General features: G+C 38.5%; 5 protein-coding genes across 9 annotated transcripts; 4 read left to right on the forward strand and 1 right to left on the reverse strand.

Annotated features, from left to right (window-relative positions):
• Positions 1-2,574: 2,574 nt before the first annotated feature.
• On the reverse strand, positions 2,575-66,582 carry brf1b (BRF1 general transcription factor IIIB subunit b). Of its 4 annotated transcripts, XM_079888514.1 has the most exons (19): positions 66,154-66,582; positions 65,381-65,581; positions 60,297-60,377; positions 56,810-56,983; positions 53,146-53,177; positions 50,769-50,841; positions 41,779-41,928; positions 38,379-38,472; positions 37,907-38,033; positions 37,135-37,174; positions 36,683-36,778; positions 36,230-36,517; positions 24,725-24,789; positions 22,383-22,464; positions 21,939-21,991; positions 21,068-21,339; positions 6,292-6,346; positions 3,740-3,923; positions 2,575-3,376 (listed from the first exon to the last, which is right to left on the reverse strand). In XM_079888514.1, the coding sequence occupies exons 2-19, from the start codon at positions 65,559-65,561 to the stop codon at positions 3,339-3,341; spliced, it is 2,085 nt and encodes a 694-aa protein (XP_079744640.1). In that variant the 5' UTR covers positions 65,562-65,581; positions 66,154-66,582; the 3' UTR covers positions 2,575-3,338. The 4 variants fall into 4 exon arrangements, with proteins under 4 accessions (XP_079744640.1, XP_079744639.1, XP_079744641.1 ...); XM_079888513.1 differs by lacking the exon at positions 66,154-66,582 and having other exon boundaries at positions 65,381-65,664; XM_079888515.1 differs by lacking the exons at positions 60,297-60,377; positions 65,381-65,581; positions 66,154-66,582 and adding an exon at positions 59,367-59,444.
• btbd6b (BTB (POZ) domain containing 6b) lies at positions 44,568-50,129 on the forward strand. 2 transcript variants are annotated; one of them, XM_079888518.1, is made up of 5 exons: positions 44,568-44,790; positions 46,823-47,120; positions 47,209-47,299; positions 47,392-47,510; positions 48,236-50,123. In XM_079888518.1, exons 2-5 carry the CDS (start codon positions 46,912-46,914, stop codon positions 49,266-49,268), a joined length of 1,452 nt encoding a protein of 483 aa, XP_079744644.1. In that variant the 5' UTR covers positions 44,568-44,790; positions 46,823-46,911; the 3' UTR covers positions 49,269-50,123. The 2 variants fall into 2 exon arrangements, with proteins under 2 accessions (XP_079744644.1, XP_079744643.1); XM_079888517.1 differs by lacking the exon at positions 44,568-44,790 and having other exon boundaries at positions 46,288-47,120; positions 48,236-50,129.
• A 13-nt stretch (positions 66,583-66,595) lies between the features above and the next one.
• xrcc3 (X-ray repair complementing defective repair in Chinese hamster cells 3) lies at positions 66,596-71,085 on the forward strand. Its single transcript, XM_079888519.1, has 7 exons — positions 66,596-66,983; positions 67,067-67,204; positions 67,278-67,490; positions 67,905-68,059; positions 68,136-68,348; positions 68,987-69,033; positions 70,084-71,085. The coding sequence occupies exons 1-7, from the start codon at positions 66,929-66,931 to the stop codon at positions 70,313-70,315; spliced, it is 1,053 nt and encodes a 350-aa protein (XP_079744645.1). The 5' UTR covers positions 66,596-66,928; the 3' UTR covers positions 70,316-71,085.
• A 25,825-nt stretch (positions 71,086-96,910) lies between these two features.
• LOC307169067 (creatine kinase B-type) lies at positions 96,911-101,474 on the forward strand. Its single transcript, XM_079889459.1, has 8 exons — positions 96,911-96,989; positions 97,769-97,973; positions 99,371-99,525; positions 99,613-99,745; positions 99,898-100,069; positions 100,582-100,705; positions 100,799-100,988; positions 101,071-101,474. Exons 2-8 carry the CDS (start codon positions 97,781-97,783, stop codon positions 101,247-101,249), a joined length of 1,146 nt encoding a protein of 381 aa, XP_079745585.1. The 5' UTR covers positions 96,911-96,989; positions 97,769-97,780; the 3' UTR covers positions 101,250-101,474.
• LOC307169068 (creatine kinase B-type-like) lies at positions 96,921-109,945 on the forward strand. Its single transcript, XM_079889460.1, has 8 exons — positions 96,921-96,989; positions 106,048-106,252; positions 107,632-107,786; positions 107,874-108,006; positions 108,171-108,342; positions 108,544-108,667; positions 108,759-108,948; positions 109,031-109,945. Exons 2-8 carry the CDS (start codon positions 106,060-106,062, stop codon positions 109,207-109,209), a joined length of 1,146 nt encoding a protein of 381 aa, XP_079745586.1. The 5' UTR covers positions 96,921-96,989; positions 106,048-106,059; the 3' UTR covers positions 109,210-109,945.
• Positions 109,946-112,834: the final 2,889 nt, after the last annotated feature.

Consider the following 112,834-nt stretch of genomic DNA (forward strand, 5'->3'; position numbering starts at 1 on the left):
AAGGGCTACGGGGAAATTGCCAAGCAGCTTGGTGAAAAAAGGTCCACTGTTGGAGCAATCATTAGAAAATGGAAGAAGCTAAACATGACTGTCAATCTCCCTCGGACTGGGGCTCCATGCAAGATCTCACCTCGTGGGGTCTCAATGATCCTAAGAAAGGTGAGAAATCAGCCCAGAACTACACGGGAGGAGCTGGTCAATGACCTGAAAAGAGCTGGGACCACCGTTTCCAAGGTTAATGTTGGTAATACACTAAGGCGTCATGGTTTGAAATCATGCATGGCACGGAAGGTTCCCCTGCTTAAACCAGCACATGTCAAGGCCCGTCTTAAGTTTGCCAATGACCATTTGGATGATCCAGAGGAGTCATGGGAGAAAGTCATGTGGTCAGATGAGACCAAAATAGAACTTTTTGGTCATAATTCCACTAAACGTGTTTGGAGGAAGAAGAATGATGAGTACCATCCCAAGAACACCATCCCTACTGTGAAGCATGTGGTGGTAGCATCATGCTTTGGGGGTGTTTTTCTGCACATGGGACAGGGCGACTGCACTGTATTAAGGAGAGGATGACCGGGGCCATGTATTGCGAGATTTTGGGGAACAACCTCCTTCCCTCAGTTAGAGCATTGAAGATGGGTCGAGGCTGGGTCTTCCAACATGACAATGACCCGAAGCACACAGCCAGGATAACCAAGGAGTGGCTCTGTAAGAAGCATATCAAGGTTCTGGCGTGGCCTAGCCAGTCTCCAGACCTAAACCCAATAGAATAAAAATCAATATATGATTTTTAAAAAAATCATATATTGTGATTTCTGGATTTTTTTTTTTTAGATTATGTCTCTCACAGTGGACATGCACCTACGATGACAATTTCAGACCCCTCCATGATTTCTAAGTGGGAGAACTTGCAAAATAGCAGGGTGTTCAAATACTTATTTTCCTCACTGTAAGAGTGTTATAGGTGATTGCAAGGGTGGTTGATTACAGCTCAAATTCCTCCTTTAATGCAAAAATATGGGATTTTCTTTGTTGCTTTATCATCCATCAAGCACGTTGTCTAGAAAAGTAAGCAAAAAAAAGTGATGCGCATAACTCTCTGTAATAAGCTGCATTGTAACATAACTAACTTCAATTTGGGCTGGTAATTATGAAATCCAGTCCAGCGGTTCCTTGCGGTTATCTATAGAATGTTAAAATCACAGTGTTGACCTTGCTCTGAGAAGACTGTGATTAATATACCAGATCAACTGAAACCAGAGTAGGTGTACAGCCAGACAGAGTGGGAAGCAATTGGAACACAATGCTTTGAAAGAACTGAACCTGATACAGTTGAAGTATAAGAGCACCATGAGCCTTGCATCTGTGGACAAATCAAATCAGATGTGAGTGACAGGCAGCAGTACTGCAGAAACAGACTATTATAGTGTCTTGTTACCCTTCAGTCTGACCACCAGAGCGGGTTAAATGGGCTGCAGTTTCTTCATACTCTCAAAAGCAAACACATACTGTAGACTACGCTGGAATCTTAAACCTCCTTGTAGTTGTAGCCACATATACTGCTCTGCCGTGTATGAATTCGGCCATTCACACAGACAGGTTATTTTAAAGTAAATGGTTCTCTTTGGAGGCTTTCGTTCTAATGAGCTATCTGTTGATGAGCTCTGTCAGGGTATATGAGCCACAGGCAAAGCCCAACGCATTCGTCTGACCTCAGACTCGTAAAATCTATATCATTAGCCATTACAGTGCTCGCAAATGAAAATGGGATTTGTATGTTCCAGCTTTTGTGGTTCTTGAATGCTCAGATCATAGTCGCACAAAGACTGCTCTATTCTTATAATGAAATTCAGGAAACACTGATGAATCGCAGTTCTAAACCACCTTGACCATGACTCCTGAACAAATCTGATTTGAGACATTTGTGATTGTATCACAGACGTGTAGCTTTTGGGAAGGAGAGTTTAGGCTGTTATTCTATAAGATTGGTTTGGTTGCCCAAACTAGAGTGTGTGTGTGTTGATAAAAAGCTAATAATCAATCAATCAATCAATAAAATTTTTTTTTTAAAAAATGTTAAAATAAAAAATCTAAATAAAACACTTAATAAAAGTTTCAATTTTTGTTTACCTGCATGTCATGTGACCAATAACCAACATTAGATAACTGTAAACATGCAAATATGTAAATTATTGATATATTAACTTAAACTCCTGGGGGGTACTTCAAGTAAATATTTTATGTCAAAGGGGTTTGGGTGAGAAAAGCACGTAGGAATCTCTGCTGTAAGAGGCTGTACAGTAGTTGCTTGACATGAAAAATAAACAAGAAAGGGAAAATATATATGAAGAAATTAACCCTGAATTCACAATTTAAAGCATTAGTTTACACAAAAGTCATCATTTACTCACCCTCATGTTGTTCCAATCCCGTATGACTTTCCTTCTTTCTTCAATGGAACACAAAGGGAGAATTCTTGAAGAATGCAGTGGTCGTTCTTTTTCAGTCAATTACAATGAATGAGGACGGTTAAAACTTCAAAAATAATGCAAAAAGCATCATAAAATCATCATAAAACATCCTGAACAAACGCAAATTTATTCACATACATTATATTGTTCTAGTCACTAGTTTCCAATCACAGATCTGTACTCTGAAATCTACATCTTACAATAGTGTTCAATGAAAACAGATAAAAAATACACTGCAGTATATTACACATTAATATTTATCATAACCCAACACAGAAGAACATTTACTTTTCATGGAATTAGGAAATAAATCATTTACACATTTACATATATACAGACATTTGTAGCATTAAATAGCTTAAAAATAAAAAGTTACACACAGTGACATATATTTACAGCTTCTTACTATATACTATGTACAATAAATGTGGTACAAGTGTAAGACAAATCGCTAGTGCATTGTCCCACAATGCATCCAACATTATTAGCAAGCTGAGCAGACATCAGTATCTTCACATGTTCAAATCCTACTGCACCTGTGAAACATCTTCTCTGAGATCCTCAGCAAACTCCTTCAGTGCTTCCTGTTTCTTAGTGAAACATTGGCTAAAATGGTGCTAAATAAGTGCTGACATGATTTTATGCACTGATTGTTCTTCAGTCTAAAGCTGCCAGCCACCTTCTTCCGTAGTAGCTCACTCATCACACAGATGCTGCAGTTTAACCAGTCATATGTAATGCACTGAGCGAGAGTGACCTTTCGTAAATGTGCAGCATATTATAGGCGTCTCAAATGTGCCTTAAATGCTCTTCTCCTCACTGTACAGGGTAATGGAAGGACAAGTTTGGTGGGCAGACAAGTTCAGTCTAAAAAACCTCCTCTTCTTCAGCTTCACATCCGTAATCTGTAAAGACAAAGGTTTGAATGAATTCTGTGGTTTCGGTATAAATGGTGAAAAAGTCAAAATGGTAAAGATTAGATTAGATGGTAGACTGCTACCAGGACACCTCTGTGATAAGCAAGTATTTGTAGATGTATGACTTGCAGAGGAGACGGGTTCGGAGCAGTTTATCAAGATGATAAACACTTTAAATGCAGTCTGCCACAAATGCTAGAGAGTTACAGCCCACTTAGCATTACACAATTTGTCAAGATGAAGAGCCAGACCTTGGAACTAATCTGGGAAACCCTTGATCACTGAACCCTCGAGCCATGACTTCATTATCCTTGTCAGTGACAAGGCTACAATCCGCTGTGACATACTGACCATTTCCACCTATCAGCTCCATGGCACTAACGCAAGACTCTTCCGCCTCTTCCTCATTTTCCTCTTCCTCCTCTGCGGGTTCCTCATATGCTACAGGCCCAATTTCCAACATGGGGGGAGGGGTGGGGGCCGGAGGGGGCTCTGTGGCTGCAGGAGGCAACATCGTGGTGATGTTGGTAGTGACCTGAAATAAATAATAAAGCAATGTTTTAGAACAACAAACATAAATTGCCAGATTAACTATATTTGTTTATAAATTCACAATGCTCCCCAAACTCTGCCAGGCTTAAATCATAATATCAATACTTTTTGCTTGGTACCATGGTACAGTGGCAACTAAATATGCATCTAAAACGTTAAAATGTGGTGCTTATGTGGGTAATGCCAGTTTGAATTTGATCTGCAAAATTTCCTGATCCCATTCCTTCTCTCTTTTCTAATAATCTCCATTATTTTCAGTTCTGAAGTGCAGTGGCTAAGATATGTACATATCACACGTACATGTACATCTAACATACTAAATCGTGGTGCTAAATATATCCATCTGATATGTTCAATCTTGGTGCTCATGTGGGAAATGCAGGTTTAATTCTGGCCTGCAACAGGTCCTGATCCCATTCCCCCTCTTTCTCATGAATAATTTCCATAATAATGTTTAATACTGATTCTAAGTCAGCACCATAGTGTGGTGGCTAGCATATGTGCATGTGACACTTTCAATCACGGTGCTCATGAAGGAAATACAGATTTGAATCTGGCCTGCAATGTTTGCTGATTCCATTCTCCCTTCTCTCCCCATAATAATTTACTATCATTCTCCACTGTCTTTCCAATTAAGTAAAAAAAAAAAAAAAAAAAAACTAAAAATAGTGATTATTCACATCACAGTCGAGCAAAAACAGAGATTAAATCCCCCCCCCCCCCCCCCTCCCAAAAAAAAAAGATTCAGGGCTACATCTCCCAGCAGGCATCTGTATAAGGAAGTACAGCTCAGGGGAAGCAGAGGCCTAAATCAATTATCATGTTGTGAAAAACGGAGGAAGAGCATGAAAGTCTCAGTGGTAATTATAGCACAGACTTGCCGCTGTACCGTGAGGCCGCTCTTCAGGCGGTGCCAGTAAAGGGGAAACAGCAGCAGCGGGGATCTTGTAATAGGGACTGCCAAGCTTGGCAAACGCCTAAAAGACGCCCTGCAGCTCACCTGTAGGTTACACCCTGAGTGAGTAACCCAGGCTGGGATCACAGAGACATGCAGAGGCCTGATGGCTGGAGAATCTGGGCTGGGGCATTAATGATCTCATTAGGAACAAGACAATTTAGAAAACTTGAGATAATATTCCAGTACTTTTCTGTGTAGTACTTATATTTCATTCTATGGTTCCTTGCCACATCTGAACTAAAACCCCTTGTGTATGAAACAGTGCTCTGCTTGTTCTTGTTTTGAGGGGGAAAAGGGGAGAACTGCTAATGTTTCTGAATAATGTTCCATAATTCTGAATCTCGCAGATAAAGGCACAATACATTATATAACACTGATCTTTTTTCAGAAGATCTCTGTAGCAACCTGGATGGGACATCGGGAAGCTTCAGTGCGTGAGCAAAGTTGACCCCTGCAGTCATTTTGTACTTGATTTTTGCCACAGCAAATTTGTCTGTTTGTGCATGCACTTTCATATGTTTGACTTCAGACCAAATTGCTGCTTATTCAAGCTTGACCATTTTGAAGAGAGACAATAAGACCTAGAAATTTTGTGGCTTGAACATTACCACATATATTGACTTTCAATTAAATGTATATGCCATATTTACCCCATATTGTGAAATATGCTGGTTCGCTATTTTACTGCAGTGACATTTAGCTATGATGGATTTGATTATCGTGATGGATTTACCTCTGAAGTCAAGTAGGGTTAGTCAAGCAAATTTGATTTGACCTCTATCAAGCTGAAAGCTGAAATATTGCTCATTGGGTCAACAAGACAACAGACCGCAAACAGTTCTGCACTGAGATGCCATTCAGTAATCACATTAGAGCCTTGGGTTAGAAATGAGGTGCATAGTTCAAAAAGAGAAGAGCAAATTCTTGCCATATTTAGTTTTTAATGTCCAACCAAATGTGTTAAAAAATAATAACTATGGTTTGTGCTGACATGTGTTTTATGTTAAAACTATACTAACACTTACATTTACTAAATGTCTTTTTGCATATTTCTAGGTCTATAAATATTTGAAGAAGGTTTTTTTTTTTTTTTTTTTCATAATGTGGGACTACTACACTGTAAAAAAATAATTTCCATGATTTTAACAGCTTAGATAATTAATGTGATTCCGATAACATATTTTGAGTTTCTATTTATTAAACCAATCTCATTGATTGTATTACATTTTTCATTTCAATGAACTAAAAAATTTAAGGCAACCAGGTAACTTACTTTTTTCAAGTTAAACCAACAATTTTTTTTACAGCGTACTCTGTCTAATGGAAAATAATCTTTGAATGGAAAATCAAACATATTATTAACATTAACAGTAAGGGCCCTCATTTAACCTACCGGTGAGGCTGTTGTCCTCTTCTTCTTGGGAGCGGATGATATTAAAGGGCGGAGCCTAAAGAAACAAGGTAGAAAGGTAAAGTAATTATTTAGTGATTTTTCAGTGGCCTCACCCTTCTTCACAGCAGCTCATGCATTGATTGAAGAGCTCAAGAGCCCGTAACAAGCCTAATTTTCCTTCTAAAAATATGAAAATATGAAGCATACTTCCTGCCCCCTCCTTCACTCCCACCCCACAACAGATTACAGAGGCATATCTAAAGCAATAGATTCACACAGAGACCTGCACTACTGGGGCTAAAGAAGCCCTGTGGCGCTGATGAAATGCTTAGCTTACACTTCCTGGCGACTGGATTTAAACATCAAACACCAGCACTATTTAGGGCTAATATTAAAGAGACCAGTATAAAACATTAATTAGTTTGATGGGGGAAGGGAGAGGGGAAAAGGGAACGTTCTGAAATGAGAATGACCTTGATCTGGCTTTATGTTAGTCCAGTGTGCACCGTGAAGACAGACTGCTATTTATGTCATAATTATGATAAGCTGGTTCCGAGCTAAAGTGGAACAACGGCAGTTACATGTTTTGCCTGTGCATTTCTATATACAAGGCAGAAGAAGAATATATAGGCAAGCTATTTATGTACAAAATAAATAGGAGTACTGTGTATGCTATACTCAAGAACTTAAGACATGTCTTCACCTGCTTTTTTAAAAATGCGAATGTTTGGAGCTTGTCTCATTTCAAAGCTCCATCTGATCTCATAAGGTTTACGTTAGAGTGTGTCAAAAAATCAAGGCTTCGTGTGTAAGGTGTCTTTGAATGCCCAAAGACTCCCCTAATGTGTTAGAATGGCTGAGCATAAAAAAAGCATTATAAGTAGGCAGGAATTTGCACAATGCTATTTAAAACAGCACTGATTGTGAATAGAAAGTTGCCTTCAAAAGATTTTACAGCAAATTCCACAGAAAATGCAAGCCAAATAATCCTAACATTTTGGAAAGCTTTACCAAAACAGACATGAAGGGTGTACATTGTTCACTCTGTTACACTGATGTATTAATTTATGATATACTTGCAATAGTACTGAAAGTACTGCTTATGCAAATGCAGCTTCACATAGTCTCAATATTGTCTGAATATACAGAACAACCCACACAAGTACACTCACACAGGCATATAAACACTCAGTGAAGTGCAGAAAAGCTGGGCAGCGACTGTGCCTCCCTGGTGAGATCTCCCAGAGGACTTTGTGAGAGCACTTTCTTGGCCGATAAGGGAAAGTGCTGCTAATTAATCTGCTTAAGGAAGAGAGGAGGAGAAAAAGAGTGAGCGAGAGAGAAAGTACACGCTAAGAACGGGGCTTCCTTTGTCGTAACTCATTAGGAGTGGCGGCCTACATCAGCCATCTGCAGCATGCTGGTCGAGTCGAGTCTGTTCTGGACAGATCTGCTCTATGCACCAGTGTCCTGGCCCTGGCACACATCCTCAACATAACTCCAGTATTAGGATTATCCAACACATATTACTGGAAAACACAATCACCCCCAAGCGGCCTCGCAGAGTGAATAGTCTTGGGTAGAGGCGCAGATCTACAACCCAAGTGTGACTAATACACTTACAAATCTTCAGCCATGGAAGTGAAATGGCCTCCAGCTGAATCTAGAGCACATATTGTGTATCGGATGCCTCTGCTTGCGGGGACTGAGAAACGTGGATAATCTTACAATACCGAATGCACGAGCTCAACTGAAAGGGGTGAGGATGCTGCTAAAAATGAACTAGAAAGAAGATCTGAGCAGAAAGTTCAAGCGATTGTTTTGTCTTCTTCAAGGGCATGTCAAGGGGGAACAATGGCAGATCTTTTTAAAACAAGAAAGATTTATTTGAGAACCAAATTATGTAAAACACCCCAGAGAACATATTTTGAAATACGCAAGTTTATTTTTCGTACCCCTACTGGCAAATAGTTTTTTTCTTTTTCTTGTTTTAAACAAAAACTTTATAAAACTGTGTTAAATTAAACTGTTATTAAACTGTGTTAATAAAACTGTTTAAGGAAAATAAACTTAATTCAAAATATATTCTCTGAAAACAAGTCTTCATTTCTTCACTTTTCTAAATGTATCCTACACTGCTCATAATAAACTTGATAACCCAATACAATAAGGTTGTTCCAAACAGTAGGCACCAATATTTACTCTATTTCAGTGGTTTTCAACCCTTTTGACTAAAAATCTCCTGTTGATTTTCCAGTGATAAACAAATTATATTTCCACACAGTCAACTGAACAATATTCGTAATGTACAGTTACTGTATGTGGCCACTGAGATTTCACAGTGGGAGGGGATACTTTATTACAATATTGTAGAAGAAAAAAAATATCTATTGTGGTCATGGCTATTTAGAACAAAAACATGTGTATCACATTTACCTTTGTACGCGAAATTCTGAGAGCAAAACGCAGTCATCTCAATAGAAATTTGTACATCTGTAGTTTTCAACAGTATTCTCATTGCAATTAGTAACTATTTTAAATTTTGGTGATTTTTGGTGGCTAATTCACATGAATTTAAACAACGTTATTTGTATGTTTTTGTGCGATCTGCTTATGCCCCAGTGACGGGTATGTTGTGGGGAGCTTCATGCTTACTTTTTTCTGATAATCATATGTTTTTATTTGATTCACATTGTACAAATTCATACGCCACTTCGTAACAGTTATGTTTTCCTGTGAGATCAGGTAGATAATTTTGCATGAGGGACATGGGCAAAAAGTTCCACCCCGTGGACTTCGCATTGGATTTAATTTTGTTGAACTGAACCAATATAAAACTGCTTGGTTTGAAAGGTTTGAAAGCTGCTTGGTTTAGAAGTGGTACTTCCTGCATAACTACAACCCTGTCTGTGAAATTTCACAGAAGTTTAGCTAATGTCAAGTTAAATAGATTAGAACAGAGTGTTTGAGAGTAGCAGCCTATGAAGACAGCAGACAGCAAGGCTGCTCATCAGGGTTTGGATCAGCGCCATCAGCTCACAATCTAATGCACATGTCAGAGGTTTCCGCTCTAACACAGACGCACTTACACCGGCTCCTGAGTACAGTGAATACTGACCCTCCCACGGCCTTCTCTATAAATCACTGATGCAATTTATGGCAGACCGTCTGCTCATCTCTAAACACATTACAATCAGACGACTCGGCACACGGGCGGCACTAAGGCCCTTTAACCAGGCAGAATTAACCACCAAAACTCCTGTGTCAGATTGACAAAACCCTGTAAACACATCCAATTATACTTCAAGAGCTCTTTATGCATTTAATAGCAGGCATCTGCTGCCCAGAGATGTCAGATCAGTGAGCGTCAGAGAGAGAGATAGAGAGAAAGAAAATGAGAGAAATAGAACAGGAGAACAGGATCATTCAGATATGTGTATCCCGAGGACAATCTCTAAATGTGACTGTTGAACCCTGACCTTCTCCATCTCTGTTTCCACAGCACTGCCCCTTCATGCCCGGCAGGGGCCGACCACATCACAACACGATCCTCCACAACCCCCCTGGGTAGCACATTCACATACTACACACACAACTGCGAGTGACACTGAGCTGAACGGCCCCTGGCATGTGACCTGGACCACTGAGCTGAACGGCCCCTGGCATGTGACCTGGACCACTGAGAACCGTGAGGGTCCTGTATGTGTTTGGAGGTTAGATGTCAAGATGAGTACTGTATAAACAAACATTCAGTATTGTGTGTGCATGCTCTGAAATGTGAAGGGTAAGTGAACGATGATGTCAGTAGGTGTGTGTTTGGTCTGTGAGGTAAGTGTGAATTTCAGTGGAGTGTGATGCACTGGAGTGAGGTCACATTAAGGCCACATATCAAATATGTATGATGTGAGATTATGAACAAGGTTGTTTGAATTAACAGTATTCATTTGTCCTAAATTCCTGTTTTTGTATGCTGTGTCTCACTAGTTCCATATGAGTTAGTGTATCACGCATACACATTTGGGTACAGACAAGGGACTTGATTCTCTGAACATTGAGACACCGATGAACTAAAACTAAAACATCAATGTACAAACGTTCAAAAGTTTGAGATGCATCTGGGATCATTTGTTATCTTTATCAAGCAGCTTCAATCTCCATTTCTGTTGGGCTGAGACTGGAGAAAACTTGATGACAAGTGAGCATATGCATTTTAAGAATTTTTAATGAGCGAACATACCGACTGCTCTACATCAACTGTCTTTTGAGTCAGACTGTGAGATATATATCTTGGCTAAGACTTTTGTCACAAATGACAGCACTGACTGGCATTTTAAGTCCCCAGAGTCTGTGTTCATTCTGACATCCTCATTTACGTACAAAATGTAAAATACAAGCCTGACAAGCCAGACCCACATCAAGATATTGGGTCTGGGAACACACCATTGGCAGGGCTCAATCCGAAAGGCGGGATAAACGGTTGTCGTTCAAATTCCCTCTGCACGCAATAGGATAGTGCTACAACCAACCAGAGTGTTTTCCCACCAGCGGAGCTAGTTGATAGATTAAACTTTTGCCATATCCGGTCGCCAAAACTCCGAACACATCTTCCTTTTTTTAAGAATGACTTCAGTGCCGTTCTTTGTTCTTTTCTCAAAGAAAAGCTTAACTCCAAGTCTTCCAGAGTCGCGGCCAAAGCAGATTCGAAAGCCCGCTGTTCGCCAGCAGTAGCAGCCATCTTCTTTATTTTCAAGTAGCAGGGAATTCACGCAGAACCGTCACAACTCTGCCGTCATTATGTTAAGCCCGCCCACCGACTCTATACACGATGTGATTGGCCTGTTTAGAGTTTGGTTTTTCCTGCTCGCAAGCCAACGGAGTGTTGCTAGACGACACTGGCTGCAAAATAAAATTTGCTGCCGCTAGGGTGCGTCTAGATTTCTAGGCTAGTGACATACTGCAATGCTGTTAGAACTTCATCTGAGACTAAGATATTGTAAAGGCAACAGATCCAAAGCCGCCAACTTTGCCCTCCGACAAAATTTTTTTTTTTATGATCCTTGAAATGTCTCTTGGTTTAAAACAGGGTTCACCAATCTCGGTCCTGGAGGGCCGCTGTCCTGCAGAGTTTAGCTCCAACCAGCTCCAACACACCTGTTTGAAAGTTTCTAGTATGCCTAGTGAGACCTTGATTAGCTGGTTCAGGTGTGTTTAATTGGGGTTGGAGCTAAACTCTGCAGGACAGCGGCCCTCCAGGACCGAGATTGGTGAACCCTGGTTTAAAACAATCTCACTGATCTTTCAGTGAAACCTAAAGGGTTGAATCAGAGTTAAATATGACAGAGTACAAGGTTCAATTTAATATTGAATAATGAACTTAATTAAATTGAAAATAGTCTGTCAGCTTAGCAAAGCCATAGAGGCAAAACACAGTATCTTCACATATCCTTTATAGAGGAGGTCCGAGGCACATTCACACACTGCAACATCAGGTAGCATCTGTGCATTGCTTCCCCCTCACAGGATTTTCACAGGTGCCTGGCACCAGGCGAAAGTGTGAAGTCAAAATGGGTACATCTGCAGAACAGAACTGTGGCATCTTTACTGAAAATAAATCACTAGAACCAGATGGCTGACCTGCATTATTGAACAGGGTGCTACATTTTGGGTGTCCCTCTTGTGACCTCTCAGGAGGTAAAAACGGGCCAATCCACAGGTCAGACGGGGTGCCCTCAGGGCTGAGTGGGTGAAGCTGGTGAGGACACCCAGCCCTTATGCCAGGCTTCATACACCCCCCGGCAGTCTGCACCCGCCCTGGGCCAGATGGTGAATGAGCTGGCTAATGGAGCGAATTCATGCAAGACAAATTTGCCCACTTAACAATCAATCCCAACACTGCTCTGTCATCAATAATTTCCTAGGATCTCCCAGGACTCTTTCAAAGGCAGACTGAATCACTGCTGTAAACACCATCAGGTCTATGAGAGAGATAAAGCTTTGAATAAACTGCCAATCAAACAAAGGCAAATACAATTGTTCGATAAAAGATTAAACATGTCTAAAGCATGTTTTCAGAAATACATAACATAATGAACCAGGTTGGATTGTTAGATTTATTTATTAGATTATTACTGAAACATCATTTTTAATATACATTTTTTTAAATATTATAATTATATAAAAACTAGTAATATATGTAATAATCTAGAGTATAAATAGTTTAGATTATAACTATAATAATCATTATTATCATAAATATACAATATAAAAATGATAATCAATACAATACAATACAAAAAAGAATCTAAATTGTGATTGGGTTAGCCGCAATCAAATTTGGAGCTATAACTGTACACACATTTTATATTAATATTTTTATTGGAATAATAAATAGCCTACAGTAAAGTTAATGATCTATTTTATTTGTGGAAGATTGTTTATTATGATTCTTAATAAAATCAATATGATTATTATTAATAAAACAAATTTAACTATTTACGGAGCATTAGTGTCTATAATCATGCCACAGAACATGCCTTACTCAAGCTAAAATTACTGCAATGCACAGCCTCTCATGGCTTACTGCTTTAGTAACATAGGATAAAAGCTTTGTTATTTGTCTAAATTTAAACAGTTGTTTCCTCATCCTCCAGCTGCAGATTAAACATATATGTAATTTTAGAAACAAAGTATGCATGAGTATTTGAGTACCAAAGCTAACAATCTATTCACATTTGGGTTATATACAGTATAACACGCTGAAGGCTGTAGGGCGGAAATCAAACACTTCCACTATTACTGATGTGTTCTTATGGGCTTTGTAGCTAGGCAACACATTTAAACGGCTCTTAGTGTGATCTCATTTAAAAAAAAACAAAAAAAAAACCTGGCCTAGTCTCAGCCATTTCAGAGGGAGCACTTTTGCTCCGCTGGGCCCATATGCCAGTCTGTCAATAATGCATGTCGATGAAATCTGACAGGGGAGGGAAGTAATATTTCTGTTGAGCCAATATCATACAGCAGCTGGCTTTGTGTAAATAAATCTAAGGGGGGAGAGGGGTGTAATGGGTGGAAGCTCTCCACCAGCTTTGGGTGCCACTATGCAGCTGTAATCCCCACTCTCCAGCTGGGGGTATCAGCGGTTAAGTTGTAAGGATAGTCGGAGAGCAGATTTTGGGGCAGGTCTAAAAACACAAAATGCTAATATTCATAAATAATTAAAAATTAATTAGCTAAAATATATAGATTTATTAATGCTCCTGAAAATGGAATGGGACTAAAATACAAATGCAGCAAAAAAAGATTCATAAAAAAAGGCTATAATGAACCAATTCTTTTTAATGAGTTGATCTAAAACTGCAGTCACATTAGCAAAATTTCAGCGTGATTAAAAGGTCCATTGTCTATTGTCAATAGCACAGTAATGTATGAAGCACAGCTCACACAAAAGTCACTTTCAAACCAAACAGCTTTCTGTTGGTCATTGCGACAAATTTACATAACCAACTTAAAAAAAAAAAAAAAAGAATCTGCATGGGGAACTTATTCGCCCTCACGCAAAACTCCCAAATCTGTGGTAAATGTGACAGGCTAATGCCTAAATCAGACTCACTCAGGTAGAATGAAAAAAGCTATACACTAACTAAAGCAAATCTCTATAAGGTGATTCTGTAATTTGTCAACTAAGAATCATTTGGCTCCTAAATGTTTCATGAGAGGCAATTACCCCCTTGTCATTAAACAAAACACCATATTATATATTTATTCAAAACTAAATCTTAAGCTTAAAAAAAAAGCTTCTAGCTGAAACACAAGAAAAAAAAAAAAAAAAAAAAAATCAGGCAATGGGTTTCAAACCAGTGCCTAAACTACTGTACAGCTCCAATGACCTATAATAGTCAAACCCACTATTACTTCAGTGACCCTCATTCCTCATGAAAGTGGTTGCACAGCTAGAAAAATATCCAATAATAACCATCAAATATCACTGGACTCAGTGGGGAGTTTACGCAGAGTCTGAGGGATGAACCGAGAAAGGGGGGTAAAAGCAGCAACACATCCCAAAAAAGCTTCCCTAACAAATACTCACAGAGCATCCTTTTCCTGAAGGACAAAGCTATTACACATTCAGCTCCTTCTTTCAGATCTAGCATGATGGAGGAGATACAGAAGGAAGACATGCAATCTGACCCTGGAGGAGGCAACAATTAGGGCCCAGTTGTTTCCACACCTCGTAGTGTCAAGGCATCTTATCACACTTCCTGCAGGCCACTGAGGAAGGCCCCCAGCGGTCTGACCTGGGGAAAAGGCTTCGAGAGAAAGAGAGATTCATAGAGGAGAAGAAAGGTGTGATTATGCTCTTTGTATCTCACCCTCCAGCGGTCCAGTACAACAGAGGGAAGGTGGGATTTGTCCCTGATTTCACTATTGTGACTTTGATCAGTATTTCACCAATACAGCCACATCATATTACAAATCTTATTGTAATTTGAATCAAATAAAAGTAGCCTTTGTGAGCATTTCTTTTAAAAACTTTTGAACGGTAGTGTGTGCATATATATGTGTGTGCAATATATATATATATATATATTAGTGCTGTAAATTGATTAAAAACTTAGCTAATTGCACATTTTTCTGTAATTAATCGGGATTAATTGCACCTAACAATAAAGTTTTTAATATATTTGTATATTGTAATACTTTCACATTGAATCTCCCAAATAATGTAGAAACAACATAAAGACAGTATATTTTAACAACTGTTAATGGCATCTTTCTACGAAGCACTATGAATGACTAATATCAGTACTGATGCTGATGTCTCTACTACAAGGATTATGCTAAAAAAATCTAACAACTTTTAATTTAAGTGAATCAAAAAAAAAAAAATTCACAGAAACCCATTGTAATAAATGTCACATTTAGATTTGCCTGTCACGTTTTGAGTTTGTTTGTTTACGTTATGTTTACATACTGTATGAATTTAAGCCTTCTGAGTCTGTCCCTTGTATTGGGTTGTTGTTTGAAGTCAGTGTGTTGTGTTTGTGGCTGTTTCCTCTGAGTTATTCTCCTGGTTATTATTTTGATTCTTGGATTAGAGATTTATTTTGAGTATCTCCATCGTAGTACGGTTCATTACAGCCACCGACCATAACAGTGCCTTTGATATCAGGGCTCAACAATAAGTTTTTTTTTCCATTGGCCCAGTCAGACTGTTTGATTTCTACCCGCCTTGCTAAAATTCACAAAGTGAGTGATTTTCTCTCTTTTGTTCTTTGATTAACATTAATGACACAGACAGCAGCAGGTTTATTAGGCCGCTGTCACTTTAAGACCTGACGCACTGACACGCATCCTATTTTCTTACAACTCTTTACGTTTATTTAACACTTTTTAATTAATTTAAGACTCTGCTTACGAGGATACTCACCAGTTCAAGCGTGAAAGAGTACTAAGTGCGGCTCTGGCTTATCTGAAGCGGCATTCTGTGCGTGTGTTTCAGGTATATGTTCACAGAGAGCTGCTTCAGAGACAGCACGCCAGTACAGATTTTAATTTTTTTTTGCAGCTTATCATGCTTGAATGGTTTAATAGCACTTGAATGAATGGTAGCGTCATCATATAATGTAACGCTAGCCAAAGGATGCCAGGAAAAACAGATGCTGCGTTGATTGCGTTAAATATTTTGAATTGCACGCGTTAACACGTTAATTTTGACAGTCCTAATATATGCATACATACATACATACACACACATATATATATATACATATATATATATATATATAAATACAATACACTAAAACTATACTGTCTCAAACACTTATTCAGTCACCAATCATGGCGTTCTTGATCATTCCCTACCACCAAACAAAACAGTGTGTGGGAGTGAGAACGCCTTGAACTGATCACACATGAAGAATTTGACATGCCGCAAAGCCTCCATGAGGCAAGTAGCAATTTTCTTTCATCATAGGGACTGCTGCTTAGGAACAGCTTTTGTCCAAAACCTGTAGCGCTTTGTGTACAACAAAGCGATCAAAACCTTGCAGTGGCAAGGAAAGTGCACAGGAGGATCTATCACCTGCAATCATAATAACATCTGTACATGCATTCCTGCTCCATGCCACCAGAAGAGAGAAAAAGTTTCCATTGCGGATTCAAGTCAGTCAGGGAAGATGAGTGGGAGAAGACTCCTGCTGATACAGCTTGAGAAGTGTGCTGTGACTGAGTCAACCTCCCTCTGTGACTCTAGTGCAGATGGAAAAGAAGGGTAAGAGAGCTCGCAAAGCCTTCAAGATGGCCTCTCAGTATCACCTACAGAACCCTGGCCTTGTAACATCTGCTGAGGTGAGACTCGGTGGATAGGCCTATAGAGCACAACAGCCAAGTTTTGGAAGAAAAATCTCATTAATTTTCTCCATATTTTAACAGTAACCCTTCAAAACATGAGATCCGAGTTTAGTAAGTGATGATACGCTATAATTCAACAGTTTGGGGTAAGATTTTTCTCTAAAGAAATTAATACTTTTATTTAACAAGGATGAATTAAATTGATCAAAAGTGACAGTACATTTAGAATGTCACAAAACATTTTAATTTCAAATAAATGCTGTTCATGAGGATGCATCAAAGAATCCTGAAAAACTGTGTCCACAACTGTTTTCAACTGTTTCTTGAGCACTAAATCAGCATATTAGAATGATTTCTGAAGGATCATGTGACACTGAAGACTGGGGTAATGATGCAGAAAATTCAGCTTTGCCATCACAGGAATAAATTACATTTTTTAAATACATTAAAATAGAGAACCGTTATTTTAAATTGTAATAACATTTCACAATACTGTTTTAACTGTATTTTGATCAAATAAATGCAGCTTTGGTGAGTATAATAGACTTCTTTCAAAAACATTTAAAAAATCTTATCAACCCCAAACGTTTCAACAGTAGTGTACTCCTGTAGACGTCAATAGTCTGTGAGAATTCAAAATAAATTTTTCAAAAACTTTGGACAATATTTTAAATTCTCTGTGAAGAAATACACTATCCACAATCCTGAAATGGCAGCGCCTTGAATCCACCAATCAGAGAAGTCGGTGTTGCCAAAGAAATGAAAGCCAGACCCATAGTTGCAAATGACAACTAAATCAGTCCAACAAACAACTTAAATATTTATATATACCTGACTATTTATACTATTTATTTCTACTTCAAATATATTTAATTTTATATTTTCTTATAAAAAATACCAAATCAATAGTATTGCATCATTCACAATGCTTCATGGGCAGTAGTTCTTTGACACATTAAAGATATTAATTAAACAGTCTTGTGCATTTGAGCTTTCTCTGATTTTCAAAAAAAAATTGCTTCAGAGCTGGGCAGTTTTGTTTTTATTTATTTTTTTGTTGAAATCCCTATGAAGTAAAATACTTATAGACCCAAGAATGCTAAAAAACGTGTGGTGTCATTGGTGTCTGTGGATTTCCGTCCATCATTATTGTGATTTCATTATAGCCACTCTAAAATCCAGAGTTATTTCTAATGACCTCACAAGATTAAATGAAACAATCCAGCTGCTTTGTCTCGACCAAACATGATTCCCATCAGCAGGATGTGGCTCCCTTACTCCCACCACCAGACATCCTCTGGACTAACAGATCTCAATAGAGCCCATCATGCTGAGAGACCCAGCCTAAAACCTTTTCACTGAGCTTAGAGGTCAAGAACCAGGCACAAGATGACCCTAAGAGGTCCTTCCTAACGTCTTATCTCACTTAGGCCTACAGTACAACCATTTACTACAAGAGATTTTCTGTGACAAAAGTCTTTAGAGAACAACTTTGCTATACCGCTAGACGGTTCCATGCTGTCCTGGGTCAATGTGACCACATTATAAACAAACAAAATGACTCATTCTGCTGATCTAGTTGCTAGGAGGTGGTGAATGGTTTTTGGCGACAAGGAGCTCCATTGAGACGGACCGAATGACACACTCCACAGTCGGTTGCCTTGGTTTCCTGCCCTGTAGAACGCAAGATGACGGGTTCAAACAGTATGGACATTGAGAGCCCACTGTAATAATGAGCGAAAAGCCATACTGCTGGAAGTGGACTAACGTTAGGGTGGAAACAATGACATTTTAGTGTGGGAAACTGAGCCGGGTCAAACAGAAAGGAGGATCTGCGAAACACATCAGGGCACACAGGCTCACTGGCTATTTCCGGATGCGCCTGGCAAAATAAATGAGAGGTGCTGTGAACTTTACTCAGTGTAGGCCTGGTGGAAAGCACATCTCAGGAACAACTCTAACTCATTCTGACCTTAACCTAACATTTACAAATCAATCTCCACTCACATTGTCATGGAGCTAAAAAAACAGACTGGATCTGGTACAGAGCAGAAATACATATACTTCTTCACTCCCAAGTCCCAAAGGTCGATGCTGCTCCTCAAATCGTCAGTCTGATTTCAAAGCGGTAGCTGTTACTGTAAAACGAGGATCAGAAACAGGATCAGGCAGCACACTGGAGCTGGGAGGCGAAGCGTTCTGTCGTGCTGTCACTTTTTCTGAGGTATGCCGAGAAAAGAGGCATAGACAGGTCATCCCCGCACATTGAGATCAGATTTACACTTCAAAAAGCAAATCCCGGCAGTTTTAAGAACGGTAAGCCTTTACTAAAAGACAAGGGGTAGAAAAGGAAGGGGGTTTGAAGAGGTGAAAAAAGGAGGAAAGACATTAAAGAAAAGGAACTGGATGCCAATTATCTTCTTATCTTTCAGGAGGAGAGCTTCTCCGTTGCTGTTAGTTTGGAGGTCGTGCGGAGGTTTAATCTGGCAGCTGGTGTTTGAGGCTGGTAAAGGGGGATGGAAGTCTGATTCTACCTGGTTAGGGGAGCGTCTAGAAGGAGTCTGGGAGCTACTAAAGGCAGCATCTTTATGCAGGCAAATAGATCTGTGTTAGTCTATTCAGCCCCCCAAAATACCTTGTATACTAGTTCATATACCAAAATATCTTCGAAGAAACGTGCTTTGATCAGCTGGCGTGAGAGTTCCGTGACGAGTAATGCATGCATTGTGAATGCTGAGCAATTTTAGACATTTATTTCTGCACACTTCAGTCAATCCAGAAAAGAAAACGGGCTACTCGCTCTTTTGAACCATTTGTTTCTAAAAGTACTGCATGAAATAAAGTTGTGGCAACAGAAATAAAAAGTATTTACCATCACATAGCAGCTCATTACAAATGTTCCCATGATTCAACAGGAGGGGGAACAAGCTCTCTCAACTGGAGCTGGAACTAAATTCAAGTTTATCGTCCAATTTGTTCCACAGTGTCATCAGACTATGAAGATTTAATATTTTTACACAGGCCTCTGCTGGTTCGGTCCAGCTGATGGGGTGAACAAAAGTTCAAGCAAGGTAAGTTAACATACATCATGCCTTGCAACAATTGGGCGTTTTCATGAATACATCTTTGTATTCAATTAACAAATAAAGTAAATAAAAAAGCTTTATATGACATCGAAGTATGACTTTTTTTTTTTTACTTTGTTAAAAAAAAATCTGTTTAAAAAATGCTGCCTTGTTGAACATTCTAATCATCAAAGAATCCTGAGAAACCATCAACAGTGTTTTCAACATTGATAATAATAAGAAATGTTTCATGAGCACCAAATCAACACATTGGACATGTGACACTAAAGACTGGAGTAATGATGCTGAAAATTCAGCTTTGTCATCACAGGAATAAATTACATTTTAAAATATATAATTAAATTCTATTAAAATAGAAAAGAGTTGTTTTTTTTTTTCTTGTAATAATATTTCACAATTTTGTTGTTTTTTTACTGTATTTATCATCAAATAAATGTAGTCTTGGTAAGCATAATAGACTTCTTTAAAAAAATCTTACCGACCCCAAACCTTTGAAAGGTAGTTTAACAAAAATAATAATAATAATTAAAAAAATATATATTGCATTCCCACCAGACAAAGCAAATGATAACACTAGCACACTAGCCAGCTATGTTTTTATATCTTCAGGATATTCAAAATCTCAAATGTAATAAAACTAATGTGAGAGTTGTATAGTTTGTTTCAAACACATGAATATAAGATTCAAAAGAAAGGGGACAGTAAATTGCCTTTTCGAAGCTTCAGAATATGAGGTCTCCGACAGTGTTCGTCTGTCTGATTCATCATCATCTCACCATTCAGTATGAAATTAGTAATTATCATTAACGAAATGGACTGGAGGAAAGGCATCACACAATGAGAAATTATCTTTCAACGCCAAAGTGTAGAAGTCATGATCTTGCGCTCCGTCTGTCGTATATTCATTACTTCTCTCACAGGGACGTTTGGAGCCCTGGAGGACTATTAATTGGAGAAGGGGCAGGCTCCCAGCATGCACTACAGGGTGCCAGGTGATGGCAGACAGACAGTCCTGGCACTGAATTGATGACAAGCTTTCTCCTGGTGGAAATGACTGTGAAGGTCAGCCAAAGGAGCAAAGCAAAGACAAAATGTTGGAGGCCGACAAGAAGAAAAATGTAGTCCTCCAAGGGCAAGGGAACAGCCTTTTTTATCAAGTCCTTTGTCTGAGGAACAAAAGAGGCTCTTTACCACTTGGAGTAGGTCCCTGTTACTACATAAAGACAGACTTAGTGGTTTCTGGGAATGAAAAAGTAGAAAAAGTCGCAAAGCACAGTGTGAGCCAACAGTAACCAAGTAAAAAACAACAACAACAGATTCCCTATTCATTAAATTCTCACCTCTTGCCCATGAGGCTTGCGGGTTTAGCGAGCCCGAGATTGCTCTTGTTTGGCTGCTTCTTGCGGCGGGTCAACTTCTTGCGTCCAGAGCCACTGGCGGGCACCTCCTCGGCTTGCTGGGTGGTGTTGCTCCCACTGCCCTTGCTGTTGAGGTCCCACAAAACATCATAATTGATCTTACTGGAGATCTTTTTCTGCTCCAGCATCTTCTCTATGGCCTCTCCCGCAGTGCTGGCCAGGATCGGTTCTCGCTTCTTGGACGGCTTCTTTGGCTACACAAATTGAGATAAAAGTTGTTTACAGTGAAAAACAAACACTGGGGTCAGTGCTTAGATGGCTCTGCTTCAAAGCGAAGAGTTCTGGGTATCAATTAAATCTGAGTATCATTTAAACAGTGCATTTTCTCTATTGGGGCTTGATAAAATGATGTCAGACTAACAGCTGTCAACAAGAAGGTGACATAATCCCATTAGTAGCCTGGAAAAGCAATCAAGCTCATCTGATCTGGTCACCGTTGACCATGTTCCTCGTCTACCAAAGTGTAACAAGTCTCTTCACAGTCAGCAAGAGGACAACTGTATCTGAAATTGCTATCAGGCTCAAGGCACCTCATTAGAGGTGCAGAGCGGGGCTGACTAATCCAAGCTCAACTGGGAGTCACAGTGCAGATGTCAGAGCAGACAGGTTAAGGAGAGGAGGCACTGAAAGCCTGGGGTGAAACCAGAGGACCAATCGAAGTTCAAATGGAAAGTATGCGGTCTCCTAGGATCCCTAGCTGCTGAGTGTATAAAGACCTCGGAATGGGAGAGAAGCCCATGTCGACATAAGTAAGAGCCAGACACACACACACACACACTCATGACTTACTCACCTTCTCCTTATAGGTCCCTTGCTCCTTCTCTTTAGCTATTCTTTCTTCTTTTTCTGAAAAAATAAAACCAAATGGGAGCACAATGGCTTTATCAAATGGAGCGTTTTAGAGTAGACACAAAAAGCAATACAAAATAAAGGGCTTTAAAAACTTTTGAGCAGATTAACTTCAGAAGGTCAATCGTTTAGTTATCACAGGTGTTTTTCATTTACGTATTTTTTAAATATCGAGCCTAATCTCACAAGGTTCAGTCGTGGGATGAAATTGAAGTAGTTCACTTTGCCAATTGAGTATTTAAAAAACAAAATCCTTCCTTTCACTGATTTTTTTTTTTTTTATCTCTGTGGCTGAGCAGTTCCCTAGTTAGACACATGCCTCTGACGTCAAATCGGGTTGTGTTAATAAATGCACAGGTACTAAGCTCTTCTCCTCCTTTTTGCTTACCTTTCTGTTCCCTCAAATACTCCTCATTTTGCTTCATCCACAGCTCTGTCTTCGCCTCCACCTCTATCTCGTTCAGAATGTACTGGAGAAGAGATAACAGAAGTAACGCTAAGAGGTGATAATTTGTGAATCTGGGATGCAAGACATCAGACAGTTTTTGAACTTCACATGACCCTGCTAAAGTTCAGAAGAAGTTTAAAGCTCCATCCTCAGAGAACAACACAGTAATGTGTTATACTGGAAATACTTTTTTCTCTTAATTAGTATTTTTGTCTTGTTTTTCAGTAAGAAAAATATATACACACACACACATATATATATATATATATATATATATATATATATATATATATATATATATATATATATATATATATATATATATGAAGAGTTTGGTTGCAAAACGCGATAAACGCCATTTTTTGACATTTGGATTTTATTATTGGAAATCACTGTTCAGATGTACCTTAATCTATGTGTGAATTGCTGCCATTAATAAGATTTAAAAATGTACATTTTAAGCCTACTACAAAATGTATTTTTTCACAAAACGCGATATCCGCCAGCCCAGTTTCTTTACAAAGTGCGATATAACGGTTAGGCCAGAGTGGTAGAGAAAACATCTCTCTCTATGGCTCTGGGTTAGGCTATAGAACGTTCAGGATGCTGCGCGAGCTCAGGATGTCAAGCGAGGAGAGAGTCACCGCCGGTGAAGTGCTCCGAGTTTGCTCAGTGATTTAACGATAATATCAAAACATAAAACATATATTTTTAAAAAGAGGATTCAATAGGCTAACTAAAAAACGTTTACCATTTAATTGTTTATACTGTAGGCGGCGAGCTGTCAGTCATGTAGGCTACGTCACTGATCAACAGCTGTCTGTCAAGCGGGTCGCACACCGGACGCGCAGCGCCACGTCTTTTAAATTCGAACACATTATTCTCTATGAGAGTACACACACCGGCGGCGCCTTTCGGCGTCTGTCCGCGGCGCCCAGCAACGGCTCAGGACCGTGTTCAAAATCCTGCCGCGCCACAGCGCCATTTACATAGTTTTATATTAAATTTACATTTATGTGTCTCAAATCGTAGTTAATGTATATACGGACTTAACCCCGTGCTGCAATATACATTTAGTTTTAAATTTATTTACAGAAATCAGAAAATTGCTGATGCTAACGGATTTTCAGGTGAGAGTTGTCCTAGACTTGGCGCGGCGCGGCGCTGAGCTGCGCGTCCGGTGTTGCGACCCACTTCAGAGTCAAGCTAACGTTATGGATCTGATCATACAGGTTTGGTTTTCAGCAGCGGTGTGGAAGGAGCCTCCACTCTTTCTGTAACAAGCTACAAGTCGTTTATCTAACTAACTTAATCTTACTTATCTAAATTGTAACTAATCACAAATAGTCCGAAGCTGTTTAAGGATGGTTGAAACGATAAACATCCTGCAGTTTGTCTGCTCTGACAGCTCAGCTAGCCAGGCAGCGCAACGGTGTTTTTTTTTTGTTTTTTTTAATGCCCACTGTCCCTATGTGAAGCACAAGCACACAGACGTCCGTACGTTGTTATCCGACCTTTTCATTCAGGGACTGCCCTGGATTACTGGCACATGCCATAGTCACATTATGTTTATTATGGCATTATGTTTTTGAATATTATTTACGATTAATTGATAAATTATTGTTAATTTTCCCACTGATGATCCAAAAGATTTCTTCAATGGTATTACAGTAGTAGAATATAGCCTATGGTGGATATATAGCGTTTTGCAAAAAAAAAAAAAAAAAAAAAAAAAAATTATGTTGTGTATGTTCTGGCCAAAACTAACTCAGAATATTATTATTATTAATCAATCTTTGTATATACTATTCCATATATTTATGATGTATTTTTTTAAACCAATTTAAGATGTTTGACAATGTTAAGATAAATATGTTGCATTTTGGCATGGTTTTTGACTTATTTATGAACTATTTATGGACATAAAATTAAATAAAAAATATCGTGGATTTGAAGAATATTGTGTCCCTGGCCTTCACTGAGCTCAAGTAATAGTTTAATGTACAAAAAATGTGAATGAACTTGACTGTTGATGTCTTAAATAATAATGTCAAATAACCAACATTTCTCAAAATGGATATATCTCGTTTTGCAACGAAACTCTTCAATATATATATTATCGTACACAGTTTTGCTTCTCAGGTAAATTTATCTTCTTGTAAAGATGTTTTTAATATTTTTTACCAGAAAACAAGACAAAAATACTGATTAGGAAAATGATTTTTGCAGGGTAAGATAAAGCGAATACATAAATTAAATCCATAAACCCATTAATAACATACCTTTTCAATTTCATCTTCATCAATCCCATCTAGATCTAGTTCCCCATTGCCTGATTTATCTTCCACTATAGAAAGACAAAGATACATGCATTAATAAAATGAGAAAAACATGATGAAAAGGAGTCTGATGCACGTGACAGTGTTTACCACCAGACAGCATGCACGATATTCAGGTGAGTTTCTATTTCAAAAGAAGAAAATCATCCTGCTTGACTGCAGTCCACAGCTGTCAGAGACGGTATGCTATACAGGAAGTACTTTGGTGGCATCCTCTGAATAATGCACGCACTGCCAGCTAGGGCTGGGCGATAAAACGATAACGATATGTATCGCGATAGACACGTAATCAATATCAATAAAAAATGCGTTCGATAAAACGTTCGATATTTTTTTTTTTTTTTCGTCGGAAGAAACCAGCAAAGCAAGTTGGATTGCATGAACAAAGGCACTCACTCTCTAGTAATTAGATAAAACAGGAAAAGTCAGCTCGCCTGACTTAAAGTCTGACCGTAGTCAGACCAATGTCATCTGCAGATTATGCAAGACCGTCGTCAGTTTCTCTGTTATTCGCGTGCTGCTGATGCGCTGTTCTAGCGTGTGCGTTTCTCAGCGCGTACATGTGAAGCTCACATGCACTTAAGCCTGTCTACCAGCGCCTGAATACTGGACTAAGTTATCTTTCGAGTCTTATTGTGCTAATACAGTTATATACACACAAGGTTTACATAAACTAGTCGGATATGTCTAAAGTGAAAGCATTTGCTTGTCAAATGCGTGTATAATAGACGCGTAGCGCGCAGCTCTTAAAGAGACAGTAGTAATAGTAAACACGCTGCCGCTTGTCCTTAAAGGGATAGTTCACCCAAAAATAAAAATTCTCTCATTATTTACGCACTCTAATGTTGTTCCAAACCTGTATTAATTGCCTTCTTATATTTTCTAATATTAATATTTTGAAGAATGTGGGTATCCAAACAGTAGCTGGTCCCCATTGACTTCCATAGGAGAAAAATATACTATGGAAGTCACTGGGGTACATCAACTGTTGGTCATTCTTCCAAATAACTTTTATTTTCAACAGAAGAAAGAAACTTATTCGAGTTTAAAACAACGTGTGAGAGTAAATTATAAAAATTAGAATTTTTAGGAGAACTATCCCTTTAATGTTAATAAAACAACAAAATGTAAAGAGAAAATCACTCACTGCTCTTGACTGATAACTTTATTAATAGCTTTAATAAGTATCAATGTATAATTTATACAGTGAAGTCTGTTTTGTTTTATTTTCATATTTGTTAATTTAATAACTTTCTGCAATGCTACTGTTAAACACACCTACTGTAGCTGAAAACATAAAGCACTGTTTATTTAATTTGTATATTAAGTTGTGTATGTGTAATGTGTATCTTTGATCTTAATATTTAATAACAAAGAAAATAATGAGAACATTTTTTATCTTCGCCCCTGTCTGCCATTCTTTTTTATTTTATATTTTGTTACCTAAGGCTTTGTTTTTAAAATATGGACATTAGTTTGGCTGTAATGCTCAGTCACAAAATAGTAAAACCAACATAAAAAAGAATTGTGATAAAATCGTGAATCGTGATTTTCCTGAAAGAAATCGTAATATTATATTTTTGCCATATCGCCCACCCCTTTATAAAGCATTTCTTACGTATTCTTTAATTTTGCACCTTAATGTTAAGAGATAATTGTTAAGTGTTCATTGTGATTTTAGACTTTTGAGTTTTCCATGGTCGTGTTGACATTTCTGCCTTTATAACTGATGGGATTATAATCAGAGGTAGGTTAAGTTTAAAATAAAAAATCTTTAAATGTAATATATTTGTCTCCTGGACTGGTCCTTATTTTAAATATGTTATAAAAAAATTCAATAATTATCGATATCGACCGATATGAAACACTTATATCGTGATACAGTTTTCAGCCATATCGCCCAGCCCTACTGCCAGCTCATTGTTGTGTAATTGCCATTAATAGGCTTAGCAGTGATTTGAAAGGATTTTGTGTGTTCCTTAAATACTTTCCAAATTGTCTTGAAATCCACAGTGTCAAATTTATTAATCCCTAAATTGAAATCTCATACTGAGGCAAATATGAAAAGAAATGTTATGTATTCTAAAACAATGCCCTCAGGTACACATAAATGTGTGTTATAAACACCACCTGAATACTACTAGCATGTGTCTGTAGGCAAAAAAAAATATGTATGAGATCAGGGCAAGAAGAGTGAGCTGTAAATATACATGATGAAAGAAAGCAACATCTTTGCCTGTAAATGGGAATCTAATGGGTAGTAAAAACACGTGAACTTTGCGAATGCAATAATCAATAGCGTTTACTCATGATGAATCAAGTATAAACTATCTAAATAACACAAAAGAAACACTCTGATTCTGATTACCATTTGTATTCAGTTTTGTGTGATCTATCCTTGTTAACCTATACTTAGATTTAAAAACCTAAGCAAAGATTAAACTAAAGCAAACAGTGAAACGTGCTAAACTTTCTCTGTGACTAATTTTCATATAACAAAAATGCTTTTTCTAAGTGTGAAGAGCTGCAAAAGTTGGCCTGGGAAAAGTGTGATTGGATTGGTGGAGCCTCAGTGGATCAGGACCAGATGTTCATTAATTGAACATAGAGAGATCTGAACGTCATCTTTACTGTGGCCATCCAACTCACATTCACACGCTCTGACGTTCTCACAGCAAGACTGGCTAGGGAGAACAGATTTAAATATCTGAACTGAGACAAACGAAAATGGGTCACAATCTGCCCTCATCTAAGATTCGTACACTTGCATGTGTGAGGTATAAGATACATCACACAACTTCAAAGGCTGTAGTCTCCAGTATTAGAGATGCAAAAAAGAGATTCTAATTCCAGTTTGACTCAAACAGTCATATATAAAAACTATTTTTTATTCTATACATTATTATACATTGAACATTACTTTAACAGTAAAATGTTATTAAAATAAAATAGTATTATAAAATGAAAACAAATATTAAATGTACATAGAATAAATATATTAAAATATACCAAATTTTCCAGATAATGTTTTAATAATATTCTTTAGTATAATGGCAATATAAATGCATGTTGTCTTTATAATATTTATAATTATATTCTCAAATTGGTCTTAATACATAACAAATATGCAGCAGCCTTTATATATTAATTTAAAGACCCCTGGTTTAATTTAGTTAAATGATTGACATGCTTCACGAATAACAAGACATCCAGTTTAATAGCACATCTGATTTTTTCCTAACTCACAATGTATGTCACATGGTGTCAGTCAAAAGCCAGTGTCTCATTTGGATTGTTTGTAGTTGTTCTTACTGCCTTCTCCACACTGTCTATTACATCTTCTAACTATCTCCTACTGCCTGCACCTCTAACACCTGCTTTTCAAGGGGGAGTTGAATTTTAAATCTTTAGCAGGACTGTAATTGAATCCAGGTAGCTCGTCCATAAGACGGAGATAGGATACTTGCTCAGGCATGGGCCAACATGGGCACACTGGTCTATGAGGGAATTGAGCTTGTTTGCAGGCAGCTTGCTAGGGCTGTCACATATCAAACCCAGTGGAGCAAATCACAGCGTTTCACCAGAGCGATTGCACAGCCGGCTTGGATAGAAGGGAGAAAGAAAAACAACATGGCACGATCAGGTTTCTGCTCTTTAGAAGGTTGGCGTGTGGCTGATTGGGGTTGGTTAGATGATGGTAGCCTCTCACAAGGTGCTCCGGTTTCGTAGGGGGTTGAAAAACGTGAAAGAAGTCACCCAAAGGTCACATAGGCTAAGCTATGCAACCAGCAGGAAACGGTATACAACCAAGTCACTAACTTCTCTAGGCTTAATGTGCGGCCAGTTGGCCACATTAGTGAAATTTCAGTGAAAAAAGGTCCATTGTCAATAGCGTAAAGATGTATGAAGTACTGTTCAGCGAACTCACATAACCATTTTGAACATGGATAAAATCTGCATGGGGAACTTTTTTGCTTAAAACTAGAAAGAAAAGCTGAAACCTGAAGCTGAAGAGTGTTAAAAGAATAGATCAAAACAGCAAAAACAAAATCTGTTGTTATTTACTCACCCTTATGTCTTTCCAGATTAGTTTTATTTTTTCTAATTAACTCAAAATGAGAAAATTGTAATAATTTAACTCCCTGTTTTCTATTAAATAGAAATGAACTGGCACAACAGTATGACCTGTGGATTAAATAAAAAAAAACATTAGTCACTCTCAAAACAAATATTACACAATGGTGTTTGTTAATAAGATAGATTCTTCATTCACCATATGAAGAATGCAAAACAAGATTAAATGGGCATAATGCAATATGCTCCAACATATTTCAATGAGAAATGAGCCTCTAATCCGAACATGCACTTGACTTGACTGAACCTAATCCAGATTACATAATGAATCATGTGAATCATTATGCAAATAAACAGATCCGCTTGATGCTCTGCTTTGAAATGCCACAGAGAAATGCCCAATTTGAGACTGAAAAAATGAATGTTTGTAGATCTTTATTTTACAAGCCATTATATTTTAAACTACAACTTCATTTAATCAAATCAATTTCTCCATCAGCTGGTGTTATACTTTGATTTATTAGATTTCTCATAATGTCAGCAAGAGAAGTCCCTGTTCTGAGGATCCACTGAGATTTACTCTAGCTTATTTTGTTGAATGCTTGGAAAAGAATCGAAAGAGCTTGCGGTTTGAGAGTGTTTCACGCTCATACAAACAAAAAGGAGGACAAGGTAGAAAAAAAACCCTCTTGCAATATGGCACGATAACCTCTAAGGGCCTTTTCCAACCTCACCACCTGCTCCCACTGTCTGTGCTGTGGGCAAACAGGCCAAGGAGTGAAGAATTTATATATGTGTGTGTGTGTGTGTGTATTCTTGTCTTCGGGTCAGCTACAGTAGGCAGCTACACTATCTTTCAGATCAGACTAGCTATCTGGCTTAACACATTGACATTCGGCACATGCAGTTAACTATAAATGTGGATAGACTACAAAAGAGCCTTTTGCTCTCCGCTATCCCTCAACATGTTTTGATCATGTCAAACACATCCGCTTGAAAGGTTAAATGCTGTATTTGCCTGCAGAAGCTGTGCTTTCCCATGTGTCATTCAGTGAATGTCCTCCTAGACACGCAGTCTCCCGTTTCTCTCTCGTTCCCTGAGCCACTGGCCAATCACTCTGAATCAAGCACAGCTGTCTGACTGCACGCAGGCCATTAGATCGATACTTTACACATGCGAGCAGCAATGGCATTAACAGCAGAGAGAGGGAGGGACAGTGCTCAGAGCGCACTGGACCATGAGGCAGCATCACCATAGGCGAAGCTCAGTGCAAAACAGTAAATGCAATGCAGCAATGCAGTATGGGAGGAGTTGCAAGCAGGTGCAATCAATCAGTGTCCCTGCTGCAGGAAACTCATGACATGCCCCACTCAGTACATACAGGAGGACAATTTCACTTTTTTACCCCTGGAATAGGAGCTTAAACCTGAAAGATTTAGGGTCCGTTCACACAGGATGTGTTCTTGCATCCGTCTGTGGCGTTTTTAATTGTTTTTCAATGTAACACACTATATGGATATTTTTGGAGTGTATTTTAGATTTTCGGGCAATGCATGTCAGTTTTGTCAGGGACTCAGCATGAGTGCTGCATTTTTAAGATGCTGTGTTGAGTTAAATGAAGATCAAATTCATCACAACATTAAAGTATAATGCACAGTGTGAAAAAGTATATTGATTTTGAGATTTGCTAAATATTACATTTAACAGTTATTCAATTATTAGGACCCTATTTTAACTATCTAAATGCATGGTCTAAAGCGCAGGGCGCAAGTGCACTTAGGGAGTATCCGAATCCACTTTTGCTAGTTTAATGATGGGAAAAATGGTTGGCGCGCTCAGCGCATGGTCTAAAAGGGTTGTCCCTATTCTCCCCTATTCTCTAATGCAGGGTTCACCAATCTCGGTCCTGGAGGGCCGCTGTCCTGCAGAGTTTAGCTCCAACCAGCTCCAACACACCTGTTTGAAAGTTTCTAGTATGCCTAGTGAGACCTTGATTAGCTGGTTCAGGTGTGTTTAATTGGGGTTGGAGCTAAACTCTGCAGGACAGCGGCCCTCCAGGACCGAGATTGGTGAACCCTGCTCCAGTCGCACTCGCACCATGGCGGATTATCTATTTACATGACGGAATTTGCAAGCGGAAAGAGTGAATGCTTCTCCAGAGAGGAAACTGCTTGTGCGCGAGGTTAAAGCACGCAAGCAGACCATCTACGGGACAAGCCGGATTCCACACAATATTAATCGTTTACATTGTAATCCTTTTATTTTTAATATTTGGAATGTTTGTGTGCTGCTGTGTGTCCCTGTGTCTGTAATAAGCGCACATTACTAACGCGCTCTTTAAATGACAAAAAAAAATACTGCGCCATTGACTTTAGACCAGGTTTCAGTTGGTCAATGGCGCAGTCTATTTCAGTTGCCTCAAAATAGCAACGCGTCAACAATGCGCTTGAACACACCTCACACACAAATGGGCGCAAATCATTCGCTATTTAAACACCATAGCGCAGGACGTGAAAATGATAACTGCGTCGGGCTGAAACTAGCAAAAAACACTTGCGTCACGCTTGGCGCTGCATTGTGCCGGGTGTATGATAGGGCCCTTTATAAGTCCACAAGGGGCTGAGATTTTTTTTTTTACTTACATAGAGAAGAAAAGAAATGGGGGGATGGGATTAGAAAATGTCAAAAACTGGATACAAACTGTTTCGCCCACATGCCAAACACAGGTCAATGTATGAGAGCATTTGTGCTACTGTAACTGCTTGGCTCCACGGCTCCAAAATAATAACAGGACTCACAGATGATTCAGAGTCATTTAGAAAAATTGATAAAAAACACATGCTGTCTACGCAGAGGAAATTGAGATTCTTTTGAAGCCTGAGCGTTCTCAGTAAAGCTGTGACTCTGGTACTGAGATTCTCAATGCTGTAAGCTGCTCATCAAACTAGAGCATCAAAATATCCTAGTTTCAAAGAGATCCAAGAAAGGGAGCATCCCAGGAAGCTTTGTAAGAACAGGCACGTCTCTTCTTTGAGGAAAGTTCCTCTCTCCTCATGTTGGCTAACACATGGCATTTAAAATGGCAAAGTTCAAACAAGGTTCATAAAAACCACAGCAAGCCCAAGGGAAAAACCTTCCCATTTTTTCATCTTTTCATTCTCTCTCACACACACACACACACACACACACACACACACACACACACACACACACACACACACACACACACACACACACACACACACACACACACACATTCAATCAGAAATGCATTACCCAAGATCTGTATGGGGTTGGAATATATTCAATAGTGAAAAACAAAAATTGATAATGGACTCCCAAACCCCTTTATCATCATCAGATAAAATTAATATTTCACTGCACTATCTACTCTGGAAAATATATATTGATTAAATAAGCAGGACTCCTTGGATGCTTTTTGAGGGACATTTCTGGGCTAAAACTGGTGAGCCGGTGGGAAGTGAACCTGCGTGAAACAGATGTTATTGATGAAAAGGAGGCTGTGGAATTGGCCAGTCACTTTCTTCACTGCAGTGAAAATGAGATAGTGAAAGAGAGAGAGAGTGAATCTCATGTGTCCCTAGAGAACTGAAGAGACAGTCAGTCTGAAAGAGTCAGACACTCCAGTACCGACAGCCTGTCAGAGTGAGAGAGGCATCTGCCAGACCTCACACATACACAGACACACACACACACACACACATACACACATTCTTGGTCACTCGCTTTCTACCTCTCTCTGTCTGCCTCATGCATTCCCTATTTAAAGAACAGAATTTATGCAGACCTGCACACTGCAGCAGTTTAAAAAAATGCATCTTTTTGCACTTTTTTTTGTCTGAATTTTGGTCCCTGCTACACTGAAATATGAAATAAAATATGCAACTAAAATAAAATAAAAATAATTTTAAGGACCAATTCTAATGTACATTAGCTGTGTAAAATATACATTTTTATATGCATATTTTATTTTATGTTTCTGTTCTGATGAAGACTAAATTCTGTTCGTAGTCATTTATTTATTGTGCTTTGTTAAGGGTCAGTTTTAGTTCAACATTCTGGTTTTTCATTGTAATGGAAAAAAACAAACAAATAAATGCAATGCTTTGAAAAACTCTCTCAATTTCTTGCTCATTGTACCGTTTTCTTCATCTTTCAGCACAAACAAATATACACAAGCCAACATTCAGAGTGACCAACATTGCATCTTTGGCCTTCATAGTCTGCTGTGTGTATTGTTGTGAGCAGTGATTCATCCATGCTGAGTGGAACCCCATAAAGCCATCTTTATGAGCGACTCTAAGAGGCTTTCACTCTTGCAGAATCATCACCTTCTCCCACAAAAGGACAATGATGACGAGGAAAATGTATCAGCAAGCAGCCATAGCAGAAATAGTCCACGGAAAGTTGCCCAGACAGCAGATCACAGTCTGGACTGCTTTAAAATAAAGCGGCTCTGCTCCGATCTCCTACACTGGCCTGAGGAGACATATGCTGTTTTCAGATAAACCACTGCTGCTAGTCACTTAAAGCTACAGGGAACACCTAGGTCGAGGAGTCGGCAGGGGTCAGGGTCAAAGGTTAAAAGGGAATGGCCCGAGTTCAGCAAGCGAGCAGGTGCTGAGGTCAGAGATGTGTTGCTGGGACGGTCTTGTGATATTCTGTTGAATCCTGTGACATTGTATTTTCAGAGTCGCCTTTCAGTAATCTAAAGCTCTTGGTAAATAAAGTAATCTGTTGCAGACATACACATCAATCAATGAGTCCTGACCAGATGATTTCACAATGGGTCTAACTCAATGTTATCAAATGGATCAATATCCATTGTGCAGTGTGCAGGTTATTAGTAATATGATAATTATAACTACAAAGTTACACTAATGTTCAAACAAATTCTTTAAACATGAATACTTTTTTTCAGCAAGGACACATTAAACTGAAGAGACAGTAAAGACTTTTAAAATGTTACAAATATTTCTATTTCAAATAAATGCTGTTCTTTTCTACTCAGAAAAAAATGTATGGGTTTTAAAAATTTAAAGCAGCAAAACTGTTTTAATGTTAATAATAAGAAATGTTTCTTGAGCACCAAATCAGCTAATTAAAATGATCTCTGAAGGATCATGTGACCTTGAAGACTGGAGTAATGACTGCTGAATATTTGCCAGCACAGGAATACATTTAATTAAAAAAAATATTAAAATAGAAAACAGATATTTAAATTGTAATAACATTTCACAAAATGATGCCATGATGAACTTTTAAACAGTAGTGTTTGTATAGTTTATGTTTAACTGTATCCTCTCATTTTTAACTGCTGAATGACATTCGAACAACAAATACAGTTATCCGTGTAAATAAAACAAGACAGCATCTAATAACCTCGGAGTAAAGCCCCATACGTTCCCCATCTCTGAAATCATATGCTCTCTATAAACTGAAATAAGATCAGCATAAAAACACTATAATGAGAAAGTACATCTGTGGCTTTTCCTCTGCAGTACAGCATGAAGCAGACAGATTGGAGCAGCTCTTATTAAATGTCTTAAAAGGATTTCAAAAAGCTCAAAGTGATTATGTCTGGCAGACCCTCCATCGCAGAGCTGACTTTCACAATAGCAAAGGGTTAAAGCTTTCCTAAAGATTAAACATTCACCACACTTCCTACGGTCATCCATCATATAACAAAGAAAACCAGTGGCTTTGAAGAACAAAATTCTGCTTGATATACTCAGAAAAATATTTAGTTTTAATAAATAAATAAATGGACCATGAGGGTTTGGGCCCACATAAAATGGGACAAAATATTGTTAATAATAATATATTATCATAAAATTGTATCTCAAACTATTCAAATGGAAGACTAGACTTCTAAGACTAGACATTTTTTCTTCCCTTTTGTGATGTTTATACACTGTAAAAAAAATGTACATGATTTTTTTACAATAAACTACTCTAGTCAGAAATTTACAGTAAAATGAATGCATGCTGGGTCATGTTCTTACGAATTACTGTTAATCAACAGCAAAATGATGCTGACATCACAGTAATTTACTGCTCTTGTTTTACTGTGAATTCACATGATAAAGTTGTCTTTACCATGCCACTGTAAGAAATTATATTGTTTTAGTACTGTAGTGTTCCTTTTGCTTGGGATCTTGGTCATTTTATATTCATATTCAAAATTCTGATCTAGCCAAGTCAGAAGTATGACAAATGAAAACATTTGTTAAAACAATGACAAGCTTGAATATAAAATAAGCTAATTGGCCTATTTTCAGTTAGTCAAACTATACTATTATTAGCATTATTTCAGCATAAAGATTTACCAAGATCTTATTTCAAATTCATAATTGTTTGTAGATGGATATCAGCAGCTGCTGAGATTTAACTTTGAAAGATGTGACATCATCTTGCAACACAAGATTCTTTCTTTCATCACCTAATGATGCACAGACATCAATACTCCACATACAAAACACAACAATGGTGACACTCAACAAATAATAATAATAAAAAAAGATTACAAAATAAACAAAAAAACACAAACCGCTAAAAGTGAACCAAAAATAAGTTCAGCAACACAGATAAAACCAACAAGGATCAAAAAACGCCACAGCATAATCTATTCATGCCACACTGCATGTTGGGTACCTTCATAGTACATATGCACTGTATGATTTTGTATATTTCACAAGAAATTTCCAAGAGTGCAGTTAGATACAATAGAAGTCCTACTGTGGAATTACTCGTAAAGTAATGCAATTATTAACCTGAAATATACTGTAATTTCACACTAAGATTTTTTAACTGTGTACGAGTGATACAGCTTCTCAGATGAGACAAAAAGTAACAAAAAAACAAAACAAAATTCCATTGGGTATCAACTGGATCATAGATGGAATCTATGCAATCGTTTCATGTGAGTGATAGGTTGTCTGGCTATTGGACTACCTTATTGCCCAGTTTAATTTTAGTTGTTTGTGGCAGGTATTCATTTGGACTATTTCCCCGATTTTTTCATTACCTTTTAAGAAGTTAATAATTTCAGCGACTTTTCCAGGCCTAGACATAAGTTTTATGGTACCTGTGGATTCCTTGTAGTACTTATACTGTATATAAGGTACTACAAGGCTTCAACTGTTACTTTTATCTGAACATTGAACACACTCTATCACAAATAAAGGCAATATCTCCAGAAAAGCAGGAACTTTCTTTTCTTTTTTGAAGGATTGAGTGTCTGCAGTACAAGGCCACATTTGATCATATAAAACACCAAGGACAAACACAGTATGCTGTAATGAGCACCCTGTTTGGCCAAATAACTTGTGCTGAGGAAGTGGGACACTCACCGTTTCTAGTCTCCTCTGCGATGCATTCCCGAATGGAGTCTGTTAGACCAAGGCTGGCTGCACTGGGCAAAGGGCCGAAGAGGGCTGTCAGGGGCATACGTGTGGACTGACTAGAGATCGGTACCGTATCCTTACTCGCCTCCTGATCCTCCATCCCTTCCTGGTCCCCCCGCTCTAGCACCTGACTGATGAAATCCTGGTTGAGATGTTGGGCTGCTGCCTCCATTTCCTCATCCTCTGGATCTTCGTCCCCAGTCACCCCAGAGGCCAAAGACACACAGTCATCATCTGAAAGGGTGTTAGAGAATAATATAAAATGAACACTGGTGTATCTGCACGTGCATCAGCATAAAACCACACAATAATCTCTATTAAGAACAAATCATCAGCGAATTGTACTCAGATGAGCCGAGGTGTACTAAATAAACATGCGGAGCACTTGATTTGATCTACCTTCTCTTGTGTAGGAGGCATAAATCCCTCTCAGTTTGGTTCTGCTGCTCCCTGCCAGCTGTGTCTCAATCTCATCGCGGTATGAGTTGATCTCGCCTGCAGACAACGTACACACATGTACACATGAGCCTGACGTCTCTGATTGACAGTTCAATTTCTCTGTCTCACAGATATTAAGTATGCAACATAAATTCCTCGGTAGAGTATGTTCAATGTTCAGAATACATAATGGCACGTATTATGTATAGTCCAAACATATTTAGACCGTTCATTAAAACAGCTGCTGTCGGTAAGGTGGGCGTTCCAAACCACAGAGGCATTTTCTATTCATAATCATTGAAAAAATCTTGAAATGCTTAGTGTAGCCGAGATAACGCACCACAGATAGCATTCAGATGCCTTGTTGAGTCAATAGAGAGAATCAATATCTTATTCCAGGAGGACAGACTAACCTTGATATTCTTCAAGTTTCTTGGACAACTCGTGCTCCAGCTGAAATAATGACATTTCAATTAAGAGAACCATTTATCAAGAGTCTCATATGGCTGAATATTATAATCATAGCATCATATCAGGTCACACACACACATATACATAGACTATTATTTAAAAGTTTGAGGTCAGTAAGATTTTTGTTTATATATATTTTTTTAAAGATTTATAAAAGTATATTTTATGCTCACCAACGCTGAATTTATTATGTCAAAAATACAGTAAAACAGTCATATTATTAAACATTATTATGAATTAAAATAGCTGTTTTCGATGTGAATAAATGTCATTTATTGTTGTGATGGCAAAGTTACATTTTCAGCACCATTACTCCAGTCTTCAGTGTCACATGATCCTTTAGGCTGATTTGGTGCTCAAGAAATATTTCTTCTTATTATCAATGTTGAAAACAGTTGTGCTGATTAATATTTGTAAGGAAACCATGATACATTTTTACTTTTAGGATTCTATTAGAAAGAACAGCATTTCTTTGAAATGGAAATCTTTGTAACATTATAAAAGTCTTTACTGTCACTTCAATTGAATGTGTTTTTGCTGAATAAAAGTATTAATTAAAAAAATTCTAACTTAACCCAAACTTTTGAATGTTAGTGCAATTTTGTAGTTACCATATTATTGATCACTGATCAACTTAATGCATTTTTTTTTCTAAATAAAAGTATTAATTTACTTTTCAACCTTTCAACAGTAGTGTATGTCCCATATGAGTACCTGCTGCATCTTGAGTTTTTTCTTTCCAGCAACAAAAGATGGAGGATCACATTCTTGCTCAAGGTCCACTCGCATGAACTCATCAATGGTCAGGGCACTGGTGGGAGTCTCCTCAAACTCTGTCAGCCTGGGCATCAGTGCAGAAGAAACGTTTGGGGAAATGTTACAGTACAGGCATCAGGGGTACACAACCTATCAAATGAGTTTTAACTTGGGATGCACCAGTATTAAAGTTCTAGGCGATACCAATAAGTCGTTAACTACTGTATATTATATTATACCACAGGACTGCTATCTGCTTGTATTCTGATTGATTTTTCTGATTACTTTTCTTGTGACAAAGAATATGTGGGTTAGTAAAATGAAATTAAAAATTAAATGATGTATCGAACAGTCGGGTCACTACTTGTTTCTGTATGACAACAACATACAATTTCCCTAAGAATCTGCTCAGATCAGCCATGACATTCACCTTTTTCTCAGCGTGGCCTCACACACCTTGACGACAGATATCACCTCCTTCACTGTACGACGGAATTCATGCATACGAGCTGCCACGAGCAGAGCTGGGGGAACAAGGGAGGAAAAAATAAGAATAAATGTTTTGTCCCCCAAACATTGTTCCCAATTTGCATGATATTTCACCACCATGCAAATATACAATGTATGTGCCAGACAAAAGAGTTGAGAGTGCATTTTCTATAGTAATGGAGAATATGTAAAAAGAATCTCTGCAGATGCTGAGGTGTGTAGTGCGATACAGTAACCTGTTAAGTAGACATTATGTAAATAAAGCAGGGGAGATGTGTTTAAGAGAACAACAATAAAACAAGCCTCTTCAATCCCTCTTCCACCCACTGTCAACATAAAAGCTTACTTCTCAAAGATGCATGCAATTTATAGACAATATTTCTATGATTGTATAAAATGTTTATTTACTAACACTTGTGTATCAATGTATGTTGTCCTAAAGAGCACAAAAATAATTAATATTAAATTAAATTAAATATTAGTAAAATATTATAATTATTTTTTAATACAATATTATATTATATATATATATTTATATTTAATATTTATTTTTATTGTTCTGGCATACCTTTATTGTAGACTCAGTTATTCAGTTTGTAATAAAAATATGTTTTACATAAATATAATTTTTTTTAAACATGTTAAAAACAGCAATATTGTGAAATATTATATCAATTTAAATATTATTAAAATGTAATATATTCCAGTGATGGCAAAGCTGAATTTTCAGCATCATTACTCCAGTCTTCAGTGTCACACAATCCTTCAGAAATCATTCTAATATGATGATTTGCTGCTCAAGAAACATTTCTTATTACTATCAGTGTTGAAAAAATGTGTAGTTTTGTGGAAACCACAATACTTTTTTTCATTGATGGATAGAAAGTTAAAAATAACAGCATTTTTATTTTAAATAGATTTTTTCAATGTAATGCATCCTTACTAAATAAAAGTATATATATATTTTTAAAATTTATGTAAACTCTAAATATATCCTAAATACTGCAAACTTACTGATGAATTATTATTTCTGTGTGAAAACGTTCGCACAAACACACACATGCACAGTAGGTGACACCCATTATTTATCTTTTTTGATTTTCTCTTGATCCTTGTTTTTACAGTGTTCACACTCTGAGCCAGAAGGTGAAGTGTAGTTGTGTGTTTACTCCCCTCAATCTAAAACAATCAACCTCAATACAGAAAACTGACATTTACACTTACCATATTCCCCTGAACACTGTGAATGATTAATGATGAATTATTAATTATTCAGATATTGCAGCAGCGGATGTTAGATGGGAAAAGTGAGACAGTGAGAGAGGGCTGAACTAGAGATGCAGGCAGGAAGTCTGCCTTCTATTCCTGTGCAGTCAGGGCAACTAGCTGACGGCAAGGTACAGGGACCAACAGTTCTGCTTCAGATCGAGGGCACCAAGATCTGTGCAGTGGTAAAGCACTTGCTGATCTTGTTTTTATCCTTGTTATGAAACTCGCTGCTCCAGTTCCTGTCAAACTTTTAGCACATTCAGGGATTTGCTTTATGATCTGACAGATGAGCAGAAATGAAGATAGAAAAAACAAGTTTCGAGCTGACAGCGGAGGAATCTAGTGAATCTTTTAACAACTTGGAAGTTAATCCAAAACAAACAAAGGACTGAGGTTTAAAGGGATAAATTGCAGAAAAAATAAAAATAAAATTCTGTCATCATTTATTCTCACCCTCATGTTGTTCAAAACTTATGATTTAGAAGAAAGAAGATATTTTGAAGAATGCTTCAGCTGTTTTTTTCTATACAATAATAACCAATGGGATCCAAAAGTTGTAAACTCCAAAATAGACATAAAGGAAGCATAAAAGTAATTCACTTAACTTCAGTAGTTTAAAGGGCTTTTCACACTGTGCTTAACCCTGGGTTTTCGTCGTTCTAAACACCGCTTTTAAAGGGATAGTTCACCCAAAAATGAAAATTACCCCATGATTTACTCACCCTCAAGCCATCCTAGGTGTATATGACATTCTTCTTTCAGACGAATACAATTGGAGTTATATTAAAAAATGTCCTGGCTCCTCCAAGCTTTATAATGGCAGTGAATGGCCGTTTCTGTTTTGAAGTCCATAAAAGTGCATCCATCCATGATCAGCATGAAGTAATCCATGAATTCGATGCGTACGGCCGTCTGCCCGAAAGCTAGTTATTTTAGTAGATAAAGTTGTAAATATGGATAGTTTTCTTTCTCAGAAGGCCTTTATTAACCCCTGGAGCTGTGTGGAGCACTTTTATCATGGATGGATGCACTTTTATGGACTATGAACAGAAACGGCCATTCACTGCAATTATAAAGCTTGGAGGAGCCAGGACATTTTTTAATATAACTCCAATTGTATTCGTCTGAAAGAAGAATGTCATATACACCTAGGACGGCTTGAGGGTGAGTAAATCATAGGGTAATTTTCATTTTTGGGTGAACTATCCCTTTAACCCCGGGTAAAGGAGAGTTTCACACTTGTAGTTTAGATGCGGGTTAGCACCACTTTTTACCCGGGGTTATGAAACTCTGCTCTGGAGGGTTTTGCGCTTATGCAGTGTTAACTCCGCATTGCGGTGCCAAACTTGTACAGTGTGAAACGATACTGTGTTAGAATGTTACAACTAAATGCTTAGCAACCGACAACCAATCACGTGACTTATATTCACGTGCTTTGGGAAGTCACGGAAACACCACGTGATGTATATAAACAGTCATTTCTGCGTATGATAGGACAAATGTCAAACGGCAATGGAAAACGTGACAATTGGAGTGAAGAAAAGACTGTTTCATTCTTACCTTTATACAGTAGTCAACATTTGAAGTGGATCAAAACCTTTCATCAAAGTTATACATGAATTTTGAACAATACCCATTCTTGTCTTAGTACAACTTTGATGAACTTTTTGATCCACTTCAAAAGTTGACTACTGCAGTTTCGAGAAGAAAAATCCAGAAAAACTTGATATTACAGTCTGCAGTGTGAAATGTGAATAGAGATAACAGAGGATTCCGTTTACCCGGGAATTAGAATGACCCAGGGTTAACCATTTTAAGTGTGAAAAGCCCTTTTAAGTGTTCTCAATTTAATTTGGACTTTGAATACATGAGATAAACAATGATTTTACTTGGACAAAAACAGTTCTTTAAATATCTTCTTTTGAGTTCCACAGATGAAAAAGAAAATCGTACAGGTTTGCAGCATGAGAGTGAGTAAATGATGACAGATTTCTCATTTTTGAGTGGACTATCCCTTTAAGAGACCTCCAAATACAACAAAGGATTTATCATTTGAACATTAGACAATCTACCTGCGCCACACAAGCCTGATGGACGGCGCCCAGTGTGCATCCAGTCTCTTTTCATCCTCTGCAACAGTCTCAGAGCAGTCATCGAAACCTCATGAGTCTTTTCACCGAACTCCAACATATGGGCGAATCGTGGAATGTACAGACACGGATCTATAGATGGAAATCAACAGATCTGTAATCAGCGTCTGGACACAAACCTGAGAATATAACCTACAATTAAGTTTATTACAAATCAAGGCTCCACATCTCTGTGAACCTCATTTAGCTGATGTCTTTTCAAAGGATAAAAAAAAATCATAATTTTTGTGGTTCTCCTTGACTCCATGTTGAATCTAGAACACAGTCCCCCTATGGGAACCTTTAAAAGTGGTTTGGCTAAGAGTCACTCTGTGGGAGCAAATATCCCTCACTTCCACCTACTTCTAAGTCCTTGGGTAAACTAATTCTGCTGGCCCAATAAAGCCCAAACATCACAGCTGTCCTATTAAGAAGGAAATGAGCTCAGCTAAGAAAGGCGGCCATCTACAATCCTATCTAAGGCTACACTATAGGGACTGCACCTGCACTTACGAAACATAGTATGTTCATTGAAATCTCCCTAGCCTGTCTGTCACTGGCCTTTTTATACATCTAGGTAATTTTATATTAAATTATCATATTAATGCAGTAGAGCAGAGCAGTTGACATAGCAAATATTCAGTGCCATTTGTGAAACAGGAAATAGTATAAGTCATTTAAGAAAAATTTAATTTTCTCATGTAACATTCTTTGGAATGATCCATACCGCACTGAAAAATAAATTGATTTTCAGACTTGTATTTCAGTCATGGCTGTAAAATTATCTGATTTGTGAGACTGTGGCTGTGAGAGTTTGATTAAGGGAAAAATGATAAATGAATAGAGAGAAATAATCAAATAGATCTGTAAGACTTGTTGGAGGGGATGTGAAACCTGGCATTGCAGTAAAAGAGGCCTTTGAAATAATTCTTGGTGAGGGTTGTGGACAGCAGTACAGCAGATAGGATTTGAAATGTCCTTTATAATAAAGTCAGATGCTGCATTTCCTATTACAGACCCCCCTATAGAAGAAAAATTATGGATGATGCTCTTCATTTTGGTGCTAAAATATATTCTTAGGCTAAATAAAGACATTCCATAAAAGATGCACCCAGGGACCATCAGACATCTCAACTGACCTTGTCTGATGTGTCTGTAATTGTTAAAATCATCATTTGCTTAGGGGAAAGCTTGATTCTGATGCAGTGAGAGTGCTAAATTAAAAAGTGCTAATCAAGGCCTTTGGCAATTACAGTAGTACATGGCAGAACTGTATTTTCAATATACAGTTCATTCTACAACCTGACAAAGTGGCAATGTGCGAAAAAATCCACATATAACTATAGAAATTCATAACTGAGAGAACAAAACAGCTGAATTAAAAAAAATAAAAATTAATTGTTGTAACACCTATTGTAACAGCTTTAAGAATTCAGGGTTACTATATTTTAGTTTCCGTTTATAGTTAAAAGTGCATAATTTTATGCCCTTCCCTCGCTAACTTCCCTCCGTCTTGTGGACTCAGATGTATGTCATTGCTAACATTGCATGAGTTCCCACTATTAGCCTAGTTGAAGTAATGAGTTTAAATGGAATTGTGTTGCATTGTGGTATACTAAGCTGCCTGACGTGTACATACTGTATGAGTAAAGTCACTCCCTCAGTCAAATTGAGGGATCAAGGGTCTGTTTATATAAACTTCCCTCGTCCACTTGACGAAGTGGAATGTACTTCAAAATGGCGGTAAAGATAGCCTGAAGAGAAGTTGTAAGGAGAGTTCGCAAGTGTTGGTCTGAAAGCAAAGTAGAATGCACCCCTTGTATGTTTTTGTGTTAGAATTTAGTTGTTTTTATTCATTCCAATATTAGCAGTGCTTTTGAATTTCATACTGACCCCTATTGGTCGGGATGCATGGATTTTGTTTACGAACTGCTGCCATTTCACACCAAAGCTGTTTGTTTGTATCCGCTTGTTACGTTGTGATGTAAGGAAAACAGTTTCCAGGTTCAAACCTTTAATCGTTTCAATTGAGAATCTCAAATTGAGAATCTTAACCACTGTTTATGAGCACTATTTATTCATATCACCAATTATTAAAAAGTCATGGTGTACACAACAGTCTCTGGGCTCACGATGTCCAGGACCTCAATATTTTAATGTTTCATAAAACATTGTCTGGCCATGTTTGATTTTGATATGGAAATAGAGGTTAGGATGATTATTCGGTCTTATTACAGTAGTATAGCAACATATTAGCTGAGTATATATTAGCAACATTTGTTGTATGCTTTTGGCATTGGAAAGAGCGTTTGGACCCGGAAATAGTGATGAATTATATTGTGAAAGCACCTTGAACACTTAAAAGCACTTTATAAAGTGTTAGTAGTAGCAGTAGTTAGAACTGAACTGCATTATTGGCTGGTCATAAAATGCCAACATGGCACCATCCATGAGTGGGCGACTGCTTCATGTAGAATAAACACAGCTTTTTCTAAAAGCCTGATATGACTGGAGTCTGCATCTCATGCACGTTTACATCATTTTAATTTCTCAAAAGGTGTTACTAAATTCATGTAGCTATAAAACTTTTTTAATTAACAAAACATCAGTGCACCTTTAAGACGTTAACCAGATTCTCTTACCCAAAGTGACTCACTGCATAAGTGCTTTACATTCAGAACATTTCACTCACTGTGTGCATGTTTCACAGACTCTGGCTGGCAAAAATATCATTGTCTAAATTGTGTGAGATAGATAAGCCGCTTATCGTAGGCGAAGGATCCAGTTTCCAGCGCCGGAGCCCTCTGTTGGAGATCCGGGAAAGCTGTGCAAGCCCAACCCCCTCTCTCTCATTGCACACTGTAGATTTAACATGGCTCCTGGCTGCCAGCGAGCCTTTAAACATCAAACCTGAATGTATTTTCCTGGCAGCTATGCTTCGGTCGGCACAATAAGGTAAATAACGACTAATGATCTACTATTTAAGTTCCTCTGCGGTTATTGCTTTATTGAATCGCGAATACTGATTCATATTACTTCGACTACAGAGTCCGTTTTGGTGGACAAGTCTATGCGGACGGTAGCTCTGTTCTGATGCTGCTACTTGATCTCTTTAAACCCGGTTCGTAAAGAACGCTCGCGCTCGAATCATTGATCGTGCATGTTAATGGTGAGCACGAGCGATATTTCTACTACCGAGGACATCAAAGATTTGCTTAGTAGGTTGAGCGCTTCGTTGCAGATGTTTATCCCCTTATGAGACATTTAAGGCTGCATCAGCAAATTGTACGGATCCTATGAAGTTGAAATACTGCGACTGAAGCACGGTGATGATTGTGGGAAAGCGTTACGATGTCGAGTTCTGTTTTGCGTGTTGGTGGAAAAAGTTACTTAATGAAATAAAAAATGCCTTAAAAGCTTCGCGCGGGATTTCATATAACACAGATTAAATCTGTTTGGCCCCTGGTAATGATGACATGGATCAAACTAGTGTAAGATATGATACATCTTAAATTTTGTATGCCTGTGTTGGTGGAAGTGGTGACGTGAACATATGTCAACAGTAGAGATGGGAATCGCGAATTAAACGATTCCCGTTAACGATTCTGGCTGCTTAACGGCCCGTTAAGTTAGTATTATTTTAGCAGTAGCCTACTTTTTATGACTCAATTGCATTTATTGTTATATGACATTATGAGTCAGATTCAACAGAACATAAATAAATGCAATGCATTAATTCCAAAAGGTGTGCATGCACAGACATTTCGGTGATATTTCAAATGATTTTTAGATGCAGCACAAATTAAATCCGACATAAATGCATTTCAAATAATAAAATAAAATGTTGCAACATATTTAGTTCAGAATGTGTCCAGCATAGTTTGTCGTACCTACAAGTTGTCATGCAACTAGTCAGTAAAAACATAAGTCTCACATGCCTTACAACACATTATCAGTTAGTGCTTATTAACGTTACATGATAACTTGCGAGTCAAGCTAATTCAGTATAACTGTACGACTGATTCATAAATGTTTTTGATGCACTAGAGCCGACTCACAAGAATCATTCTTTGGTCGCGTTGTATGTTTTTGATTCACTAAAAACAGTTGACTCATAAGAATCGTTCGTTCGGGAATCAATTCGCCAAAACTGCTTGCTGTTGCGCTGACAAGTAGTGCAGGACTAGGAAACACTGTCAGAGTATTTTAGTAATGTGTTCCACGAAATCTGTCGGTTCATTTTTTTTTTTTTTTTTTTTTTTAACGGAACGGTTCTCGGTTCCCAACCGTAGTAAACAATGCGCAAGGGGTTAATTCGTGCTCTTGTGAGGAGAGAGAGAGAGAGAGAGAGAGAGAGAGAGAGAGAGAGAGAGAGGGGGGGGGGGGGGGGGGGGGGGGGGGGGGGGGGGGGGAGGGGGGCTCGCGGTCTGGCTGTGTGTGTGGGAGGCGCCTCTGGGATACTGACGTCCAATTCACTCGTAGTTTGATTTGTCAACAGAAAGCTGGGCGTCCTCTCCCGCTACACAAAACGGGCTTTACAATACAGAGTAAAGACGCTGAGAGAGGGGATACACACAGATATGTAGGCAGACAAGGATCCCGTAGCACTTTCAGTGGTCGACTCAGACCTCTGACTTATTTAACCGAACAACTTTGATTTACTTGCAACGTCTTACTTTCACTGTATTGGCGCGAGATCAAGAAACCGTGAGGATGCGATGAGAAAGAGGAAAAAGTCTTCGAGCTGGAATATTTCCGCTGGACTGGCTTGTAAATGTGCCAGAGAGGGAAATATGCTGTGGAAGCGCGTGAATTGAGTGACCGAGGCTTTTAGTTTCTATTTAAATCAAAGGGAGCTGTTTCCCCCCGATACACCTGTCTTATAGATACTCTGCAGACTGGTGGATAGACTTGCTGATGCCAACGACGCCAGATTGCCTATATGGCAGGATCATGAAGTTTTTGACGTTTTTTCTTTTGCTTCCAGAAACCTTAAAAAGGACAAGGAAGAGTGGGAAACAGCTCAGCAAGCTGCCAGTATGCTATGAAATCGTGACTTTGTCCTTGAGGAAGAAGATGGCTGCAGAACTCTATCCTGCCAGCATAAACACCAACCTTCCCAACAGTAACAGCACCACAGCAGTAACCGCTGCCGGCAAAAAGACCATCGTCCAAGTCACTCAAACGGTGACCACGCCGACTACGACTGCTACTCAGCAGAACATCAACAATAATAACGTCGAGACTGCCAGCTGGCAGTCCACCCATCCGACATTGCGAGAGAGGTAAGGGCGCGTTCGGCTTGCTTTTCAAATCATTTAGGCTGTTATCGGTCCAAAAACATGATACTCTATTGCATTCTGTTCCCTTCAGGAATGCTTTGATGTTCAATAACGAACTCATGGCAGATGTTCATTTTGTTGTTGGTCCTCCTGGCGCATCCCAAAAAGTTCCAGCACACAAGGTGAGCGCATCCTCCCGTGTCAAAATGCATCTCGAGTGGCTCTTTCATCAACCGTATGCTTAACCGCTTTTGTGTGGCATTTGTTTTTTCAGTATGTGCTGGCAGTGGGGAGTTCTGTTTTTGGTGCCATGTTTTACGGAGATCTAGCGGAAGGAGAATCTGAGATTCATATTCCTGACGTGGAGCCTGCTGCTTTTTTAATCCTTTTGAAGTACGTTTTGCACTTAATTCTAATGCATATGGGTGAATGATGTGAAGCTTCTTTTCTTTTTCTTGATCGATTAATTTATTCACAAATTCATATATACAGTGACTTGACACCCTTTTTTTCTGAATTAAAAAAAAAAATTCTTAGAAGAAATCTTAACACAACTGGTTAACTCTTTAGTAATATTTGAAAACCTTTTTTTCCACCAAAGTAATTTGGTGCAACCAACATGGAGAAGAAAAACATAAAATAGTCTCTCATGACGATGTCAATAATCTCTTAAAATATCAGACAATTTGACTTTTTCTGAAAAAGTTAGTTCAGGATATGAAATGTCATTTGGTGCAACTCATACCCAAATGTCATATTTATGAATTCATTATGTTTTTATGTACATTGAAAAATATATTTAAAAACGTTTTGACAATAACAACAAATTTATGTGTTGAAGGTAAATGTTACTGCTTTTTACTTGGTTACTTTAAGTCATCACATTGGGAATTTTCTTAAATGTGTTTTTCAAAACAATATGAATCCAACATGAATACAAAGAGAACACTTACAAGATGCATTGTAACCTAGATTTTTACTATTATTTTTTCTAAATCATCTATTATTTGTCATTGACTCATGCATATAACTCTAAACTCAATCACTACAAAGCCTAATGCTTGCAAAGCTATTGGAAAGATATGATTTCTTAGCCCTTTTTTTTTGTTCACTTTCAGGTACATGTACAGCGATGAGATTGAACTTGAAGCGGACACAGTGCTGGCCACTCTGTACGCTGCCAAAAAGTATATAGTGCCTGCACTGGCTAAGGCCTGTGTCACCTTTCTGGAGACGAGCCTAGAGGCCAAAAATGCCTGTGTGTTGTTGTCCCAGAGTCGACTGTTTGAGGAGCCTGAGCTGACCCAGCGGTGTTGGGAGGTCATTGATGCTCAGGCTGAGCTGGCGCTTCGCTCTGAGGGTTTCTGTGAGATTGATCTTCAAACGCTGGAGATCATACTAAAGCGAGAGACCCTCAACACCCGGGAGGCGGTGGTCTTCCAGGCGGCTCTCGAATGGTCTGTGGCTGAATGCAAAAGGCAGGGACTTGGACCGACCGCTCGTAATAAAAGGGCAGTGCTGGGTAAGGCTCTCTACTTGGTTCGCATCCCAACCATGACCCTGGAGGAGTTTGCCAACGGAGCTGCGCAGTCAGACATTTTAACGCTGGAAGAGACTCATGATGTCTTTCTGTGGTACACAGCAGCTAATCAGCCCAAGCTGGAATTCCCACTGCAAAAAAGAAAGGGTCTGACACCACAGCGCTGCCATCGTTTCCAGTCCTCGGCTTACCGTAGTAACCAGTGGCGCTACCGCGGACGCTGCGATAGCATCCAGTTCGCGGTGGACAAGAGGATCTTCATCGCAGGTCTTGGCTTGTATGGTTCCAGTGGTGGAAAGGCAGAGTACAGCGTCAAGATCGAACTCAAGCGCCAAGGAGTGACCCTGGCCCAGAACCTAACGAAATTTGTTTCAGACGGGTCCAGCGGCACCTTCTCTGTATGGTTTGAACACCCGGTCCAAGTGGAGCAGGACACCTTCTACACAGTCAGTGCCGTATTAGATGGGAATGAACTTAGCTACTTTGGACAGGAGGGTATGACAGAAGTGCAATTTGGAAAGGTGACCTTCCAGTTCCAGTGTTCCTCGGACAGTACCAACGGAACTGGCGTGCAGGGGGGTCAGATCCCAGAACTGGTTTTCTATGCCTGAAATGTTGTCAGGACGTCCCATTGCAGTGCATTCCGCTCACTGGAATTAGGATGGATTGAATACAGGGTCTCGTGAGGCTCTTGCCTTCATTATGTAGCAGTGGTGAACTCAATGGTAACGGCTCTTCAGTACCACAACGGGCTCAGATGGAAGGAATGTTCTTCAGCTTTATTTATTGCAAAAAATATATATTTGATTTAATTATTGAAGCTGCAGCAAGCAGATCTATATATATATAATATAGTTGTACTGCTCTGATAGTGGACAGAAGCCACTAGTGTGTCATGTTTTGTACATAACTTATTTGTTTTCAGCTTGATGCTGATTGACAAATAAAATGTCTTGTATTAGTGATCAGCTTCCTGAACTGCAGATTATAAATGTTTTTGTGACTCAAGTTCAAAGTTGTTTTTAATTCTTATACATGCACTCATGAAATGCATCAATGAATGATCTACAGATTCTATTCTACACAGTCCTGGCTTCAGAAAGCGAGGGAGGTTGAACTCAATCTATATTTTAACTGTCCTTAAAGTGTAAGTATATACACTTTAAAATAAAAAGTATTTTCTATCTAATGGTGTGCATTATATAATAACTGAAATCCCGAAAAATGAAGCCACACTCCACAAATGCATTGGGCTTGTGTTAATGAGACAGTGATTGTTAAGTGTGGATGAAATATTCATCTTGAAAGGCCACATAAAGAACCTATTATCCCCAGTGGACTGCACGAGGAACTGAATAGGGAGTCTGTTTGAATTGAGCCCATAGAATCTGCTGCTCCACCGTTTGCATTCTAATTAAGGCTTTAGTAAAAATGGAGCAGATGCAGCTTGGTAAAACAGCAGATTTTTTACCAAAAAAAAAAAACCCCTACAAAAACAGATGAATATGGAATTATGACACATGGAGAGCTGTTAATCAGACTGCATTCTGGGATTATGCCCAGTACTTTAACATTGGGATGCTCGTTGGTGTACTTGAATCATTTTGTCTCTGCTTCCTATAATCTGATGAGTCTGTTTTAAAAACTGCAGACATGTTTTGTTCTCATAGTGTGCACAGAAGGTGGAAAAAGGTTTGCAACGAGTATGATGGACCATAATGGATTTTTTGATGACGCAGTGCCCCCTAGTTACATCTGGCTAGACTGCACCTCACTATGAATATAATTTTCAGACGGGTAAAACATTTTCAACCTGGGTCTGAATTACAGAATATTGCAGAAAATGGAGCTCAACATGCCTGGATGAAAGTACAACAACAGCAAATCTTCTCCCTTTTGATGCAACTAGGAATCCATAGGCCAGATCAGATGAACAGATTGAGAGTACTTGTATTGATCCAGCCATGGTGTATTATTGATAACCAATTTAGCAAATGAATTGTTTTGAGAGATGCTGCCTGCTTTATTAATGAGGTTCATTCAAAAGCACTGTTCCGGTCAGCTGAATTACATTAGATACGTCACAGAGAGGTCATTACAGGAAGACTTACCGACGGCTGGAGCGTTGATACAGAGTTCTCTAGCCAACAGGAGGAAGGTCTTTCCCAGAATGTAAACATTAACCTACAACAATAAGAAATATAACTGAAAACTGTGAGGTATTCAATGAGTTCAACTTTACATGTTACCAATCACTGATTCTTGACATAGGGAATTAAATGTTACATAATTACTTCTCATTAGTCTTTATAAATAGCAACATTTCCACTTTAAAAGTTATCAGAGAAGAACATTCTTTATTTTTTCAAATCCACTATATGATCATAAAACCAGATTACAACCCAGCACTTTATAGATATTTTAGTGGAAATGAAGAAAAAGATTTTTCAGGATTCTTCGATGAATAGAAAGTTCGAAAGAACAGCATTTATTTGAAATAGGAATCATTAGTAATATAAAATCAATTTACTGTCACTAGATCAATTTCAGCATCCTTGCTTAAAAAAAATCTTACTGAGCTCAAACTTTTGATCGGTAGAGCTCCTGCCCCTGGTGAACCACTGTCCTGCAAAGTTCATCCCAACCTGCTTCAGCACAATTGAATTTCACACCAATACGATTTTCAAGCAAAGCCATGTGAAAACAAGTCTGCAACCTTAGCCAAAAAAAAAGCGTAATGTCTGCTTACGCTGCAGTATACAGAAAAGGAGACGAGACCTTTTTTTTTGAATGGATGTCAATGGAGGAGAGGCTTCACTTCGCTGAATAAACCACTTTTGTGAGGAAATAGCTTATCTTTAAATGAATCGACAGCCCATTGGCTAACCTTCAACATGTTTGCTCGTTTTGGATTGAATTGTGAGACAGGTATGCTTCAGTTTACGGCACTTCTCATTCATTTCTATGGTATCCGCAAACAGTGATTGACTGTCACACAACTATGAACAAAATTCAATGAAGTCAATAATTCAATAACCTTTAAATGCATCATTATGCAAACACATGAGGAGAGTCTACGCATGAAAGACCCACGACCTGAAGTGCAGATCAACGTGCTGCTACATTTCTCTCTGAAACGGTAGGAAATTAAATTGAATGTGGAGGATATAAACTGTGACAAGATGATTGGCAGGGCAGTTTAAACTGTGATGCACGCAACTAAGCGACATAGCGGTCCGTTAAAGATGCAATTATGACGAAGTAGTATGTCCCAAAGCTGTATAGTCAAAAGTAGGTACTTTCTCTTCACAAAAACTGTACATACTTTTAGGGCATGGTATAAGTAGGCGAATTGGGGCGCAGCACATCTCTGTTTCAAGTGATCCTTGAGAGCTTGATTAGCTGGTTCAGGTGTGTTGGATTAGGGTTGGAGCTAAACTCTCCAGGACAGGAGCAGGGTTGAAGACCTCTGCGGTAGAGTATATATATATATATATATATATATATATATATATATATATATATATATATATATAAACACTGTAACATGTTAATATATGCATTTTTAACAGCACTTCAGAGACCCCATTGTAATGATGAGGGGGTTATGACCTCAGCACCAGGTCCCTAGTTTGCCTGGCATCCAGGCAGGATATATTGGGGGTCTTGTTAGATTTGGGTGTGGCTGCACTTGCTAAAGATTCATGACATATTTGAGCCTCCGCCCCAACCATCTAGTGTCTGTTCAATAGCAGATACAGTTCAGTGGACAGCTGAGGGTGTAAAAATAACATCACACCAGTGCTTAAGCACCAAAATGTCTGGCCCTAAAATAACTGCTAATAAAACCTAAACGGTATATATTGTCATAAACACAGTACTGTCTATTGTTTCAAAAACAACATGTTGTTGTTCAATAAAGCAATAAGGCATTAAAAAAGCAGTATTATGCTCTTATTGTAAAATCACTGGACCATGGCCTTGATTGTCTTCATCAAGTGGTCAACATCAATAAGATAAAAGATGCAATTATTGTGCCAAGTAATAGTTGGGTATGTGGGTATCAAAAACAATAAGATAGAATTCTTCTTATGTGCAGTCACAGGTGTGAGTATAACAGCTTCTTTCCTGAAATATCCAATCAGATTTCAGAAATACAAAATTTTGGCATCTGCATTTATATCTATTGAAATGTCAAACTTGTTGAAAAAGTGAAAAAAAAAAAAAGCTGGCATTTTAAATGAACAGAAACTATGCAAGTATATGAGGTGGACGGAAGCTGGACATCATCATTTCTGACATGGTGTCTGCTTGCCTGTTATGACATATGCAATATATCATTCAGCATTTCTTTCATATGGTCATATGGAGGGTATAAAATATTATTTAATGGTTGAACATCATGCAACTTAGCCGCTTATATTCCATTATGTTATTCAGAGTATTGTGGAAAATATATGAAAGAAATTGAAATGAAAGGGAGCAAACCTGTAAAAGATCACTCAGGTCCAGGAGCATGTCTGCACATCAGTTAAGGAAGGGAAGGAGAATACAAAACAAATGGTTTTATATCTTAAAAATGTTTAAAAGTGTGATAAAGATCTAAACATCTTTGTCCAACTACATAGCTAAAAATAAGAAGTCAATTACGCTTTTAAATTAATCCTGGTCACAGTGATTAATTAGGCATCGGACGGCTCTGTAATTGTCACTGGAGGAGTTTCGACTTTCACTGATCATCTCTTTACATCAATGGGCTTCAGACAGGATCTCCTTATCTCTGCAAGAGATTCACCCTGACCATCTGTTACTGCTCACCTGATTGGCACACACACCTGAGGCACGTGCCTCCATGGTGACTAATGTCCCCTTTAGCACAGAGATTAGCATCACTACAAGACAAGCTAATCCCACTTTATCAGAAGTCTGACGGCCTTAATCACGGCCTGGTGAAAGCGAGTATTTATACTATTATGACTGAAATCAGTGATCTTTATCTCTTAAATACTACAAGACTCATGTCTCTATATGGTTTTTAAATCAAAATGTGATTTTTTCCCCCCTCGTTCACCAAGCAGACACCAATGTCTTCATAGTTCTGCAATCTTGTAATTATTAACAAACCACTTTATTAATGCTTATGTCTAGGACAGTGGTTTCTTAATCTCTTTCTTAATTTCTTAATCATTTTTACACTGTGTGAATCATTCCCTATCCCCTATATAGTGCACTATGTGTCATTCACCATATAGAAAATAGTAAATGTGTGAACAAGTGACCAATTTCAGCCACAGCTTCATCATCTATTTATAAGGCGAGACGCTTTAGATTCAAGAGAGCATTTGATTGGACAGAAAATCTGATGAGAAGCTGAAGTGCAGAGTGATGTCATCAAAATCATTGATTGATATTGGTGGAAGTGAAAGACTAAGTTTTGAATGCTTATATCTTGTAAATGCAATTTTTTTAGCTTATAGATAACAGTAAAGCTAAAATATGCATACTAGTAAAAGATCACGCTATGTCATGTGATTTCTGATTCTGATCTGATTCTATTTGATTGTGATTTGACTTCATTGTTCTTGTTTAATGCTGTGACTCCTCCCAGAATGATCAAAAACTTATTTTTTAGAGAAATATGATACATTATCATACAATACATGACTTGTAGTGTCCACTATATTTGTAAGATGCTTTTGAAGGGCTCCTTGTCTTTAGAACTGGCACTTATGTATAAAATGTACCAGTAAGGAACAAACCAAGAATCTCAGCATGATATGCCTCTGAAATCATGACCTGTCAGCCCAACAATCGACAGATCAAGTCAGTGAAGCTCATTGAATCAATGTTTCCAGAACAAAAGTCAATCTTCACCTTAGAGAACCTGGTCTAAAAAGATGTTAAAACACTGCTAATTGGCTAAAATGAACAAGGAAATGCTGAAAGAAGCTGAAGTTTAATAATCTCACACAAGTGAAAGTCAAGATAATTATCACATAAAGTAATTAGTATACACTTGTCCAAAATAATTCTGTGTATCATATCACAAAGATGCATGAGATAATTGTAAGGATGTCTGATGAGGCAAAGCAGAACACATTTAACATTAGTCCACTATTTGGAATGGGTTTGGCGGTCTGTAAAGAACTGAAGGACTTCTTTGTGTATCTGCTGTTTAGCGTGAAGTACCGAATCTTTGCATGCAACTGAAAGAGCCCCACCCAGGGACAGGTAACAATTCTCCTTTGACAACTTTAAACGGTACACCAGGTACCCAGACAGGCCTGACGCTACACAAAAGCAGAGCGGAAAACTGGGTGTGACCCAAGAAGACAGACAGGAGGGTGCTTGTAAGAGTCTGTCTGTTTGTGAGACAGAGAGAGAAAGCAGTGGTGTAACGCTATCCAGGCATGCTGCGTTGTAAAAGGTGTGGCGAGTCTCAAACCCACAAAATTTGAGAACATCATTTTGACAGGTTGGGGAAAAACAACCATAAAATTTGGAACAGGGAAAAGTATGTTTTCCTTAAAAATCACTAGTCACTATGAATGAGTTCCATATTTTCACTACAGTAAAGGGGACATGAATTTTTAGGTTAAAAGAGTGTCACTTCAATAGCTTTTGTACACAACCAGGACGGACACTGAACATCTTTTTTTTTTTAAATGAGGGAGTAGTGGCTCAAAGAGCGACTTGCTGGGCTTCTTTTCATGATTTACTCCAGGGAACATCCTCTGAGATTCCAAAAGGTGCAGTAAACTCTCTTCCTCTTCCTCTGTTTTGCCTCTGAGAGTATATTTTAGCACTATTGTTTTCACATCCTGACACATCCCTTCAGACCCTGAACCGGTTTTTCCATAGGGAAAGCATGGACTGGTAAAAGAGACTATTTTAGACCAGAATGAATTTCTATGCTAGTCCAGGTTGGTTTATGCTGGTTTGGTTCTGTTCCAACTTCTGATGAAGCATAGAAAGGAAACACTTTATTTCGATTGTCCACTTTAGACATTCTAAGTAACTTTGCAACTACATGTCATCTAACTCTCATTAAAAGTATTAGTAAACTATCTGCTTAAAATCTGCTAACTCTTTATTTTGATGCTCCCCAACAGACATTCTGCTGGCTATAAGTAACTTTGCAACTACGTCAACTTATTCTACTTACCCGAATCATAACACCTAAGCCCAACCTAACAGTCTAGTACTAATATTCTAATGAGAGTTAAATTAGTTTGACACAGAGAATAGACTGGTCACGTGACTGTGACCTGCTTGATGTTAAAAAGAGTTACATACATACATACACAACTCATTGTGGTGCTCGCACTGTCTGACACACACACATGTAAACACAGTCAGTTATTGTCTTAAGTAAACTTAAACAGTTGGGAAAGAAATCGGATGCGAGTCAATAGGATCCGTGCATTAGGTCTTAAATTGACAGCAGCCTAATACAGTACACCTGCTGCTGTCTGTCAAACAAACAAAAGAAAAAGAGAAAATCACTCACTGCTCTTGACTGAATAACTTTTGTAGCTTTAATATGAATAAATGTATATTTAATTCATCTGAAGACTGCAATTTTTAATTTATTATATTTGATTATTAAGTTTCTGTATTGTTTTTTACTTGATTGCTACTGTTAATTAGACCTAATGTAGGCCTACCTGGAAAACTTAAAGCACTGTTTATTTCATTTGTTTCGTTGTTTTATTGTATTTGTCCAATTGTTTGGATTGATTTGTTGTAATGCTTTCTTTTCCCAGACAGAATGTAAAAAATGTATATATATATATATATATATAGAGAGAGAGAGAGAGAGAGAGAGAGAGAGAGAGAGAGAGAGAGAGAGAGAGAGAGAGTATATATATATATATATATATATATTTATTTATTTTTATTTATTTATTTATTTATTTTTTTTACAAGTTATCACATGTTGCATTTTTCTTCAATATTCTGGAGCCCTAGTTTGAGCTACAGGAATTTTGCCTATTAAAGACCTAAAAGGTCAAAACATTTACTCTTTCTTTCTAAGTTGGCTTAATCCTACCAAATTTGGGTTGAATGTGCACACTTTTCTCGATGGATTACTATTCACAAAGAGTTTCACTAGGGTTTCACACCCTAGGGATCATTGTGGGAAGGATACGTGGCGTTCCCTCTGTCCTGCACACCAGGTAGAGGCAGGCGGCTATGACGTGTGTCATCTTTCGCCCTCGTGTCAAGTGCTTGCTCACAACCATCTTGAAGAAATTAAAGGCCGTATCCAGGCAGTGCTGGTTCAGCTGCAGCTGGCTGCCGAGGTTGTGTATCTGCCGTTTCCCTAGAGACAGGACACACATAAGCATCAGATTGAGCAAACATACACACATGCATACGCGTACGCTTGCGCACCGAGGCATGACTTCACACGCAGGTGTTTGGTTTTCCAGTAGCACTGATGTCATGAGAACGGTGCACAGCCAGACAGGCTTTTAGTGGAGCCTGGAAGCGAAAACGGGCAGAAAGACAGCTGTTTTACGTCCCGTGTGAGGCTACGTCCTTCTTTCCCCTTCTTTCACAGTCTTACGTTTACTCCTTCACAGATGATCTCAAAACAGGCCATGTCATTGGACACATAAATCAGTCTGCCCTGAAATCCCATGGCGGCCCTCGATGCGTTTAGCATATTAAAATCCACATTAAAAAAAACAGTCCAATAGTCTATCTGGCAGAGTTCTGTTTACTTAATACATCATTTAGCAAAAGACCTTGTTCACACAGACAGTGAAAGTCTCCCACATTCTAAACAATGAGAATGATTTAGGTTGCTTCAGATGGAGTTGATGAGTTTCACAAGTCCAGGTCATTAATTATGCTTGAAATTGCACACATAGACATGTTTATAAGAAACAAATGCTTTCATTGATCTGTCCTCTAAATGAATTCAGCAAATGCTTAGAGTAGACACATCAAACTTTTTCTTTAGCCTAGGGATTCACAAACCTGGACCCCTAGGGGGCTGCAAGTGGGTCCAATGAAACTTTCAGGGAAAAAATAGTTTTATTCTATTTTATAAATACCGCTTGTAAATAATGTTTAATCATACATATATATGTATATAGCTTTCTTTATACTTCAGGAAGGCGGTTCTTCCCATCATATTTGGGGGTCCTTGGTATCAAAAAGTATGAAATCCCTTGCTTTAGCCTACGGTATAGAGTTAACATAATCACAGAGCCACAGATATTAAGGTCGATGTTGGACTTTTTGTGTGGAGCCCAAAAGCTGCAGTGTCAAGTGTCGTGTTGGCATGCCAAGGCCAAATATAACTCTGAAAGCTTTTAAGAGCGTAATCCCTCTATTCTGGAGCCACTGTGTGCCAACCCTTCGTCACACACTCCAGACCTGTCTAATCCCAGAGTATTTTTCACGCTGCACATGCCATTGGATTAGCAGCCAGGTCTGCAGTGACCTCCCTAAATGACAGCAGAATTGCATAACTGCTGCAACACTGCAGGGACATGAGACACCTTTATTTAATGAATGAAATCTTGTGTTTGTGACCACAGGGACACTTTTGCCAGTCGGAAATGAGTTTACCAGAATCTTTTATATTAACTACAACTAGCAGCCAGACATATTCAAATCCACTTTTATGTCAATCATTTAAAAAGTGTTTAAAATATGATCAGATGTTTCTGTGATTAATAGTTGAAGAGTCATGAAGAATCATGTGTTTATAGAGTTGGTGACCTTGATTCTCAAAGTATTTTGAGACTGTGTTATCGCTTTCAGCTCTGAAAACGCACCAGTACAGCCAGCTGTAATGGAGCAAAATGTGAATTTAATGCCACAAAACACATCGTTTTCACAGTTCCTCTGATTCACACACGAGTACATATTTACACAATGCCGGGCCTTATATTTGTTAAATCAACAACACACCTGGAATCCACACACATTTATCAGGGAGCTTTATGAAATGGATCAACAGTTAATTATGTCTTGTGTGATTTTCAGAAAAGCGCAGATGCAAATTATGTAAATTTAATTAGTGGTCGGGATGTAACTGGGTCAGAAATTAATGTAGATGCGATAAGTAAGGAATAATTTACATCCAGCCGGTGGTTCTCTCAAAATAACCCCGATCAGCTAGCCTGGCAAGCCAGACCTACATCAAGATGTTAGAAATAAATGTTAAAATAAATGTTGCTGCCACTAGGGTGCGTCTAGATTTCTAGGCGTTTCTAGATTTCTTTTTTATTTTGAGAGAAACGGCTAAATGTACATTATCCCGCTTATTACACGGCTACTTGCCACATAAGTAAATAATTAGACACGAAATATTGATCTGAGTTGAAATATTTTATTAGGTCTTTAAACGCAAAGCTTCCGCGGTGAGAGCAGTTGCAGCGGCAAGTTCAAACTAAACGGACATTTAAGAGATACGGTATACAGTCATTCATACGACTTATTACACAGCATTTCGCCACATAAATAATTATGGGGATAAGATATATTGATTTCAGATTAAACTGTTTTAAAATCGTACCTGTTTGTATCTCATAATCCAACAGTGTAACGTACAAAACAATAGTAACTAAATGGCAGCATCTGCGTTTGTATGAAACAAGAGAGAGCGAGTCTACGATTCTGGATGGCATAATTAAATAACTGTACACAAAATATTGATTCGACTGAGTTTTAATATTTTATTAGCTCACCAAACGCAAACTTCCATGAAGAAAAATGTTCCTAGCAGGCGTATAGACCTTATGCGCCAGAGAAACGAGGGCGCCGCCATATTTAGAATATTGTCTTTTAACTTCCGTTTTTGCGGTCGGTCTGTATATTTCTATGGCGCTGCTGTCCAGGAGTAATTAGCTTTTGAAGTGGATTTACTTAATGTAAAGTTAACGAAAGTTATCATGAGGATTGTGATGTTTAAAGCAGATGACTTAAGAAATGTCAGTCGACCGGGAAGATTTTAAAACGAGCCGTTCATTAATATACACGCAGAATCGCTGTGAAAATACAGACCGGAAGTCAAAAGACAACGAGCGAAGCGCTGAAAAGGGGCGGTCTACATAAGGTCTATAGCACTGCTGACTTCAGTAACCCGGATGAGCCTGCGTTATCTGTTTTCAGCGGTTGTTATCTGGGAATAATTTACCGCTGGACGGCGCTATTGACCAATCAGAATCAAGTATTCCACAGAGCCGTGTAATAATGAAACATAATGTTGAAGGAATATTTATCTACAAACGAGAATGCTGTGTGATGCATCTAATGCCATATTTGATTTTAATTTTAATTACAGTCAATCATTTGGCTTTGTTCCAAAAGATGTGGAATATAATGCAAGATATCTATGGGCTATTTTCATTTCATTCCTTTTTTCACTCCTTTCCCATTCACTTTCATTATGTGGAAAAGAGTGTCCAGGACATTCTTTAAAAATTCACCTTTTGTGCTGTACAGAAGAAAGAAAGTCATACGGGTTTAGAACGGCATGTGTGCGTGTAAAAAATGACTGATCTTTTAATTTAGGGTGAAATATCACTTTAAGCCTGCACATGTTTTAAAAACATGATTATTTACTGACTGCACCAACACACTGCTGCTGCTGCTGACTAATATAAAGGTGCGCCTACCGTTCTGGAGCGTCTGAGCTCGCGATTCTTTTCCCAGACTTGTGTGGAACCCACTACCCAGGACAGGAGCTTTGGAAGTACCTAAAAATAAAAACAAAAAAACAATGTATTATGTTTAAAGTATCAGACAAAAACAGTAAATAAGAATAGTTTTGACTTACAGTATATAACAGGTGTATAAATACAAGCCTATTATTACAGGTGACAATTTAAGCTTTTAAATAAAGCTCTATAGCACACTCCAGTGGCTGTTTGTGTGAATAACAGTTTTATCGTTTTATTGTTGCTACAGTGACACCTACCGGTTGCCAATGTCTACTGCACTTAACAAGTGTTCCTATTAGCAACCAAAAGAGATTGATTGACACCCCTGAGACTGATAACCAAGTATACTGATAAACAATGAAGCTCAGGAGAGTGACAGGATGATACAAATGAACCACAACAGTATTTCGCTTTGCCTCTATGTAAAATATTGCGCAATTATATATTTCTCTGGCTAGTGCTTTGGTCAAATCATGGCACTGAATGTTAGCTTCTGCTTTGGGTATGTTACAGTGAATATACAAAACAATTACATATCAAATTACAAAACTGACATGCAGAACTAATGATATTCCACACGCTTCTCTTCCTTTGCTTTCAACTGTGTGAGGTGTATGGAAGTTATTTTACCACTGATCCACAAGGTCTGTTTATAATGATGAATACCGAAAGTTCAGCATATATAATAATGCATTTTGTTGAATCCAAAGTTTTAATGAATTTCAATTTCTCCAGGTGCCATTGTAGGTACGCTGCCATGGCTCTATACCACAAATGATCACACAATGGCTTGGTTTCACAGACAGGGCTTAGATTAAACCAGGATTAGGCCTTAGTTCAATTAGGATATCTAAATAGCTTTTATAAACATGCCTTAGAAAAAAAAACATTACTGGTGTGCATCTTGAGACAAAACAATGGCACGGACATATTTTAAGATATGCCAGTGCAAGTTGCTTTCAGTTAAAACAGCTCAAACATGCATTTTAATGTGGGACTAGGCTTAAGACTTGTCTGTGAAACCAGGGGAATGTTTTAATCCTGATATCACTGCATATTTTTAAGTTGAAAATAGTGCACATCATTAGTGCGGATCATACATCCATGTGTGGCTACAACTTGAACGGCCGGGCGTCTCTGAGGGCTTTCTCCTGCCACACCCAAAACCAGGCAAGACTTCCATTAAAAAAAGGAAATATTTATTGGTTAGTTCTAGAACTATCATATCTAGAAGTCTTGCATATGGCTATATTTCTTATAATATTGGCTTCTGTTGTACAATGTCTTGTAGAATGACAACAACTTCCTTTTTAAGCTGATTGTTGTTTTGACTGACCATACAAGGAAAGAGAATAAATTCTCTCTCTCAGAGACCTGCACGCTGCTGGAGGACTGGTCTGCGAAAGAGATCCTCAGTGAAGAAAACTACATAGAGGTAGGATTTTGTGAGGCAGGCAATATAAATAATTTCTTATATGCAGTGGTTTTATTGTTAACTAAAATTATAAAAAATTGTTCACGTTAATTTAAATAAAATATAAATGTTGAATGAAAAAAACTTGGCAAAAAAGTTGTAGCCTTAAATTAAGTACAATCAACTTGGATATTAAAGTCATTTCAACTTAAAGCAACACTAAGGAACTTTTCCTCTTTGGTCGCCCTACAGGTTGGAAGCGGAATTGTCGTAAATAATTTCGCCACCCGCAGCCTACTGTCGCACGCACGCTCGCTGTTTATCTAGCACTGGCTTTGGAGTGAACGATGTCCACAGACAAGGTAGAGTATGTTGCATGATTTCATGAAAGTATGATGTATTGCGGCATCAGAAACGAAGAAAAACTAAATAATGACTATTGTAACGCTTGACGTAAAGCAAGTCAAATTTGTAGTTTTCCTATGTCTCATTCGAACTACAGAAACGCGACCCGGTTTGGCAAACTTGCATAGTGTGGTTATAGCAGATATAGGGCTGCAAAGCGAATCCAGAAGTGCCTTTCACCCTGTTACAACTTGATGAACCACTGATACGATTTTGGAAACATTATTTTATGGTAAAAAATGTTCCTTAGTGTTGTTTTAAATTGCATTAAACTGACTAAAATAAATTAGTGTAGTCTTGTTTAACTTATCAAAAAAGTAAAAAATTGCTTAACTTAAGTTAAATCAATGTAAAAACGTATGTTCTCATAACTTATTGATCATATAATTTAATGTCATAAAAACTGAAATATAAATATAAAAACAAAATAAAAATGACAAAAGTCTAAGAAACCCCCGAAATTACTCAAATTTAAACTAAAATGAAAATAATTTTTAAATATAAATGCTATTATTATCAAAATATTAATAAATGCCATAAATAATACTAAAATAACACTGGTATGCAGCGGTATGCAACATTATCTGGTGTTCTCTGACCTAGGTGACGGTAGTGAGAGATACACCCTGCGCATCCGATAACCGCACTACTAAAGAAGCCTGGCTGGCTACTCTTTCTTTAGTAAGAAATCCTGATGCTTTGATGGCATGTGTGTTTGAATTTCTCATTGTTAGCTCTGTATCTCCACTTGTAGGCCCAGCGATCTGCCATCTCTGAGAGGCAGATAATGTTCCTGAATCAGGCATGCTTGGATGCGATGTCTATCTCTGACACCAGGCGAATGGGATACATGGTTGATTCCACTCCAAAAAGGGAGGTCTTTCGCTCTGCCTACAATCAGCCACATTCAACAGTCACAGAGGCAGGTGAAATGAAAAATGAAAGGGACAGTTCACCGGGCCCAATATGAAAAGTCTTTATTTACACATTATTTACACTTTATTTACATATCCTCGTGTTGTTCCAAACCTATATGACTTACTTTCTTTAGTGGAACACAAAAGAAGATATTTTGGAAAATATTTTGTACTACACTACCTTTCAAAGTTGGTCGGTAAGATTTTTTTGTCTTTGTTCACCAAAGCTGCAATTATTTTACCAAAAATACAGTAAACCGGTAATATTGTGAAATATTATTACAATTTAAAATAGTTTTCTATTTGAATATGTTTCAAAAATGTAATTTATTCCTGTGATGAAATTTTAATTTTCAGCATCATTACTTTTTCAGGAAATATTTTTAAGGATACCTTGATTAATAGAAAGTTCAAAAGAACAACAATTATTTGAAATATGACTATCTTATCTTATGACATTATCATTTTTTTACATTCACTTTTGTCCCCAAAGTTTTGAATAGTATGAAATGAACATCAAATGGTCCAAATTTGCATTGACTGCAATGTTCTTCTATCTATCCACCTTATTTTTTACGTATTTTTAACTGTACAAAACGGCTCGTTACACTGCTTGATATTGCAAACTGGTACTTACTTACGTAATCATCAACACACTGTTTGGTAGCGCAAATAGTTTTACCGTTTTCTGTGTGTGTGTGTGTGTGTGTGTGTGTGTGTGTGTGTGTGTGTGTTTGTGTATGTGTGTGTGTGTGTGTGTGTGTGTGTGTGTGTGTTTTTGTGAACTATCCCTTTTAATGTTAATTGTGCAGGTTCTACCATGATAATATCTCAGGATGTTTTTAACCTTGTTTCCTCAGATTGACAGTATTGCTGTATAGAAGTGATTAATGCACCAGGCGTAAATGGGCGGTAGTGATGCTTGACACATCTGCGGCATGTATGATAGGTAACTCATTGGGCATGTTTAATTTCTGATACATTATAGAACCTATTGTTGATGAACTATAAAATGTACATCGTATACAATATCTTTAATGTAAATAACAGTCGTATAGACGTTCAGGCTTTCATGGGCCATACTTTTCACTCAGTCTTGCATCTTTAACAGCCCCTAGCTCATTTGATGGAGTGATTTTGCACAGGAAAACTCCTAAAGTCATGACCCCGCAGGTGCAGGACCCCTCTGGGTTTGTAAGCAAGAGCATTAAGCTGGGTGTGGATGCTCAGCTCTTGGACGAAGCCACCAGGAAAGACAGACATGGGTTACATCATATGACAAATTGAGAGGTACTGTTCTTCCCTAGTAAAATAAGCCGTTACGGTTCCAGCATTCATAAAGGAATAATAAGAGGTAACTTTCCACTTCTGAATTATGCATAGTAGTTTTAAGCAACATGCATTATCATACAACAGTAAATTTAAGCAATTTATGTGAACAATTTGTAGTTCTAATGCTGAAACGACACATCATTTACTAGGACGACCATGGAAGCTGTAAAAAACCTGATTTCACTGTTAAATAAATAGTGAATCAAAATTGTGAACTTTGCTTCTTGTCATGTTGAGCCACTGGGCAAGTGCAATGAGATTTATTTTTTAATGGGTTAATGAGGCAAATGAAAAGTCAAGCCCATTTAAATGAGGGGGTAACGTAGGTGTCCAGTCCTGTCATCATTTCTGAAGATCATTTGCTCTAAGAATGTCAGAACTGCTTTTGCAAATTAAATGCACTGTGATCGCTATCAGTCAATTAGAATGGAAATTTATAATGAATGTGCATTGTGTTGGAAGGATGTGGTTCTAAGCTTTGTTGATTATAATCAATCTAAAAAAAGGATTATTTTATGTAAAAAGAAAAATGAGTCCTGTTGATTACCAATTTCAGTATTTGGATCTGTGAAAATCCCACATTCACAGATCCAAATACTGAAATTCTAGACCTCTCTTTCTTGTTTGTATGAAAGAAATCGAGCAATAACTCACATCATTTAAATTGTCTAAAAACTAAATATTTGCCTTTAAGAATATTACCCGTTTCTTCTCCTATTTTTAGTGACGTATAATTCTCAAAACTTGCCATTATGCATTATTCATTGCTTTTAAATCCACCTTTTTCTCCTCTTTATTAAAAAATGTTACACTCTGTATGTTTCTTTTAGCATTAATAAAATAAATACATAAAAAAAAGGAAAAAAAACAGGCTTGGCACTGGTGCCCCTCAAAACACAGGTGGATGATTGCCCTCATCCCAAACCTGTGTGCAGGCACTGAAGTTGAAGTTGAAGTTGAACAACTCTTACCATCTGCAGATACAAACTGGCCAACTGCTGAAGACACCCCTCCGCTGTTTTCCACAAACTGAATCTCAGAAACGATGATATTATCCTCCAGAACCGAACCACAGGCTGTGCAGACCGCACTCCCCCGGGCTGGGTCTGTGTCGATGTCTGCTCCACCACAGTTCTTACACTGACGACTCATACTGGCAGGAAGATGCAGACCTGAAGAAGACAAGTACACCATTACCGAACAACAAACGTTTGGCAAACACACACATCATCTGCATCAGTTTATTATCATTTGGACAGCATAATAATAAGATACTTCATAAAATTGTTTCATAACATGTCGTAAACGATATAGTGGCCAAACTGCGTCCAGAGCGGGATTAGAACTCGGGTCGCCGGCTTGTTAACGTAGCTGATATTCCGCTCTGCTACTCAACAGACTGCGCGCGAAAGATACACAATGCTCCCTTTAGCCATTTTCACTATTGTTCATCGCACAGTATTTCTTATATATTAGGATTAATTTCACATTAGTATTATCTCTAATGTATATTTCTAGTATATATAACCCTTGCTAAGCTAATGTTTTGATATGATTTATATGTGATCATATGCTACAAAATGAAAAGCTAGCTTTGCACAAGACCTGTATGATACGACCGTAAACATAATACACACAGCTCAATGTATCGCTTTATTTTTTATTTCATAATATACAGACACGCATATATATATATAAGTAATGGTATGTTATTAACGTTAGCCTTCAATAGCAAACCACTCACCAGTCAAAGGAAGCTAAAGACTTGACTTAAGATCAGACAGTTTAAACCGGTATCCTCTAGACGTATTTATTGTTAGCTTTTCACATCAACTATTTAATCGGCAATGCATTTCATAGAGCAACATGTCTAGAAGTTATGTATAAATATTTAATTTTATCTAATAACACCATTACAGTTGAGACTTTCAACCGAGGCTTTTTCTACCGAACTGGATACGACATTATGGGCTGTTTTAAAAACTGAATATAGAGGGGTGGCCGCTATACAACAGTTCTTTGTTTAGATATTTTGATGAGTTAATTTCACTAATATTAGCCCTTTATGACATAATACATCTATTATGGAAATATTAATCATAAATGTATATTTATTACAATCCCAGTTAATCAACTCGGTTAAACGTTTACACTCAAAACACCCCCATTTTGATGTGCACTGGGCCAGTGGCGGACCCCGGTCTTAAAGCGCGATAATATGAAGGGTGTAAGTTGTTGTTTAGCCAATACTTTATTGCACTTGCTAAAATTAAGTATTATTCGTTATATTTGTAGTCGTTCGTCTGTCCTTGAACTATAAACTCCGACAGATTTAAATAATAAAATCGGCCATCGATTGGATTTAAGACTTTGATTTTGACAGAATTTATGACATGTTGACCAGGAAGTAAATGGTGCGCTGTTCAAAATGTGAGCTGAGAGTTTTAGTGGGTTAAAATTATATTTAGAACGTTATTTTATTAACGGTACACCGTTTAAATGGAGATTCGCGGGATGTGATGGAGTGGGAACAATTTGAGCTAAATCCAAGGATTATTGCTGCTGTTAAAAAAGGTTGGCGAGAAATCCCGCTCGAGTAACTTACATTCAGTCTAAAATTGAATTCGCTTCTTGTTTAATGTTGTTTTATTGTTTAGCCCATTTCAGAACAGCGAAGGAGATCCTCTGTGTGTCTGGTCCAGATCTGCAGAGATTGACACGCTTGTCCAAGACTGATGTTCTGCGGCTTCACTGTGCAGTAGCAGCCGCTGTGCGCAAGACCAGCCCAGTCACAGGTGACCTTCCACTGTTACCGCAAATGAGAATCAGCTCTTTTTGAAGCAAAACTCTTATTTAATGTATTCTCAGCTCTGCAGCTGATCCGGGGAGAATGTCCTGTTTTGGAGCCCGGACACAGGCTGTCTTTCGCCTGCCCCGTTCTGGACGGTCTGATGCGCGGTGGTCTCCCGTTACGAGGAATAACAGAGCTGGCAGGAGAGAGTGCTGCTGGGAAAACTCAGTTTTGTTTGCAGCTGTGCTTGTCTGTCCAGTATCCAGAAGAAAACGGAGGGCTGAACTCAGGTAAAGACATGAAGCCTCTTTTTTTACTCAATTTCTACCCAATAAAATAAATATTTAATAAATTCCAATGTCCAATACTATAGTTAAAATGCCCTTATATATCCAGGTTTTCCAAGACTGGAAATGCTGGTTCTTCCATGATAGAAAAAAAAAAAAAATCAATAAAATAAAAATTATCTTGATTTTTCTCCTAGTGAGCCCCAGCCCTATGATTGAGAACCACTGCTTAAGACTATTTTCATTACAACTATCATAAATGCCTCAAATAGACACTTATTTCAGTATCTTGTCAAATCTGAGCACGAGATATATCGTCTGAAACTCTAGTGGCAACGTGTGAGATTACTGGGGTAGAAGAAGAAAGTCTCTGGTGAAATGATGTTTTAAATCACATTTGATATGGTCATTTAACAGGAGCTGTTTATATTTGCACTGAGGACTCTTTCCCCATCAAACGACTGCGGCAGCTCATTACCCAGCAGTCCCGGCTCAGACCAGATCTGCCTCCAGCTCTGATCCACAACCGGCGTTTAACTGACAGCGTCTACATCGAGCATGCAGCTGACCTGGTGAGACTGGCAAAAACTCCTCTTAACAAGTTAATAACCATTGGAAAGGTATGAATGCTTGTACATATGTGAGCAGGAGGCTCTGCAGGCGTGCGTGTCTCAGCGTGTTCCTGTGCTGCTGAAGCGAGGTCTGGTCAGACTGGTGGTGGTGGACTCCGTGGCTGCCCTGTTTCGCAGTGAGTTCCAGGCTGATGAAGCTGTACAGAGGTCACGTCACCTCCTGGCTTTTTCCAGTACACTCCACCGCCTGAGTCATGCATACGGTGCACCTGTAGTCTGCGTCAACCAGGTCAGACCGCCATCTGATTTATAACACTTAATCAGAGATATTATACAATATGTGCTGTAAACGCTATAGACCGTATCATTTGAATTTAAAGGAGAACTCCGGTCAATTTTAACATTGAGCTCATTTTTTTGTAAATTTGGAGTGCTGTCAGTACAGAGAACAACGACAAAAATCGGTGTTGCCTACACCGTGTTATCCTCTTTTTAAAATTTGCACCCTGTTGACTTCAATGGGGCAAGTTTTAAACCTGCTTTTAGCCTCTTAACATCCTTGATGTGTCATTACAAGTGCACCTGCCATGTGAGTGATTCCTTTAGAGTGAACGCGGGTGAATCTGACTGCAGTAGATGTGAAAGATATTAATAAAAGTGATGTTATTTCAGCCAGCGCTCATACCTGTATTTACATCCTGTTTTCGGCTGAAGTCCACAGTAGTCGATTGTCGAGTTCACGCGCATAGGTTTAGTACGTACGATCATGCGCCCGAACTCGACAATCGACTACTGTGGACTTCAGCCGAAAACAGGATGTAAATACAGGTATGAGCATAAAAAATGAGCTCAATGTTAAAATTGACCGGAGTTCTCCTTTAAATAACACAGAAATAGTTCTCACTGTATGATATTTATCCGTTCCAGGTTACAGATGTTATGGACGGCCCAAATCCTGGAAGGTGTGACTATGGGTGAGTGTGTTTGGCCCAGCAAAAGGGCCAAAATATAACAGCTCCAGCTCATTTCAGGAGACTTAATGTAATTATTAGGAATGTGCGCCACGACTAATTTCATTAACGTTTAAACTCAGAGAGGACAATCAAAAATTTGTATATGAGATTTATTTGAATTAGCCTACTTAATCTATGAGTCATATCCCATATCCCAAAAGTCATATCCCATACTAAATCCCGCTAAAAAAATATATGTGATGTGCTTGCCTTGCATTATGATCATTGTTCATTAAACATAAGCAAGCCTTCACTTAATCAACATTAACAAATACAGACATATTTATTCAAATCACCTGAATCATTAGGCAGTGTAGCCTATTAAAATCAGAATCCCTCAGATAAAATTTAGCCAACACAATTCAGCATTCATCAAGCTAGGTATTGTTGTTCATTACCACCGCATGCCAGGAGGCAAAATTACAAGAAAAGCCTAAAGTGTACCAACAACTGCATTATTTAAAGGTATTCTATGCATTAGGATATTGATATAGGATCTGTTGTTGTAAAGTTATTTTCATTCATAATGGTTCCCCTTTAAACCGGTATAAAATTTCATATCAGTAGACTATTTTCCCCTAATAACGGGTACCATAGTATAACAAGCCTAGTTGTTATATGGCAATTTGACATAGCCTATACAAAGCTCTTCCGTTTTCTTCCAAGTCAAAATCCATGTGTGGACATTTATCTAAGCCTGTTGCGATCATGTGATCAAGAAAGGTCAAATTAAATGATTTTGTTTTCCGCTCCAGATATACAATAAAATAATGTACAATTTAAAATGTAACATTAACAGGACAGTAATTTGAACATAGCCTTTGTAAAAATATAAAGCAAAACATAGGCTAAATGTGCAAAAAAATATTAACTAGTATTTCCAATGTCGACTAGCAGCATTAGCTTTTATTTGACTAGTCCCTCACATCCCTAGTAATTACAAAACTGGACATATCATATTTTGAGCTTTTGAAGCTCTCTAATAAGTCTTCTATATCTTAACGTACACAGGCTGGTGGGCAGTAAGGTGCTTCCTGCATTGGGCATCGCTTGGGCCAACCAAGTGATGGTGAGACTCATGCTCACGAGATTGGCAGGACAAGTCAAATCAGACAGCCGAAGTTGTGCTCCGCGTAAATTAGAAGTGGTCTTCGCCCCACACCTCCCTCGAGCGAGCTGTCTGTGTGGGGTTTGGGAGGAAGGCGTGAGAGGGATCCCCGATGACGCTCTTCATGATGAATAATCACATCAATATGGCAGTTAACAGCTGCTAATGGACACAAATGTTTTTAAAGCACATTTTGTTAGGAATGGCAAATTTTTTACCATTTGAAATTAATACACATTATTATTAATATAAAATTCTCACAGGTATTATGTGCAAATCATTTTGGAAAATAACCCTATTTTATAATACTTTTACATTTTTTTTATTATTATGCCCTTGATACACTGTATATATGTTTTCCTTATGTATACCTGTATGTTGTTACAGTTTTCATACAAAAACAGTTTCAATGCAGCAATAAGCAAGTTGAATAAAGGCTAATCACTGCCTCACAGCCGCCCTTGAAGAGAACAAGCTGTTTTATTTCTACTATTTCAGAAAACAAAGCAAACTCAATTTGCTATAGAACTGTCTTGATCAATCTTCTGATCTACAACACTCAAAATAGCATTAACCATGTTTATATTACCAGTCTTGAGACTATACCATTTCAAACAGAAAGGCAACAACATTAAATATACAATAATTCTGATAGTAAAAGTACAGATTTGTCAAAAAAAATAAAAATAAAGTTAAAAACTGTAGTGCCCATTTTCCAATCCCCTGTTTTGTTTTATTCTACCAGCATTTCTTCTATGTTTGGGACCTGTTCTAATTAATCTGTGACTCTATGAGTTCTGACCAGCAGAGGGGGCTAAGATCCAACAAAACTACATGCCACATCTTGCAAATGGGATTGCCATAATAGATGATCTAAAGGCGTGAGACATGCAATAAACATGCATTATTTTATTTATCTGATTGCTGTAATAATATGTATAATATTTCACTATATAAGTGAGGACATTTGGTTCTCACAAGTATAGACAAACCTGTACACATTTAAAAAATCTGATTGCTGTACTTGTTTTAATGTCTGAGATTGACTCAAGACAAGGGGTCGATGTTTAGCTGGTTAGCAGAGTCTTGAGTTGCACATTTCAAGATGTCTCTGCAAACAAAAGTGCAAAAATGCCTGGCAGTGATTAAAGTCCAGCTACACAGAAAGGAGTTTTTGGATAGGCCTATAATCCTTCCAAGCTACTTAACACATACTCATACTCACACACACACACACGCAATGAGCGAGTCCCTTTATCAACATCGGAAACCCGAATGTTAGTGCGCACAAACAAATCATTTTTTCAACCACACTTGCGTTTGAGCCCGTCCTGTCACCATGGCGACAATCACATGGGCTGTCTGTCCCAGATTGTTTGACCACCCCCACCCTCACCCTCAGGAAGACAAGAACCTCTCCATCCATCGCACTGCAACGTCAAATCAACCCCCTCCATCCCCTGCTACAAAACACAGACACATTTTCCTCCTTCCACTCAGCTGTTTACTGCTGCGCTGATGAAAACCTCGTTATGTAACTCCGCCAGTCCTAACGGGCTACACACACACACACACACTGACGGGCTTTCAGAACACACGCACAGCCGCCCACATCTGCCACCGTCTGCAAAATGACCGAGGGCTGCTCACACTTCAGCTTGCGCACTTCAAGCAGCCGGATTCTGGTGTGTCATCAGGCAGGTTGTTAGTATGCATCCCACGTCTACTCGTCTCAGCCAGGGCAAAAGAGAGACGGATGCAATGACTGCAGGTTGCAGGTCTCTCTCTCTCTCTCTCTCTCTCTCTCTCTCTCTCTCTCTCTCTCTCTCTCTCTCTCATCTAAACATACGGCCATCTTGGGAAAGAGAAGTAGAGGAAGAGAAAAATGGATTCTTGTGTTGAGACCTGAGGAGGAATGTGGAGCATGTGTAATGTGGAAATATTTGCTGAATATTATATTAGGCTAATGAAGATAGAAACAGCTGCAAAAACACAATGCATACCTATGAGGTTACACACTGTGACACACACACGTTGCACTATATTAGTGAGGACATTGCAGGACAAAATATTTTTATTTTATTGCAGAGTATTTTACTGCACTATCTATCTATCTATCTATCTATCTATCTATCTATCTATCTATCTATCTATCTATCTATCAAAAAAATTGCCCCCTGGAATTAATAAAACAAAAAAATAATAATTGTTGAAAGAGATTTGGTCACATATCAGTGTTTTCAAAGCTGTTTTTTTGTTTTGTTTTTTGTATTTTTATGAAAAAACACTTTATATATTAGATTCACATTCAACAACACTCACTTCAGAGACAGTACATATACGACAGCTCATTGCAGTGTCTGCAGCTCAGTCCAAAACTAGATAGTATGCCTATAGAATGACAAATATTAGACAACAGGTAAAACAACTTGAGGAATACATAACATTCATTACAATCACTCATTTGTTAAATCAGATGCATACTCGCTTTACTCAGAAACAGCTTTTCTGGCAGGTTTGGGATCATTTGACTAAGGCCTTTTCCTATTGCAGAATCTAATCACGTCCCAACTCCCATCAAATGAGTCACAGCTGCACTCCAAAACCACATATGTGCAAGAATGAGGGCACAAAGTATATATGTGGTGAATATGAAAAGACATCGATTAGTACAAAAGTCAAAAAGAAAAACGAGTCTGATGGCTTTTGTGGCAGGAAACAGGGAGCAGCTGGTCGGTTGCTAAGACGACCAGGATTAGTCCTGCGCCATTGGCCCTCAGCTGCACCGCAGACTCTTTCTCCAAGAGTCTTAACCCCAGAAACATCCCACCATCTTTTATATCACATCATTGTTGTCAAAATATACAAATGTTTCATGTAGCCTAATGATTGTGCGTAGTCTGCGTACCACCTAAAGTCAACTTGTCGACAGAATCGATGTATTAACAGAAACAGAGAACTGATAATAACTGGCATAAGAGGGAAACAAAGTTCTATATATCAGTATTTGTATACATTGTAATAGGAAGCAAATGTAAACAAACACAGAAAGGGAAAGACGGAGAGTATGACGTCATCTGTAGTGATGCAGTAACACAACCCCACCACAGGGGGAGCAGTGAGTCTCAAATGAGACGAACTATCAATACAAACTGTTTTACAAGCTTTTTTTATTTTGTTACTCGTAAAATTAGAGGCTTTAAAGAGCTGTAAAGCGCAAACACAAGTAAACCGAGCCATTTACTGCCTGTGACTAAAACACAGAGCATGACTTGACAAACAAGCCATTCTAGCGCGTCAATCCAGACAAGATTCAAGTTGACTAAAAGAAGTCTGCATTAATATCGAACTGTTCTGTTGCGTTCTTTATTCATATTGCATTGGAAAGAAAATAACTAAATGAACCCTGCAGATCAGCAGACATGGCAATGCCACAGGGAGCAGGCATGTGAAGTCCTGACTGAGGGTATTGTGCAGTGGCAGATGAAACAGTTTGAGATACACAGTAGTTTTATTCAGAAAAGCAGGCTGGGTTGACCCGTTATGCAGATTTTGTAGACAGGAGGTTTGCACTCTGAAACCCCCTTCACTGAACTAGGTCACACTTTGTCATGGAAGCAAAGAATTTCATTAAAAAGAAAAGAGAAACGAACAAACAATGTTTAATATACTGTCAACAACTTGTGCACGTTGGAGAAATAACTGAATTTGCTAATACTGAGTTCAGCATTGCTTAATATTGCAATACTTAAATGCTCTTTCCTTAGCTTTTATTTGCTCTCTGTCTTGTTCTCTGTCATTGTCAGGCAAGACCAGACATCACTTCCAGAACGTTTTGGGAAGAATCCGTAATGAGACAGAGGCATTGTGGCAAGGAGGCATCTCCATGGTGACAGGAAACCAAGCTGGAAAACACACAATAGTCAGCAGCGGTGGGAGGTAAATGTGAGAAACGTAGAGAGGGGTTTGACGTGTGAACAACAAGTAAAACTGATGGTGAGCTTCAGAATTTATTACACTGCGAAAATATAATTACTGTAAATAACTTCTTGTTTTTGGTCTGGATTTATTCATTTATTCACAAATACTTTAAAAAGACTTTACTTCAGTTTGCCACCTCAATGATGAGCATGTCTGAATTCAACAGAATGAATGATATACGCATTTGCGTTCTGTCACGGTTGGATGAAGAGAAGCGCACAACTAAATGAGTAGAAAAAATAGTCTTTATTAAATCCACAACGGAAAACTCAGGAGGATTGTAGGAGAAAATGTAAACACAATCACTTTTAACACAGACAATACCGGACAAGGTAACTGAGGGCTTAAATGCTGAAAAGGAGTAATCAAAGTGAACAGAAACAGGTGTGTGGAACTATTTAACAACCAAGGAAACTGACTAACTGACAGGCAAAACAGGAACAAAACAGAAAATAAAGTATTTTTTAATTATACTTGATCATTGCTATGTCTTGTGAGGGCAACATTTGTGGAACCAGGACTATTGTATAAGATAATTAAAGCATAAAGCATAAGGTGAAAGAACATTTCAGATCAGTTTCTGTTTTTAGCAGCGCCAGCATTGTCCTAGACTGACTGACTCCCTCCTGCCTGTTCCCAATAGTGTTATGTAAGCCTCTGAAATGTACCGATTTTGCATTTTTATTAGTCACATATCAAAATGGCATTAAGAGTGATGGATGTCAGAAACCCTGACATTACAATTGGGTTGCCATCTAGAGAAATACACCACTGAACGCATCTCACGACATGTACTTGCCTACTTTAACATTCATACTAAAAGAGGATAAATGCTGAAAATAAACAGTATGGTTGCGGTATTTAATTATCATATATAACTGCAGTGTCTCTGGTGCACAGAGGTCATTTCAGGGTCTCAAAGGTCATTTCATTAACGAAAGACAATCACTGGGGTGCCATAAACTACAACATGATGACTGATGCATGAGCTAAAAAGACTCCAGGGCTCCAAATTAAATGGTCAGCATCCTTTATGTTTTAACTGTATTGGACTGTCCCTGTTCGTGTAGACTGATTGATTGTTCCCTGTTGAGCCTGACATCATGCTTTATATTAATTTGGCCCGTGGTAACCTTGGAGTATCCACTACATTGTTATGTAATTTCTCCTCTGTTTTCTATTCTTACCCATTTTGTCCTTCTTCTGTTCCCTCTACTTTGAATAATACCTTCTGTTCTAAATGACCCGGGGACAGGGCACAAAAATCTGCAAACACATCAGAGACCATCTGTGATGTCTGAGTCTTATGTATATTATTATGTGTGGTGAAGGTTACACCTGGAGGATAAGCTCCTGTTATAGTAAAAAATCTAATTCTGATATCATTTACTTGCTCACATGTCATATGAAAACCTTTCTTTCTTATGTGGAACACAAAAGGGGCTATTTAGCAGAATGTCCAAGCTGCTCTTTTCCATTCAATGAGGACATTCTGCTTAACCTTCTTTTTGCTTTCAAAAAAAGATATATATTTGATTATATAATTTTATGGTGAATCAAAGTGCCATCTCACAAGCGAGGAAGAATTATACAGCAATAAAACAAATCTTCCTAACCTATAATCTCCACAATCAGACATTGATAGAAAGCTCATACTTCTGCGTAAGAGCTCGTCTTAACTCCCTGAATAGAATCGACATGCAGCCAAGCTAACTGCAATGACTCTAAGTAGATCTGACCATCAAGCGGATGTTTACAAGCATTGGCCATGGCTGTAAGAAATCCTCCCCATAATTACACTCCCATTGAGAGTGAGTGTTTCTCTCATAGTAAGTCTCTCATAATCCTAATTACACACAATTACAAACAGGCACATCACTGCAGTCTGTTACAGTATGTGAGAGAGAATGACACAAAGATGACTGTTAGTCAGGAATAAACCACCAGGTAACAATTCCCTCTAGCAGCATTTCCTAGTAAGGGTTAAATTAATGTCAGGCTCAGGCTCGAAAATAACAATTTTTTGGTAACGCTATACAATAAGGTTTCATTAGTTAACATTAGTTAACTACTTTAGTCAACACAAAATAAGAATGAACAATACTTCTACAGCATTTATTAATGTTCATTTAAAATGATTACTATTAAAATCAAATGTTGATTTGTTAACATTAGTTAATGCACTGTGAACATGAGCAAACAATGAACAACTGTATGTGTTATATACTGTATATTAACATTAAAGATTAATAAATACTGTAACAAATGAATTGCTCATTGTCAGTTAATGTTAGTTAATACAAATGAGACCTTATTGTAAAGTGTTACCCACTTTCCAAGCACCAAATGGGAGTAAACATATAGTTTTTGGTGAATAAGTTACTTGTCATTTAGGATTTGCAGCATCATTTATGGTTTTAGCTGAACTATTAGAATAACAAAGGCAAAATATTTTTTTACTGTAATAATTAAACAAATAAATAAAACGAAATACAGTTTCATAGACAGTAAATACTTTAGCATTGTAACAAAAAAATCTATTTCAATTAAATGCTGGCTGCAGCACAACTGTTTTTACCATTGATAATAATTATAAACATTCCTTGAGCAGCAAATCATCATATTAGACAGATTTCTGAAGGATCATGTTACACTGAAGACTGGAGTAATGATACTGAAAATTCACCTTTGCGTCAAAAATAACATTTAAATATATATTCAAATAGAAAACAGTTATTAACAGAGACTTCTTTCAAAAACATAAACTTCTTTTTAAAAAGAAATTACCGACCCCAAACTTTTGAACGGTATAGGTTCTGTGGTAAAAACCCCTAAAATATGTATTTTTCCATTTTATTGTGTTAATTAGGCCAGACAGATGAACCAGACAAAGTAACCAGTCACTAGTCAGTCATCCTGGGTCTAATCAATACCTATCCGGGTAGTGATGATAGAGTACCAGTCATTGTCACGGCCCATTTAGCAGGGGCCGAATGAGGGTGTTTGAAGAGTGTGTAGGTTTTAGCAGTAGTTGAAATGAAGACAAATTTGATTGCTAAATTTAAAAAAAACATCTACTTATTGATCAATAGAGTATTTTAAGCAATTAAAATAAAGGCTTGGGCTTTATCATATAAAGTCATTTACAGTTTTCACACACTTGCAGGCTCAGAATCTGTTCTTCAGCTCACATCAGTTTATTCATGCGTGTGCAGGGGGTATCAAAAAGCTGTTCGAAAAAGTGAGAGAAATCCTTTGTGTCTGGAGTGAGAGCCACAGGAGGGAGTGAAGCAGACAGTCTGGATATCAAATCAGGAACATATTCTCATGGATAGAATGGTCTGCACCTTTCTGTACAGTTTTATACCGCATGCACTGGTTTTGCAGCAATGCACTCTACTGACTCTAATCATCTACAATATAGCTTAAAAAGAGAAAGGCATTTATTCCACTTCACTGATCTAAAATCATTAGACTGACCCACAAGAACACACAATTTATTGAGAAAGTTAATAGTTTTAAGGCAAAGATAGAGTCATACACTACAGTTTCCCAGAATTGCATTAAAGCGTTAATGCAATAAGTAGTTTATTTTTTACCACACTGCACTGGGATTAAGAAATGTCAGAGACATTTAGACAAGATAGACAAGGAGAGTAAAAAGGGAAGGGAACTGAAGGAACAAAGCGGATGTTGAGGTATGAGTATTTTTATCATGAGTGAGTTTGTGTAAACATGTTTGAGTGAAGCATTGATAGGGGGATATTTGACCTCTGATATTATGCAACTGGGTCTGACTCACTGTCTTGCCTCCAGGGTTTGCGTGTTTGACACTTCAGGAAAGCACTGCAATAAGATACTTAGCATAATACAAATGTATATTCTCAGATACAGTATACTGTATAACCATTGAAAAACATCTTTGAGCGGTATAAATAATTATTAAATTGGTAAGTAATAAACTAAATAATAAAATTAGGTTTTGCACTTCTTTTTGCTTCGTTTCTATACAGTATTATTATAATAATTATTATTATTACACTGCTATACTTTGCTGATTATAAATTTAACATTAATAATTCATAGTGACAACACCAGGGGGATGACTGACGGAAACGAGGCCAATGGAAGTGGAGCCCAGGGCGCAGACAATGAGCAGATGAGACAAAAGACACAGACGGCTTAGGAGACCAAGGCGATGCCGCAGTGACGAGCATCAGAGGTGGAGCCAGGGTGCCAGAGGACTGAGGCGGAGCCGGTGGGACTGAGGACCAAGTGGAGCCAGAGAGATGGTGGAGCCGGAAGGAGCTGAAGGGGCGAAGCGTAGCTGAAGGCCCATAAGTCTGTAGCGTAGGAAGGGTGACATCTGACCAAGGCGAAGCTGGAGGGACAGGGACCAGGGAACCCGGTGGAGCCGTAAGGACGATGGTCACAGGTGGAGCTGAGGGAGGGAGGAGCCAATTCTCTCGAAATCCTCTCTGGGACCGTTCACTGGAAGGTGTGCCTTGGACCTGGAGCAGAAGGACCGTTCACTGGAAGACCATACAAGGGAGTTTTCAGATCTGGAATGCCTAACTCACTATCTGGACCACTCGCTCGTTATTAATACATTGAGTATAGAAAAAAAAAAGTTCAGTACAGAACACAGTATATTTCTGATATCTAAATGGACTATGGGCTCTGCCTCAGATGGTGGTTGAGTCTCACCTCAGTCTGTGAGTGTGGAAAGGTGTTTGGAGGAGAACTGTGACTCTGTGTACTGACCCCTAAGACTGATAAACACAGTCCAGATGGGGACAGAGGGGCCGACAGAGGGAGCCCAGCAGGACTGGCCCGCACACCCTCAGTCAGATACCTCTCCAGTGTCCTCAATAACCCCTCTCCCCTATCGTCCTCCGAAGCGAGAAAAAAACAAAACATAAAATTTAAATATATTCTGTATATTCATTTCTCAAAAGAACCTCACTACTGAAGATATTAGAGGAGCATGGAGAATGAAAGCAGCAACTAACAGTATTAGCGATAGACGAGAAGTGATAAGAGCTCTTTAGAAGGGTGATAAAATGCTCTCTTTGTGTGATAAGTATATGTGATGAGTGCTAAATGTGTACACAGCCATCAGACCATACAAAGCTAGTGCGCAGTTAAACATTTAATTTACATTTATTTTCTTATCAATGCTACTTCCAAGAAATGCTATTTTATACACAATTCATGTGAGTTTGGATAAAATTTCACAAAATTAAATGTTACAGCAAAACATAAAAAATATGGTAAATAAAATTCTGTTCATATACATTTTATAAATGTTACTGACTAGCTGAAGCTAAAATAATAATGGCTCTTTGAGGAACACGGTAATGCCTGCATTAGTGCATCCTGGTGTGATGATTTATGAAAAATGCCATGCCAAATAGATAACACCCCCCACTGCCAGTCCATCTGCACACGCAATCATTGACACACATCCACATAGTGTTAAAGCAGTATTAATGCGATCTTTAGACATACACCGACCATCTGTCCATCATAAAGGCAACAGCCCATTTTCAATCTGTTTCCCCAACTCTAAGAAATGTGAACTAAACATATATCCATTTCTTGTGTGGAAGAGAGCTATAGTGTAGCATAAGCCCTTGAAGACTTGTGTAGAAGCTTGTGTAGTATCCATCTGTACCATTAAAGAAGAGTCTCTCCCTGTGGATGAATGTGCTGTTTCAGCTGGCTGGAAACTAAGGCGAGCTTCACAGTGCTGCATCCAGGGAGTTATTTCTGGCTTGCCTTGCTAACGTGCATTGCTGATGACTCTTTAATATGTCCTGTCACTAAGCCCTTTCCAGGAAGCTTTCTGAATCTTAGTCTTTAAAGGGAGAAAGGACATGTGTCACTTCTATTCTATTCTATCAAATAACCTTTATAGCTTGATATTAATATAGCTTGAACATTTACACCATACAATTGCAGTATTTTCTTTACGTATAAATGGCAGATACTATTTGCATATCAGTGTTATTGTACATTAAATGGAATGTAAATGATTATATTTATTAAAATTATTAAATGGATGCCACTTATCGGGACAATAAAGCCCTTCCTACATCTGACCCTAACCGATAAACACTTTATTATTAAACACTATTTTCACTTTTTGTTTCTTCATTTTTTATAAAAAATAAATGCCTTTCCGATCTGATATGTGATGGGAAAAAGAAGTAGAACGAGTTCGACACTATTGCTACTGTTGACAATCCAGCGTCTCATAATTTTGTCTGGCTCAACTAGACGTCGGTGGGCGGATTTAGTGTAAATAGCCTCTGCCGACAAGGTGGGATATTTGCATTTAGTGTAAATAGACACTCCGAATAAGGCATGTCGCACCAAACATGTCATCACAAGTGAAAACTGCTCTCATCAAGTGATTGCACAGGGTATTTAAGCAGAAAGAACAAAAGCTAGACAGAGAGAGAGGGAGAGAGGGGGAGGGGGAGGGAGAGAGGGGGAGGGGGAGGGGTAAAATGAATAAAACCAATGCATAATTAAAGATGATGTTTCCAGTCATTACATAATTCAGATCATACATTAACCCGAGCAGAGTGCAGAGTCACCTTTCATCGCGTGCCCGATGGCAAGCAACATTTGTGCCAACAATCTAGTCCTGTACCTCCCCCTCCCCCTCAAAAGCAGCTTATGGATTACAGCGAAAGCACTTGCAAACCCTGTGTGACAAAACACTGTCTTAAACAAACACACATTGTAGGTCAAGAATATAATGACAGCGGTCATTTAATCACTCAGCATGCATCTCAAACATATGCAATTTTTATATATAGTATGTTGTGCTGTTTTATTGTGTGTGTCCACTGATGGAACAAGGCTTTATGTAAGAAGATAAGGCAAGGTGAGCGGCTGACGGACCGGTGTTTTGTCTCCTGGCTGCACAGCAGACATCCCAATCTACTTTACTCTCACCTGAACACTAACGTGTCACATGTCAAAGTGACTAAGATCAGGTGTGCCGAACTTGCCACACGCCATCCGTGGGCAAGCCACGCTGTGGGACTGAGAGGTTTTTTATGTCGTTATGTCTCCAGTCGTTTAGCCACGTAAATCTCATCCCTGCAAGCTCGCGTTCATCTGCCTCAGCTATTGAGCGCAATGCCCACATCTCAAAATCCAATCAATAACCAATGCAGAGAAGCAGTGCTAACATTTTTTCTTTTTCGATAAGCACATAAACTGATATGTCACAACACAGAGGAAAAGATCTGTTGCTACCTCATCACAATTTTAAACAGAATACAAATCAGTACAATCAGCACAAATTTTTTTCGGAAATGGTTAAAAATAATGTACACTCATGAGATGAATCCAGTCATTAGTTTAATAAAAAGGGTTTAAGTTTTAATGGATCACGTCTCCTCGTGGGGGCAGTGTTATCGTTAACTAAAATAAATGTAATATAATAATAATACAATTAATACTAATTAAAAAAAGAACTACTCAATTAATCCCAATAAACGTATCATCATTGTATCATGTATCAGCGCATTTCCGCAATGGCATTAGAACGTATGTAATATGCCTTTTTCTTTTGCATGATGCTGAATCCACACCTCTGAAAAACTATATACAGCTTTAAGATGCTGATCTATTATTGTCATGGTCATTTAGACAGGAAGTGCCTCTCAAGCAGACAGGGAAGTGAAAAAGGTAGGTGGTGAGTGAGACTAGAACTCAACAGATGTAACTCATTCATTCCCAAACCTTTAATCCCATTACTGCAACATGAGATCAGTATTCTGTTCCACTGGTATGGAGGATGACTCTGCTCATGAACACTCATGATGCCTGGAAACCCTAATAAATACTGTTAATACATGAGAGATATGAGCAATATCATATTATGATTATGATTTCATTCAACTATATCATATCAGCTGTCTGTCCTTTTCTATGAGAAATGTTGTTGCATGATGACTGTTAGAACTTGGACAGTCACAATGCCACTGATTATCTTTGTCTTCTAATGGAGTGAATGTACGTTAAGTTGAAAACACACACACACAACAGTCAGTAATCAAAGTCTTTCACAAAGCACTTTGAAAGACTAAAGGAAATGAGTAGGTTGGAAATAAAACTGCAAGATGAGCGGATGTGAACATAGGTGTTTACAGTAATGACATAAGAGCATAATTACTTATTCCTTTTCTGTTAGGCTATATTTTTACAGCAGATTATATGCCTAACCTGTTACAAGCAGATTTCCTTTCATTAGATCATTAAAATGGAATATTTCAGAATAGTGTCTTGTGCCTTTTAATTATGTTTTATGTTTATGAAATTGTTCGTGGTGAGATGGGTTTATAGACAAGGAGGGCAGGTGGAGGGCAGCCAGAGGACTGTGACACTGTCAAGCTGTACAGCACTTCACTTAATCTGTCCCTTGGCTTTCTGACATATTGTGTTTTCTAAATTTTTCTGCACTTTTTCGTTAAAATACCTAACTGTAATTCACATGCTTAATCGCTCTCTCTCTCTCTCTCTCTCTCTCTCTGTCTCAAAGCTGCATTCAATGTTACTGCATTCAATGGCATCCATTACTAGCTCTAAAATGACATTTTGGAATTAGCAACAGAGACGTGGGATGAGATGCATTAGAAGTTAGTCCTAAGAAAGTTTTAAGGACAAAAGCCTGACAAATGGCTTGAAATACAACATTTGAACAAAATCTTGAGGTGTGGTAACCGTAGTATAAACGGAATAATTTACTTGGAATAGTAATTGACTTGGTCCATTGAATTATTAGAAAATAATGATTCAAATAATAATTAAAGCTGCAAGCAGCATTTATCGGGGTTCAAGCAATTAAGGCCTTTAAGGCGTTTAAGCACAAAAGCATCAAAAGTTATTAAGTTTTATTTAGCAAGCATGTAACCACTGACATCATAGATGGAAAAGACCATTTACAGCCAATACAGGCAATGTACCATAGGAAATATATGGTTTTAAAGCTTTTTAACAGTTATAGCGCCACTTATGGTCCGATCTCCATAAAATTTGGCATGCTTGTTAATGATGTTATGTCACATATGCTCACCAATTTTTGTGAAGTTCTGAGTTTTCATTTGGGATTTATAGGCTTCTTAGTGTATTTTGCCACACCCCTTTTCTAAATGACCCTGTTACAGCCACCCAAATGCAAAAGTTAAACTTTTTTTCGATAATTATTGATCTAGAGAGTCCAGAGATTTGTCCTAGACTGGTCTGGTTCCGATCGGGCGAAAAACCAGGGACTAGTTTGCAAAAGTAGGTTTCGGACAAAATGCGACATAGCAGAAAGTTTTTCCTGCCTAAATCGAATTTGGAGATAGCCATTTTGTCCGCCTTGAGCCAGGGATCACAGTGGTGTAAGTGGTGTCTAGGTCAAACGGCCTAAGAGTTATGAGCAGTTTTGTACTTTTGGTTGCTGTAGCGCCACCTATGGGCCAATCGGGGTCATACTCTGATAGGTTGTCCCCAAATTGAGGCCTACCATCTGGCCAGGTTTCACGTCTCTAGGCCTTACGGTTTGGCCTGCACGATTTTTGGAATAGTTTTTAAAACATTGCTCTGTTTAAGAATTCCAACCACTCCAACATATAGCAACAGTGGGTCAACCAATTGCATGAGTTTGAGGCGTTTATCTATCTGTTTATTTGACCAATGGCAGGCTGGGGGAGTGTTTGGGAAACTTGTTTGAAAACAACGCAAATTCTGACACACTTTGGTGTTACACTTTGGTGTTACAGAGGTTATACTCAGCTTCTTTTACGTCAAAAAAAAAAAAAAAAAAAAAAAGGAGATGGAAACAAGGTATACTCAATCCAGTGTCTTATGTGATAACAGGATTTATAAATTATGTAAATTTACAAGTTATTATTACAGTTTAGCTTGAGAAATATTGCATATTTCATACCTAAGTCACTGCAAAGTATATGCAGATATCTTTGCTTTAAAAACAGGAAGCCTAATTGCAGAAAGGACAAAATGGACAAAACAGACTTACAGCAGAGGAAACGAAACAGCTTTAACCGCAGTACGACCCACTCAAACATTGGCCTGCGAGTCCTCTCAACACAACACAACCTGTCTGGTGTTAAAGGCCTGGAAGATGAGAGATGATGCTGGTGTGGGACCTGCTTCCGCAGTTTTCAGAGACTGTGAAATCCGGAATTGCAATGACTGAGACACTGAGCCTATTGCCGAGGTAACAGGGCAGCTTTTGAAAAGGGGACTGACAGCTTACTCAATGCAGGCATGGCCACGGGCTGCACATTGCTTTGCAACGGGCCCTGAAGTAGCGAGAGACCTGGCAAGACCCTGCATTCTCTTCACACACTGGCATTTCAGCAGGAGAGAACAAAGCAAAAGCATTTAACATACAAGTATATATATATGCATTCTAATGCTGTACTATCAGAACATCAAAATATCCTCAATGTTTTTACAAGGGCAGGTACAATCCCTTCCTGTGGTTCAGTTTTTTATACAAGATGATAATTCCGAGCTGCGGGTGACCCCAGAGGCATAAGCTCTCTCCACCCCTCCCCATCCATCCACATGCCTCCATTTTGCTGCTGAGCCTGTTCCTCATGAATTAATGAGCCTTGCAGTTCAGCAGTGAGGCCACAATGTGCTGCAACGACTCTCAAGTGTCCTGCCGCAGCCTGACAGCAATTCAGTTATCCTATAAATTCAGTCATACATTTCAATTAACTAACTTGACTCCCCTCCAACACCACCTTAAGAACTGGCTGAATTGTTATAGAACATCTAACCTTTATTGTTGAACAGAGTAGTTAATTAAAATGCCACATCTGCACTGCACTTAAAGTGATAGTTCACCTAAAAAAATAAAGATTCTGTCATCATTTACTCACCCTCATGTTGGCCTCAAACCTGAACGACTTTCTTTCTTCTGTGGAGCATAAAGGAATATATTTTGAAGAAATATTGGTATGGACAAAAAAAATTCTTAATATTAATAAAAATATTTCTTCAAAATATATTTTATGATCCACAGAAGAAAGAAAGTCATTCAGGTTTAGACTGACATTTAGTTTAGACTGGGTGAGTAAATGATGCGAGAAACTTTCATTTTTGAGTGCACTATAGGGAGAGAATGTAAAAGACGTAGAGCAGATGTGGTGATGGAGAGCATTGCATCACGTGAGCAGAGGGGCATACAGGGGGAGGGGCGAAATGTAGAGTGTAACGGGATAGTGGATGCAGTACTTCTCTTGCTTGTCACATTGCTGTTAAACTTTAATGTAATCAGAGTGGCATGGCTGGCAGTGAAAGGCCTTAGAGCCAGACACGCATCAGAGATGGGATAGATAAAATGATGTAATACAGGAAAAGGAAGAGCAGATGAAAATTGACCCCATGTCTCCTCTTTCACCCTCTCTGTTCCTCTTTAATGCTGACTTGCGTCCAGTGCCTCATTTGAATGTTACACGGTTGTTTTGACCTTGAGCTATTCAGACTAGAAATGGCTTTCACTGTCTATATCTTTCCTTTCTATATTGAAAATTGTGGTGCACAGTGAAGTGTGTAATTTTATGCACAACTAATGTCACTAAATGGAAGGGAGGCAAGACAATTTTATGAAAGATGGAAGATAATTTGACAATGTTAACATTTCAACAACACATATTTTCTAATATGTTTCCAAAGCATGTCAAATGAACCAGCTCTGAGGCAAGGTTGAATAAGGACATCTTACAGCAACCAACATCTTCCATCTGCAGTGGAACAGTGTGTGGAGTGACAGGACAAGTGTTCAAAGAAAGGAGAAGAGGATAGAGGACAGGTGAATAAAAGTCATAATAGGAGTGTGAGATGCCCAGGTGCATCATGGGAGACTGCAGCACTGCAGTGGTAACTGCAGTAGCTCCTCCTCCTAGGGTCTTACGCACACACACACACAGATTCGCACAAACGCATTCATCATCAGCCTCTCACATTCACAAGGACAGGGAAACATCACAGAAGGAGGAGTTTTAAAGGCACGTGGAACAGGCATGAGTGGACAGCGACACACTCTTAATGTACAAATCCCACATGCAGACTAGTAGATGAGATGTTAAATCATTCATAACTCAAGGCAGGCTGCGCTTAATTGCTGTTTCTATCTTTGCTCTGAAGAAAAAAGCCTGTCCTGCAGTGTATCAAGCCATTCAGCAAATAGAGCTATCAGACATAAAACAGAATGGAAAAAGAGAGCCTTTAGCTCCGTTCCAAAACCTAGTGAGCATTTTAGGACAGCACTGTGACAAGCTCAGTGGAAAAAACAGTGGACAGAGACATAAGAAATGTACTTCAGTACTGAAAAGTATTAATAAAAACGTGTTATGCTTGTTACAGCATCTTAGAAACATGCCAATGTCAAACTCTAGTTGTGTCCCATATGATGCACTATAGACTATAGACTTATACACTATGTACTTGTGCACTATGTACTCAACTGTGTAGTGTGTGAATTTGATCAACATCAGAGTCTGATATCTCCTTCCCCTCTGCTACGTAATTAAAGCTACAACAGTTGAGTGCATGAAGTGTCCAACATTTCACACTCTTTTTTGGGAATTTTTAGTGTGAACTCACAAAAAGGTATAGAATAGTGCATAAGTACGCGAACTGGGACGCACAATCTATTGGAATCTGTGTGATTCACGTGATTAGTTTGAATTGTGTGTGTGTGTGTTTTCTCTACTCACTGCTCCTAATGTGTGTGCACTGGGTTAAATGCAGGGGACAAATTCCAAGTTTCCATGTGTAATAGGCATTAAGGCCGCTCACTAAGCTGTAATGCCGTACACATAGAGCATATGTAATGCAGCAAAGCTCACAGTTTAAGATGTGAGAGTGCTTGTAGGTGGGAAAGATTGAAACATTCAAACATTCAAGTCACCTCCCCTCCTCTGTCCCAGTTCCTTCCCTGCCTCCTCATGGCCTTTCATCTAGAGCTGAGAGCAGGCAGGAGCAAACTCTTATAAAAGATCATAATTACAGTCAGCAGACAATGATCCCCATGTCCCTGAGTGCACAGAAACACTTTAGCAAGCCTTTTTCAATGGATCTTGTCAATGGCGCTTTGAAATCCTCTGCGTTTCCCATGGCTATGTGGCAGACACAGGTGTCAGATGAGAGAGCTTTGATGAGCATCTTGCTTCGAGAAGAACACAGGACGGCATTGTTACACGGCCTGTTGATATGGGCATGAAAGTGTTCCATGTGTGACCATGAAACCCATTTCACTCGGATATACATCACAATAAGGAAAAAGAGACTACAGCAACTTCTGTTTCATTTAAAATATACATATATATTTTAAAGTTATTCTAAATAATAACATTTTTTACTGACTTCTTTAAAAAACATTACCAACCCCAAACTTTAGAACCGTAGTGTAAGTAAAGTGAAGGTTTTAATTCGATTTTTTGAATCGAGACAGGATGTGTCATTCACACAGGCTGTGAAAATAAATGAAGGTGCACAGGACAGCCAATCAAGCCTTGTATTTTAATAGGAGGATTTTTAAGAAGAAGGTGCTTCTGGGTAATAAATGCCCTATAATCTGATAGACAAGGAGACATAGATTGAAGACATGAAGGGAATTAAATTAAAGGGAGGTGGATGTGATGGTGAGTCCTGCCTTGCAAAAGATACATATAGGGAAACACCTTATGGCATAATAAATGATCATATAAATGACAATTTCAACAGTGTATCATAAAATACAGATTAAAATAAACATTTTGGGGCTTTTTGCATGCTGAAACAGATTATTTGCTGTTAGCATTTTAGCATTCCCTGGATTGATTGTTTGGCAAAGAGCTCTGAGCTCTTTCAGTAGAGAGATGAAGGACACTGGCAATAAACATGATTATATAAAACGCTTATGGATGTGAAATTCACTGCATGATGGGATGAGAGAGGGAAATGGGGACAAAGACAGAGTAAGAGATAAAGGCAAGCTTTACACTGCATGTCCACTGATGTGGAAGAAACCCGCTAGATACCGCCCAAAACCCCAGAGATGTGCCACCAGTGAGGTTGTCTTCAGGATGGTCTGTTGTCTTGCATTATTCTGCCTTTAGAAATGCACCAATATCAAAATTCTAGCTATAATTATATTCATTTTATGGTCAGTAACGGATAATTGGCCGATATTAAAATTCCATAAACTATTGTCTAAATAAATAAAAAATAAAGCTACTTTTACATTAACCAATTTTTTACTTCTAAAACGTTTTACTTCTTACGAAAGTGCATATTATATTACTTTACTATCTATAAAAAATCAGCTTTCCTTTTAGGTATGTCATCAATCATCATGGCAAAAAGGGGAATAATACTCGCAGTAGCTCCAGTAACATTATAGCAGTGGCTTTCTCCAGTTCTGAACGCCGTGACTGGGGCACTGCGAATGCGCTGAAGTTTTGTTTCTGAATCCATAAATGCACATGGAAACAAAACTGTGAATCAGATTGCAAGGTTCCTATAAACAGAAATATCAGAATCGGATCAAATTAGTGCATGTAAACAAACAGACTGAATACTAAAAAAATCCTTTCCACTGCGCTACATTTCCATTGCTTTTCTATGTAAATGCGCTAGACGGACGCGCTTGACTGTTGCGCTCATGTCTCGCATCTTTTACAGCGTCTCGCGCCAAAAACTGCATTCTTCATAAAAACACAGCGCTCAAGTTAAAAGAAGTTTAACTTTTAAAAATGTGCCTTGACACCTTGTGTTTTCCACTGTACGCGTCTCACATTTAGACGCAAAGATGCACAAAGACGCGCGTTGAATAGCCCTGAACGGGAGGGAAAAAACTCAATGTCCGTCTAGCGCAGGGATGGGCAACTTCGGTCCTGTCCTACAGAGTTTAGCTTCAACCCTAATCAAACACACCTGAACAAGCTAATCAAGGTCCTCAGGATTACTAGAAAATTACAGGCAGGTGATTTTTTCAGGGTTGGAGCTAAACTCTGTAGGACAGTGGCCCTCCAGGACCGAAGTTGCCCATCCCTGGTCTAGCGTGTTTCATAGAAAATACTGGAAAAGCAGAGTAGCAGTGGAATGGAAAAAAAAAAAGTTCTGTTGAATCCTGTTTCTCCTGTTTAGTTGCTGCTGGAGTGTCCGAGTCATGAGCTGTAAAGGCACAGCCCTCTTCTGGAAAGGGGGGGCAGGGAGCAGCAGCTAATTTGCATTTAAAGAGACACACACAAAAACAGGTAGAGATTTCCTAAAGATTATATTTAACAGTGTTAAAATAAGGGAAATGACCATGAACAAATAAATATCTGATCCAATAACCAATATATAATAATAAATCTCTATCAGCTCTCTCCTTGCCTCTCATTTGCATTAAGTTGCAACGACCAACAACATTTCAGTCTTTTACAACTGTAAGGAAACTCATCCAAAACAGAAGTGAATCCATCCGAGAAGGGCAAATCAACACAACCAAGGCAAAAAGATTCTATATGACATGCATGAATGAATCGGTTAAATGTGGCATTTTCCACCATTATGCTGTACGGTTGGCTGGGAGACTGCGTGGGCATCCAGTCAGTGCAGAGGCTGGGAACGATGCCTTCACTCATAATTACCAACTCCACACAGCCTGCTGCGTCCTCTCAGCTAATCTGAGAGGTGAAAAGAGCGGCATGACATCATCGCCACTTTTGTTCTCATGGCAACAATGGAGGCAATGTTTCATTAATACAGTAGCCATGGCGTTCATATGCAAATGAGCGTCTGTGAATGAACGTCCAGCAGGTGGAAATGGGAGCGAGAGCTATTCTGCACTCGTCTAATGATAGCTCGTCTGCAGGAGACAGTGAGAACCACAAGGACATGTAGGACACAGGCACAAGGTCCAATTTTGTCTCTCAGCACAAAAATCAATTTCAGCGCAGAGCACGGAGGGAAAAATAACTCTGCAGTCTTGACGAGGCCACACAGCCGCAGGGCAAACTGAACGAGGTGCAGACAGATGAAGGTGACTGGGTTTTTCCCTCTCCATTGTTCTCTCTAATAGGTGGTTTTGAGGAACAGGAGTTGAATGCATAAACACTACTGTAGAGAGAGTGTTTAAAGATGCATTAAAGGAGAAATGAGCCTTTCCCTTTCACCCACTCCAGATCAGACAAAGCCTCAGGAGCTGGAGGAGGGGGAAAGAGAGAGACGAGAGAGAGAAGGATAGAGAAATATAGAGGAGGGGTGAATGGCAGACATGTTTCCTCCTCCACAAACCCCATGCTGGGGACTGAAAAATGCCAGAATGCAAACATTACAGCCATTAAAGAATATAACGAAACAGAACAGAATAGAATTAGCCAGCAATACAGATAAATCCATAATTATTTTCATGTTATGGCTAATAACTAATAAATGGCAGATATTACAATTCCATACTATTTTGCACGAATGAATTAAAAACTAAAACTAAAATTAAATTAAAACTAAAATCAATCATTTAAAAAAAAAAAAAAACGATTTAGGCATCACAACATTAAAATGTACAGTATGAAATATATTCATTTTGAGATTTGCTAAATACATTTATTACGTTATTAAATTATTAATGTCTTTATTTTAAGATTTATTAGTTGCACTTTACAATAAGGTTCCATTTGTTAACATGAACTTACAACGAAAAATAGCCTATACTTCTAAAGCATTTCCTATTAATCTTTGTTAATGTTAATTAACTAATGTTAGTGCGCGCCTTCCATGCCGGAGACGCCGATTCGAATCCTGCTCGGAGCGGGTCGAGTAGGACCGGTTACATTAGCACAGCCAAAACTCTATTGAAATTACTTGTGTTGAGTCTCCTGCACATTTTTCATGATAAACAGTTACTACTTATGTAGATAGTTCCAAAACGTCCACTTATTATGACTTGAGATGAGTTTTGCTGTATGTAATGCCAGAACAAACTACGCACAATCTACACAATCGAGCAGCAAGTCAGCTGAGCTGTCATGCAACATCACAAGAATGCCTTCACACATGACCAGCAGAAGAGAGAGAGAGGGAGGGAGAGTGAGACAGCAGACCACACCCACTCCACTCCATCAATAATATTTCACATCTCGCAGCAAAACACGATCAGTGTGATTGATATGGATTTGGGGGAGAGCGGTTGTTCCCTTTCATCAGTGTATAAATCTGCTACAGACATGATATACTCGGATACACACTCCCGGTGCATAGCACCAGCACATCACTGTGACGTTGCATGCTGTGTGACTCAGTGAGAAAGAGTGTGTGTGTGTGTGTGTTATGTCAGTGAATTAGACAATATGTGAGTGTTATGTAATGCAGAGCGTTTGTTGCTTGCTCCATCCCATCTGCAGCTGAGAGCTGTTTTTCAGCGAGTCAGCGAAGTGCTGCTCACTACATCAAGCAAAACATGACTTTCTTTAGCAATAAACAGCGTACATGGTATGGACTCGGGAATGGGATCCATTACTGCGGAGCTCTTCACAAGCACTAAGCTTAATCCCTCTCAAGCATGATACAAAATGTCTGAACATCCTAGATTCTCTTGAGATCCATTATAAGAGGCTCTTTCGAGTGCTTAATGGTTTCATATGCGAGAGACCAACACCCAGTAAAGCATGTTGTGGCACAGTGCTTTAATCAGTCCCATCAGCTTTTATTATTAACAAGTTTTATCTCTAAAGAAATTAATAGTATTTTTTAAAATATGCACCAACATTAAAGTGCTGGCGATACAATAATCCAATAAGTACTTTCATGCTTGGGCGGGCCGATAACTATCAAATGACCAAGACTAAAATTCTATACTATTTTGTCTTTAGAAATAAATAATGGAATTTTTTTTTTTTTTAAAGTAAACTATTAAATCTAAAATCAATGGTTTAAAACAATAAAGGGATCACAATATTATAATGTACAGTACGAAAATGTTATATTCTTTTTGAGATTTGCTAAAGATTATATTTAACATTATTATTACATTATCAGAGTTTTTAAAGATTAACTTTAAGTGAGTGTTAGATGGAGGCAAAGGCAATTTACATGTAAAAATGTAGGGAATGACAGTGCACAATTTAAATATCCAATATCGATTATATCAATAAATTTAAAGATCGCTAATATTGGGTGATAAACGGTATGGAACCGATATATATTGTGCATCCCTAATATGAGATGAAGACTCCAATCATATCAGTCTAATTAAAGCTGTTTTATTTTACAAGGAACAGGTTTTTACATGGGGGCTGCCGGATTGAGACATAAAAAAAATTGCATTTACCTTTTTTTTGTGACTTTACTGTCGATTACCAAATAAGTTTGTACCTCAATTTGTAAAAACTGTGGAAGCCCACTGGAAGCCCATGCTTTGGTAAATCATAAAAAAGTCAGAATTATGTCATAATTGAGATAAAAAGTTTCGAAATGTCGAAATTATGACAACAAACCAAACTATGAGATAAAAGATCAAAATTTTATCAAAAAGTCAGAATTGTGAGACAAGAGTCATGACAAAACATTTCAACTTTGTCATAATTATGATTTACCAAAGCATTATTTTTCTTTCTTATGTGGCAGAAATTAGCTTCCACAAAAACAGACAAAAACTTCAATTGTTTAGACTACTATTCCTAACTTTTAAATACTATCAGTATAGCTTATTTTGTAAATCATGTATTTAGTATTTCTTTAAGATCACACCAAATAAGTGTTAGCCATCGTGCAAAGCCTTTAAAAAGCCATACCCTATACCTTCAGTTTTGAAACAAATCCCATGATGCAGTTCACAGTAACCCCATTAACAGTTAAGTGCTGAACTCTACAGCTTCAGTCTCTCAGCTGAATACACTGTTGTTTGGCATAGAGACTGAAGGGCAGGCTCTCCACTGCAGGAGGGACAGCAGTCGAGATTTATTATTCAAGATAATTGAGCTCGTATGAAAGCCGATGCCGACCTAAATTCATTTGACTGGTTAAAATTTAAATGGCCTCTACCATTGCCAGCCCCTGTGACCACAATAGGAGCAAAGGCAAAGCAGCCAATCTTTACTGGCCATTGAATGGACGAGCTGGAAAATTGGTTGCGTCAAGCTGTTTGCGTACAATAGCGCCTGCCATTTTGCTCGAAAGATTTGGCCATTCTGCCAGTTGTACATTTGTTTTCCAGTATTATATTACATCATGCACTAGTTGTATCTTCATTATTTTTTTCCATATCCAATTAACGTGTCTTTTAATTGTTCAAAGTATTTCATCTTGACAGAAGTCTATAAAAGTGCGTTACTCTAATTGATGCGACTAAAAATGTGATATGAATGAGCTTTCTAGTGCAACTCTTCCAAATGTATGGCTCTAAGTCAACCACTTTACAAGACACAATGCTCATTGGTTCAAAAACGATCTGAGTAGTGCTGTTGGATTGGACAGTAGAGAACAGATGGCTCCTGATTGGTCAATGTAAGTGTCAGTCAGGGGTGTATAAAGGCAGATGGGGTGCAATAGATATATTTAATCTACCTGGCTGGGATGTGTCTGGCACAATCAAGTAAAACAGCCAAGCTGAGGAATCCTGTTGACCTTCAGCACAATGTCACTGCACTCGTGGGCTTTCTGGAGAAACAGGCAAAACAAAAATTAAACCTGAACATTGAAGGTGATATGCAATGTTGACTTGTAGGGAGTTCTGTGAATTTACTGGTAGCCTGCATGCAAAACATTATGCAAAACAGTTTTTGACAAAACCTCACCTTCAAAGTCCAATCATACCTACACTAAACTGTTCAAAAGATTTTTGAATGTTTATGAAATAAGTATCTTATGATCACCAACTTAAGGCTGCATTTGTTTCGTGAAAAATACAGTAAAAACAGTAATAAAAATAAATGACTAAGTCTAAAACAGCTGTTTACTATTTAAATATATTTTAAAATGTAATTTATTCCTTTGTTGGCAAAGCTGAATTTTCAGCATCATTACTCCAGTCTTCAGGGCCACACAATCATTCAGAAATCATTCTAATATGATGATTTGCTGCTCAAGAATAATTTCTTATTATTATCAATGTTGAAAACAGCTGTGCTGCTTAATATTTTAGTAGAAAATGTGTTACTTTTTTGCAGGATTCTTTGATGAATAGAATATTCATAACAGCATTTATTTGAAAAAGAAATCTTTTGTAATAGTGCAAATCTCTTTAATCTGTCCTTGTTGATTAAAATGATACATTTATTTTTAAAAACTCTTACCAACCCCACACTTTTGAATGGTAGTACATATAAGCTAAGCAGAAATGTGCGGTTATATTAAAAATCACCTTCCAGAAGAGTTTTGAATATAAAATAGATTTGAATACATTTGAATAATTTGTGGCTTCATGTCTGCGATCACTAAATAGTGCTGATCTGGCCTGCAGTGCTTCAGAGAGGTGACTGAGGAGAAGGGGAGAAAGAAAGGATTAAATGCTTTCAAGAGCTATGCAAATTAGACATTTGATTAGAGGGAAGGGGTGATTTTGACAGCTCCCTGTCAGGAGGGCTTGACAGACAACATGGCTGTGAAGAGGGAGACTGTAGGCTGTTGACTGTAGGCTAAAATAATATGAGAAAGGACTTCATTATTCTACTTGTGCTTTGTGAGCTTCTTTCAGTGACAATATGTATGACGGGCTGCTATAGCTGTTCCTTTGTCCTGCTTTAGTATACACAACGTGTTGTTTTCATCCAACATTCTGCCCAAGGCATTGTACCTTATAAACAAGGAAGCTAAAGGCAACATATTCTGACGTAGACTCTCTATGACATCAACACTCTCAGCATTTGTCTCACCCTGTCAAAGTGTGAGTGCTGCACACTACTTTGCAGTCCCTGAACCGGGGAGGAAAAACAACAGTCCACAGGGTTGAGGGGGAAAACACTGCCACCATGAATACTCATCAGATGCTGCCTTGGGCTTCATTCTGAGACCATTTTTCTTTCTCGAATCAAACATTTTTATTTTGTAAAAGAGTTTAAATATATAAAAGAACATTTCAAAGAGAAAACTGCCTTTTCTTGCCAGCATACCAGTTGCTATGCTAATGCTAAAGCTAGTTCAAAACATTAAATGTGTAAATGTTTTTTGCCTCAGTGAGGCAGTCAGTCACAAAAAAGGGGTGCGGTCACTGGTCAGCGTGACAGAAATGGCAGTAGAGGTAGAGACAGCACAAACAGCACTGAACTAGAAGTCATGAACTGAGGAGATGTCATTATCTTCTCAGCATGAATGTCTCTGCATGAGCCCACAGTTAAGCTCCTAGGTGAGCTTACTGTACACAGGAGAACAAGCTCACAGTTACAGGACCAGTATATAATTTCCTTTATACCAGGTGGACCCTTAAAATCAGGGAAACCCTGAAGGCTCTCATTAGTAATATAGAGAAGACTGTAGTAAGGTCTGTTTAAAACAAGCAGTAAATGTCCAAATATTGGTAGTATATTAATGTAAAGTCCTTCCACAATATGACAGCTATAGGGAAGATAACATACCGGTTCAAAAGTTTGGGGTGGGTACGATTTTTTTATGTTTTTGAAAAAGGTATCAAAAATACAGTAAAAACATTAATATTGTAAAATATTATTATAATTTAAAATAACAATTGTAATATATTTAAAAGTGTCATTTATTCCTGTGATGGCAAAGCTGAAATTTCAGCATCATTACTCCAGTCGTCAGTGTCACATGATCCAACAGAAATCATGCTGATTTGGTGCATAAGAAACATTTCTTATTATTATCATGTCAATGCTAAAAAATGCACTAAATGCATATGTTACCAAAAGTAAATAGGCTTGTTTGCACCATAAATGGCCTTTTGTAAAATACTAATGAATGCACTCACTTGACAAGTGATGGCAGAGATACGACTGCCATATTTTTGGACACCAGAATGTACATAAATTAAGTCTCAACATTTACGGTTTCATTACTATTAAATGCCTGGGAACAAAAGGCCATAGTGAATTTAAAATAAAATAAAAATCACAGGGGAAAGAAACTTGTATTGTGTTACTAAAAGATTAGATTGAGGGTTTAGTTTCAGTGAAATCTGAAGCACAGCAGATTGATGACTTTGTTTAGAGACTAAAGCATTTTGTTTTTTCATATTTATTTTTATACAGATAATGACATAAATGTATCATGTAACACCTAATTTAAAAGCAAGGGTTTAATGGAGACAGCAAAAAAAAATAAGCACTTGAATATAATGCATCACAGTGCATTATACAGGATGAGAACATTTAAACCAGTAATAAATGCTTAACAAAATGAACTTGGGAAAACAAAAACAAAACCACATCCACACTACATCAAGGTGATGCTGCATTAGTGTGATATTTAGAGAGCTAAGCAAACATGAACAGACAGATTTCTTTCTTTAAAACAGTGTGGAATAAATTACCCATCCAGCACAAAATAAAACATATGAGAGTCTTGATGAATGCATGTGAACGAATTCCACATTGTTCAATTTTGTTGTCAATCATGACAAGGAGAACCGTCAAGGAAAAACATCATGTGATCAATGTAAGCAAATAGTGGATGTTGTGGAGGTGATGCGACGCCCTGTCCAATAGAATGAATGGACTCAAATAGCGTCCAATCAGAGGAGAGCTTGAGCTCGATATAAAACCCCCACAAAGCCGATTATTTCTGGACACCATTATCAGTCTTTGTGTGGGTTCTGGTGGACTTTAGGAAGGATTAATTCCGCTTTCCCAAAGAAAATCAGTATAAGGTATGTTTTTTGTTTAAAATCATTAAAACAAGCCTTTATTGTTCTAATAATTAGAAGTTGTGATGTGATACCGCTGCCAAGTCAATTTACAAAAACATATATTTGTGGGCTATATTAATAATTTAAGTATGATCAGGAATGCATCAGTATTCAGACATAAAACGTGCATTCAAGCTCTGTCGTAAATTTGCAATGCGCCGTTTATATTTACCTAAAGGATTTAAATGTGTAGAAATGCCCAGTAATATCAATACAAAGGCATTTAAACGCTTTAAATGATATGTTAGTCAAGAGAACACGGATATGCGTATGATATGCTGCTTTTGTCCCAAACATCAGCAACGACCTTGCAGTCAGCCTCCTTTTTCTGCAAGGTCTTTGGAGACGTTGCGCATTACGCATCCGTATGCTTTAAATAATAATACATGTTTCCCATACAAGACTTTCGTAATGCACAGTAGGCATTACATAACATTCAAAAACTACATTCATTTGAATGCATTTTATAATGAGGCGTCAATTATTGGACGCGCACTCGACATTCCATCATATTTACTGCCCGCGTGACATGACACATCACCGAACACAATTATCGTCATATCACGACCGTTTGTTGCTGTAACGGTTTAAGCGAATATAAACAAATTCTCCTGTTTTAGAAAATGCGCTTTAATGCTGTTACGTCATTATTAATGCATCTGAGGGGCTGGCTTTGTTCTCGTTTTTTAATCCGATTTTAATTCGCCTTTAACATCCTTGTTTCCAAATATTTGCACCAGGTAGACGCAACCATGCCTTTCGGTAACACTCACAATCAGCTGAAGATGAACTACTCCGCCGAGCAGGAGTATCCCGACCTCAGCAAGCACAACAACCACATGGCGAAGGTGCTGACGGCCGAAATGTACTCAAACCTTCGGGACAAACAAACCCCCAGCGGATTTACCCTGGATGACGTCATTCAAACCGGAGTTGACAACCCAGGTAAATGGCCTATCTTCAAAATGGAAAAGTGCCCGTATTTCTACCGGCGCTCCGGTGTGGTGGTGCTCATGTTCAAGTATTTATGCGATCCCCCGGCTTTTAGTCCGTGTGTTTCCTTTAAGCTTGTATATATGCTGAGCTGAATGTCAAGAATAATGACATTATTAACTGAATGTCAAGTTGTAAGTTACTTTTAGCAAAATGCACTTAAATTTGTATCTGTCCCTGTTTCTGGAAGAAGTGACTAAAGATTTTGATGACTCATCCTGCACTACACTAGTAGGGGCATGTCCTTCCCCAATACTGCCCGAAGCCAATTAGAAAGTTTTGGTTTTAATTGCCATGTAATCACAAAAAAAAAAAAAAAAAAAAAAAAAATCTATATGAATAAGGAAAAAAAATGCAAATGTATGGACCCTATGGTATGGACTCAATACGTAACTAGGAGTGAGAAGTACCAATAAAATATATCTTGACAAACTTTTCATACATAAACAAAATGCATTTCAATGGCTGCAACACAGGCTCACCATCTTAAGCTCTTGAGGTTGTTTTTTGTTTTTTTTTAGGATGAAATTGTTTGGGTATTGAGCAAGATAAAGCAGATATTATTATTATTTATTATTATTATTATTATTATTATTATTATTATTATAATAATTTGTTGGATCCCTAAACACTATTTGCTATATATAAATGAATATAAATAGCAGTCATCCTCAGGTGATAATTATCTAGCTTATTAAGACCTCACCGATGATCTTAGACCATTAAGATCACAAAACATTTAGCACAAATGACAATAGTAACTTAACTTTTATTGTTGTAGTCTGATCATTTGTGTCAAATTGGTACAAAAACAACCTTGAATATTATTATAAACTATAACCCTGAATATCTGTACTTTTGAGTAACCAGGACTCTGGGGAAGCCTCCTTGGGCTGCCTCGCTTTTACAAAGCATACATTGGCCTTTCGTTGTGGTGGCGCACTGGCTCTGATAGACCCATTCAAAGCATTCTTGGGCCCGATATGCCCAAAACGAACAGGGAACCTGTAATGTACAAACATAATTTGCATCCTTTGCATAGTGCTGCTTGCTGTTGTAATCCTGGTGGCTAGTGCATGTTATGCACTTCAGTATAAGCGTTTTCATGTATTTGACTCTTAATTGATAACATAAGGTTATATGTGAAGTCCAACAAAGGAAGGGTTGTTTAATCTCATGATTGCTGCAAGGCCAACCGTGCGGTAACAAACACGATGTGTGGCTATATTAAGCTGTCGCCCAATCTGTTTGCCATCAATGTTAAAGGAATGTCCAAAACATTCTTTTTGTCACTACAACATATGACTAAAGTCCAGGATTTGTCTGACTGCTGATCTGTTGTGTTCCAGGGCATCCTTTCATCATGACTGTGGGCTGTGTTGCTGGAGACGAGGAAACATATGAGGTGTTCAAAGATCTTCTGGATCCCATCATTGAGGACCGTCATGGTGGATATAAACCCACAGACAAACACAAGACTGACCTGAACCCAGACAACCTCCAGGTACACTGCGTCTCTCCGTCTGGTGCATCTAATTGGGTTTAACGTTTCAAAATCGTCTGCTGCTAATTTTAGTCGTGTTTTAAACAGGGTGGAGACGACCTTGACCCCAACTACGTTCTGAGCTCCAGAGTGCGAACCGGCAGGAGCATCCGTGGTTTCTGCCTCCCTCCTCACTGCAGCCGCGGCGAGAGACGCGGCATCGAGAGTCTGTCCGTCGAGGGTGAGCTCGCCTAGCCGTCTGTTTGCATAGGATGTACTTGATTCACGATTGGTCGCTCAAGAGGAGTGGGCGGAAACATAAGTGATTCAAGCATCCACTCTGTAATGCCGTAGGTCTGTTGTGATGTGTATTTATTTAATTATTTTTCACAGCTTTGGGAGTCCTTGATGGCGATCTTAAAGGAAAGTATTATGCCCTCAAGGACATGACGGACGAGGAGCAGCAGCAGCTGATTGATGACCACTTCCTGTTTGATAAGCCTGTGTCCCCACTGCTGCTGGCGTCTGGGATGGCCCGTGACTGGCCCGATGGCAGAGGGATCTGGTGAGTGAACAGGCTTTTGGGTTCATTGCTCCTCTCAATTTTGGGTTCAATTTGGACTTTGTCCCAACTTACTAAATGGATCCATGTAGGTGCGATCATAATAACAATAATAATCTTAAAAAATATATATTATTATTATTTATTCTTATTATAATTTGTAATTCCAACTGGCTATGAAAAATAGCAAAGTTGGTGCTGATATATTTTATAGTTTATTATATATATTTTACATTACAAAATGGATACATTTAGGGTGCCATCTTAACTGATGTATATCAATTTTATATATATAATATAATATATACATTTAAAAAATATATATATATTTTTTTTACCCTGTATAAAGATTATTTGGTTTGTTTATCATTTTATTAAAAAAAAATATATTATTAAATGAAGAATTCATTTTTTTAAATTAACCACGTTGAAGCTGATATATTGTATTTTATATTAAATGTAATATGTGATGTATAAAATTGATTATATATAATTTATTTTCTCAATGCTTTTAGGCACAATGACAATAAGACATTCCTTGTCTGGGTGAATGAGGAAGACCATCTTCGTGTCATCTCCATGCAGAAAGGAGGCAACATGAAGGAAGTCTTCAATCGCTTCTGCACTGGCCTCACAAAGGTGTGTTTTTGTTTTTACTGGTCACTTTAGTAACACTTTCTGCAACTCCAATGTTGGCAGATTTTTTTTAATCTTAATCCGCTTGCCTTGCAGATCGAGGAATTGTTCAAAGAGAAGGGCCATGAGTTCATGTGGAACGAGCACTTGGGCTACGTCCTAACCTGCCCCTCCAACCTGGGCACAGGGTTGCGTGGTGGCGTTCATGTCAAACTTCCCAACGTCAGTAAGCATGAGAAATTCGGTGAGATCCTCAAGCGACTGAGGCTCCAAAAGCGTGGAACAGGTATATATTCACCTGAGCCATACAATCCTGTATTACCTGTACAGAATGTCATCTCCAATACTAACCTTGCTCTCTTCAACAGGTGGTGTGGACACAGCTGCAGTAGGTGGTGTCTTTGACATCTCCAACGCTGACCGTTTGGGCTTCTCTGAGGTAGAGCTGGTTCAGATGGTGGTGGATGGAGTTAAGCTGCTTGTAGAGATGGAGAAACGCCTGGAGGCAGGCCAGTCGATCGATGACCTCATGCCTGAGCAGAAGTGAACACTTCGTGACTCCTAACTTAACTCCTTCCCTGCCTCCACCAGTCCTCCCTTCCTCCAGTACCAATAATCTTAACCACATCAAGGAACATACACTCCACCCAAACGGTAGTGGCACTAAAGTTAGACGAGTCTTCCATCAGTGTGAAGGATTTTGTATCTCAAACGTCCTGCAATGTTGAAGATGGAGTTTAACACCAGAAATAAAGTCTCTTTGGCCCATGGAGTTTCTTGTGTGCATGTTATTGCTTGCTTAAACTATGTTTGCTGTAATTTCATGGAACCATCAGTTCACTTTCCTGTTCTGCATTTGTCCAGTTGCCAGAATCAAGTGCCCCGTTGAACAATGGTTTTCTAGCTGTTAAATGATGCTTATGTATTTACAGTTTTAAACCGTCATGGTGTGCAGTCTATATATAGGATACAATGTTGAATCCCTGGTGCTTGAAGGCCATTAAATAAGGGGACCGAATATGTCACAAGATCATTTTTGATTTGCCCTAATACAGGAACCACAATCTCAAGAGCATTTGTGGTTTGAAGAGTAGACTAGTTCTTATTGCATTTTATAATTCCAATTTAAGAGGTTGCTTATGAATGCTTCTGTCAAACCAGTCGTATTCTGTCACCTAGTGGCCATATAAGGACATACACCCAAAAAGAACTTCAATATTTTGTTGCGCTTTGTTTTGATCTCCGTTTAATCCGTGCTTTATTCCAAGTTTTAATACAAGTTCTTCACTTTTTTTTTTTTTTTTTTTTTTTTTTTCGGAAACCATGAATGTAATTTACCATACAGACATTTAGGCAAGGCAAGTTTATTTATATAGCACATTTTATACACTATAGCAATTCAAAGTGCTTTACATAGAGAGGAATAAAAATAATCTCAAAATAAGAAAAAAGCTTTGCATAGAAAGGAATTATGATGATCACACTATAGCAATTCATAGAGCTTTGCATAGAAAATTGTCACAAAAGCAGGGGAAAATAAAACAGTTATAAAAGGAATTAAAAGAGATAAATGATAGTTATAAAATGAATTGGAGTAAAATGAATTAAAATAGTAAAAAGATGATACATAGAATAAACTTCTCATCTGGCAAAACACCGGTGTATCTTATTCTGACTCTGAGATTTCCCCATGACGGTCAGTATTAGATTAGTAATCCGTACAATCCAGACCAGTAATCTGCACTAGTCATCACAGTGTTCTCTTGATAATCCGTACCAGACTAGTAATCTGCACTAGTCATCACAGTGTTCTCTTGATAATCCGTACCAGACTAGTAATCTGTACTAGTCACCACAGTGTTCCCTTGACCGTCATGAGTCATTCCCTCTCAAACTCCACCACAGAAAGCTGAGCACTTGCTCACAAATTTGGTCATCAAGACCATCGGGGTTTCCCCCACTACTACAATACCCTTCACTAAACACCGGTTATCAATCAGTGCCATTTGAGTTCAGTTTAGAATCAAAAAGAAGAATACAGTAGTTTAGAATCAAAAGGAGAATGCAGAGATAAAATACAGTGTAATCAGTCTGTGGCACAGTGCTCATTCAGTAAATGCACAGCTAAACAGATGTGTTTTGAGTCTGGATTTGAATGTGACTACAGTAGGAGCACATCTGATCTCTTCTGGAAGCTGGTTCCAGCTGCGGCTGGCATAATAGCTAAAAGCGGACTCACCATGCTTAGGGTGAACCCTTGGTATTTTTGGGTGATGTGATCCTAATGATCTGTTGGGTTTATATCTGCAATGTATTGAGGTCCGAGGCCATTGATGGATTTATATACCAGTAATAAACCTTTAAAATCAATCCTAAATGTAACTGGGAGCCAGTGTAAAGACCTGAGGACTGGTGTGATATGTTCATATTTTCTGGTTCTGCTCAGAATCCTGGCGGCAGCGTTCTGTATGAGCTGCAACTGTCTTGTGGTCTTTTTGGGAAGGCCAGTGAAGAGTCCATTACAATAATCCGCCCTGCTGGTGATAAAAGCATGAACAAGTTTCTCCAAGTCTTGTCTGGAAACAAAGCATCTAATTCTTGCAATATTTTTCAGATGATAGTATGCTGATTTAGTTATTGCTTTGACATGACTACTGAAGCTAAGGGCTGACTCCAGAATCACACTGAGATTCCTGACTTGATTTTTAGTTGTTAGACCCCTAGCGTCAAGGTATGCGTTCACCTTGAGAACTTCATCTCTGTTTCCAAACGCAATGACTTCAGTTTTGTCTTTGTTTATCTGAAGAAAGTTTTGGCACATCCAACTGTTAACTTCATCAATGCATTGGTACAGGGAGTCAATGGGGCTGTAGTCATTAGGCGATAGGGCTAAGTAGAGCTGTGTATCGTCTGCATAGCTGTGGTAAGCAATTTGGTTCTTTTTCATTATTTGACTCAGTGGGAGCATATACAGGTTGAATAGGAGTGGCGCAAGAATTGAGCCTTGAGGGACTCCGCATGTCATGGATGTCCACTCAGACTTATGGTTTCCTATACTCACATAATAACCTCTCCCTTCTAAGAATGACCTGAACCATTTTAGGACTATCCCAGAAAGCCCCACCCAGTTTTCCAGCCTGTCAAGAAGTGTTGTGATCGACAGTGTCAAATGCAGCACTGAGGTCGAGTAGTACCAGCACTGATAATTTGCCTGAATCAGTATTTAAGCGAATATAGTTTATTATCTTTATGAGCGCTGTCTCTGTGCTGTGGTGCGGTCGGAAACCAGATTGAAAATTGTCAAAGTATCCATTCGAGCTTAAGAATTTGTTCAGCTGATTGAAGACAAATTTTTCAATGTTCTTGTCTATTTGAGATTGGTCTATAGTTGCTTAATATGGTCTTATCCAGATTGCTCTTTTTCAGGAGGAGCTTGACAACTGCAGTTTTCAGGGAGTTTGGAAAACTCCCAGAGAGAATGAGAGATTCATTTTACAACCCCAAATCAGAAAAAGTTGGGACACTGTGCAAATTGTGAATAAAAACAGAATGCAATGATGTGGAAGTTTCAAATTTCAATATTTTATTCAAAATACAACATAGATGGCATATCAAATGTTTAAACTGAGAAAATGTATAATTTTAAGGGAATAAGTTGATTTTAAATTTCATGGCATCAACACATCTCAAAAAAGTTGGGACAAGGCCATGTTTACCACTGTGTGGCATCCCCTCTTCTTTTTATAACAGTCTGCAAACGTCTGGGGACTGAGGAGACGAGTTGCTCAAGTTTAGGAATAGGAATGTTGTCCCATTCTTGTCTAATACAGGCTTCTAGTTGCTCAACTGTTGCATCTTCCTCTTTATGATGCACCAAATGTTTTCTATGGGTGAAAGATCTGGACTGCAGGCTGGCCATTTCAGTACCCGGATCCTTCTACGCAGCCATGATATTGTAATTGATGCAGTATATGGTCTGGCATTGTCATGTTGGAAAATGCAAGGTCTTCCCTGAAAGAGACGACGTCTAGATGGGAGCATATGTTGTTCTAGAACTTGGATATACCTTTCAGCATTGATGGTGCCTTTCCAGATGTGTAAGCTGCCCATGCCACACGCACTCATGCAACCCCATAATATCAGAGATGCAGGCTTCTGAACTGAGCGCTGATAACAACTTGGGTTGTCCTTGTCCTCTTTAGTCTGGATGACATGGCGTCCCAGTTTTCCAAAAAGAACTTCAAATTTTGATTCGTCTGACCACAGAACAGTTTTCCACTTTGCCACAGTCCATTTTTAATGAGCCATGGCCCAGAGAAAACGCCTGCGCTTCTAGATCCTGTTTAGATATGGCTTCTTTTTTGACCTATAGAGTTTTAGCTGGCAACGGCGAACGGCACGGCACGGTGGATTGTGTTCACCGACAATGTTTTCTGGACGTATTCCTGAGCCCATGTTGTGATTTCCATTACAGTAGCATTCCTGTATGTGATGCAGTGCCGTCTAAGGGCCCGAAGATCACGGGCATCCAGTATGGTTTTCCGGCCTTGACCCTTACGCACAGAGATTGTTCCAGATTCTCTGAATCTTTGGATGATATTATGCACTGTAGATGATGATAACTTCAAACTCTTTGCAATTTTTCTCTGAGAAACTCCTTTCTGATATTGCTCCACTATTCACCGCAGCATTGGGGGAATTGGTGATCCTCTGCCCATCTTGACTTCTGACAGACACTGCCACTCTGAGAGGCTCTTTTCATACCCAATCATGTTGCCAATTGACCTAATAAGTTGCAAATTGGTCCTCCAGCTGTTCCTTATATGTACATTTAACTTTTCCGGCCTCTTATTGCTACCTGTCCCAACTTTTTTGGAATGTGTAGCTCTCATGAAATCCAAAATGAGCCAATATTTGGCATGACATTTCAAAATGTCTCACTTTCAACATTTGATATGTTATCTATATTCTATTGTGAATAAAATATAAGTTTATGAGATTTGTAAATTATTCCATTCCTTTTTTACTCACAATTTGTACAGTGTCCCAACTTTTTCTGATTTGGGGTTGTATAATGAGGCGTCAATTATTGGACGCGCACTCGACATTCCATCATATTTACTGCTCGCGTGACATGACACATCACCGAACACAACTGTCGTCATACCACGACCGTTTGTTGCTGTAACGGTTTAAGCGAATATAAACAAATTCTCCTGTTTTAGAAAATGCGATTTAATGCTGTTACGTCATTATTAATGCATCTGAGGGGCTGGCTTTGTTCTCGATTTTTAATCCGATTTTAATTCGCCTTTAACATCCTTGTTTCCAAATATTTACACCAGGTAGACGCAACCATGCCTTTCGATAACACTCACAATCAGCTGAAGATGAACTATTCCGCCGAGCAGGAGCATCCCGACCTCAGCAAGCACAACAACCACATGGCGAAGGTGCTGACGCCCGAAATGTACTCAAACCTTCGGGACAAACAAACCCCCAGCGGATTTACCCTGGATGACGTCATTCAAACCGGAGTTGACAACCCAGGTAAATGGCCTATCTTCAAAATGGAAAAGTGCCCGTATTTCTACCGGCGCTCCGGTGTGGTGGTGCTCATGTTCAAGTATTTATGCGATCCCCCGGCTTTTAGTCCGTGTGTTTCCTTTAAGCTTGTATATATGCTGAGCTGAATGTCAAGAATAATGACATTATTAACTGAATGTCAAGTTGTAAGTTACTTTTAGCAAAATGCACTTAAATTTGTATCTGTCCCTGTTTCTGGAAGAAGTGACTAAAGATTTTGATGACTCATCCTGCACTAACGTTACACTAGTAGGGGCATGTCCTTCCCCAATACTGCCCGAAGCCAATTAGAAAGTTTTGGTTTTAATTGCCATGTAATCACAAAAAAAAAAAAAAAAAAAAAAAAAAAAAAATCTATATGAATAAAGAACAAATGCAAATGTATGGACCCTATGGTATGGACTCAATAATACGTAACTAGGAGTGAAAAGTACCAATAAAATATATCTTGACAAACTTTTCATACATAAACAAAATGCATTTCAATGGCTGCAACACAGGCTCACCATCTTAAGCTCTTGAGGTTGTTTTTTGTTTTTTTTGAGGATGAAATGGTTTGGGTATTGAGCAAGATAAAGCAGATTGGCTTATAATAATAATAATAATAATAATAATAATAATAATTTGTTGGATCCCTAAACACTATTTGCTATATATAAATGAATATAAATAGCAGTCATCCTCAGGTGATAATTATCTAGCTTAAGACCTCACCGATGATCTTGACTTAGACCAGATCACAAAACATTTAGCACAAATGACAATAGTAACTTCATTTTTATTGTTGTCTGATCATTTGTGTCAAATTGGTACAAAAACGACCTTGAATATTATTTCTGAATATCTGTACTTTTGAGTAACCAGGACTCTGGGGAAGCCTCCTTGGGCTGCCTCGCTTTTACAAAGCATACATTGGCCTTTCGTTGTGGTGGCGCACTGGCCCTGATAGACCCATTCAAAGCATTCTTGGTCCCGATATGCCCAAAACGAACAGGGAACCTGTAATATACAAACATAATTTGCATCCTTTGCGTAGTGCTGCTTGCTGTTGTAATCCTGCTGGCTAGTGCATGTTATGCACTTCAGTATAAGTGTTTTCATGTATTTGACTCTTAATTGATAACATAAGGTTTTATGTGAAGTCCAACAAAGGAAGGGTTGTTTAATCTCATGATTGCTGCAAGGCCAACCGTGCGGTAACAAACACGATGTGTGGCTATATTAAGCTGTCGCCCAATCTGTTTGCCATCAATGTTAAAGGAATGTCCAAAACATTCTTTTTGTCACTACAACATATGACTAAAGTCCAGGATTTGTCTGACTGCTGATCTGTTGTGTTCCAGGGCATCCTTTCATCATGACTGTGGGCTGTGTTGCTGGAGACGAGGAAACATATGAGGTGTTCAAAGATCTTCTGGATCCCATCATTGAGGACCGTCATGGTGGATATAAACCCACAGACAAACACAAGACTGACCTGAACCCAGACAACCTCCAGGTACACTGCGTCTCTCCGTCTGGTGCATCTAATTGGGTTTAACGTTTCAAAATCGTCTGCTGCTAATTTTAGTCGTGTTTTTAACAGGGTGGAGACGACCTTGACCCCAACTACGTTCTGAGCTCCAGAGTGCGAACCGGCAGGAGCATCCGTGGTTTCTGCCTCCCTCCTCACTGCAGCCGCGGCGAGAGACGCGGCATCGAGAGTCTGTCCGTCGAGGGTGAGCTCGCCTAGCCGTCTGTTTGCATAGGATGTACTTGATTCACAATTGGTCGCTCAAGAGGAGTGGGCGGAAACATAAGTGATTCAAGCATCCACTCTGTAATGCCGTAGGTCTTTTGTGATGTATTTTATTTATTTATTTATTTATTTTATTTTTCACAGCTTTGGGAGTCCTTGATGGCGATCTTAAAGGAAAGTATTATGCCCTCAAGGACATGACGGACGAGGAGCAGCAGCAGCTGATTGATGACCACTTCCTGTTTGATAAGCCTGTGTCCCCACTGCTGCTGGCGTCTGGGATGGCCCGTGACTGGCCCGATGGCAGAGGGATCTGGTGAGTGAACAGGCTTTTGGGTTCATTGCTCCTCTCAATTTTGGGTTCAATTTGGACTTTGTCCCAACTTACTAAATGGATCCATGTAGGTGCGATCATAATAACAATAATAATCTAAAAAAAAAGAAAAAAAGGGGGGGGGGGAATAATATGTGATGTATAATTTTTATTATATATAATTTATTTTCTCAATGCTTTTAGGCACAATGACAATAAGACATTCCTTGTCTGGGTGAATGAGGAAGACCATCTTCGTGTCATCTCCATGCAGAATGGAGGCAACATGAAGGAAGTCTTCAATCGCTTCTGCACTGGCCTCACAAAGGTGTATTTTTGTTTTTACTGGTCACTTTAGTAACACTTTCTGCAGCTCCAATGTTGGCAGATTTTTAAATCTTAATCCGCTTGCCTTGCAGATCGAGGAATTGTTCAAAGAGAAGGGCCATGAGTTCATGTGGAACGAGCACTTGGGCTACGTCCTAACCTGCCCCTCCAACCTGGGCACAGGGTTGCGTGGTGGCGTTCATGTCAAACTCCCCAATGTCAGTAAGCATGAGAAATTCGGTGAGATCCTCAAGCGACTGAGGCTCCAAAAGCGTGGAACAGGTATATATTCACCTGAGCCATACAATCCTGTATTACCTGTACAGAATGTCATCTCCAATACTAACCTTGCTCTCTTCAACAGGTGGTGTGGACACAGCTGCAGTAGGTGGTGTCTTTGACATCTCCAACGCTGACCGTTTGGGCTTCTCTGAGGTAGAGCTGGTTCAGATGGTGGTGGATGGAGTTAAGCTGCTTGTAGAGATGGAGAAACGCCTGGAGGCAGGCCAGTCAATTGATGACCTCATGCCTGAGCAGAAGTGAACACTTCGTGACTCCTAACTTAACTCCTTCCCTGCCTCCACCAGTCCTCCCTTCCTCCAGTACCAATAATCTTAACCACATCAAGGAACATACACTCCACCCAAACGGTAGTGGCACTAAAGTTAGACGAGTCTTCCATCAGTGTGAAGGATTTTGTATCTCAAACGTGCTGCAATGTTGAAGATGGAGTTTAACACCAGAAATAAAGTCCCTTTGGCCCATGGAGTTTCTTGTGTTCATGTTATTGCTTGCTTAAACTATGTTTGCTGTAATTTCATGTGACTACTGTAGGGGCACATCTGATCTCTTCTGGAAGCTGGTTCCAGCTGCGGCTGGCATTATAGCTAAAAGCGGACTCACCATGCTTAGAGTGAACCCTTGGTAATTTTTGTTGATGTGATCCTAATGATCTGTTGGGTTTATATCTGCAATGTATTGAGGTCCTAGGCCATTGGTGGATTTATATACCAGTAATAAAACTTTAAAATCAATCCTAAATGTAACTGGGAGCCAGTGTAAAGCCAGTGTTGCCTTTGGCTTGCTCAGTTGGGGATATTTGGGGATATTTAATTTAATTAATCAATCAACGATACTATTGATCAGCATTACCAAACTTGGACGTTCCACTAGAAACAAACATTGATGTATTGTTTTAATTTAATACTGTGAAGCTGCTTTGATACAACCTACGTTGTGAAAAGCGCTATATAAATAAACTTGACTTGACTTGACTTGTAAAGACCTGAGGACTGGTGTGATATGTTCATATTTTCTGGTTCTGCTCAGAATCCTGGCGGCAGCGTTCTGTATGAGCTGCAACTGTCTTATGGTCTTTTTGGGAAGGCCAGTGAAGAGTCCATTACAATAATCCGCCCTGCTGGTGATAAAAGCATGAACAAGTTTCTCCAAGTCTTGTCTGGAAACAAAGCATCTAATTCTTGCAATATTTTTGAGATAATAGTATACTGATTTAGTTATTGCTTTGACATGACTACTGAAGCTAAGGTCTGACTCCAGAATCACACTGAGATTCCTGACTTGATTTTTAGTTGTTAGACCCCTAGCGTCAAGGTATGCGTTCACCTTGAGAACTTCATCTCTGTTTCCAAACGCAATGACTTCAGTTTTGTCTTTGTTTAGCTGAAGAAAGTTTTGGCACATCCAACTGTTAACTTCATCAATGCATTGGTACAGGGAGTCAATGGGGCTGTAGTCATTAGGCGATAGGGCTAAGTAGAGCTGTGTATCGTCTGCATAGCTGTGGTAAGCAATTTGGTTCTTTCTCATTATTTGACTCATTGGGAGCATATACAGGTTGAACAGGAGTGTCGCAAGAATTGAGCCTTGAGGGACTCCGCATGTCATGGATGTCCACTCAGACTTATGATCTCCTATACTCACATAATAACCTCTCCCATCTAAGAATGACCTGAACCATTTTAGGACTATCCCAGAAAGCCCCACCCAGTTTTCCAGCCTGTCAAGAAGTGTTGTGATCGACAGTGTCAAATGCAGCACTGAGGTCGAGTAGTACCAGCACTGATATTTTGCCTGAATCAGTATTTAAGCGAATATAGTTTATTATCTTTATGAGCGCTGTCTCTGTGCTGTGATGTGGTCGGAAACCAGATTGTCAAAGTATCCATACAAGCTTAAGAATTTGTTCAGCTGATTGAAGACAACTTTTTCAATGATCTTGCTTATGAAAGGAAGATTTGAGATCGGCCTATAGTTGCTTAATATGGTCTTATCCAGATTGTTCTTTTTCAGGAGGAGCTTGACAACTGCAGTTTTCAGGGAGTTTGGAAAACTCCCAGAGAGAAGTGAGGCATTTACCACTTGTAGAAGATCTGCTTCTAAACAGTTAAATACACTTTTGAAAAAAGATGTGGGAAGTGTGTCAAGAGCACAGGTTGATGTTTTAAGGTGCTATACGGTTTCTTCCAAAGTTTTGCCATCAATTTCTTCGAAATCAGACATAGTAACTAACTACTTTCTTAGGTTGTGGTCTGATCTGTCTGACCCCAGGGCAACTCAAGGTTGTGCTGATCACCTTTCTGATATTTTTGATTTTCTCAGAGAAGAAGGAAGCAAACTCACTGCATTTGCTGTCTGAGAGCAATTAATTGGGAATCTGGCTTGGAGGGTTCGTCAGTCTCTCTACGGTAGCAAAAAGAGTGTGTGTTGATTAAGTTGGTGTTTCCAATATTCGAGAAGAAAGTCTGTCTAGCTTTGCCTAGTTCCATATTGAAAGCATGGATGCTGTCTTTGTAGATGTTATGATAGACTACAACTTAAGTTTAGTCTTCCGCCACATGCGCTCTGCTTTTCTGCATTGTCTTTTCATATTTTGCACTGCTGTTGAGTTTCTCCAAGGTGCTTTTAGTCTGCCACTCTTCTTCCTGACTTTCACAGGAGCAATATCATCAATTACACTTTTAACTTAAGAGTTAAAAGAATCAAGGAGAAAATCAACAGTCAGCAGATATGCCTGGTGTTAAAGATATAGCCATAAATAGTACACTAGTGTTCTCATTTAAGCATCTCTTCTTGACAGACACAGATCTAGCTTCAATGGCAGTAGAGATCAATATATCCTACATCCTTAATAACCATCGATGAAATGTTTAGACACTTACTGATAAGTAAATCGAGAGTGTGTCCACGATTGTGTGTGGGTCCATGTACATGCTGAGTCAGATCAAACGTTTTTAAAACAGTTTTGATTTCTTTTGCCATATTGCAGCAAAAGAGTGGGATAGTTTGGTTCCAGCATACACCAGTTCTTCCATTTTCTCTGATAAGCACAGAAGTGGAGATGCTGGAGAGAGGGATAATGTGTCTGGTGTTATCGGAGGCTGTGATATGTTGTCCTGGTTTTCCAGGAAGTCGTCCTTGGGTGCTGAATCTTAATTTAGTTAACCATATTTTCCCTGAATACTACAGGTGTTTAGCCAACAATGTCTTTTTTTTTGTATTAGATACACCTTCATTGTACAGAGTTATCTCATTATTTTAATTATGATACATTTTGGTAGTTAACCCACATGAAAAACCCACCCAACAATTGCAATAAAATATCAAATCTTTGTCAATCTTTGACATCGCAGAGAAAAGTAACATGCACGATGACACAAAACCCCTCTTTAGCCCCACATATACGACAACTATCTGAACAACACAGATCTCTTTCGCTATTCGATTTAAAATACACAGTGAAGAATTTTAAAAGCATAATTATTTCGACCCATGTTCCTGACTAATTAAAGACAAAGTCTCGTCCCGCTGAATTAAAAATGTTGATCAAATTCTACAAGATCTAAGTGACGTGGTTTCAAATCTGTACTATTCAAAAAACAACAAAAATTTTCTACCCTTGGGTTGTCATGCAAGTAAATTAATCTTTGATCTAAATGTATATCTGATATTGTTAAAAATACTTTCTCTAGGATTTTCTGTATTTGACTCGTGAACCTTTATGAAAGGTACAGGAACCTACTGCATGTTAATACTCCCATACTGTGAGATATGGAGTGTGACCCGAGTGCTGGGCTTTATTTGATGTGCCCCAAAGATAGAAGTTCTTTAGCTAAAAGCAAAGCACTCTCTCATCTTTCCGCAATAT

The sequence above is a fragment of the Squalius cephalus genome, assembly GCF_949319135.1.
Source record: "Squalius cephalus genome assembly, chromosome: 12".
Classification (NCBI taxonomy): Eukaryota; Metazoa; Chordata; class Actinopteri; order Cypriniformes; family Leuciscidae; genus Squalius; species Squalius cephalus.

What these genes read in the sequence shown, in the direction of transcription:
- btbd6b (XM_079888517.1), top strand. Translation starts at nt 46,753, where the DNA reads ATGCCAACGACGCCAGATTGCCTATATGGCAGGATCATGAAGTTTTTG. An exon ending in CATCCGACATTGCGAGAGAG is followed by an intron (nt 47,121 to 47,208) that starts GTAAGGGCGCGT and finishes TGTTCCCTTCAG; the next exon opens with GAATGCTTTGATGTTCAATA. An exon ending in GCTTTTTTAATCCTTTTGAA is followed by an intron (nt 47,511 to 48,235) that starts GTACGTTTTGCA and finishes GTTCACTTTCAG; the next exon opens with GTACATGTACAGCGATGAGA.
- brf1b (XM_079888513.1), bottom strand. Translation starts at nt 65,603, where the DNA reads ATGGTGTACTTGTCTTCTTCAGGTCTGCATCTTCCTGCCAGTATGAGT. An exon ending in ATCAGGCTTGTGTGGCGCAG is followed by an intron (nt 38,473 to 41,778) that starts GTAGATTGTCTA and finishes TTGTTCCCCCAG; the next exon opens with CTCTGCTCGTGGCAGCTCGT. An exon ending in AAAAACTCAAGATGCAGCAG is followed by an intron (nt 37,175 to 37,906) that starts GTACTCATATGG and finishes TCATTATTTCAG; the next exon opens with CTGGAGCACGAGTTGTCCAA.
- xrcc3 (XM_079888519.1), top strand. Translation starts at nt 66,929, where the DNA reads ATGGAGTGGGAACAATTTGAGCTAAATCCAAGGATTATTGCTGCTGTT. An exon ending in TCGAGCATGCAGCTGACCTG is followed by an intron (nt 68,060 to 68,135) that starts GTGAGACTGGCA and finishes ATATGTGAGCAG; the next exon opens with GAGGCTCTGCAGGCGTGCGT. An exon ending in CCTGGAAGGTGTGACTATGG is followed by an intron (nt 69,034 to 70,083) that starts GTGAGTGTGTTT and finishes TAACGTACACAG; the next exon opens with GCTGGTGGGCAGTAAGGTGC.
- LOC307169067 (XM_079889459.1), top strand. Translation starts at nt 97,781, where the DNA reads ATGCCTTTCGGTAACACTCACAATCAGCTGAAGATGAACTACTCCGCC. An exon ending in TGAACCCAGACAACCTCCAG is followed by an intron (nt 99,526 to 99,612) that starts GTACACTGCGTC and finishes TGTTTTAAACAG; the next exon opens with GGTGGAGACGACCTTGACCC. An exon ending in CCCGATGGCAGAGGGATCTG is followed by an intron (nt 100,070 to 100,581) that starts GTGAGTGAACAG and finishes CAATGCTTTTAG; the next exon opens with GCACAATGACAATAAGACAT.
- LOC307169068 (XM_079889460.1), top strand. Translation starts at nt 106,060, where the DNA reads ATGCCTTTCGATAACACTCACAATCAGCTGAAGATGAACTATTCCGCC. An exon ending in TGAACCCAGACAACCTCCAG is followed by an intron (nt 107,787 to 107,873) that starts GTACACTGCGTC and finishes TGTTTTTAACAG; the next exon opens with GGTGGAGACGACCTTGACCC. An exon ending in GCTCCAAAAGCGTGGAACAG is followed by an intron (nt 108,949 to 109,030) that starts GTATATATTCAC and finishes TCTCTTCAACAG; the next exon opens with GTGGTGTGGACACAGCTGCA.